Consider the following 106,618-nt stretch of genomic DNA (forward strand, 5'->3'; position numbering starts at 1 on the left):
CGATGGTGCCAAAACTGCTCTAATTGCTTTTGGTCTTCCCGCCGTTCCCCTGGAGCGCCCATCTCGAACCGAGCATTGGGCTTTGTTTGGGGGCTTTTGCTAAGACAACAATGATGCGTAATGAGATGAAAGCGTTCGTTAAAGACGGCGAACGGAAATTGTCTTGCTGCTTCACGCTAATTAGGGGTATTTAAAATGCTTCTACCGATCAACTATGGCGATATTAATTTTGGGTGGCAACTTAAATTGGCAGTTTAGTAGGTATTAATGATAGCGAGGGACATTGTAGCAGTGCAACACAACAATGTGTCATATCAATTTTGCAACGGAAACCGAGTTGGAACCGTAGATTGCAGGAGTGAATGGATTGCGACAAACGTAGAAAGGAAAAAAAGAAGCGAGCTGTGCTCCAAAAGTGAGATAACAAGTCGACCGTAATCCTACAACTTCCAGACTCGCTGACTCTACGGGGGTTTTTTCTGTTATTGCGTTTTTTTTACCACTCGTATCAGAGATTTAGAGTAGGCAGGGTCTGTCAAGGTTTTAAATGCTTTTTTTTACAGCTTCACATTTTTATAATTATTTTTAGTAAAAAAACAATTCAAAAAAAATTATTGTGGAATAAACACAACAAATTTTGAAAAATAGTAATACATTATATGACCTGTTAACTATTTACAAAATTCATAAAGTCCAAAATAATTGAATACCCCTCTAAACCAGATAAATGCATTCATAAGATAAATACGCTACCCATTCCAACCTCTTTGGTCGTGTAATCGGTGCATATTACACATATACAATTAATCTTAACAAAAATGGTGCTTCTTGTTGCTAATGTGTAAAAGTGCAACACAACTGACGTCACTGCATTACTGATAAGCTTTTCTTCTAACATCCTCCAAGAAATCCTTCATTTTAATTCATACGGCCAGTATAAAAAGAAGCTACAACAGCGAACGCTCAGTTGCATTCTTAGCATACAAAGCAAACGGTTCTAGCTCACCATGTACGGTCATCAAATGTTCTTGTGTTTTGTGTTTGTGTTGATAGTGACAAGAGCTCACAGTGTGGACATCAATGACACCGACGTTTTCGAAGAGTTGATCGGCAAGTTAGAACATATTCAGTACAAGTTAATTGAGATGGAGTTCGCTATGAAGGAGGATCGAGAAAGTATCGACCAGAAACTATCTGGGGCGATCAGTCAGCTGGTCCAAACGATTGGCTACAATCTGACCACACTGCAGGCTCAATCGAATAAAATTCTTTCGCAGCAGGCTGTCTGCGCCAACCACGAACAGATGCGGAAAGAGATCGAAGCGATCGGATCCAATCAAGATCAGCTACCGGCCAGGTCAGACTCTATTTTGTGGAAAAGACCCATTCGTTCGTGCAAAGATGAGTCAGCGAAGCAATCGGGAAAGTACCTGTTACAGCCTACCGAAAATGGTGAGCTATTTCTAGGATACTGTGAGCAGGTTAGTTTCGGAGGAGGTTGGTTAGTAATCCAGCATCGGTACAACGGAATGGAAGACTTTGATCGTAACTGGACAGACTATCGAAACGGGTTCGGTAGCATTGGTGGAGAGTTCTGGCTTGGGCTGGAGCGTTTGCACCTGGTGACTTCAGCACGAAAACACGAGCTTTTGGTGGAGTTAAAAGATTTCTCCGGAGAGTACAAGTACGCAAGGTATAATGCGACCGAGATCGGCAGTGAGCTGGAGCAATATCCGTTAATGCTAGGTTCGTATATAGGGACGGCAGGAGGCTCATTAAATTATCATAACAACATGAAGTTTACCACGATGGATCGAGACAATGATAACAAAAAGGATGTGAACTGTGCTAGACCTGATCGTGGAGGATGGTGGTTTAACGAGTGTTATACGGCAAATCTTAATGGACGTTACAGTAATACTGACGATGGTAATGCAATACATTGGTACCATTACAATTCTGCTTTTATTGGTTTAGCATACTCAAGGATGTTAATTCGTGAGACTTAATGCGAATATTAAACTGTGTTTCGTTTACATCAGCTGAGAAATGTACTTTGGTTTCATCGTCTGAATATTACTTTAAATAATAAAATTAAAAATTCTAACCCTCATGCATACTTCAAATTGACTACTTTATTGTATTATTGGAAAGAAAAATAAAAATCTCGCTATATATTATAAAGCAAGTTCAAGGACTGTTTGCATTTTGTTGAGATAAATCAAATGGCTCGCTAAAACAATAATACATGTTAAGGACCTTTAATTTCATGAGTAAGAAGATAATCGTCTTTATTGCAGATCCAGCTGAACATAAAAAAGGTATTAAAGGAACCTAATAAAAGGTATCTCAACGTGTTGTCAATCAGCAGTCACATAAATAATAAGATTTAAAGTTTGGCTAATAACTTCAGAAGTTCCTCATCCTACATTTTTACCGTATAGTCATCCAGTAGAGTTGATTTGTAGTACATTTCACAAACTAAAATTTTAAAAACATATCTGCCTCAATCGTTTAAATAATGCTGAATAATAAACTGCTAGATTTTTTTAAAATAAACCATTTTTTACATTTTGATATATTGAGTAACCAAATGCATTCCACCGTCTTTCAAGCTAACCAGCCATCAAAGAAATCGTTTATTTCCCGGTGCAAACGAGGTACCGAGAAGAATTTCCCAGCTCAATCGTTGGAACGGTTCCAATCTAGCAGTGCAGCTTGCCGGCAACGATCCACCACCACCGTGTCACAAGTCGTTTAACTTCCTAAGAACAATTGAGCCACTGACAGTTGCCGAACGATGCTCTTCGCATCCTTTCCCAAGCCAGCCTTCAAACTACTCCCACCATAAAGCTAGCAATGTGACGGCAACGTATGGCCCAAACGGGAACCCCCTTTCTTGCACTACGCTATCATGCGGATGGAATCGACTTGGAACTACCGTATCCCACTGCCAGCCCACCCGATGGCCTCTACCCCGATAAGCTCTCGATAAGCTTCATTCGGGCGAAAGCTTTCTAGCGTTTGCGGGAACAGGCAGGGAACAGACAGTGCTCCGGCATGTAGGATGAAAAATTCAACACTTATTGAGCGCACATCTCACCTGTATCCGCTTTGCGCTAACGTTTCCCCTGTTTTTTCGGGGCGCGCGCGACTAGGACAATCAATCAAAATTATTGATTCCACAGGCTTCGCAAAACGAAGGGCGGGCCAGGCCCCACGTTCGTTCGGGTGGAACGATTGAACTCCCATCAGCACCTCCTGGCCTTGTAACGACAATGGGATTACGTGGAACTAACATCATAGCGCAGAGAAGAGAAAGATTACCCCACGATCCTTTCCGTCGGTATTCCCGGTGTGGCCAGAAAGTCCACCAACTTCCCGTGCCCCATCACGATACGCGCACGTGGAGTTACTGGATATAGTAACGAAAGAGGAAATAAAAGTAAGACAGCGAAACATCGACTATGTGTCGAGGCCATAAGGCCTTCCATAGCGCTCACTCCCACATTTTTACTCACCATGATTGTACGCAGCTTCCCATTGCTGACAACGGTTAGGACAGGGTGGGATTCTGCTGCAGCAAAGTTTAAAAATCAACTGGAGATAGCTAACACACACACGGTGAATGCGGCTGATGCCTATCACACGGTCTGGTATGTTCCCGACCGGGCTCGAGCTTCGACGATGACATTATCGATTGCCATCGCGATAGGGGCGGCCCGCCGTTGACAGGGGCCCTTTTAAACGGCCCCAGCTACGGAGACCCCACGTGCAGAGGATGGTGAGAAGAGGGTCACACAGTCGGGGTGGTCGTTTGGAAAGCTGCGAATCACCCCGCTTGCCTGCAGACCGGCCGACCGACGATGACGGAGCAGAATGCCTCTTTCTGTGTGACAAGAAAGGGAACCCAAAAGGTCTGGGAGGGGATGGTGAAAAAAACGGTGAATTTTAATCGACACCTTAATTGGCCCTCTCTCACACACATACACACACACCGTGGGCCGCTAATCCGATGATGGATCTGCAAGCCGTGACGATCGATGGCAGCAATCTCTTCTCGGAGCGCGGACGGTTGCTAAATTGAAATCCAACCACCCATGGGGGAAGAGTTTGTGGTCTTCTTTGCTCACGTTGGTATACCCATTGGATGCTACCAAAACCCGCGACAAAAGACGTGTAAAGATGCGTTATTTTTTGTGCCGCTTGCGTGCTGATCGGAGGTGGTTAAATCCTCATCAAAGCTCCCGACTCCAAACGGACAGCGCGCGGCGACACGCACTCCTACGTTTTACGACGCGGAGCATTCCAACTCGCGTGCTGTCTGGCGCGATGAAACTGTGCCAAAGACGGTTTCGGCCTTCACACCCACCGACAACGTACGAAAGAACGAAAGCAGAAAAGACCACATTTGAGTGCAGGCTCACAGGTTCCGCTCTTTATGAAGGGTGGACAATATTTTACACCGATAAATGTCGATTGGGAACATGTGTCACAGTTGAAAGTGAAATTTATACAGCCCGTTTGGAGCATTCGGTACTCCATGGCAAAAGGGAACACCGACTCGGTGGAGCTCATAAAGCCTGGTGAACCCTTTGTCAAATTGTTTTTCGAGCTGATAGATTTATCACACCAACTAGAGAGTGGCAGCCGCTTACCTAATCTTTCACCGCGTGCAAGCGGCTCTCCGTCGCTCTTTGAAGTGCAGTTTGTGTAAATTAAACCAAAAAAAAAACCTTCCTAAAAATAACTTCTCCACTTTCGGTGCCCCTCAAACGGCACTGATGATCTATTCTGCGCACTCTAATTAACCGCTGAACTAACCGAGCGTAAGACAACAGCCACTATCAGTGGCTCGTAAATTAATACGAAAGTTTAAGCAACATTTGCTGCTGCCGTTCCTGCTACTTCCTAGCTTAAAAGTGTCGAACACCCGCTTGCCTTTGCTATCGGGTGCGTCATTTAGATAGTCATCAATTTCCCCGCTTTACCCATTCATCAATTAATGTGCCCCGCCTCCTGTGTCTCTGGGTGCACCTCGGCCCGGCACCGGCACCGAAGGAACAACAATTTCATTAGGTGAAGAAATTAACGGGTGCATTAAGCGACGGTGAACCTGTTTCGGGCGTTGTAAGTGGTTCGAGTTTTATTAGTGGCTTTCAGATAAGTGGTGAGTTTATGCATTTTAAGATGGCGCTATTTAAATGGTCTTTTGATATTTTGCGGATGCATTTTGGGGAACAGAAAACATCACTAAACAGCACTAAAGTGACACATTAAGGTGAAGATTGCTTGAGGTTTTGTAAATTATAATTAAAAAGGTGTATTGGATAAGAGATCTTTTCAACAAAAGCTCTGTTTGATCTTTACGTTTTACGCAGGATAGTAAAGTAAAGTGTTGTTCGTGATGGTTTTATGTGTTTCAACTTGGTATCCGAAAGTGAATGTATTCCATAAAATGAAGAAAATCGAAAGGTCCTCGTTTGAGTTCTGAACTCAGGATCAGAGGAACATAACAGTGTGCCTTGACAGCTGTTATATCTGCCCAACTCTTTTTGGGTATTAAAAAAGAGCTATCTAAAGGTGATCGCATGGACGCCGCCAATTGAAAATGCTTAAAATGAAAGAAAAAACATAGCCAGTAATCAACCATCCTAAGCTCATGTTGTATTTCACATTTTGGCTTGAAAAGGGTAAAACACTAGACATAAAGGGATTTTCAAGACATTTTCAAATGTGCACATAATTACTCACCACCTCCAAGATGTTTTTCAACAGCTATCAAATGGTGTATTTGCTTCATTATAAAATTTCAGTTTTTACAAAGTTTTCAACAGTTTTCAACTATTTTCAAACACCAACACTTTGTAGCCTTACCAAAACTTCAAATGAACTGCCTTTTTGCACTTGTATCAAATAAAAATAAGAATTTAGGAATCATTTGATCTCCGGTTTGACTTAATTGATTAAAAAAAAATCCATTAATTGCCTTTAAGTTAATTTCGTAGATACACCATCAGACTCAGGCTTATCTTCAATCTTGTTTTGATAACAACCAACAATTAACTACTCAATCTCCCTGTCAGCATCACTTTTCGCACATACAAATCCACTTCCAAAACACCCGCTCGGTCGGTTTGCTCCGTTATCGAACTGCTCGACTGCTCCATTGAAATGTCAATACACATTCCATGGATTAAAAGATCCGTCGCCTACTCCTCCACACTTTCATGCCCATCATGCACGAAACACACACAAAAAACCCCACAGCGTGACGACGACCGAAGGGAAAGAAACCCCTCGCTCCTCGTCGCACATATTCAAACTGTGTCCATGTGTTCCTGCCGTTACACGCGCTGTCTTGTTTGAAGAATTTTAAAAGCGTTTATACATGGCATGCTAACGTCCAGCGTGCGGCCTGCTGCAATCTTGCTGCTCGCTGTTCGTGTTGCTCCACACAACAACAGCAACAACAAAAACGCGCCTAGTGTCGAAAGCGGCCGGCGATTGATAGGAAGAAATCACGCATACACAACGCCACCCGAAACGTGGCGGAACACGGCGGGACGTTTTCGGTCGCGTAGACAATTAATTAAAAGCCACTTCAACGGCCAGCTTCACCACCGCCCTCCTCGTGATGGCCCGGGTGGCACTTTAAAAGCATCTTTCACGTGCCCCTAACATGTCCGTCTGTGTGTGTGTATGCTAGAAAGGGCTGCTCACGCAACAAAACATAAATAAAACGAAACTCACCGCAAACGAGAGTGGCGATGAGTGATGATGAGGTGAGTAACTGCTGAGCTCCCTCAACTGAGCTCTCCAAACGAAAATTGAGCTACAAAGCCGAGTGAACTGAGCAAATTTTTTTGCCGAACCCTACGTTCGTGCAGGGCGAGTTTCCTTTGACCCTTCGGGCGGTGAGTTTTCCGACTTTTCTCGGCTCGGAAAAGTCAGTCGTATCGTTGCCTCGGTTCCGTGTGGTTCGGTGTCTCTGTGCGGGGTTTTGTCGCTCTATTAAAACAGTGCAGTCAGTGCTTACAACAGAAAAAGAGGTGATTTTTTTTCTTCTCAGGGCGACAATGTTACCACTCCCTCTCTCTCGCTCGCTCTTACTCTCTTTCTTTTCCTTTCCGTCTCATTCTTGCCCGAGACGAGCCTTTGCGAGCTGCGCTGCGTTCAATTACTTGCGTGATGGAAATGGGAATTTTCCTTCCCATCCCAGCGGGCAAACGAATACAGAACAGTGGGCTCGCTTTCGGTGCGTGAACTTTGCGTGTGGTTTGGTGGTAATTGGAAAAGGAAAAAACTTTGGGTAATGGAAAAGAATGAGAGAGAGAGGGACAGGGTTAGTGTTTGTGTGTGAGTGTGTGTGTTTGTGTGAAGCGTTTTCCTTCGAGACCGATAACCGTTTTGTATGGCGCACAGTGATAGTTTCAACGGAAGCATTTCAGTATTTCTGGTCAAAAAAAAACTCTCGTAATCGTTGCTGTGAAGAGCTTCACCACAAGAAACAAACGTTTGAAGTTTTAGCGTGATCTGGTCGAAAGAAAATTGCGGCAAACAACCAAAAATAACTCATGGTACAGGCTTTCATTCCACGAGGCCCCGATAAACTTCCAGCCCCGAAGGAATGTGCTGCAGCCAAGAAAAAATCAACTCACACACACGAGGCAGTATAAAAACAGAAACGCCCCACCAAACCCAAAACGGCCATTCCAATGCATTTCGGTAGCACTCAAATTTGCCCAGTGCTTCTTTTTGCCACGTCCCTCCCCGGAAGTGATGTGTGCGAACACACGTGTACTCTCTTTTTTTTTTATTTGGCCCTTGTCCTCTCGTTTCGGCTGCCAATCGAACGTTTCGAAACCGATGTAAACATTCTGCTCGACCGACTCGTTTGCAAGCGCAGAAGAAGATTTGCAAATGCCCTCACGTACCACCATACCAGCTCGGTCTCTCGCGGTCCATATTGAAGTGGCGCTGTTGGCTCAAACACACACGCCAACAGAAAAAAAAAAAACCAGTGGAACAATCTCCAAAATCCTCCGGCAAATAAAAACTCACCGCTACCATCGTCATCATCATCATCAGCATCATGCTTTTCCATCTCGTTGCAATTGCGAAAAACCCTCCAGTTCCAGTGGATAGGAAAGCCGGTGAATAACGCTTTGGAGGAGTTCGAGAGAGAGAGAGGATAAAAAAAGCGATGGTCCACACGGAAAGCCTTCGGGACAACACTCCATGGGACGTTTGGTGCGGGCAGACGGCGTTTTTGTTGGTGTGGGCATGATCACAGGGAATTCATAACCATCGTCTGACGAAGCGACCATGTCTATATGTGTGTGTGTATGGATGAAGTTTTCGCATTTTTTTTTTGTACCCCGCACTAACTCATCCACTGGTCGGCGCTGGACTGTGCAGCACATGCACATCTCCAATATTGGTCACTTTTTCATTGCCTTCCTGTGACTAAAGTGCAAGTGTGGCTTGCCAGCCAGTGTGCAAATGCTGTCCCATCCCCCTTAAACTCCCCCCTCCTGGGAGGCACAACGCTTCAATCGATGTTTTGAGATGTGTAATGCTGGCAAGATCGATGCGATGTCCCGTGCGCCGCGCTCCGCCCTTTGAGTTCAGTAAAGTGCAATAATAATCGGTTTATAACAGAATGGGAAGAAAAAAAACCTCTCACAGTGGAGAGGACACTATCGAACCTTGGCTTGGGACATTGCTTGGGACAAAATGAACGACTTTGAGGAAAGTGTTGTTTAAAGGGATTATTTCATAGCTTTCCTCCTGTTGGGGGATTTTTTTTATCAACAAGCGAAAGTTTTCCACTGATACGTAGCGTACACCAGTGGGAAAAAGCGATCTGATGCAATTGTAAGTTGGCGTGTCTGTATGTGCGTGTTTCTGTGTGGGTTTGTGTGTTGGGAGACGTGAAAATTTGCATCCTCGCCTTTGAGCACAAGCGCGCTTCGCCACACACACACACACACACACAGTCCGGGGGAAACTTTGGATCGATTTCATACCGAGTGCACAAATTGGATGTAACAAACACGCGGACCGAAACGTGGTGGACGGCGATGAGGCGGACCTGTTCGTGCGAGAAATCTAACGAGCTGGCAGCGACAGCGGCCCGCGACTGTGGCTGCGGTTTTGCCTCCAGCCCGGCGCTTGTCCGCAGAACAGATTGTCACCGGAATTGTGTGCATTTGGCCGAACGTTTGTATGCGTGCGAACCGGGAAGCTAAGAACGGGCAGGCAGCTGCTGCTATCTCCGGTTGTGGTGTGGTGTAAATTTTATCGTCAACATTATCCCGACCCACTCGTGACGGATCGATCGATCGAAGCGCCACCGGAAACGTCAATCGATTGGTAGCTCTCAGGTCAGATCAGGCACGAGAGACGGAACCGTTCAAGTAGGAAATTGTTGGATGGTTTGTTTTACACGGTTTTCGCTTTCCATGGTTTGTTTCTTAACTTTACAGTGAGTGAGTGAGTTTGGGGTGTTTGAGTGCTTTTTGCTCCTATTTTGCTGTTTGTTTTGTATTTGAAATACTTTAATAAAGTTGTCTTTTAATTTTGTATAAGTGTTTTATCTGTTCTTGTGTTTTTATTTATTCCTTTTTTGTTTTGCTTTCATATCACAAAGTACTATTGTACTTTTAGTTATCATTTCTTTGTTTTCTACAGTAAGTATAAGTTATATTTACAATATTTCGTCTCGTTTTGTGTTTTTGTTGATTCCAATTTTTCTTATTATAATCATCAAAACGAAATCCTGTTTTATGGTTTGCTTTTACATATTTTTTTCACATTATATAATATTTTTCTATGTAGTATTTTCATTTATTTTTTAGTATTAAGTTGTTTCGTTTCTATATCACAATGTTTTCATCTGTTATTGCACTCTATTTTCTTTCTTCTCCCTCTTTTTCTATTTATTTCTATTCATTCGATTTATCATATCCATTTTTCTGTTGGTAAGTATTTTGTTTTGTCTAAATGCTAGTCTTTTATTTCTAGGACAATTTTTTCCAGTGAATTTTTATTTATAGCTAGTTGTTTTCTTTTGATCTATTGAAACGTACTTGAATATTTGATCCATACATATTAGGAATCTGTTCATTGAATTGGAATGAAATAAAAAATCAATTCTCTCCTCTTCACTGGAATAAAAATAAATCCATTTTAGGTTACATTTCCCATTACAAAAATTGTCACGTATTCGTAGCACCATGTAAATCATGTTCGTTTGACCCCACTATACGTCCCACTTTTATTAAACGATCCCTACCATCAACAAATATCAACCACCAGAGCTACCTGATACCCTTCCGAGGCCATCAAAAGTAATATGAAACCAACTATTTTTATTACTTTCACACGCATTAGCCACGTACGCTTTTTACCTACTCGAAACCTGTTGAAAAACGTGCTCGACCCGGCAAAGATCCCTCTGCCGTTGCTTTGGTCAATCAAAAACTAATCGAATTGCGTTCCAATGCTTTGGTCTGGCCCCCACTCTGGACCGAGCTGGCGACGAGTTCACGACAGGCCAATAAATTTGCACTACATTTTGCAAAAATCCATCCCGGCCAACCCGTTTTCCTATGTATTTCTTCCCCGTTTTGGATAAGGTGTTAGTTTATCTGCGGACCTATGCTTTTCCGTGCTTCCGTTCGCTTTTCCCAGAAATTCTGTTCCGAGTGGTAGGGCAAAAACTCGCTTGTTCGCTTTTTTTCCCCCGTTTCTTGTTGCGCTTGTTTGTGGCCCTAGTCCCAAAAATGTCCGTCACATTTTTTCCCACCCAGTTCGCTTTCCGTCCCGTAGCAGCCCTGAAGGCATTCAGGTGTCGAGATCCCACTGTTTCTGTCCTTCCCTCAAGAGCTATCCTTACCATACCTTGCGTCATACGGATGGAATGCACGTCCCGATCTAGTGTGGTAGCTTTTCCTCTTCTCCATTTTTTTTGGTTGCGGAACCTCAGAAAAAGCGCCACCTCCAAACGGAACCCTTTGCACCGGAAGCAGAGCCTGTTTGTGCTCACAGGTATGCGAACGAGTAGAATTTATTGGTACAAAATGAAGCCCGCTACGTGAGCGGGATGAATTTATTTCAATCGTTTGCAGGCGGCCCTCATTTTCTGGGTGGTAAAGCTTTCCAGCCACGGCCTGCCAACACACACACACACACACGTACTTACCTGGTATAGGCGTGGGGGGGGGTGACTCGGTGAAACGATCCGCGCACGATAGCACCTATTTCACCACCCAAGCTTCGGCGGATCGACTTTATATGCAGAAAGCACATACACAACACACAGATAGAGCATGGAGCAAGTGAGCAAAAGGCCTTCACGACAGGCTTGTTTTTTCTTCCACTGTGTGTACCATTTTGTGTGTGTGTATTTTTTAGGGGCTTCCACGGAGAGTGTGTTTTGTCGCTTTTGGGCACAGCAACAGCAGCACCAGCAACATGTACCGCGGGACAGCATCCAGCGGACGTGGTCGGGCCCTGCCTAGTCCGCCGTACTTGCTGTCGTGTCGTGTGTGTGTATATGTGGGGGGGCCGGAAATTCGATCGAAAATTCTTGCTCGCAATGCACATATTTTCTGTCGCCATCTTAATCCCGCCCCGCCATCAAGCTGCTGTTGCTGCCTCACGAGCGACGATGATGATGGTGATGGTGATGGTACTGGTACGCCGAGAAAAAAGGGTGTAATAGAGACTGCTAGGACAATCGCATTCACCCAGACGAACTCATCGTGCTTTCCCCCCTTTCCCAATGTCCCGTTTTTGCAGCGGACCAAAACAGGATATAAACATATATCAGGCTTAAGCCACTGCAGAAGCCCATTCTGCCCATTACCACCGTTGCTGTTCCCAATTTGGTGGTTGGTATGGACTCTGGTCTGGCTTTATACCTCCTCCCACCATCTCTCCCACCCGCCAGTCGTTTGCCCGTGGGTAGTCCTTCGTGGGACTCTGCAGAGACCTGCCACGAGCAGCCATCCAACTACCCCGGGCAGGTGATAAAAATAAAGGAATAATCATTTTCACGACTACCACCCAGCAGCGCAACAAGGGACAGCAGTGAGTCGTGATTGGTGTTTGGTGCAGTGGGGGGTGGAGGGGGAATTGGTTTTGAAGGAACACGGGCGGGGATGAATATCAGTGTGCAAATATTTAAAGCAGGATTTAAACTGCCGGCACGTAAATTATGGCCCAGTTTACTCGCGTAACACGTAACGATGCTGTTGTACGCTTGTAACACCGTTGTGTTGTGATCTTTTGCTTTCTTCATTTAATTTTCCTCTTTTTTTTTTTGTTGGAGGTCGATAAAGATAAATTGACAATCGATTACACTGTTCGCGTTGAAAATTAAAGCGATTTTTCATGTTTTTTACTTTTCTTTTTTCTTTAGTCTTTTGTACAAAGGTTGAAAAGCGTTCTGTCTGTATCATATTATGTGTTATTAGTAAAAAAAAGTGTAATAATAATTTAAGTTATCAAAATATTATAACTAAATCTAAAATAATTGATGCAAATAATTAAAAAAAACATAGCTTTATAACGAAAATTATATGGAAATGAAAAATAAAACAAAAAACTGTAAATTAAAGTACAAAAAACATCACAAAGAACACATAATGAAATAGTAAAACATATACATGTTCAAGTAAAGTACAAAAGTAAAAAGTAAAGAGTAAAAACTGTAAAGTAAATTACAAAAAACATCACAAAGAACACATAATGAAATAGTAAAACATATACATGTACAAGTAAAGTACAAAAGTAAAAAGTAAAGAGTAAAAACTGTAAAGTAAAGTACAAAATAACATCACAAAGAACACATAATGAAATAGTAAAACATAGACATGTAAAAGTAAAGTACAAAAGTAAAATGTAAAGAGTGAAAACTGTAAAAAGCTGAAAACTGTAAATTAAAATATAAAAAAAGAAAACAAGTTTATTTCATACAAGACAAATTTAATATACATCAAACTATGATTTCATAAATTGGTTTAATTAAAGCAATTAAACACTTTTTTAAGATTGTTTTCAATTTTTCCAGCAATTACTGTTCTGAAATGAGTTTAATCTGACAGGAAAGAACTTTTAGCTTTTTACTATTTGTGGTAATCTTTCACTTGGTATACTAAACATAATATATTCAACCAGGAAATTCAACCATAAAATCTAGGAATTCTATCTCTGTATGCACCGTTACGTATAATTTTCTTCGCCACAATTCTTTCATCAAAACCAAGCCAAGCAAAACGCCTGCACAACTGCATCTGACAGAAACATTGCATTGTATTTGTATGTGTGTGTTTTTTTTACCTCCAACACACTCACACATTTCAGAACAAATGTTCCACTCAGCCGTGATTTCACCTTTTGCACTCTATCGCACCGCTGCTCTACATTACTCTAAACAATGCGTTCCAACCAAAGGGCGTTCTGGAAGAGTTCTGGAGCGACAGGGGGCAAAAAAACCACCCACCACAACAACAACCTGACCATGATGAATCTTCTCATCTCCCGTAGGATCGGCAAAAAAACACGCTAACACTCTTACACTGGAGCTTCAGTTAAATGGAAAACAAGCGAGAGGCGAGAGAAAAATAACACACACAAAAATATAAACAACACGAATATGTTAGACAAATCATAGAATGGGGAGGGTGCGGCATATGAAAAAAGAAATGGCCAAACAAACGTTAGCGTTGTAATGCTTTTAAGATAAAAACAACACGTGGACACACACACACACACACATGGTCCAGGAGTTTGCCGGAAGGGCATCATCCTGTGCACACGTACGTACGGTTTCCTTGGTAAAAATAACACACTGTCGCTCATACACACAGCCACAGAGACTCATACGTCCTTTCGCCACAGGCGGAAATGAAGGAACATGTACTAAATAATTGCGGTCCAGCACTTTTCACATCCTCCCCGCACTGCCTCCATTTCCATCTCGGTAAAAAAATACCCCGGTCAGCATAGATATGTTGTTGTCACGGCAAGGTGTCGTCGTCATTGTGAAGTAAACTCTTTTTTTTTTCTTTTTTTTGCCGTTCACTGTTCGCTCCCTTCACCCTGCTTCTCGCGTACGAAAGGTGTGTGTGTGTGTGTGTTGTGTATGCGCAACGCTTTGCGCGACAACCGAAACGACGAAAGCACGTTTCGGAAGGTCACAATCAAAGGCGGCGGCGGCGAGGCTCGAGTCAGTTTGAATAATGAACGGAGCAGCAGGTTCGGAGTTTTGATATCTGCAGCCAACCACTCCGGGGCTGGCATTCAATCTCTGCCAGATAAACGCAAAACGCCCCCGGAGACGGCATCTCGTGTGTGGTTGTGCCCATGCTCTTCTTTTTTCTGTACGGTGAATCCTTTTTTTTCGCCTCCCTCTCTCCTCCTGGCGTTCTGATGCTGTAAAGGTGGAAAAGCAAAAACATACAAATCGTGCTCGACCCCTTTTACTCTGTGGGGAGGGAGGTGAAAAGGGATTGGTAAGGAAATACAGCTCCTTGGGGCATTCGGAGAGGGAAATAACGACGAGCGAACACGGCAGCGTGGAGGAAAAACACACACACACAAAAAAGCATCCAACGATCCGTTGCCGTCTCACAACGGTGTACGTTTGTATTTATGAATATTCAACAACAGTTACGGTGAAGCAAGAAGCACAGCAGCGTATGTATGTGGAAGCGAAAATCACAGCGAAAATCTCGAACGAGTTCGGCCGAAAGGATGACGCTGAAGAAGAACAGTCACCGACGATCTGTCGCAGGGGAGCTTGAAGAATGAACACAGCTTGAACCGAAACTAGGACACGTTCTTACACCGCTTACAGATGTACTACACCTTCTCACTCAATAATCTATATCCCTTCTTCTTCCTTCCTTCTCTTCGCAGGATTCACATTGTGAGCATGATTACAAACGTTCGATGCATCTACCATGTGAAAGTGTAGCAAATTGGTAGCCCCGCTCGCATCGGTCGTGTCTGTTTTCGCCCGTGAGTGAAAATTAAACCCACCAACACACATGTGGTGTCTTCTCTCGTACTACCTCGGCTTGCGGCAGCAAATGTGAAATCCCATGCCAAAAAGAAAATTAAACGCGCTGAAAGTTCCGAGAAAACGAAAGGAAAGCAAAAAGGCGTCGAGCGAGTTAAATTATCCAGCGCCGGTGTAATGATAAGTGATTATTAAGTGAAAGATCTCAGATAAGAGGAGAGGCAATCGCACCCAAGATTTTGGGGTTGAACGTGCCCCCAAGTGTAGCGGGGCCAGTGCGCATTTCTATACCACGGCTACCAGGAAGGCCATCATCCTTCCGAGCCGGTTGCCTTTTAAGTTTCCTTCTTATCCCTCATCCCTAAAGCTCGAGCGCTCCCAGCTTGGGTCCGATTTTGCTGGAAAAGGTTGCTGGATAAAGAGGAAGTAAATTTCCCCTTCTTGTCTGTTTTTTACTCGAGCAGAAGGCTGTGCTTTTGCTGCTTTGCTTGCTACAAAAGCGAAAAGAAAAGAAGGCGTTGCAGTGATGGTGGTGTCTGTGTAGCCTGTGCTTGTGCCCGGGCAGGAAACCTTTAATGGAGGCGCCTAATCTTATCGGTGCGGTTTAAAGACGCAAAACGGTGCGCTCGCAGCATGCGACAGATGGTCGTGGAGTGAAAGAGTGAAATTAAAAATTGTATTCCTCAATTAGTTACATGTGCGGCGTGCGGTGAAGTTTGGCCTGGCCCGCACGATAAGAAAAGCGTTGTGAATGGTACGGTGGTGACAGCTGGATTAAAACGAAGCAGTGAGATCAAATCGTTGGAAGGCGAACAGTGAACTTAAAAGGTAAGAGAAATGAAATGTTTTAATATTTTTCGTTGCATTTTCTTGTAGTCACATACAAAAATTATCTATATTTTCATATCGTACAGTAAACCCTTTGAAACATAGATCTTTCACTTTACATTATTCATTATATTTAAGATTTTTTCTGTTATTTTCAAAAATTAAATATTTAAGGCTTTTCTTGTAAACAGGCAGCTATTTTTATCTCCTCACGAGTGTTTCATTTCAATCAACCTACAAGAAAAGTACAATTTTCCTCCACAATTGTTGCATCAAATTGATTTTCATCTGATAATCAAACTGCCGGTTGTTCTTTCTCACCAAAACGGGAGAGAGAGAAGAAAAAAACAGCAGTTTGCATCACTCGATCGAAATTATTTACGGCTGTCAAAATGTCACAGCAGCTGTCAGAGCCGGCTTGTCATGTTTGCTGTTCGAAAGGCCACCAGCCGAAAGCCCTTGAAAGAGCGAAAACGAGGCATGGTTTATCCTGCGGCATGAATTTTCATTCCAGTGAATCGATAATTTGCGTTCAATGCGCATCATTTCTTCGCTTTCTTCGCGCTTTTTTTCGGTTCGGTTGAAGGTTTTTCTTTTCACAATCGATCGGCCGAAGCAAATGAATATCTCGGTGCGCTCGAGGTGTCGCCGAAGAGAGCGTGGGACCGTACGAGAAAGAGAAGCGAGCAAGACAAGTCAAAGTTGAGAAGAGTTGCTGCTTGCTTCAAATAAAAGAATGAAAAAATAAACAGCTAGCATCCACAGCATCCGACTTGAGGATGGACTTTTTTGTGTATCCCATCAGAGGATATGAATTCAAGATAGAGAGGGCAAAAAAGCTCCCACCACGGACTTACATTACCGTGAGGCTGTGCACGGTGAAGCGTTAAATAGGAAACTTTTTTATACTCTCCGGTCTCCGGACGAGGCTACGAGTTTTTTCTATTGATCCCTCTTTCCAGCACAAGCATTACACCCAGCAGAAAGCCTCATTGGGGGAGCCTCAAAGTTCCGCCTAAGCCGAGTCGCGGTTTAAAGCTATAATTTTTCAATGAAAATCCCCAAACCAAAGGCAAAAGCAAACGCAAAACCGCATCATAACTCTCCGGGTAAATCGGTATATAATCACCCTTCTGCACGGTGCGGGCCGGTGCGGGTGCTAATCTCATTACAATAAATATCAATACAGTTCGAAGCGATCAGCGAGCGGGAAAACCCCGATTTGGGCACATAATCGTATTATTAAGTTTCGTAGGAAAAATTCCCCCCACCCCCCCCCCCTTGCCTTCCTTTTCATGCACCATTTAAAGGGATACTTTCCGAAAGTAAGTGGTAAGCCTTCGCGAGCACGCCCGGGCCCGCATTAAAAGCGGATCCGGCGGCGGCGGGCAGGATTCTTGCTACGCCTGTTTCCTGTGCCCAGCGTTTCTGGAAGCAACATTTAGCCAACATCCTACCCCAGATCCTGGACTTCAAAGCGTTCATGCGCTCGACCACCAAAGAAGAAGATAAGAGAACAAAAATAACAAAAAAGTAAAGAAAAACCTCCTCCTCCTCAGAACCGATCCTATACTCGCGCTGGTTAACTTAATCCTCTGGTGATGGTGGTGGTGGTGATGCTGGTGCGGAAAATTTCACCAACGAGTAAAAAGTATTTCGACCATGTAAATGAAGTGCAAGGGCTCGGGGGTTTCGATCGGTATCGAAGCATGTTTCGAAGCATTCTTTGGGTGGAAAATGAACAGCGCCCCTACAAGCGCAAGTGGTTGCGCGGCGGACGCGGGGATAGGATGAGCCGATCAGTGCTCGCCCACTCGCCTACTACCCGCGTCAGGCTCACCCGAGCAGCTGTAAGCAAAGGCGGCAAGCTTTTCTGCGAATTTCCAAACAAGCACAGCAAAGCCGATCGAACTTCGGCAGAATATTGAAATACTTGATAACTTTACACCGTGGCATTTGAGCGCGTGGCAGTAGCAACAACGGTCGCCATTTTCTCTCTTCAACTCTTTGTTGCAGCAAATTGTTTCTGCTTCCGAGCGCTACGAACGCGAGCAACTATTTGCTCCACGCCAGGCGTTGCTAGGGAGGAGGGAAGGGGCGTTGGGTCAGTTATCAAGGAGCTTACCAGAATTTAAACTTGCTCGTGTAGGCGGCAGCTGGAGAAGATGCTGGGCTCGTTGCTGTCAAATGAAATGTAAGCGTTTGCTGGCGTTTTGCGGAGTCAAGTTGCTTCGATTGATAACACTTAATGCTGCCTGTTGGCAAATTGTTTCTTTCGTTGAGCTGAATGTTAAGTCGTGTCAAGTGAAGAATAACAAGCGATTGAGCTACTTTTAGCTTGCTTTTTTGTCCTATTGAACGAAAATATTTCAAATATTAATCCTTATCAAAGTGCAAATTCCAACTGTAGCAAGAATTTTACGGCTACGTCATGTTGAAAATGGTCCTTCGAACCGGATTTATTTTCAGTTTCGGCAAGAAAAGGTTTATTGTTCAGGCTATATTTACGAACACATCTAACTCCATCTCAATTGAAATCACTCTCGCTTCAAAAGTTGTAAAAAGAACAGAGTTTCTTCAGAACTTTCCACCATCCTTTCCTCTGCCCTTCTTCCAATGATTACAGAAAAACTTCACCCTACTGAAAAACCCTCCCCCATAGAGTAGACAAATTGAAACGCATTCACAACTGTCACCGAAAACACTCTTTGCATGTCCCGAGTTGTTCGCACACCAACCCAATTTTATAGCACAGAGGAAGAAGAAAAAAACGCTCTCCCGAGAGCAACGTTACCCCTTCCTGACCTGACACACACACACCCGACTGGGAGTCAATCACGGTCCAGGAAAGTCATCATTTCCTTTTCCATCAACTTGCCGCAAACTAGATTGCAGTCGAAATTTAATGAAAGATATATTAAATTTGTCTTCCTTCCGGTGTCCCGTGCTGTCCTGTGTGGTGGCTGCCCCAAGCTCCAAGGACCGGTTTTTGGCCCGGATATACTTTCGTTCCCTTTCTTTTTTTTTCGCCTCGATCATCGCCTCGATGGTCGACACATGGCCAGCTGGCCAGCACACTGGCGCGAACAATGCTTGGGCGTGTTCGGTACAGACATGAGCACGGGATGTATCGCACCCTGCGACACGAAAACAGCTACACCCTCCCCCATCTGGGCTGTGACTTCTCGGTTAATGTTTTATGTCGTTATATTGTTGCCGAACATAAATTTACGCTCCCTCGATGCTAAGGATGCGTCTTCCAGGGCCGTATCCACACACGGAGCCCATCAGCGTACATTCCCCGGGCCGGGCCGATACAAGCCCGGGGAGCAGGAGTGATGGCTTCCGGACACCAAACGGCGAAAGCCGTTCTTCAATCTGACATTGTTTGAGTAGCGCCGAGGCTAGTGTACATCGCCTGTATGTTGTGTGGGACGGAGAGTGTGTGTTCCCCATTGTGCAAGTGACGGCCATACCTCCAACCCAGCACACACACACATATGGATGATGCGCCAAGCACTGTACTTTCTTTTGGCTAACAACCGTTCCCAGCTGGGACGAGCTGACTCCAAAACGAGGGCCTGACTACCGGACTACGCGGCACACTCTGTGTGTACTCACTGCGCTGGGAACGAGCTTGGTTTTGGGGGTTTGGGGAGGACATTGTAGAACGGGAAGAAATAAATCCTGAGTGAGCAAACACAATATTCCTTTCGCTCGGTACATATTACTTGCAGCAGCTCCCGGGCAGAATACTACTTCTGGCAAGACGTTTGCAATCCCTACCAAGCACGGGAGAGAAAAACAGGGAAGCGAAAGACTTCCAACAAGATCTTGCCCTTTGTCTTGGGGGAAAAGACTAAACATGAAAACTGCAAGAATTGCTACCACGCGTTACGCTATTTCGCTAAACACAATATCTCCTGTGTGCCTAGATGTCTATTGATAAAAGTGTATTATCGGTTTCCTTTCCCGGCGTCCGTTCTCCCTATCACCGTCCGTTTTAAGCGCAATGCACAGCGCGATTGTGCAATCGACCCGGCCACCGAGGCCAACCCCCTCGTCACCCGAGAGGTAAGCGGATATATTGGATTTCCTGTCTTCTTATTTATTGTATTTATTGCTGTAAATAAAGTTGATGTACTTGGGCCTGTGGCCGGGAACGACTTCCGTCTGATCGTCATCGCCACTAAGAAGACAGTTTGTTGGTGCGATTCAAATAAATTTTTATTAAGCCGTAAGTAAACCATCAAACTGATGGTGGTCTTGGTGGTCGTGGTGGTGGTGCTAGTTAGCACCGGCATTATCACGTCCATTTTTATTTAGGTAAATGGAAAAGAATTGTAAGAGCCTTATGGCATCATTAACGGTCAATAATCCAGTACGATAAAGTTATTTCACTTGGCAAACGCTCAGAACAAAGAAGTTCGGAGTAAAAGATAGTAAATTTTGAGATTCAATAAACCTTACAGGGAATTCTAAAAAGACATAAAGATACACCAAACGAATAAATCGAAATCAATCCAAAACAGGCGTGAAACCTGTTCATTTTCCCCTTCAGAAACTCGAGACAACATTGCAGAGAACGATCCACCAACAAAACCCCTCGTAGTATACAATATCCTGCCAACTTCTCTTCTTCTCCAACCACACCAACAAAACGCTCGCTAACTAAAATGTTGCTATTTATAATGAAACATTGCACCAACGTCTCTAAGCCAAATCCGCAACACGATACATGGAAGAAGCATGTGAGCCGCAGGAAATGAAGAGCCCACACAAGTTGGTGCGGGCTTAGGCGCTTTGTTTGCAGTCTCGGCCCATCTCCCCTCCTACGACGCAAACGTGCGTTTTTCCAATGCGTTCTCCCACACAAACACACACACACACGCTCATATGTAGTAGAAGCGTAAAGACAAAGAGCTGGAGACTGGTTCCTGCGATGAAAGTTTGAGCGGAAACAACTACAGGATTCGTTTCGATTTCGAATGCTCGTCTCCGCTTCGGTACGCTTGATGTGCATTTAATAGCCCCCGGGGACAAACGCCGTACGGGGACGATCGGATCTCACCGACGGCCAGCGCTCGGAAGGCTAAGGCTCCCGGTCCCACCAGCGTCTACTTACACCGCCAGTACTAGTCGATTTTCGAACGGATATCCGGCGACTCTCTTTTGCCGGGCTGGTTTTGTGGAGCGTCTTGTACAAGAATACAGCTATTGTTTACCAAAACTCAAACCCCAACTCAAACTCCTTCCCTAGTTGATAACAGTGGAAGTAAAAGTGTGGGGGGGAGGGGGGGGAAACCTCACTAGAGGTTGCCGGTATGGGAAATGGCATTCAGCACGTCGGTGGAAAATAGCGACGGTAATCCTTGCTAATAGATTGCACCAGACAACCGAAAACCGTTCGCCAGACAAATCAACCTGCGTGTGCTGTTGGAAGCAATGGAGGCACGAAAAACGATACTATTTCGTTATCAGTTTCCCCCCCTAGCTCCTTCATTTCCCACTACCACGAATTGGGAAAACTTCTCCCGGCTCTGATTTATTGAACTTCGGATTATTGACTGAATTAAGGATGAGCTTATCGAGATACTGCTGCAAGTTGCTGGCTGAACAGTTTCCGAAACAAAGATGAAGTGGTCGTTAGCCGGACGTCTTTACCAAACCTTTCGGATCGATAGCTTTCCTGTCGCTTTGGCTTTGCTAGGAAACTTTTCCCCAAACGAAACACCCCTCCCTTTAGGTAGGTGTAGCCGAGCGCCTTGGCTGCGTACTCGTTTGTTTCTTGCGGAACATTAAAGTTCACTTAGCAGAGCAGCGTTGCAAACTATTCATCGAACTCGTCGAAATTCTTGGCTCTATCACTCAGCACCAACACCAACCCACGTGCATAACATTCCAACGAAACCGTTTGATGTTGTGCTGCCAGCGTGAAGACTGAGCTTTCATTCGCATGCACTTTGACGGAAGCTGGTGTTTCCTTAACACCTTGCCATTTATAGCATCGCATACGGGGAAAAGCACGCTTCGGGCACAATTGCAACACTTCCTACTGGTGCAACTGCTTTTCCCCCGAAAATCATGAAGTGGACGGGTTGGGACAATTTGACGTACGATAGACAGCAGGACGACACAGTACGAAGTCAAACCGGGTGCTTCCGTACCCGGTGTTCCGGGAACGAGCTGCGAGCAAACGAACAATTGAATTGCTGTCTTCCTGCTGTCCAACCCGTTGTCGCTTTTGAAGGGGTTTTTGAGTGAAGGAAAAAGAGTGTATCTACTGTCATCTGTGAAAGGCAGGACTTCCTTCACTTTGAACACTGACACAGAGAATGTCAAATTTGACCTTTAACGACATAATTGATCCTCAAAATTAAAGGCTTTTTAATATCGTGATGCAATAGCTTTCAAGGATGTTGAGATCATTGCTTAATCCCATCAATTGAACGGGTAGGTAGTCCCAAGGAGTCACACTTCCGGGAGTGAAAATTATGTTCCAATTCAACCAATAACCTACCTACTCAGAGCCGTCTGTCGACCTCCACTATTGACTGACATCAGCCGCATGGTGATGGTGACAGGAAAGCATTTCTACGTCCGTTTAGCATTCCGAACGTGTAGGTGACGCTCCGACATCTCCCAGTATCTGTGGCATTTCCCCACGTGTCACGCACATCACCCACTTGAGCAGGATGGCGCAAAATACCAACACAACCCCACCCCCCCTCCCTGAATTAGTCACTCAAGCGCGGGGAGAAGATGAAACCGGAGACTTTTACTGCGTCACGTACAGGACCACGTGGCATTCGGTGGTTCGGATGGTGAATGGCAGGTTCTACGGCACCGTGGAAGCATTCCTTCAAGGTGTTTTTGATGTGTTGATGTGTTCGGGCTGGCGTTGGATAGCGCAATCCATATTTTATTTCTTCGCACGTCGTGCACCGGTGTGAAGAAGACACGCGAGACCACGCGAGACGTCAATCAACCAGACGGACCCCGGAAATGACACGCACCGCGAACCGAATCCCGTAATGGCGCGCGGTGAACAGGCTCCGAGAACACGAGACACAATTGGACGCGTGAAACGCGTGTGCTCTACAAAGGTGACCTGCTTTTTTTGTTTTATTTCGGCAGGGGTTGCCCTTTCCTTGCTGTCATTTCTGCAACATATTGCAGTTCGGGAAAGGTGTTCCGCAAGACAAATGCGTGATGCTGCGTAAGACTTCATGAAATATCGCGTGAACGCTGTTGTTAGTGACGTTTATTTTTCAGGGAAAGTCACTCACCGCCGCCGTCAGGATAGCTCGAAAGTGGAATGACCTCACGAGAGTCCTGGTGGCATTTGCCAACTGTAAAACAATAACGTGCGTTCGCTTCTTGGCACACAGCAGACGCTTCTTCCTCCATCCCTCACGCGTACTCGCGGCCCAAAAGACGGAACACCCAATACCAGGGCGTCAGGTGCGATCTGATGACTGGCTGAGTGACAGGCTAGTGTTTTTTCGGTACCAACCGTGAAGGAAAAACTGTACCACTGCCACAGTGACAACACCGACCCCGGGCATGCCAACCAGCAATGGAAAGATATTAAATTTACCTTCACGTCATCGACCGCGGACTCCTTCCTTCCGCGGTGTAAGATGCAGTAAGACGTATCGTCGTAAATTCCACCTTTTCCACCATGTTTCTTCCCTCCCCTGCATGTACGTGTATGACACCTTCTCACGTGCGCATGGTGTGGAGGGGAGGAGGGTGGACGGTGCAAAAGGGCAAAAAAGAAATAATCAATTTAAACGCCACCCAAGTACGCACACCCGAAAACGTTGCGGCGAAAACCTGAGGACGTCATGCTGGTGACAGAGTGACGCGCAATATGAAAATTTCTTAGCGCAAAACAGGCAGCAGCACGTTTCGGTACCCAGGGTAGCTGCGGTAGATACTAACCATCTAGTACACGCTGCCAAGTGTCGTGACGTCGTTATGGTGATTGGGCCGGTTAGGGACCGGACGGTGCTAACGGTGCGTGGAACGATTTAATTACACGTCGCTTTGGCAAGCGACCGGCATTAGCCTACTTGACGTAATAGAACGAACGAGATCGCAGGATGGCGATCATGAGTGATTTTTGTAGAATGTTTGCGGTTTCATTCACAGTTTTAATCGACGTTGGGAGCTCATCGCAATGAATTGACGCACTATGGGGTGCATTTGTTTGAATGACCCAAATCGTTCGGACGAGCTACATTGTTTCTTACCGTGAAATGAAGAAACATTTGTGCAATTCAATTCTTAAAGTCTGTTTCTTTCTTCCAATGAATGAATTCCGTCCAAAGTACATTTGATTGGGCAAGCTTTTAGGCCTTCCTTAATTCATTCGGATTTAAATTTATAGCACACAGCTTCGTCTCAATCTCAATCAACCTTAAATAAATTGAATGCAAAATCCTCACAAACTTCAAGCTCATACATTCATCTCGTTTGCTTCTTCAACACCGAGCAAATTACACTTCAACGTGATTCACACGCAAACAGACAGTCAGTACCTTCAGCCCACATTGACATATCGATTTTTGCGGCTCCTTCTGCACCGCGAACTGCGGTGTGTGGATCTCCCCCAAACAAACCAAAAAAAAAACGCGTTCTTGCTTAAGAAAACCATCCAGTGGCGGTAAACAATCGTGGGCACTCACCCTTGCCAGGAACACGCGGATTGATTTCCTCGTTGTGATAGAGCAAAACGGGGAGAGAGGGAATTTTCACGAACGCCCTTACAAACAACGTCGCACTGGCGTGCAAACAAAAGCCATTCATAGCTCTCGGTCTCTGTAAGGGTTCAGCGCGATTCCTGATTGTGCCGCCCGGCCCGGCGCGTTTTGCTGGCAATTTCAATTACGCCCGTGATTATTTCACTCCATAAAGTTGAACCCTGGGCGGCCATGATGGCACGAGCGCACCCAGAACAAGCCCGTCAAGAGCCCGCGGGATTCATATTTTCTTTCGCTTACTCATCCGTATTTAATCATCTCTCGTCTTGCCAGCATCTTGGCTGCGACCTCTTAAGCCCGGAGGCAAGAGAGGGAAGAGGGTTTTGGCGGGTTCAGGGGGGTTACGGTTTACTTCCCGTTCGCACCGCAGAACGATTTCGATTCCCTTTCGCGTGGATCGATGCGCGTGACATAAGGAATATTGTAGAGTATGGCACCCGGAAGGCTCACAGTTGGAAGCAGCAGCAGCAGCAGCAGTAAATTCCGATGCTGGTTGAAAAGTTAACACAGCAAAGCGAAAAGGCATAAACTTCAATTTCGGCGCTTTAAATAGATCCACCAGAGACATTCCACAATGCCATTTTGATGCTTATTTTACGCATGACGTAATTACTGTTGTCTATGTTAGACCGGATAGTCTCGAAGTTCTATAATAGGAATCTAGTCTCTTCTGGAATAAAAGTTTGATGATGACGCTCGATTGAATGCCACAAACATCTATGAATAGAACGTGAAACAATACTCCCGCAGAGTGGGTCAATATTCCAAGAAAATTAATACTTCAAAATAGGTCAGAAGCTTCGAAATTGTAGTCCTTGTGTTTTGCACCGTCTCCCACAGCAACTGAAAAGCTCTCCACCGGAAAAAGGGCAAACCATTCCTCTATTTAATTGCTAGTTGAAGCGTCCAGCAAAAGCGCACGATATTCGATCAAAACCTCATGTGCTATCGATCTGTTGCTTGTTTCCTTCCTTTTTTGCCATCTACATACCCACTCGAACGAATGTTTTTTAGGGGCACACTCACACACAAACACAGCCTCCGATCGAGTTGCTGCCCCTCTTGAACCCACGTAATGGAAACCTCACCCAAAGGGCTTTCCCCCCCGGACCGGAAAAGCTGCGGTGCGGAGGAAAGCGCAAGCGAAACCAACCGTCAATCAGAATCATTTTTCATCCTTGATTGCATCCCGGCCGTCCTCCATCGGGTGATTTTTGTTTGGGCACAAAAGTTCAAGTTGATCCCTCTAGGCGGTGGGCGTTTGGTGGGACGGATGAACTTGCTCTTACATCACTACGGTTGGTGTGGTCGAAGGTCGAACAAGCCATGCGGGAGAAGCCATAAATGTAGGTTACGAAACCATCACGAGCAGAAGTGATCGGTAAAGGAAGAAAAGAAAAACGACCGTAGAAGGTAGAAAAAAAACTAACTACTCAGGAAAGCCTTCTCAAATGACGAAGGAGTTACACATCGATTCACTTTGCTTTTTCGCTCGGTTTTTTTCTCCTCCATTTGTGTGGGCGGCACTCAATCGAAATCGTTGCTGTCAAATCTTGTCCCGTCGTTAAAACTTATCTTTGGCGTTTCCTGCTACGACTACAATCGATGTATGTGAGTGTGTGTGTATTTCCTTTCATTTTCACCATTGAAATTCCTTGTGTTTGGTGAACGTAGTGGTGAATATGGTGCTAAGGATCCTGCAACAAAAAACTCTCTCATAAGAGGATATATTGTGAGTCGATTGGAACTTTCGCAGCAACGTCTTACTTTTTTCCGGGATATTATATCAATCTACCCACACACACACACACACACCGGCTGCCACAACCCTTCCTCCTCTCTCTCTGCCTTTTCTGGCTATTTCTGGCCACCCGGCTCGACCTTGTACCTCGATGGTCTCGGCCAAAAATCGTCATCATCCTTCAGCTGTCGAAGAAGCAGCAGAAGAAAGGCAAAAATCTCATATTCTCATCCACCTTCGGACTTTCCAAACGGATTTTATTTTGCTCTCTCTCGCTCAAGAACACAATTTTCCACTGACTTGGCACCACTCCGGTGCCGCACAGACACGGGTGGCAGAAATCCGATTACCACCACCCGAAAACCTGATTTGTCCTCGACCTCCGCTGAACTTGCTGGACCGTTCCGTCGTTCCGTTTTTGTTCCCCGCCAGGAACCAGGATACGTTCTGCAGCCGTGCACGACGCCGAGAATGGAACGGAGTTCCGTTTCCCGGATTTACCATTCCCCCATTCCCCTCGTAGTCTTTGACGCTTCGTCGGCTCATTTTGCTTGGATGACGACTCCCGCTCGGCTTGAAGAAGGACATACCACTATCTTTCCCGCGGGCCGTTCCGTAATCGATTTGCTCGCCAAACGGGGCACGGGTACGCCTCCAACTTTCGCTTGTAACGACTTCAGGCTTCAGTTGATTCCAGTTTTACCGTCCTCGCGTGCCTGACCGTCCGGCTGCGATGAGGGGGCTCATCGGTCGTTATCTAGCGGCGTCCCGCAACGATCTAACCATGCCCGAAAATTGACAGTAATACCTTAGCGCTGGGACGCTAACGATGCTGGGAGCTTTTTGGTTGCTTTATTGCAGGCGGATAGAAATCGTTAGCTCTCAGGCTGAGATGAAAGCATCACCCTCTGCTTTCAACCGCTTCATGCAAGGCCCTGTGTGTGTCTTCTTCGACCGCAACCAAAAGGGATGATATAATCCAATTTCAAAATAAAGAATTATGGTCGCATTTATAATCCATTCGCTGTGCGGGGAGAATCAGCGCGGATTCTCTGGCGCAGATTTGTTCGCTGGTCAGTTATAAAAGGATTTTCCAACCCGGAAATGGAAGGCAAACTTTCAATAACGATCATCTCGATTGCAATCTATGCGAACACTTTGCTTCAATTTAAGCGTAATTGTAAAAGCAATGTACCAGGAATTACATTACGTTAAACGATGACTTTATCTCCTTCTTGGAATGTGCTTGGGACCTTGCTGCAGACAGAGAAGCTGTAATTATTGATGAGAGAAGCGATACATATCGGTAAATTCTTGGAAATAGAAGTTGATCAGGCTCTACTTGAGCACTTCAATCTGACATAATAAACCCGTAAAGGGGTCTTCGGAACATATTTTCGTTAAACAAAGGGCTTCAACGTGTGCAAATATCGCCCTTTCAACGCTTCTTTGAACTTTGAATAAATGCTTAACAAGCTAAAATCCTAAAATCCCCTCAAGGAAGCAAACTTTCTTCACGCTTACGACTTGCTTCACATGCCAGCACGTGAACAACTTTCCACGCTACGACTTCGGCGCCACCACCAAATCACTGCTCAACAAGCGTTAAGCTTTCCAGCAAGCAATTGAATATGCATTACCAAGGCTCCAAACCGCTCACTTGCCATCCTTTACAAGGGAAAAGCAAGCTGTACCAAACAAACCTCAGAGATGGCTAGAAACTGCAACGCCACACAGTAACTGTAACTGTTTGGCAGAGAACCCTTTTGCAACACGGGAAAGGAGCAAATCAAAGTTTTAACCAAATCAAACAGTGCAACTATTTCCCCGTGCACACACAAACACACAGACAGAGCCGAAAACCGCTCCGGTGGCGCATTCAAGGCGAAAGGATTTTGCAGATATATATCGGTACTAGAGAGCAGCATTTGCTGAATGATGATGATTTGAATGTGAAGTTCAGCTCCACGTCGCACCGAGTAAGTCGAACTTCGGAGAAAAGCGAAACCTACCGTTGGGCTAGAGGAACTTGCTGCTTCCAAGTTCCATACCTTTTCTGGGATGCAGATATTTCTGGAAGGGCAAAGGGGAATGACGGTACAACTGCTCCAGGAATCTTTCTTTGCTATTTCTGCACCGTAGAGCACCGTAAGGCATGATCTACCAGTGCCCGGTTACGGTTGCTTCCCCCGAACGGCTGCAAAACAACGAGCCAGACGAACAAGGAGTAAACTCAGGGAAAAAGGGTTTTTTGGCTGCGACTGCTGAATTTCAGTTTTGCTACTTACACACACACACAGACACACAGCATCACAAAGAGACCAACCTGAAGCTGAAGGCGCTGAAGAATTGAGGACTTAAATACATACTTACAATGTTACGCCCGAACGACTTCCCTGAATTCGGTAAATTAAATTTCAAACCAACCAACTTCGGAGCACCGCACGAAAGCACTGTCGCACCTTCCCGCCCGGTTTTCGGGGCCACAACCTTTGCAAGCGTGGCCGTGGCTCAAAGGTTCCCCGGGGGTGGTTGCGGGTGTGTGCGTTCAAAAACGATGCGAACACTAACAAACTCCGGAAGCTCCGATTCCAAAGCGAAAACGATTTGACAGGAACCTTCAGCTACTCAGGAACCCTTTCGCTTTGCACCAGTACACCAGAAAGGGGAGGTTGATAATTTAAATGTCCCTCCCACCTTGCTCCAAGAAAGACCGTCGCTTCCGAAGATTTCAGCAAGGACAGTTTCCTGGAATAACGCCAACACGAAACGCAACATCCTGGAATGTTTTTCTTTCCGGCCCACTTTAAACACCCTCCCCGTGTGGACAGGCGCCGGCTAGAAAGGGGAAATTCTAGCTTACACATTTTTTCCTGAACCTTTCCTCCCAACTCCCCATTCTCTCCCTCCCTCTCCTTCTTCAACCCTGCTGACAAGATGCCGATGGGTTCTGGAGAAAGATTCTTTAACCGTCTTTCCGAAGTCGTTTTTCGGGAAGCAATTGATCCCCTTTACGGCATTTCCACCGTCCCGACATTGGATCCGTGTCCTTTTATCGCAACCGTGGGTGGGGTGTCGTATCACCGGGAAAACCGTCAGGTAAATCGCCTCGCTCCCCCGCACACTTTCCGCGCGCTCCCTTTCCAATGGCAACAATGTGTCCAAATGTTGGATGGGCCAAAATTCGTTGTGAGTCGCGGTGGAATTTTTGGACACCGGTTTCACCTCGGCATGGATGAAAGAACCCAACATGCCAGGACACACACTGAAGTGCGGGCGGTGGGGCAAGTAATTCAATCGAAAACATGCCACAGTGAAAGGGGCTGTAATTAAAAGCCGGCGTTTCATGTCCGCGCGGCTCAGTTCGGGGCTTGGCAACTCGGCACGGGCACGGACTTACACGGCGAGGCGTACAGAACACGACCCCCACCCTGGGCGACAACCTCTTTAATCGGGCAAAGAATGCAGTGAAGCAGAATTTAATACCGTCTTCCGAGAAAAGCGGCCTACTACGTACTTACCTTCCCGATCGATACATTTGCTCCAAAACGAAGCAGTGAGGGCTTTAATGTTCTCGGGTCAGCGTCCGTCAGCTCGCTGAAGTTAATGATGCTTTGTCTCTCTTTCCGCCGGGAATTGCTTGAGTAAAGTCTTTAAACCATCGCACGGGGAGCTCAGCCGCAGTTTCATCGGGGAATAATTTAAGCATCAATTTCCCCGCCCTTCAACGTGGTGGAAATTTTTGGGAAAACTTTTTCTTTTCGCCTTTTTACTGCCCTACCTTTACCCAGGCCTAATGACGGTCTGGCGCAAACGACTGCGCAATCAAGGGACTGTCGCTTCAGTTTCACTCGAAACGGATAATTGATAATTAACAACGTCGTCCATTTGAGTTTGAACGGGACACGACCCTCCTCGGCGAACATCTTTACCCTCATTCGACCCCATTCACCGCGCGACTCCGACAGGCCGCCGGTACGAACCGAGTAAGGTACTCAATACTATATCAAACGAACATCCATTTATCTTGTCTAGCACGTCAACTTAACACCATCCGCACCTTTGCCGCAATGCTCTTCCCGCGTTTGGAATCGTTTCGCTTTCGAATCGTAACCGATCGACAGACTGCTAAACCCCTCAGCTACCTCCCAAACAGAGATAAACGTTCTGGGTCATTATGAAAAATACATTTCACTCAGCGCTCCCGGTCGGTCGGTTGATCATCGATTTTCATTCATCATTTCGCCACCCGACTTACATGCCGGGCTTTGGGGTTGGTTCTTTTTTCTCCATTTGCCCATTTTTCCCTGTGCAATGTCCTGTCGAAAGTGGGAAGTTCATGAGCGAACGAACACTGTGCAATTGTGAGTGAAAAACAGGGACATTGTGGACAAAGAACAGAATGACTCAAGTTTCCATGAAGTAATTTGTTTTTATTTTAAGCAATTTTAAGCCATTTTGTATGATTAAAAAAAGTTATAAAAGTGATTTAAGAGAAATACCATAGGTTTATAAAGTAATTAAAACAATAAACGTAATAAATCAGGTTCATTTTAACATTCACAATCGACAACAATGCCGTCTAGGGTCGTTCTGCAAGATAAATTCAAAATAATTGACAATTATTGAATATCAGTATTTAATGGATAAATAAATGAACTAAGCTTAAAACAATATGCTTAAATCAGCAACTATTGTAAGAAAAGTTTAGAATAAATTACTGCTACAAAAGTAAACATTTAAATAACACATTATAAACATTCTAGATCGTACGTTTGATCATTCTGAAAATGCCTATTTATTATTCAATAATTATAACAAAAATATATTTATTTTGAGGCCGAATTTGGAGCTATAAATTGCCAAAAATGTACCTTTCCTGAAAAAAAATACCAAAATTAAGAAAATCTTTAAAAATAGGAGCGTAAACTTTAAATTAAGCATTTAATAAATTGCCAAAAAGGATCCACAAATTTGCTCTTCTACTATTTTAATAAAAAAATCAATAATTAGTTATGTATGTAAAGTATGTAATGTTGGTATGCTCATTAAGTCAAAAACATAACATTTACTCTACCAATTCACTATTTTGACCACCCTTCAACCATAGTCCCCCGGCCACGAAGAGGGCACAGATGGTGTCGCATCAACGACTTTGTGTTAGATTGACAGTTGAAATAACACATACTTATTCAAAACCGATCCTTTAGACAGGGCCAGGCATTCCACCCGGGGGGAAGGCTGCGGAAGAGAAGGAAGCAGAATGAATTGCAGAAGGGACTGAGGGTGTTTTTCCAATTTTCCACATTGCTTTGCAGCATTGTAAGAAGAACCACCATTTTTCACCCCTCAAATACACAAACCTAGTTATGTGTGTGTGGCGCTCGGGTAACCCGAAACCCACCCCTGCCCAGTCAGTTTTGTTGTGTCCCGAACAGTTTAACACTACACTGCGGACCGGTTTGGGGGAGGTGATTTTCCCTTTTTCGAAGCGAGGCAGCGTACTTGTAAATGCGTCTCCTCCATGCGTCCCCACTCCCACACACAGGGCAGAAGAAGCCTTGTTACGGTACGGTTTTTAGTTTAAAATAGATGCACCATCCTGTCCTGTGGCTTTCCCTCTGTTTCGGTTGTGCCGGGGCTCACTATCTACAACTCGGGGGCCGATATTTTATTTAGCCTAGTTTACGCAGATTCCATGTCGTTTTGCCGACAACTGACAACCGTCGCTCCCCATCCCAGCAGCGGGTTTTTCCCAACCAACCGCACACAAACTGCGTCACGCACAGCGCACGAGGAGGGAAATACACACGGACAATTGACAGCTCTCCGCTTTCGGTAATGAATTGAGATCGATCCGTTAGTTGGAATGTTTTTTTCTCCCTTCAGCGTGAGTTATGCTGCTGAATGGGCACGAACCATGTTTATGATGTAACCGTACTTGCTTGCTCGGTCGCTCTCTGCACGTTGAATGGAAAATCAATAAATCAATTCGACGCAAATTGCGAAACCAGCCGCGCGCGCTAAGGATATTCCCGTACCGGGGCCAGCACCAGTAGCAGCGAAAAACTAAACAAAAAGAAGGAAAGCACACAGTGTAAATGAGACAAAACCCGGAAGTCCCATCCATGCCTTTGCACCGTGCCCGTGAACGTTTTCATCAGAATTCAATCAATGTCGAGCCGGCATTCCAATTCATCGCGTTCCATCGCGACGGTTTCGACCTACCGGGCGCAGAAAGTTCTTTCCCGCCTGCGTTCGCAATGGTTGCCAAACATGGCGTGCGAAACTCTCTGCGATATTGACTTTCTGTCGAACCTTTCGCAATTTCGCAGTCAGAACCTTACAAGAGCTCCGGACTTTTTGGTGCCCAGCGAAGAGCTTCCGGGCAGATGGGGAACGCTGCCGCGTACGGTTGACAAAAATGCTCCGGACCAATTACACGTTTAATTAATTAATTTTCTCTTTTCACCGACCGAATCGCGACCGGCGCGACCACGCGCGCTCGCGCCAAAGCCAGAACGGCTGCGCGCGGTTGTCGCGTGCGATTGTTCTGCGTGTTCACAGGAAGCGTCAAGTCACGCGGCACTGGTTCTGATTTGATGGGGCATGGGGCTTCTGGTAAAAATATTCTAATTAAATGGGAATCGTTGGGTGGAGCGGAAGAAAGTAAGAAACAGTGAGAAAGAAAAAAACGGCAAATAATGTTGGACATTTTTACACTCCATCAATTATCGGACGATTGCAAATAAATTTATTTATTATTTGCTGTTCAAAGGAACAAATAGCTCAAATCCTGTGAAGCGTTTATCAATTGTCAACTTGTCGATGATGCCTTTTTCTTTCCCTCCAATCTATTTGAAGTACAGCCAGTGAACCGAGCATTTAATTAATGATCAAAACATTCCACAACTTTAGTTCATTCAAGCAGAGTGACCTTTAACATTGCTTCGACTAAATTTACACACAAAAACTCAAAAATGACACTAATTAAATCGAATGCTCTTCTGTATCATTCCAGGTAGGCGACGCCCATGTGCCCAAACATACACCCTCCACCACTGGCGTGCATGTAAGTCACATAGCAAAGTGTCAAAATTGAGTCATCCGTACGTGTCATACCGTACGGCAAAATGGAAGCCACAACAACCCCACGTGTAACCATTTAGCCTAAATCTAGTCATCACTGGAGGGCGCACGGAGACAACCCCGGAAGGAATAAGCTATACTTCAGCCGAAACGTTCCCGTTGTTTCGTCTCCTATTTCCCCTGGACAAAAGAAAAACACACCAACACACACACACCCCGACCACCGTTCAATCCATTAGCCCGGTCCGATCCGATCGGAACCGACCCACTGCAGAGGCTAATTATTCAGTGTCTCGTGTTACAATAAATCATAACACAGTTTTTCCCCCTTTTTCCTCGTGTTTTCTAAGGTGCAGGGGGTTGTGTGTGTGCTTGTATGTAGCGACCGACGGAATGTGCCGTACGCCGTGCGCCATCCCAAACACGGTCTGGTAACATGAGCGCCCTGCGGGTGCGATATAGACGACCGTTTTTCCTATTCGCCGGCACTTTGCTCGCTTGCTTCCGACGACGCACTTTAGCACTTCATTGGTATCGGCATGTTGACACATACGGTCGAGAGGCGACGCGACCAGAACGAGGGTCTGCCGTCGGTAATCCCAGCGAGGAGTGTAACCGCTCGTAAACCCGGTCTTGATGAGCCTTTCAACTTGAGAACATTCATTATCCCATTAGCCCTCCGCCGTGCGCTACGGGGCGGACCCCGGGGTTCGCAACACCGTAAGATGGTTTTATTACTTCCCATTCGAACTCCCGCACGACGTGGGCACTCCTTTACCCCGGCGATAGTTTACCCCCGGGGTTGAAGGGAGTAATAAACCAAAGCATTGAACGTTTTTTGGGAAAAACCCCTTTTTGCCGCGCGATGATCCTCTCAGCAGCTTTACTACAGCGGATCCTTTCCTGTGAAAAGCTGTTAAATCCTCCACCTTCGCTGGGTCTGGGGTGTCCCTTTCTGGTGAGGTTTAACCAGGAAGTAAAATAAGAAGCATCCCGTGTGTCCGGGATGAAAATTAAGTAAAATATTTTGACAAAACCAACACAACCTTCCGCACAACCTGCAGCTATTTGTCGAACACTGGGTTTGTTTGTACTTCCCCTTGTAGCACTTCTCGACGGGCCGCCCGGTCGGAACTGCTCTAAAAGCTCGATCGATGAAGCAAACCGGTACACTAAATAAACCTTTCGGAAAAGTTCCCCCCGGGTAATCCCCATCCCCAGCAACTATTTCCCCCCTTGGGGAAAAACTAACAAGCCGATAACGAACGTACCGGGCAAAAAAACAACAACAAACGATTTGTAAACTACCGTGTACTTCCTCTAGTGAAGGTTTCATCTGCAGTCAGTTTGGCCGCACTCACACACACACACACACTGTCCCACTGGTGGTGCATGAGGGGCTCCGTCGGAAGCAAAGTAAACCTTGTCGTGCGGTTTTGGGCAAAAAGTTAGGAATGGACGTCCGATCCGATAGTTTGGATAGTTACCGCAAATATTTAACCGGTCGTATTTTATTACCGACAAAATCTAGGGTACCGACCAGGGGCATCTTCCCAGCATTTTGAGCGGTCCTGTCGACGTTGGACGTTGCGGGAAATTGAAGACTGCGCAAGGTTGCACGGATGAGTGGAATGTGTTAAATGTAGAAAAATTGGAGCATTTTACTAAAAGTTTTAATTATCGGCGTTAGAATTAATTGCTACATTTTCGAACACAACCCCAAGACTTGTTTTTTGATGATTGTGGTCCCTTACAAATAAGAAAGTGTTGAAATGTAGCCGAAGAAAAATGAGCCTTACCGTCGTATTTGTTAACTGGGTTAATTCGTTAACATGAGGTCATTCATAAAAAAAAACAACACCAGCAGCATGGGCAGCAGAAACAACAGTGACACAAAACCAGAGCAAGCAAGGACCAACTTGACACAATTTGTCTTCCACGGATTACACTACATCTTTGCCGGCACTGTCGGGGGCCTAACCTAACTGCATTTTTTATCACGCAGTACAGGCAAGCCCCTCGGTGTTTCTCTCGGTTTCCATGTTTTTCCCTTTTTGCGCCCGCGAACATAAATCTTAACCATGCCGTCTGTCGGCTCTAGCTGAACATGCCGAAACCCGGCACATCCTCCACAAAATCCCACCATCCCAACACTCGACCGCGTCCGATATTTGACACCTCGACCCTCACTCACACACACTCACACATACTGTTTGACGCACAACGCATCAACGCCTGCTGGGAGATGATTCGTTTCCATGGGAAAAACCGGAGCATCAACACACACACACGGTTGAGTTCAAACGGAAGCTTCGGGTTGTGCGAAAACAAACCCGAAAAACTACACCCGACTCCGCCGGTTTTGGGCACGTACGAATGCCCGAGACGAGTCGCGATCATGTAAAAACAAAATCCCTCATAAATAGGGGCCTCTGCGTTTCCAGTGAGTTGCTGATAGTCTGGACTGGAAAAGTGATGCTGTGATGCGGTAATAAAACTAGCGTAATGGACACGTTTTGGGCTTGCGGGACCGGAATTACGATGCGTCCGTTGTGCGACGACGTGTCGCAGCGGGCACCGTGAGCGAATGATGGAATCAAGATGGTTTGGTGGAGGATAAGCTGAAAGGATGAACATATTTTCACACGTCGTCTATGATTGTGTATGTGGAAGGTGAGGATGAGCCGTTGTAATTGGCAACACGTCTAGAATAGGAAATGTGTGGGATACTTCACGAAAATTGGAAGAATATTGGGGGTTTCTTCAATTTATTGGGGAAAAGTAAACCAAGAGTACATACAATCAAACCATCCAATATTTGGTGGGAACATAACTGAATTCTTCTGAGAAAACAAAGGATTTGTGATACACAGACGATTGAACATATCAAAAAGAACCAACAGAACTGAAATAAACGTTACTGAAGTAACAAAAAAATGAAAAAAATCCTGAAGGTTTCTTGGAATTAGCCAGTTAAATCTAAACACTTATTAGGTATTGATATTAAAAGGTTCTTCTTAAGCAATAACTCAAGATTTGTAAGTTCCTGAGGTACCTAGACAAGCTACAAAACAGTCAAATGATGGTCTTTTGAGATGTCTGGAAGATCTTCTCCAAATGCTTGTGTTCTGAGACTCCTGAGAATAAAAATCATAGTTTCTAGAGTTAAAAAACACACACATTTTCCCCTATCAGGATAACAAGACTTCCTCAACATACCAACTCAAGTTATCTGAGAGTGCAGACGCTTTGACTATCTATATAAACAAATGATTGTTCAAGGGACCCTATTCTCCTAAAACCTACTACTAATACCATTATACCAATCAAACAATTTCACTTTTTTACGAATTTGTCACTCTCTCCCCCTTTTGCCTTATCAATCCATCACAATTCACCGCCACTTGTACAAAAGTTCAACGTACCCATCATCCTCCTCTCGGCTATTGCCTACCGTGACCGTAAGACGGCGGCTTTTATTTTAAAGTTATTTTATTACTCCAACTTCGTCCCGACGCGCCCGTCAAAAGCGCATAAATCAAATTTAATATCTTAATACGTTTTGGTGGAAAACCACCAACCCCTCTCCCACTCGGCCTCTTGACATGACTGCTCCATTCATGTGGATGCTATTTTTCACACCGTGTTACCAGTCTAGCGTAACGCCGTAAGTCAAGTGGCGGAGTGGAGAAAGAGAGACAGAGAGAACATTGCCTCGCGTTGACTTCATTTTCCTGGAACCCGCGAAACAAAACCCCCCATGCGGTTCCGCATGCATAGCAATTGTGCGCGTCTGTGACTGTGAACAGTATGGAGACACTCTTGCAAAACGGCCTCCCCCTTTCCTGTTAGATTTTGAGTCGGTCGGAACAAATGAGCACGACTCCCGCCCGCGGAAAACCCCGGCGAAACCCCTCAAGAACACTCATCTGGTTTTGATAATCCGTCGTTTTTCCTGTGTACTCTTTTTGTCCTTCCCGCTAAGAGTGGAATGTGGCAACGAAAAACGGGGGTTTTCTTTAATGAAGAGCAGCAGCAGTGATGGCAAACGGCCTCCAGAAAGCCATGGGCGATGTCCCACAGCATCCCAAGGGGATGAGAGTGCGGGCCCTGAGCCCGGGTTGTGCCCGGAGTGAAAGTGGAAGCCAACGCTTTCCCATTAAACTCGATTAGAGAGTTTTCGGGGTGACTTTCGTCCGCACCACGCAGACCCAACCGCACCGCATATGCAGACTTTTCGTACGCAAGTCCCAGCCGGCAAACGCAGGCAAACGCACCAGCTACACAACACAACGAGGACGATAAATTGCTTATTTATGCCACACACACCACAAATTTCCCCGCTCCAGGAAAAGTTTGGGATGGGGGTTCGGTTTTGTTTTCGGGCGAACATGTCAACCCAAATGCCACAGAAAAACGGGAAGACCCAGTCTCAAAGTGCGGGAAGCAGCAGCACCGCCAAACACCACAGAAACGACGAACGGGGATGGAAGCTGCCGGAAGGAAAAACACAAAAGCCCACCACATTAGCCCTTGCTCCTCGAGCAGGCGTACCAAAAAACAAGCCACCAGTTTTCCCTGTCCCCAAAACGGAGAACTGACACATATGATAAAGATGAAAAATTATTGTTTTTAATCGTCGTTTTGCCGTTGTTAGGAGCCGTTAGAGGACTTCAGTGACGAGAGGACAACGTGGGACTTTTTTGCGGAGTCGCCTATCACAAGCACGTGTGTTTTGGGGATCTGATATAATTAAAATGATAACAATGTGCCTAGCTTTTTTCCCCTCTTCACTGAACGTCTAGAAAGTGATACACACTAGACACTAGCGGGGATGAGCACAGGAGGTTTATTTTTGAGGGAAAATTTTACCCAATTTTCATCGTTGCAGTAGCAAAAACTTTCCCTTGCCGAGGACGTGTATCCACGTCCGAGCAGGCTGCGGAAAGAGAAACGGATGTGTACCATGAGATGGTGAAGTCTATTGCACAGCACCGGCTCCTTCGATCCCGGGGAAACCGGAAGGATGTGTGTGAGTGTTTGTATGGTTAGTTTTGCTGTCAGCTCGCTCTTCCGTGGGTTGTTTGAAGAGAATTTTGAGAATTTCATTAAAAACACAAAACATGATGGGACGCTCGGGATGGGAAAACTATAACAACAGTGCGGCACAGTGCACAAATTGAAAGGTAATTTTCTTCTCAACCGGACCCCAAACGCCCAACGGGCACGTTGAATGGGTTGATATTAAAGAATCAATTATTTCCCCGCAAAAAGACCCTTTCTGCTTTACAAAGAACGCATCATTTGTCACACACTGTACAGCCACAAAAGCTAGTGAAGCGCATTAATTCAAACGATAAACCGATCTAATGAAGGTTTACGGACATGCTGGAACAGAAAGCACTCTCCGACCTTTGCAACGGATGAAGGAAACAACTCAATAGCTACGCACGTAACGGCGCAGGGCCCGCATCGTGCTGTGGTGGTGGTGGTTTTTTCCCAAGCAAAAGTTGCCAAAAGTTGGCCCAGCCCGGGCTGTGGTAAGTGAGGCGGGAAAAATTGACTCAATCTTCTGTCAGCTGCAGACGTTCGACATCACTGCCGCTGCTGCTGCTGCCTCCCCCAAATTATGTTCCCTTCCAAGTTGACTGGTGGGATATTCGAACTACCTCCGGAACGTGTGAGTGTGTGTGTACCTTTTTCCTTCGTGTGACAAAGATTTCCATGGGTCCGGTGGATGTGTGTGTGTGTGGTGCGTTGAGAGTGACAAGTTAATTAGTGGTCCCGGTTACCGGGCTGGCGGCGCGAACGCGCTGGAACATATCAATTCATTAACGAATTTTCTTGCAACATCTCCCTATCCTCCCAAGACGCCCAACCTAATTGGTATCGATCTTCGGACCCAGCTTGAATGCTTTTGATGACGGCTGCGTGACGTCGCAGTGAAGGTTCTTGCGTCAGGGTTCGACCGTTGCTAAGGTTACCCCAAGCCCAGCCGACCGACAGACAGAGGAAAACTAATATGAAACCAAAACTTCAACGTCGCGAAACTAACAGGCGAATGACGCTATTTTAGGTCAACTGTGGCATAGATGTCACAGATTTCTTGTTTGTTTTTATAATTATTTTTTTTTTGTATTTTTATTAACACATTCTGGCACAACTAAAGCATCAAATTTGCGACATCAAACAGCTTCGCTTAACATCTGTGTAGAAAATTAAAAGCGACAACGACAAACGCCTTCGCCACGGCGGAAATCATTCCACATATTACAGATTAGCTTTGCTACACACTGCTTTCTGTCTCTCTCTCTCTCTCTCTCTCACTCTACCACCCTTCCGAGAGTGTTAAACCCTTTAATCTTTTAAAATTCTTTCCCCACTGACATACACAACCTCGCCCGTCACAAACTGTCACATTAAATGCAACGCTTGCACCCACTCCCTGGTGCCTGGCGTTTTGCGCGCCCCGTCGTTACCCATCACGTCACGCAACGCTGGCGCAAAACTGACACACACACACAAACACATACACGCGCGCCCGACAGAGGATGAGCTGCGAAAGGATGAAACAATCGTCCTACTTGCGTCTAAAAAATGGTTGCCACTGGGCCACTACTACGGTGGTCCTTTGCCTTGCGTTATTTATTCAACTCTCGCGTGCACTGCAGCGGACAGGGGCTGGGGTGGCCACATTAGCACTGGCCATATTAACACCCATACGCCCACCCACCTAGGGACGCACGCAAACGCTACGCAGCAGATACATTTAAAAACACATACACACACACAGAGGAAACCCCACCACCAGACCAAATGAACTGAGCAAATAAGGTTCCCGCCGACGCACACGCGGCTAACTTGTGGAGTTGATTTAATAGGCAACATATGCGCTACCTATTAGCTAATTTGTTTTGTCTTGTTTACCCGTCAGACGATTTGCTGCTGCTGCTGCTTTTTTCGCGGTTTGCATGTTTTTTTCCTCCGTCACATTTTTACCGCCGAATCTGCCAAGAGCAGACCCAAAACGGAACAACAACAACCAAAAAAATGGCTGGTATGAAATCATCTAACACACACGATGCGATGGTCTCTTGGTCGCCCCAGCCCAACCCATCAAGACGAATCGACCGCGAAATACGTAAAAACCCACCACCACAACCACCATCATCATCATCGTTGTTGCCGTCGTCTTCATCATGGGCAAAACATATTTATGCATCATTTGTTTTTTTTCTGTTTCTTTCTTTCTTTTCCTCCTTATTTCAACCAACTCTCCTTTCCATATGGCGTGAGAGGGTCTTGGAAGGTTTTCCGCCGCATGTGCTGCGCCGCTGACTCTCCGTGTGTCTGTGTGGAAAACAAAATTTGTTGTTAAGGAATGAATTATGACCCCGAAACAGCGCTCGCAGGCGCGGGTTTTGGAAAACTGGCGGCGGTTGGCAGCTCCGGCACCAGCTGCTCGTAACTCAGGCGAAACGACCAAAACCGGGCGTGCCACACCGAGACACCCGAAAATAAAAGCCACACACGGCATGAACAAAACGATGCCCCATTGGTGGCCTAGAAAATTTGATCCGTCTCCGGTGGCGGTTGTGGGCTTCCTGCCCGGTGTGGCCTTACTTTCCCTCTCTTTGTTTTTTGTTGGTATTCCACCGAGGACCCTGCTTACATCTCGGGTCACGTTCTTCATCAACATTCCTTGGCGGGAGGTGACCAAGGCGATGAGTGGTATGTTTTTTTTCGCTTCCGATGCCTTCCCGGACCGAGCCTTTGCGCCCGGTGGTGGCCCCTTTTGTGAGAGACCTTGACAGACCCACCTTTGGCGATAGAGTTTGACTACATGGCACTGGTGAGCAAACCTCCCCTGATCCGGGTCGGTGCATGAGTGATGGGCGTAGATGCTTTTTTTACACATTGACCGAAGCAGGCGTTGTTTGAAGTGACCTTTTCCTTTCAGATGGTTGTCACATGCTGCTATTGCTGGTGGTGGTGGTGGTGGTTGTAAAATATTTATAGTTTTGATAGATTGGACCGATGATAGCTGGCAGGATGTTTGGGATATAGGAGGGTCAGCCCAGTACGATGAGCGAGGGTAGGTCGTTGATTGAATGATAAATTTGTCCACAAATTAGCAATGATTGTGTGTGTGTTTTTGCCTGGTGACATTGATACGAATTGAGTGACCGGGTACCAGGTTACACCTGTTGATAAATGAGCTACAAATTGCTTGAATCTAGGTGACAAGCCTTTGTTTTCTAAACGATCGCACTATTTATAACCTTAATAGAAGTTTATCTATCACGAATCGGACTACAAAATACATATAAGATGGAATCTTTATAAGCAAATTTAGCTATTATTCCCATCATTATCAAGATTTCTTATAAGCTATCGCAAGATGTACAACGTTTAACAATATTTTTGTAACATTAATGAGAGTTCAATATAGCAGATATTGTAGACAGTAAACATGCCAAACATTTTTGTGATTATGGTCCTGTTTTCATGTTAAGAATGGGTCTTAAAGGCAGTATTCTTTTACAAATAAAATAGCAAATCACAGTTTACGATCACAAATATTCGAGTCTATTTCAGCCAGCATATAACATAACAATATTATCAATTGTATTCTGTATTGCATAACATTTCGGACAGAATTCAATCGCAATATCACAAAAGGGACAAGCAATTTCACAAATTAAGTATTACAGCCTGAACAAAGTATTCGACAGCCTCTGAGTTATTGGGGCCCTTTCCGTTTTAAGCTGGTAGGCTGAAATTTCAGCCTGTTAGCTGTTTGCATTGTATAGCAGATTTCGAGCAGCTATCAAAGTGAGTATAATATACAAGTGGGCTTATCCCAAGGTGTATGAATTTAGAAGGCTGATTTTTATCGCTTCTCATTCTGAATGAAGATTTTAAGAGTGTTTTGTGTATTCGTCAAGCCTCCAGAAAGCTTGTTTGAACAAAAGCTTTCACCCTTCTTCTTCTTTGGCTCAACAACCGATGTTGGCCAAGGCCTGCCTGTACCCACTTGTGGGCTTGGCTTTCAGTGACTAATTGATTACCCCCCCCCCCCCCCCATTGCAGGATAGTCAGTCCTACGTATGGCGGCGGTCTATTTGGGGATTGAACCCATGACGGGCATGTTGTTAAGTCGTACGAGTTGACGACTGTACTACGAGACCGGCTAAAGCTTTCACCCATCCTGTCAAAAAGTGATGTTAAAATTTGGTTATAAAAACATGTTATGACCACCTCGACTACATACACTTTGATTCTGGATTCCACCACGTGATCTCTTTAATGCACCTTGGGATAAATGTAAACAACACCGTGTTTTCGAGCAGGTACTCGAATCTAATTCTAGCTTTTAGGCTAGAATAATTTAGACTGAAAATTGCAGGCTAGTTTTTTTGTGCGGTTTTGTATGGAGTGTTTACATTATTTCAGCCTCCAACTGTCAAACTCCATACAAAAAACTAACCAGAATCGTGAAGGGCCCCATTGACAGTTTGGTGGGTTATTTCTTTGCTATTTAAATAATTTTTAGAAATCAAATGCTACCTTATTACTTCATGTTCAAAATAACAAATCAAATAAAAGACTCACAAATATCCGTCTGCTCTATTAAAAATATTCAAAAGATTCTCCACAACTGCATGTTGCAAAACAGTATGCAGATATTAATAATATTAAGCGGGCAAGTTGTTGAAATGTCAACAAAATAATACTAAAAACATCTCAAAAACGTGTTTTTCTTGTAAGAAACGTTGTCAGTCTTGCGAAATCAGCTTAGAAATGCTGTGTGAAATAAAATGAAGTTATAATTGCAAGAGTTATGAAGCTGTCACTACAGCAACAACAGCACTAACCATCTCGTTCAACAGCCTTGAATAATTGCTTTCTGCTTTCTGCAAAAGGTCAACGAAGATTGGCGTTCAAAATAATTGCTCACAGTCATAGTCAAAACAGAGGCAAAAAGCAAACAAGATACCGGCAAGGGAAAATGTCTCTAGAGACCACTGCACCATCAACCAACCATTCACACACACACAGCAACAGATGCACTTCTTCGCAGTCCCGATCAACCTGCAGTATGTTTTTGGCACGTAGTTTCATGTCATTCGTCTAGCGCCCGGCGTTTTTTTTTGTTGTTCCTATCCGTTTCTATCGGTTCCTTTTCCCGGTTCTCGTAGTCGTACTTCCCGATCAATCATTCATCCATTGCGGTATGTCTATAGAAGCGACTGACGGTCTCCATACCGCCCGTCTTCTTTTGCCATCGAACGGTTGGGCCAACCGTTATGATGTCTTACTTACGAGCACGATAGATTGCGTTCCTTCACGACCAGCGGAGTAAAACCAAAATAGCTCGCATACCGCCCGTAACAGAAATGCGCATGGGAGCTCGTTTTTCCACGCCTTTTCCACTGTTCTCTTTCCCCCACTTCGTCAACCGAAGCGCTCTCGGCGGACCAAATGTTAGGTGTCACCGAAAAGTCGGAAAATATTTATTTTTCTCACCCGACAGCAACTGACTCTGCTCGGTTTCGGAGGCTATGGGGAGACCACGCAAGGGCGTGGTAGCGTCTTCAAGTGCGGGGAACAAGAGCGTGTTGGGATGTCGACACGCCAAAGAAAATAGAGAGTTCCTGAGCGATGTCAGTTTGGTTGTTTCTGCCCGCCGCTGTTGTCGTTTTGCTTTGTTGACTAGAGGCAGCCCTGGACGACAAACGAAGATTAGAGGCGTTGTTTTCAAAACAGCAGTACCGCAGCAAATCAAACCATTTCGTAGGCGGACCAGCCGTTCGGAAGAACGTTGATTTTTGGTAGAAAAATGTTGTTTTGAAACGCATCTCCGAAACACCGAACAACAAGCGGGAATGCTTCCGATGCTGTTATTGAAACAGTTGTTGAAACAGCGTGAATAAATGTCGCGGCGAGGGTTTTGTGTAACCCAGGTTTGAGGTTGTTTTCTTGGTTTTAGTATTCATTGTGGAAGAAACAGTAGCAAGTGGTGGGACTTGCGCACGAAAGTGGTTCTTAGTAATTAAAATACTTTACAACAAAACGCACACACACACAACTCGGCACACAGCGCAGTTTCTATCACTTGTTTTACACAACCGCTTTGCAAAGAAGACAAACACAAATTTGGGAATGATTTTCCACATCACCGTCCCCCGCGAGTGTAACTTTTAATTTATTCCGCAACTTATTACCACAGTGCGCACCCGGCTGTGCGCCACGTGGTCTGCCCGAGCTGGTCTGGTTAGCTTGTTGCAAGTGCTTGTGCAGTGCAACTCCAGCAGAACTGCAGACGCCAGACTCACTGCCTCGCTGCCCCAAAAAACCCGGGGCGAGTTTTGCCACAAACCACTTAGCAAAAACAACTCCGACTAAAATGTACTATTTTGCCCCGGACAGGCAAGCTGCTGTAAGTGCTTGTAATTGTTCGGTCCCGCGCGGTACAGGGACTTTGAGAGCTTTGCCAGGGAAAGCTTCCCGAACAACGCAACCCAACGCGTTTCCCTGCGGACTCTGTTTGACGAAATGCAACTTTTCCGAGCGGTTAAACAAGCGGCAAACGGGCTTGGGGGGAAGAATTGTTCGGTTAGATGGGGAGATGGGGCGTTGGAAGAGTGGCGTTTTGGTTGGCCGAATAGTAATACCGAATGCAAACCGCATCGCGTGTTGCAGTCTCACACACTCACACAGACACAAACACTCATTGTACGTTGATTATGCAAGTGTGGACCACGGGAGAGTTAAGCAGTTGTGGGTTTTGGTGTGAGCTGGGCAGACGGAGCTGCACATTAACGCTCTGGACGCTAGTTTTTGAGATGGTTTGCATGTTGGTGTCGTGTAACAGATAGCATACTGCTGCCATGGCTCGGCGGTAATGCTTCATGCTCATAATCTAGCACAGCCCCCACACCCAGCCCGTGCCATGATGCTGCTTAATTTACATCGCTACAGGACAATCTTCAATTATCCTTTAGATGCGAGCACGATTACCGCCAGTTTTTCGCTTCACGTAACGCGTGGCATGGATGGTTCGTTAAGCAGCCCCAGCCCATTCGTTGGGGTACGTGCGCCAGCTAAGTCACATAACACACCAACAATGCACACACAGCAAAAGGCACGTGCAGGCACAGTCATCGTGGGTACAGTGTTTTAACTATTCTAATTAGTCACTGGCCTACATCCCACGCTGTACACGTGGAGCTAGTGTGTGTGTTTGTGTTGGGGACCTTCCATGTCCGTGCGGGACGTCATTTGCAGGCCCAAGTTCTTTGTGTGTTGACAAGGTTAGTTTTCCGCTTGGCCCACTAATGGTACAATCTGAACGGCCACATTGTGCCTCACGGTGGATGAGTTTTGGATGGTAACAACCGTCGCTTTCAGCTGTTAGATGTTAGAGCCATGCGTAGTTCGCGTAGGATATTAGTTAGTGCTAGCGTTTGTAACAGTTAGCTTTACAGCTAAGGAAATCTAATCATACAGTGATGTGCAATATCATGTGATGTGGTAGTGATATCATGTCGTGGCTTAGTTTTTAAAGCAATTTTACTATTTTTAGCGATCTATCATCTTGATGATATATTTGGATATTTGTATTGTATTGATGATATATTGGATATTTTGTGTTGTTCCGTGTGTTGGGGCGGTCCCGTGATCAACTCATACGACTCAATAACATGCCCATCATGACTAGAATGGACCGTCTCCCCGTAGCAAGGATTGACTATCCGGCTGTGTGGTAATGAATTAAGTCTCGAAAGCCTGTATAGGCCGGCATGTCCACGTAGGACGTTACGACAAATAGAAGAAGAATAAGAAAAAGTGTTGTCAACAAGAGCAATTTCTTAGTGATTTATTTTGCATACTTCAGTTTTGATGGATGTTTTAAAGGGTTTTCCAGGGGTTCTCATAGTTGTCAGACACTTCCTCGACTCTTTCTTATGGGAAGTGATCTTCATATGACGGAAATTGGAGTCTAAGGCACTCTTTTTGGACAGGCTTGCTGGAAATTCCTATTGGATTTGTCCAACAAGAATGCTATAGAGTACAACTCCCGTTACATTAAATTCATTTCACTTAAGAAAGTGTCAATAAAGTGTCCCACTGCTATGAGAACTCCTGGAAAACCATGTATTCTATTTGAAGATTTTGTAATGTTATCTAAATTGTTTGTAATGTAATGTGATTTGGTTTGTATGCTATATAATCCAGGCTTCAGTTTTCGTACAAAATAAATGGTTTTCTAAAGACTTTTCTCGCAAAGTCTCTAAGTCCACTCTTGAATAAACTTCAAAGTACTATGCGATATTATTGAAAAAATACTTTAAAAATCTCATATGTTGACACCTTTGTGATATTAACCAAAAAAAAGTGATATCACGTACAAAAATATCGTTAAAATCCCACCATGTATGAAGGCACTCCTCCCCATGCTTTGCGTCTTGCAGAACTCAGTCCTTCTTCGTCTCTAATCTTCCATCACCCGCCATAGCTATACCCACCACCTAATGAACTCCAGAAAACCAATCGATCGACTACGGTCGAGTCGATAATTGCTACACTTCCCAGCACCCTCATTCGCTCGATCATGGTTCCGTAGCGTGTGGCAATTCTCAAGACGCTCATCAAAGGGAAAGCAAGCGCACAGCGGGAACGAGAAGGGAAAAGAACAGCCAAACCTACCATTAACACGAGCTAATTTCATACCCGCACCGGTACGCCCGTTAATCGTTATCGACAACGGTTTAACGCCTTACAAATGACTCATCGAATTTCCTCCCAAAAACAACTTCCACCCACGGTCCTTCCCGGGAATCGCAGGCCCGACTGGGGATAGAAATGGAGAGGAAAGTTCAATCTAATTGCCGGCCTTTTTATGAACTTCCATGGATTAGGGTGGGGGGTGATGAAGGCAGCAAACTCTGGCCAGTTGAAATTTCCTTCCACTCCCGCGGGACTTCCGCGCACCGATTTACGACCCCCCCCGAACACGTGTTCTTATAGCAGCAGAATAGCAGCAAAAAAGAGGGATAGCACCGCACCGTTTTCCCGGAACACGTACACCGGAGGGACGAACTGAGTTTTCCGCCTTTGATGGTGGAAAATTTCAAAGAAAATGATTACCACCACCATTATGAGGGGGCGCAAAGTGAGGTGTGTGAGAGGTTTTAGCCACCCGTTTTTCAGAGAAGTACTAATAGCTGATGGGCTTCCTTAACGCTGGACATTACAGAAATGTTCTCCCAAGGCGCACCTCTAGCGAACGAACCCATTACAGGAGAGTCTGAGCATATAAAAATTCACTCACCAAATTAGTCTCGCGCGGTGAGCCACAAAATATGGCCCCGCTCCTGGCGGAAGACACCGTTCAAGGGAAAATCTCTTCCCTGCCAAAAGGGGGCACGCGATCAAGCCCAGACGCATCGCGTTGTCCACGCAAAGTGCGTCGTAAATCGTGATCCACGCGGGGCATTTACAAAGTGATCTTTACCTTCCAGCCAACCATCTGCTACCGAAACAGAGTTCTAAGCACGACGAGAAGAACACAAAATACCTTCATCTTCTACCTCAAAGTGTGTGTGAGTGTGACGACCCATCGTAAATTCGTTTTACAAGCTACTCAACTCCTAAACAGTCTCCTCCTTCGGCGGGGCCAGCTGTTAGGGATAGGCCCATACCTTTCAAAGTTCGTACCATTCGTCCGCGAGCGTCCGCGCCTACCTTTCGAGTTAGTGCACTGAAAAAAAAACCAAAACTCCTCCTTCACCCTTTTGCTCGGGCGGGCGAAAACTTCCCAACGTCGAAAAGCACGTGAAGGTAATCGTTTTGGCCCCGGAAACGCCACCGACAGCATGCTGGATTCCAAGCCCCAGCACGGCAGGTGTTTTCAATAGGCCCCTAACTGTGTGTGTATGTGTGTGTGAGTTTTGCCGTATGTCTACGGGATTGCGGGAGTTCGCTTTCTTCGCCGAGTCCTATCCAACGCAAACCAAGGATTGACGCATGTATCAAGGGGGAAAGGGAACGCGCGGGGAGCTGAGTGGATCATAAAAACTACATTGAGGCTTTATTTGTTTGCCATTTTTCCCACCACCCATTACGGGTCACTGCTCGCACTGCTACCATCTTGTGCTGCCTACCTGTCGCATCCGGGGGGGGGGGGGGGGGGGGGGGGAAGTTCTGCACCAACACGCGGCCAACAAAACTTTTGCACTTCCGAGGCGGGAATATGCCCCAAAAGCTACTCCAACACACGGACTCGGCAGCGATGTCTTCAGCTCCAAATTGTACCTAACGGACCGGCAACGGACTTTTCGGTCGGCTTGTTGTCTGAGACGAGCTGCTGCTGCTGCTGCGCATCCGGAAGTTCCGGAAAAAGTTTCACCTTTTACCCCATGCCGAGGGAAGGAACACCCGAAGATGTACGTGAGGCTATTAGGTGGCCGTAACGTTGAATAATGTATGTTGCTTTTCGGTGTGATGGCCCCAAACTCCGGTCCAGGGAAGTAGGCAATTTCGGTGCTGAAGACGGTGTGTAGAGCTCTGGAACCCGTTTGTTTCTTTTTTACGGGAGCGAATTTTTAAATGCAATTCAACATGTTTATTCAATGTTGTTTCTTTTGACTCTGAGCACATCTGTAAGTAGATGAGAGAATACAAAAAAGCACAGCCAGGACGAGCTATTTTGGTCCTGTTTGGGGGGAAAAGTTGAGCTTTGTGTTCTCGGTAGCCCAATTTTCCGCCCTATTAACCATTCTATTTCACGAACGAGGACAGGACGGCGGACAGAAAGCAACTATTGCAACATTAAGAGCCCATTATTCAACTTCAAACGGGGAACTTTTCACTAAACTAAACTAAAGCACCCAAACGAACTAAACTTCCAAGCACCGTCCCATTCATCCAATTACTTTGCGTTGCCTTTCCGCCGTGGAAAAGTGAAAGTAATTCAACACCAATCGCCTGAATTCGTGGAAAAAGGTTTGCCCATTGCCCTCGTTTCTCTTTACTTGTTCCCCTCCCCCTAAAAGTAGGCCTCTAAAAACTAGTAAAAGTCAATGTTTTGCTCTCTCACACGGGGGTGGTTTGCTCCCCATTTATTGCCCTTTCCAAAGAATTTCGGTACAGTCGAGGGAACGGGAACGGGTACGCACGGAGTAAAAACGGAGCAACCACCAAGCACGAGGAACACAAGCAGGAATGGGCATTAGGATGGCATTGAGCCATATTTTCGATAGCAGCAACCTTGGACATTCCACACGCAAACCGCCCGGTTCGGTTTTGGTTCGGTAGGCTCTCCAGCGCGTGCGAATTCCGTGCCGTCGGCAGTGTCGGCACGAGCCAGGCTTAAGTGCACCTTTATTAAGGTAAAACCTCGGCCTGGTGGTATGTTGTACTTGCCATAGGGTTGTACTTGCCGGGTGGTTTGCCATCGATCGATCAGCTCGTCCTTGCTTGAGAGTAATAAACAGGAAAGCTTTTAGCAAAAAGGGCACGGGTTTGATCGTTCTGCTTCTTTCTTTTTTGTTCTTGTTGGTGTTTGCTCTGCTCTTTGGGGCTTGAGTGGTTGCTGGTGAAGAATTATCGTTCAAAGAAAATCTGAAATCACCCCAAAGGTAACGCAATTCATTACCAACAAGCCAAAGAGGTGCTACATCAGGGTTTGAAGATATTTCAAGTGAATGAAAATAAATTTCGATCGAGTGTACGAATTGAGTTAAGTAATAGAAAAGTGAATTTTAATAATTTATTAGCTTTTGCAGCGTTATATAACGCAATTTCAAATATTTTTTTACTTGGAGTTGTACAGCAATACTGAACTGATCATGAACCTATTTTGTTACTAGATGTGATTTTTGAGCCATTGCATGGGACTGATGCTGAGCCCATTCTGAACTTCATCTACCCCGTATAAGTCATGGAGATGATTTTACAACTGGTGCTAAAACTATTCCTATTCTTGAACTGACTGAGATCCTAAACTAGGTTTCAAATCTGATTTCGAACCCATACTAGATATAGAACTGTAATTGAATCCACGGTATCGGTCCTGGAATTGACCCCGGACCCACCCTGGTGATGGAACTGATCCTGGACTTAAACTAGACACATAGCTGATACTGAACCTATACGGGTTCATGACCTGATCCAGAGCATAAGCCGATCCTGGGACGAAATCCGGACATGTAACGGTTGTTGAATCAGACCGGTGCTGGGACTAATACTGGACTTATAATTGATACTGAACCTAAAACACTCGTAGGACTGATTCTGAACTCATGAACTCTGACCCCGCTTCAAAAATCGTGCCTTGAATCCAGACCATTCCTGAAACTTTCCTCGATATTTTTCGAGTCCAAATCCTGTACCAGGATACTGTCACAGAATAGCGCGAACTTCGTATAGAATCGAGCTTTATTTGCGTAAAGAAGAATGCTCACTTTACTGATTAATTTTATTATCTTGCTTAGTCTTTCAAGCTTGTCATGTCTGAGGACCCCACAAAAAATTAAATAAGACATTACACGCTGCTCCCTATCATATTAAACGCAACTGTTACCGCTCATCATTAATATAATCATTATTGCTCCTCTCGATTGACCGTCAGCTTGACGGTAACATCAAACAACGGCAGCAGAAAAAAACCTCCATTACATTTCACCTTTCATTGACCTAATAAAACCCAAATTATTCACCGGAGACACGAACCACGCGCGTCCAAAAATCATTCTTCGTCAGCCGGGCAGCAGCACCATAAACCAACCAACGGGACGACCATCACCCGGCCCCGTAATTGTTAAACGAAGCACGAGCACAATAAAATCCATAACATTACTTACATCGTACCTTCCTGGTGGTCCCTGGCCTGGGCGTCCCTGTGCACAATCGTCTCCTCCACCCTCCGGCATGCCACCTGGCGGCGAAAACTCACCTGGGACATTCGAGCAAGATGTTCCGTTCCGTATGGTGGTGGTCGTTCGCAACGAAGCAGACGGTAATTTAGTTCCCTGGGCTGTGGGTGGCCAAACGGTGCCCAAGATACATCCAACCAGCGCAAACGGCTGGGACGATGTTATCATTATAACAATGGCGCGTTACGTTCCGCGTATCCTGCAATGATGGCAGTTTCGGGTCCTGCTACTGCTCATCCACCTAATCTCGCTGTTGCTTCCTTCGAGCGTTAGGAAGAGCGCGAAAGACGGGGTTTGGATTTGGCAATGAACAATGAATGAAGCTCGTAGGATTGCTTGGGAAAATTATGAAAAGGACCCCATCACCATGGTACGCTCTCTGTGGCGACACCATCATCATCATCATCATCATCGTCGTTCCAGCTGTCGACAAATTTTGATTACATCAATAATACATATCTCTACCAATTTCTTACAATCGGCGTATTCAAGTGGCAGAGATGTATTTATTTTTTTCTAAAATTTACGTTGAATTATATTAAATTATCCTCAACGGTCTTGTTCATCTTAACATTTCAGTTTTAAATATCAATTTAACCATTTTCTGTGCCTAATTTATGGCACAGCACACAGCAATTGATTCAATCATTATTACCATTCCACATGTCATGTTGCATTAATTTGCAATGGCAAAAGAATCAATCACCACACACACACACACCCTCTCCACATGACAAAACACTTTTATGCTTGAGCAAACACATCAAACTCCATCATGTGCCTCTGCCGAAGCACTCAGCTCCCACGCAACGCCCGAACCGCAGCAGTAGCAGCTTCGAGCAGTGAACTGCAGCTACGTGCCACAATCGAAGCAAATTCGATAAACATGTGTCAACACTTGTCGACCGTTCCCAAAGGAATAGGGACACGGCATAGAATCGTTGTTGCATCCCTGGCAAGGAAAGCACACACGCACGCACACGAACGTTTGCACAAATCATAAGCGAATAATAATCGACGCTTTTTGCTGCACACAGAAAGGGCTGCCACAAGAAAAGCCAGACACTTGCCTGTGTGGCGTCGCTTGGAATGGTAAATCCATCTCCCCCACAATTCCAGGGCTTCCACGGATCGATTAATTCTTCGTCTTACGTCGTATCTGGGTAAAGGCGGTAGGATAGGACGTTCGAATGCATGTACGCGCTCCAATTTGGTCTTTAGCATAATGCAAATTGTTGCAACAACGGTTCGGTTTCCCAAGGCCCAAGGTTTCTTCATGCGTGAGGATGAATTTAATTACCGGCGGCGATACAATCGAGTACGGGAGAGGGGAGAGACCCCGGAGTACTTAAGCTACCCGACCGCCTCTCGACACGAAACAGCCAGGGATACACTTTGGGGCTTGTGCGTTGGTTTCACAGCGCGCTGCAGAATTAAGTATGTTTACAAGGCTTGCTAGGTTCGGTTGCCATCGTACCAAGATCATCACGTACGCCGGCTGTCTAGCTTTGACAGTGGTGCACTTGTGTGGAAGTGCAGCAAAGGATTTTCCCCTCTCCAACAAGCAAACAAGTGAGTGCATGTGTGTTAACAAACACTAAAAACACGATCCTTGGCAGGTCGATGTAGTCATCACGCTGAACCGCCCGTAAACAATGCTTCCGAAAAAAGGGATTTATTATGCACGCGAGCATACCGAACACAAACCCCCAAACGATGGTGGGGGGCCTTATTTTGCAAGCAGGCAGGCAGGCAGGCAGGCAGGCGGGAAAATGTAAACGCTTTTCCATCGTCAGCCAACAAGCAAGTGAGCGATTTTCATCACCACAGCCATGTTCCTAGACGTTTTCCCCCGCGTGTAGAATGCGCATTTTTCCGCGTGTCTATTATTTACACAGCTAATCAACTGGTTAATAAACACGATTATGCACTTGCACTTCGCCAGACTTCTCCTTTCGGAGCGAGAGGGCCTGCGCCAAATTAATTCTTGCCACACGCTTGCCCTCGCTCGGTGCTTCGCGCCCCTTCCATTACAAAGGCTTGCGGGTTAGTCAGTGCCCACAAATCGATCAACGCGTAATAACAGCTTCAACTGAGGGAGGGTTGATAGCAAAAACTACCTCCGCTTTCCTTCCCCGAGTATGTCAATAAACAACAGCATTCTGGTGCGTTGTTTGCGTTGCGAACCGTGCTTTGCGTTGCGAAAAAGGGTTGGAGGGAAAGGATTTTTCTAAACTATCCTTAATTCGATTTCGTAATCGGGCTTTGCGCAAACATTACGTACCCCCATCATAATGAGCATTAGTTATGTATTTGGCGTACCGAAAAGGGCGTCGGGGGAGAGCTGATTGTACGCTTTACGGCATTTGCATAACGATTACTCGAATCGGCCACCCCTGGTAATCGATGGTAAATTAATAATTGTAAATGAAATGGAACTTAATTCCAGCAACGGTTTGTTGAAAGTCGAACCATCACACAGAGTGCGTTACAAACCCACCTGTATTAAAGCTGATTCTCCTGAAATGAATAATTCAATAACAACCAAACAAACAACCATCAACCATAAAAGTGAAATTTAATACATTTTTGAACGTATTGGCCAATTTGCCCGCGAGCATCGCTCGAGCATCAATTCCTTTCGCACGCAATCATGCACTGCACTTACCTGTACACGCGAAGGTAACGATTCCGCTGAAACCCAGCAACCTCCGTACGCACAGCACAGTAACGCCAATAATGGTAATTATGGCAACAGCCCACTGACAGCTGCTGAAAATTATTGTGATCGATTTCATCTCCCACCCGGGGCGCTTGCTGGGCTCATATTCCGTACAGCGGAAATCAATAAAACGCCACACGCAGCGCATCATCGCCAAAGGTTGCGGCAAGGGAGGGTTCAGAAATACTATCGATTTCTCCCACTTACGTGTGTGTGTGTGTTTGTGAACCCGCTTCAAAGTAACTCGTTCCTGCAAATGTGTGGAAAATTAATTGCCATATCAGATCGTATTAGATTAGCGTGTCTGTGTCACTTTTGTTGCCGAAGCCGAAGGACGTGTGGAGCGCTTGGCATAAAGGGGGAAACGCACTCCACTCTCTCGCTTGATGTGTTGATTTGATAAACATGGCTGTGTGGTGTGTTGCCGAGTTGCTTCCAAGACTCGTGCCAAGGCGTGTGAGGAAAGGCGTGGACATCTTCTTGCACTTAATGGGACTGCATTTCCCGATCCGGAGGAAGATGAGCCCAGGCTACGTCATTCTTCACCACAATAAAATTACGCTCCAATGCACGTCGGACGTGTCGGCACGAGGTAGAGGCGATGATGCGCAAACTCTCTTATTGTACACGAGATGCAGTACCGGCATAATTCTGCCCATTTCTTCTGCCGCATGAAGAGTACTGCCTCTGACCACAGAATCTAATTTCCAACACACATTTACGCGCAAATGCATCGGGAAGGGGGAAAGTGTTCGATGAGTTGCTGGTGGTCTATTGCAGTTGATAGAAAAATGCATTTGACTTATGGTTTTATGGTGTGTGTGTGTGTGGTTTAAGACACTTGAAGCGAACACGATTGAGGCTTTAAGGTGACTTTAATGACTGGGACTTTATGCAAAAGATTCTAAAAGATTCATCATTATTGTTGGAAACTGTTATAAGGTTCCAACAAACTGTCAGCTAAGGCAATGTTTTGTGTATGGGCATAGGCATAAAAAGGGAGAAAATAGGATAATTGCGATAAAAACGCCCAAGAGCGAAGATAACGGAGAATAAAGAAAAAACTATTTTTTTGGTGCACCCTCAGTGCTTACCTAACAAATTGACTTTGTTCCCTTTTTATGGTTAGAGCGCCAGTTTCTAACAATTATAAAGATGGTGTATGCAATTTTTTATAGATTTCCACCATAAAAACATTGCTGGAAATAAGGTCACAAAATAAGACAAAAACAACGTTAGTCAAAAAGTGTGTAAAGAATTTGAAAATAGTCGACTTCAATATTTCCTGGTAGATGGCCGCATTTGTGGAATTAACCCTCCAGAACTCCAAAGTGAAGGATTCGTAAACTGCTTGTGATTAGAGTATTAACACAATTGATTAGGTATAAATCAAGAATATAGGGTTTTCCAGGAGTATAGCTGTGGGACACTTTATTGACTATTTCTTTCGTGAAATGTGCTTAATGTAAAGGATAATTGGACTCTATAGCACCTTTGTTGGACAAATCTAATAGGAATTTCCAAGAAGCCTGTTCAAAAAGCGTGCCATAGAGTCCAATTTCCAACATGAAGTTCACTTCTAATAATAAAGAGTCCAGGAAGTGTCTGACAACTATGAGAACCCCTTGAAAACTGAAAACTGCATTGAATCTTGATTTACAAAGACTCATGGATTTATTGATAAAAAAATATTTCTAATTTCTAATGCCAAGAGATAGTTTAATACAAACAAAATCTTTATATAAAAATTGAAAACTGTATTGAATCATGATTTACAAAGACTCATGGATTTATTGATAAAAAATATTTCTAATTTCCAATGCCATGAGATAGTTTAACACATACAAAATCGTTGTATAAAAATAACCAATTGGCCGGCTTTCTGCCATTTTATTCCACCAATTCAATTCTCTTCTATTCAGCAATCGCACAGACTTCGAATGACCGGAATAGACCGGATAGTTCGGAAAAAACGCAACACGCAAGAAGTTGAATTGAATAATCCATCGAACTAGCGAAATCGGTTCCAAAAGCTAATCGATTACAATTTGTTCTCGCCCGGACTAATCAACCTAAAGTTGACCATCGCTTGTCCAAAAACCCGAACCATTTATCATTCCCAAAAGGATGAACGCTTGTAGGAAAATGCCTTCTGCAAATTATCACTTCTTCATTAGCGAAATTGCTACAATAAATCTCTCTCTTTTCTTATCTTCTTATCTTCTACAGGTAATTATCATCCCAGATAAAGCGTGTACGAGCAAAAAATCCGCCAACATCTCGTGCCGGTAGGCTCACTGCCGATGCTGGTGGAGTTGGAAACTCAACGCACGCTCTGACCTTCTGCAGGAAGACAGAAGGCAGAAGCCAATGGGCTGATCTGTCAAAAGAAAATTCGCCATTGACGCCGGAAACGTCCCGCCCGCTCCCTACACACGCTTCAACCAACCAACGTTAACACGGCAGGTGAAAAACTCATCGCAACACGGCCCATCTCCACCACGAAAACAGCCCAGGGGAAGCACCGTACGGTGCAAAATTGGACGGTAAACAAAACTCCATAAATCATGGCAATTTTCATCCCGAACCGATGGACCGCCACCCCGTGCCCTTTAGTCCCGTTTTTTCCTCTAGCCCCGTGCTCAGCCATTTGCCGACCCTGTTTTCGTCGATTCAATTCATTCATCTTCATTACATCGTCGTCAACGGCGCGCGCGAATCGAGCGAGCGCTGGGGAGACCGACTGTCCAATTGGTTGGATAAATCCCGGGTACCGGTAAAATAAAACTAAATGGTACGACCCTAAATGGGACACCGTACTATACGCAGTGCAGTGTAATTTTATCATGCAAAGGATAACCGGCCCCTCAGCGAGTGCTTTGGAAGAAGGGGAAAAAAATAAGGAAACAGTTTCCGCCCAACCTTACGCACGCTTGCGCCCCGCGCAATGTCGGTTAATGACTCAATAGAAAGTTATTCAAATTTGATTGCATCGTAGCTCGGTCTTTCGGTTCTCCCTCGCGTTTGGTTTGAAATAGGGTTTCAAAGTAATTGAACCAGCCAAAAACATTGGCTCTTCCCGTTCTACTAGGCTACTTGAATAACACAAACACGGCACAGAAGGTGATACAGTACACTACAAACAAGCCGGAAAAGGCCGCCAAGGGAACCATTTTTCATGCCACACTGAAAAATGCACCTTACGTGCGCACGTACAGGAATTCCTAACACTAACACGCCGAGCAAGCTTGCCTGGACTGGAAGGAAACTCGGGAATGATGCTAGCAAGAGACATTATGTATATTGCGCACGTACGCAAAGCACTTTGAGGGGGAGGGATGATGAGAATTATTCGTTCATTTTACGCGCGCATTGTGCTACGCGAACAACTCTATTTACGCCAGCACCCAATAGCCCAGCCTGCCTTTTGTTGCCGCTGGAAGGTGGAAGAATGTGTTTTCTGATTGGGTTGATTACGCTACGACCGCCATATCGTTTGGCAGTATGCAAAGTTTGTGCCAAACAGTGCGTTAAATCTTTGTTTTCTTAAAGGATCTGTTGAGGAACGCTAACGCAGTTTCGTTAGGTTCAACGGTAGGTGGATTGGGCGGTCGCCAAGGTCCCCGTCAGTTTAACAGAGGCACGCGGATGGTTACTCCAGGATATATAATAGTTGGTAGAGTAGTCCCGCGCGGGGCCACTTGGAGGATGGATGATGGGAAGCCCCACGACCGAGGAACCCACCACAGCGTTTACTTCAGGAAGTAGAAGTAAGACATTTAAATTCCTCAGGATGTGCTTGTACCTGTGCTATCTTCACATTTATCCTCATAAACAAACGTCTTATCTGTGTCTCTAACTTTCGTTTCGTTTGCCTACTAATCCGCCTGTAAACCGACAATTAAAATCACTTTTCTCCAGCACCACAGACATCCCGTCGCAGTTCGGCACAGCATTTAAAATTCTTCCAACCGAATGAAGGCCAAACGGTCCTCCTCCCTGCATTCTAGCCTACCTATTGTATGAAAGCATTGCCTTATTTATCCCTGCGTTCTTTTTTTTTTGGCTTCACGCCTTGGTCTGCTCTGCTAGCACTCTACGAAATACCGAGTAATAAAGTAATCGCTTCAGCTGCTAGACCTCTTCCCCGCAATCCGACCACCGCACGGGGCACGAGAACTTCATGCAAATCAGGGCCTGCCTGCTTGCTAATTACCATCGTCCAGGCCGGTCGAAGCCGCACGTTCACCAACCAAGCCGGACGTCCGATTCAAGCGGCCCAAACTGTCCGTACCACCTCAAATGCAAATGCTACCGCAGGAAACCGTCCAGACACTGTCCAGAAAGTGAGTTGGAGCATTATGCCTATCTCAACGTTAGCTCAAGCATTCCATCCATATCCATCAGGAAGGGGCATACCGAACGTTCGGGGGGTCTGGGGTCCATAGAGTACGGATCCGGAAGCAGCTCCAAAATCGGTGTATCCACTTCATCTATATTCCATTAAAATTTTGCCCCCGTTTTCTCTCAGCTCCTTGCGTCTCTGGAACTGGACCTCTCCAGGCAGCACAACTTCTGATACCCACCCGGTGCTAACTGATGCATAACTGATAGCATTTCCATCCTTTTTTTTGTGCATTCAGATCCTTTGCCAGAGCCTCTCACCTGGTTCGGTGTCTGTCTGTGTTGGGAGTGTTTTTTTTTCTCTTTCCTTTCCAGAAGTAATCAAATCCCGTCCAAAGGATGTAGTGGACCTATCCACCGACTTAAATCGTAACCTCTTTCGCACCTGACGAACGACGAACGCTCCCGAACGCTGTCCGTTCCAGGTGTACCCCGTGTCTGCCAAACGCTCTCTTGCCGTCAGTGAAAGTGGGCTCCTTGATTTGAGTACCGGTTTCCGCATTCCCAGGCACTCCCAAACCTCACCCGGTCCCGGCTTGATTGAGGCCATGTCCGTGATTGTCCGTCCGGATTGCAGCCGGCAGACGATTTGTATGCATCTCGGTATTTGTGTTCCGGGTGTGTGTTCCGAACCGTTCGATTGCCTCCCTTTCGGCTTGACTTGAGGAATTTGCACCACATCGGTCATTGTTTGGGTCGACCATCTGTGGGCGGAGGGGAATGGTGGGAAGGATAAAGGTGGCACAAAGGGAGGGATAAAGAATTTAAAATGTATCACAGCGCACCGGTAAGCAGCAGTATCAACCGACCAGGCAGGCCACACCGAGAACGAGAACACTAACGAGAGCAAATGAATATGCATAGGAGGGAGGGACACTGCAGACCTCCCAGAGTCCCCGGCCCTCCCCCCGATGAGTGAATTAATTCATTCCGGTCCATTTGATTCGATTTATTCCGGTTCGTCGAACGTACCCGTAGTGTGTGCACGTGGTGGAGGGCCATGCCTGCCTTGGCCCATGATTTCATGGTCATCTGGCACAGTAAACCTGGGTGGACCTCTTCGGGAGTGTACACCGCCGATGTCTTGATTAGATTGCAGCAAGCCATGGAAACACACACACACACAGAGCAAAAAATCACTCTACGAGGAAGCTCTCCTCGTTCAAGAGGACCCGTCTGGTGCGAGGTTTGTGTCGTCTAGACGGTCCGGCCATGATCCGGTCCCGGACTACTAAGACCCGGCCGTCCGGGTGTCTGCGGTTCATCGAATCATACAGCACTTAATTAAATGCCGGAAGCTCAATCTTGCAAAGCTGATGACGTGAGTAAACGTTGCATAAAGCGCCACGAAGAAAGTGGAAGTCGCGCAAGGCGACCGTTTACACTTGACGCTCCGGCTCTGGACCTCAGCCTTGGTTCTTGGTCGGTTCTTTTGTTCCGTGGTGGTGAAAGTGAACAAAGCAGACGTCTTTCTTTTCCATCTGAATCTAATTTAATTTAATTCGAGAGATTTTAAAATCTTTGCCAAAGGCATCCCCAATGGCAAGTTCTTTCTCATTTGGAATGCAACAAAGGTTAAGGAGGAGTTTGGTGGCTGGTTGGACATGGATTGGCTTTCAGCTGACCCATCAGAAGATGATCAAATTTAAGCAAATCAATTCAATTACAGATATCATAGTTATCGTTCGAAAAGAATATTTTAAACTGAATTTGTCTTTATTTATTGTAAAAACTGAACTCCAAATCCTTCCCAAAGAATTGCTCACTTCCAAATCCATAATAGGATTTATTTTCCACCCTGTCCCCGGGACATTGATGTTAGTTTTAACTACTTCTTAAACCATGTTGCCATTACCAACTTTTAACATTTATCTGTTATCATCGAAAAAACGCATTTTTTCGGATAACTTCTCAATTCCAAACTCCTATTCTTTAGACATAAATTCACGAGATTCGTTTCTACCCCCCCCCCCCCCCCCCCCCCCTTCTCCTCGTTGAACCTTTTGATTGCATCTTAAACTTTTAACCTGAATCCTGTCCACTTGGAGCTTCTTTTTGTTTGTGCCCCAATCATCCACCTGCCACGGGCCAATTTCTCACGGGCCACACAGTGGCTGCTTTTTTTCACAGTTCATCGTCACCATTCACCCCATCCGAGCAAGCAAACCTCACACGTGCGAGTCAAGAAAGCTGACCCGCTGGCTGGCCCTGCCCTGCAGGAGGCAACCAGTTCCGACAAGTGATACTCCTCAAAACAGACAAAAACACTGAAAAGGGCGCGCGTAAAAAAGCGAGAGCGAATAGAAAGTTCGTTTTAAGTGGACATCCTTCCCAATGAACTTTTTCGATAAAAACCCCACCACCTTGTGCCATCGTTACGGGCTTTGGCGAAGGAAGGGTAGGGTGGGCAGGGGGCTTGTTTCCTGAGAGCACACACAAAAAAGCACATCCTCGTAAGAAAACGGGAGGGAAAAAAGCCAGCTACCAAAAGCAAGTGATAAAAGTTAATAGCATCCGTTAGTTTCGGAAGTAGCTGCAACCAGTTTTGCTACTTTCTTTACGTGAAACTAATACATTCATTTTTGCGTCCTCGGGGGCTTGTTTTTTGACTTTTTGCCCGGGTCCGTCCAGTGCTTTTGATATTTCTGTTTTCTGTTTTTCTGCCCCACCAGGTGCGGGGAGGGTTTTGTTCTGCTCCTTCTGTTTCAGATCTTCCATCTATTTATTTTGCCTCAACTTTCCCTCAACTATGCAAACTAGTAGTAGTAGCGCTGGCTGAAAACACAATTTTCCTTTTTTCCGTCCACCCACCTTCAGAGCGAGCCAGATCAAGCCCGGTCGTTATTTATTCCCGGTGACCTCTCCCCCAACCCCTCCCCTCTCTCTTCCACGCTGATAAAACACGATGAAACTACATTTAATGGCAAACACTGCGCGCTTCACCTGCCGGTGCAGCTGGCAATTTTATGAAATTTTCATCAGATTCACCGATAGTCAAACGAGTGTATCTTGCTTCTTTTTTTGTTTCGGTTCCGCTAGTGGGTTTTTTTTGTATGTGATTCAACAGCATGAAGTAAAAAAAACAACACAGCGATTGTACAATAACTTTGGGAAGGACAAAAAAAAGCTGGAAGATAGAACAGGGAGGAGAGTTTGCAACATAAACTCTCAACATCTTTTTCGATTAAAAACACATACACCAGTACAGATGAAGGGTAGGGGGGGGGGAGGGGATGGCTGGATTTTCCGCCAGGTTTGGGATGAGGAGGAGGAGGAAACAATTTCACGTTTGCCATTCGGTTGGTGGGCCGGCCTGATGAGGGCGTGAGGCTTTGTGTGCAAGGAACAAAGCGTGCCCGTTGGGGGTTTTGCTGTGTTATATTGAAAGTTGAATTTTCCCATCTTACTTATCTAGTGCCGACCGGAGTAATTCATTTAACAAGGATTTTTGGAGCGGCAACGACCAGAAGGCTTGATTTTTTCTTTCATTTCTTTCTCTTATTTGACGAGGTTTTTTTTCCTGTTCTTGACTCTTTTGGTAATGAAAATGAGTTTGCACTATTATTTAACAATTTTAAATTAATGTGTTTCCATTTCCTAACTATTTCCAAATTATTGCATATTTTTCCTTCTGCTTTGCTAATGAATTGAGGAAAAACTATAAGTTACCTAGGGTAAATGTACCGATACTGGTGCAATTTTCTAGTGGTACAGATGCGTTTTAATGGATTTAAAGTGTCAGGAAGGAAAATTTCTGAATATTTTAACACATAGCAACTGGAATGTGTTTTATCCTAGCAATCACAACCATTTTTACATCAAATTTGCGAAAAAAATACATATTTTTGTGACTGATTCGTTGTACCTATAATGGTGGTATGGTTCCTATAGTCGTCGTATTGTGTTCCTATAGTGGTGGTAAACAAAGATACATCCAAAACAGTGTATAATATCAATGAAACTTAGTTTCGAAGCTGTTTTCGTATGAATAGCAAGGATTACTGCCATAATATTGATTTCTTGCGTAAATTGATCGTAAAAAATATATAAATTTGATCGATGAAACTTTTGACTAAAGTACTGCATCACATCTGTCGTCAAACCCCACCCGGAAGAGTGTGGTTTTTAGGTAAATTTCCTAAATGAAACTCATTTCTGTTGCTTATTTCAGTGAAAACAGTGCGACATGTCAAAAATATCCTCCAAAATATTCCAAAAATCCCTGTTTTTATTGATTTTATAACTATAACCACCGATAAACCGATGTGACACTGGCGTTACAAAGCTGTCCCACACGAAATTACTGTCATTTGCAATGAAGGCGATCACTTTTGTCAAAATGAGCTCTGTTCGCGGCTGCTTAGATGGAAACAACTTTTCCAAGTACAAATAACGGAGGAAGTGTTAGGCAAGATTTTATGAAAATAATTGGACAAAATACCCAGGAAAATCATTTGATGGGTTTCCAAATCAATACAAATGATGTGAGAAGTGGAGAAAATATTCTTCGTTAGAAGTTGGGGAGAAAAACAAAAAGGGGGTTTAGCAGTTTCTCCTCTGTGTCAGTGTAGTAAGCGAATCATTATAGAGATGGCGCTAATGTTTAACGTATTTTCATTTGAACAACATAAGGAGACAACTTTTGAACCTAATTGTGTTCGAAGTGTCACGTCGGTTTGTCGGTGCTATAACCACTATAGGAACATGCCTATTTTGTGCACCTATAATGGCACTATGGTAAAAAAACACTTAAAAATGCATAAATATGGTCAAAAGGAAATAACTTTAGTAAAAAAATAACAATTCATAACAGTAATATTGAAAAATTAGTAATTACGTGGTTATGTGGTCATTTAGAACGTTAACAGAAATATGAGTTTCGTTATGAATTCCTAAAGATTTTGGAAAAATGTTGTCATAAAATAATGGATTTTTCGGTCATTAAGTAACGGAATGACCCCATTTATCTTTTAAACCCTTTGTAAAAGGCATTTTCGGACATTTCGCACTAATGTAAATAACTTAATTATTTTTAATATGCCGTATTGATCACTTTTTAGTGCAATAGCACCACTGTTGGTACTAGCACCACTATAGGCACATTCACCCTTTATCAAATGATCCTTTTTTCTCAAAAATAGAGTAAAACATAAATTTTACCATATCATAAAATTAGCATAAAATTTAATTGAATTAACTTAAATCAATTGATTCTACTGAAAGGCGAAATTAATGTTTCATCGCGAAATTAATTTAGTACACAAACGATTCCCCGATTTTCTTCCACAAGCAAACATTGCCTTCAAAATTTTGCATCCTTCGTGACATTTCCTCGAAAATTGGCCCGATCGGAAATCAGCGAGCCAATTTCCTGACTTTCATAATTAGCTTTACTCGCGGCGCGAACTTCACGCTTGCCTGTTTTTGTAGCTTGTTCATTGAAATATTCAAAAACTGCTTTCCCCTAAATTTAATGTATCCGATTTCAATTTACAAAAATCACCCTACCTCACACTCTAATTTGTGGATAAGTTTGCTTAATATTTCCCCCCTCACAGTTGGCTGGAACTTGCCAACTTGGTGGGTAATGAAATTTTATTTAAATTTCCAGCAGCGCATCCCCAACTACGCGAAGTTTATGCTGCCACGTACAGTGAAATCCCGTTGCGTTGCACTTCGGCGAAGGGTAGTGGCTGCCTTTTAGAGCAGCAATATACCACGAACATGGGGAATGGAAAATAAATTGAACATTGAAATATTCCAGTTACTTTCCCAGAATGGCAATGGACAGCATACAATGGCATTGCTGAACGGCATGCTGAACATGAACAACATGAACATATGTCCTGTATACAAATTCGGCTGAAAAATTCACAAAATATTGTTTATTTTTACGGTTCCAATTTCGGGAATTTCATTTCCAATAGTCCAACTCCGCAATCTCCGCTCTGCTATACACCTGTCACAAAAAATAGCTTAACTGATTGTTTGTTCGTATTTATCTAACATCAAATCACGCTATCAACCATCAGCTCTATGCTCCGATTGATTACCCAAAAAGGAAGGAAGAAAGGCCTAAAATGATCCTGTCCAAATACCACCAATCAAACGAACCGGGGTAGGGCCTCAGAAGCCAATTGTTTCTTTCGTGTTTCTTTGCAATACAAAAAAAGAGGCAAAAACACGAAGAAGGACGTCCTTGTGGACGGTTCGTCACATCCTGTGTCGACACCGTGGTGATCATAATTTTCTAAATCAATCATCAACGCTCTCGCACACGAACCGCCCTCCCATCGCCCGCTCGTTCCGCTCGAAAGCACTCGAAAACGATCTAATGACGAGCGGTGCCTTGATGGCCACGGTGACATCTTGCTTTTCTGCAACACTTGTAAACTAAGCCCGGCTTCGAAGCGAAGATAAGGCATCGTCCCAACCATTAGAGCGCGGCCGGGTCCGGTCGTGTCGTGCTAATATTCTGGCGCTATTGTTTTCCCCCTCTCCTCCCTTCGAAACACACACACAGAGTGTATGTGTGTGAAAATGTGTGTGTTACTTGCTGCTTCTACCCATAACGAGCCTGGGCTTTCTTCACAAGCCTCCGCCATCCGCCCTCAGGGGAGGAAAGATCTGAGTCAATAGTTGATTGAATTTGTACCAAACACACACACGCGAACACACTGGTGTGACCTTCCACGGCAAGAATCCGGCCATAATGGGATGGCATTGATGTCAAATACCTATTGAGGGAATGAATATTACATGATGTATCACCAAGTCATCAGACACTCGACATGTTTCCCCCACATCATCGTCATCATCGACATCTTCCACCACCACCACCAGTCTTGAACAACAACACCATCATCGAAACACATTACACTTGTTTCCTAATGTTTGTGTCCGCCCGTCCCAGACCCGTACAACGACATAACTTCTCATATATATATTGATCCTTCTCCGGTGGCGGCGTACGGCCCCCTCTTTTCTGGAAGACGGCGAAGCTCTCAGGAGGGCTGCCGCTACGCTGCTGTGACACCGGGGCAAGTGTCGTTAGTTGAAGAAGATCCTTTATTTGTCAAGCATCCTCCATACGTGTATGTGTGTGCCTGTGCCATATTCTTACACACCACGCGTTTGTATGTGTTTGTGAGGGATATTTTTTCACCCTCAACTTGTCCATTCAAGGGACACACATTGCTGGGAAACATGTCCGCTTTTTCCCAGCTCTCTTCACACCAGGGAGTTTGTTCTTGAATGTGTGTGAGGTTTTTTTGTGTCGCTCCCTCACGTTGTTAAAAACAGAAGAATAACTCACCGCATCCCTTCACGCGACGTGGTGAAGCGTGCTCGAGATTGGGTCGGGTTTGGGTGTGTGTGTGTGTTTGTTCCTGCCTTAATTGCATGCGCCCACTTAACGCCGGGAGGAGTGGCAAGAAGGTGAAACAGGGGGACTGGGGAAGGAAAAAATATTGCTTCACGGCCTTGGTAAGATGCTGATGCGTTCAAAGATCCCGTTGCTGTCACTGAGATAGGTATATGGTATGGTGGCACGTATGGCACAATGTGATATTGCGCATTTTATTGCAAAAACATGGAAATTTCAATGTTCAATTTTGAAATGTTTTACATAATGGCCAGACAATCTACAAATGGGAAAACTGTTAGACGATTTATTTTTGTAAAAATCGTTCGAGCCTCTTTTCTAGGCTCACTTTTTGAATTTGACAGTTGACATTTTGACAGCTGTGTTTGAGTTAAGTAATCGAAGTAGGCGTTTAAGCTCTTTCTTCAAATTGTCTGTTAAACCAGTTTAGAAACATAAATAGAACCACAGTAAAGTTTCTCTAATGTGAACTTTCAAGTAATCTACATTTTAGTCAGAGAAGACTTATAAATTCTTATCATGTTGATTTCATTGTATCGATTTACAAAACAAAGATCATTGAACAACTAAACAAAGCAAAAATAGGCAAAAACTGTTAAAAAAGGGAATTGTTTCGTTGGTCCAGATTGTTTCCCACATTTCTCAGTGTTTGTTTTAGCTTCAACAGTGTAATATTGTTTAAAAACTGTTTGAAATTGGAGTCTAACCACACAGAATCATTTCGTCCTGTCACTTGCTGAACTATTTTCAACTCAAGCACATTGCGGCTTCAGGTTTGTTCCACTCCAAAGCGAACTGCCATGGTTTGTGTCGCGTCCCATATTTATCAACTCCCATCCTCTAAACCGTACCATTTTGAGCTCGATTTTCCTGCTCCTCACGCCTCCTTCAAAGCGCTCGGTAAATATAAACACGGAAAATAAAAACCTCCACCCCACTGAGAGGCGGGTATGATTTATCCACAAAACCACAGTGATTGTGGTTTAATAGCTGTTATTTTATCACCCACATGCACTCCCACTCCACGCCAATCCCACCCACGGTCGACCTGCACCTGGGGTTGGCGCAAGGCCCGAGAGCCAATAGTGTGGTGGACCGATTATGAGGTTCAAACGCTGTTCGAGGACAACCATTGTTGTACTTCTTCTCCCCATTTTCTTTTCCTTCTGCTTCCTCCCCAGCGCGCGCCCTTTTGTGCACCTTCGCACGAAAGAAGCATCTCGTTGGACTTTGTTCTGATTTCCTTCTTCCTGTGTTCTATTTTTGCTTTTTCCTGCAAGCACCCCGGCCCTTTACAGAATATAACCGGGAGAATTGATCCCGGGGCAAGCCCTCGATAAATGTGCTTGCTCTGAGGGCCACCGGGAAGAGGTTTTTACAGTGTCCGTGCCCGGTTTGGGCTGCAAACGAACCGAAGCTGACATATTGGCAGCCGTGCAGCCCGGAGCCCGGGCCGCTTTCAAGGATCAATTTATGGGTGTAATAACGGTGTCGCCGGTTTCCTGTAACCACTGGAACACACACCCTCTCTTTCCTGCTGCACTCGTTTGTGTGTTTGTGTGTGCAACTGTACGATATCCTGGACGTTTTGTTTTTTTTTTGTGTGCTCCTTTCTTCCGAAGAAAAATCCTGCCAATTTCTCGCCCCAACCCCAAACTAAACTCCCCGCGGGACCTTTTGATTAAAGGTGGCTGTGAATTGAAATTGGCTTAGAAGCGCAGCCATAGAAGCTCAGTCCAACGCTGCCGACCGGAAGCACGAAGAAGTAGGCGTTGTAGAAAGGGGGAACGAGAAAAAATCAAGCCCAGTTGCAAAACACCTCGCACGACACGTACCCGATGTGTGCCTTATCAGTGCAACGTGGCTAAGCGGACGATTTGAATTTAAAAATTGCTACCTCACTCTTGCACCTTCTTTCCTTCCGCCAACCACACGCCCGGTGCACAGTGGAACAGCGACGTACAGCGAAAAACCAATCAGACGAGTGTCTTCGATAAATGGTGTGATTTACGGGAAAGCGGTTTTGGCTGCAAAAGTGACTACAGGGAGGAGTAAAGAGGGAAGGAAATTAATTTTATCGTGAATCCGCCTGCCTCCTCGGTGGCTAATAATGTAAAGGGAAGGCTAAAGAGACGTGATTTTAGCCTTCAATAAGGAATGTTACTGGAGCTGAGGTTCGGTGTTTGGAGTTCATTTTTTTGGGGGGTTAGACGCATGCAATGCGTAGCATCTTACAAGACTAACTTATCGTGTCTGTTTGGGCAATTCCTGAAGTATTCCTGAAGGCAATTCCAAAGCGTTGAGTGTATTGGTTCCTAGAAATTGCTTTCGCTTTATCGCTTTAAGATATCAATCTTCTGAAGGCCAATTCTAAGATACAAGAATCGAACAGAAGATCACTGATGTCGCATAATGTCAAATCTCTGATATGCAATTGTTTTGACAAGGAGTCTTTAAGGACCGGCTTATCTTGTCTAGCGCATATGTCAGATCCTCAAGATCTTGTACTCCAAGTCTTAAATTCCAATTGAAGCTAGACCCATATTTTAAACTTGAAACATCCATTCGAGAGCATCCTTTGTACCCAATGTGAATGTTGCCAAATAATCTTAGACTCCCTAATGTCTACGTCCAACAAGACCCACTCAAGTAACATTATCCTTGGTCAGACAAACTTGAACCTCTGCCATTTTATCAATTGAGCTCCAAAACTTACTTTAAAGTGCTGTTAGGCACCACTTGATCCTTCTCCCCAGCGTGAGGACACCCCTAGCACACTACCCAAATCTGACGTGTCAGCTGCCACACCCATCGCACACGAAGAACCGTAGCGTGTTGGGTCCGCACATCCGCACCGAAATATATGTCACTTTAAATAGCAGAAATGAATCACACTCACGTCCTCGTGTCATCTTGGAATAAATAATAGTCTCGGTCATGCGACTACGAGTGGTGCGGCTCCAACCACCGTGTCATCCACCCGGAGAGCGGAAGATTTTCCCAGGAGCCTCCACTACGAATTCTAACCACGAATTAAGGAGTACATACAAACTCCAAACTCCCAGCCCGTTCGTTCGTACTTTCGCTCCAGCGCAGAACCCGGGTTTTGGCTAACGAGTAGCAACGCTGCAACGCTGGGGGTACGCTTGTAAGACTTCCAACGACAACAAGATGGATGAAGCTTCCGTGCGCTCACACACAAACACACAGTCACAGAGCGATCGTTTTTGCGCTGCCAGCGAGCAGACACCCAAAACCGTCTCACCGGAATGACATTCCCTCGTGGGGACAACAGCTCGTCCAAACCCCCGCCGCTCATCAGTGCAAGTGACAAAAGTAAATATTTTTCCACCACGTCCACGTTCCGGGAGAAAGTTTTCGCAACTCGGGCAGCTCGTGACAGTGTGGTACGGTGTGCAGTGGAATTTGGGGTCCCGTGATGGTACGGTTGCGTTTTTTTTTATGTATCACAAACATCCCGGAAAGTGTCCCTCGCTTCGAGCAAGCTGCAGCACACGAATGCAGCGTTGTTTTTCTCGCTCTTATCAAGCAGCATCAAGCAACATGCAGTCAACGTCGACAGACGACCCATCATTCCTGGTAGTAGTGCTTCTTGTATCTCCCAGTTGGGGACACACACACACCTTGCGTACCATGCCATTCCATTAATGAAGCAACCAAAGATGAAGTTCACTTTCGTATCTCGTACGTGTGTTTGGACGACGACGATATGACACTCACCTGCACACACACATACACACACGCAACCGGAACTCGGGTGGAATGGACCTGCTGTAACGCATCCTTGTCACGACCGTCCCTGTACGTACGTATATATAGCGTGACGTCCCATCCGAAACGGGGACACCCGGGGAGAAGGAATCCGCAGACCTCTTATCCTCCCGTTGTTATTTTAATGAGCGTAATGGCAACCGGTTCGCATTCATTAACACATACCCAACGGAAAGTGAAAAGTCAACGAACCGTCGGTAGAGTTGGAATGGCAAAAGTAGACGTCATTTTCAGGCTTTTTTCAGGCTCCATCCCAGAAAGGCGTGTAGGTATCTTGTGTCTCACGAAAAATACAGGATCACTTTACCCTCGTTAGTGCCGTGTTTGGGTTGATGGTTGTTGGAAATTTCCATCACAACTTTAAGACTTGCTTGCTCGGCAGGTGATGTAGTTTGCATACTAAACTGTTACGTTTTATCACAACTAAAACATTTTTAAACTAAAAAAAATGTTCATTACTATTGTCCAGACACAATATCGCGGATAATTTATCATCCTCCGTTTTACAAAACAAAAACTCCCGAAAAGCACTCCGTTGTGATTCAGCAAAGTGAACATTCATTCCAAACCATGAAATGAGCTTTGCAGTTCATTTCCCTCCCGGTTATATTTACTCTTCACTTCCCATCCTTTGCTCCCCATGGGATGGTGGGAGTCATTTTTCTCCATTTTTTGTGTGTTGTGTGTTGCTTCTTACACCTGCAACATCAAAAACTCTGCGTCCTGTGGTCCGTGTGGCCGTCCGAGCCTCGCCTGAATAATGTATTGCTCGTCTCATTATCCTTCCGCATGAAAGGGTACCACGTTTCCTTCACCTCCACCACCGGCCACCCCCCGGAATGGCCGGATGCAGTAAATGCAGATGCATCTTTTAGCCACCAATCCACCGACAGTTTCTGTCCGCCCGCTTTTGCAACCGGTGAAAGAAATTCAAATAAACAATGATTCATGAATAATCTACACCCTCGGTGGCGACAATGGTGGTGGTGGCAAAAACGGGGACGAGGCGTGGACCGGAAAAAATGGGAAAAAATAAAACAGACACAAAACAAACTCCCAGCCAAAGGAATGCGGCGAATTCGCAACAGCGGACAAAACGGGGCAGATGCTAGCGCGAAAAGCTCGTCCCGGGTTTTCACCCGAGCATGTAAAATCTGCACACACCTGCACTTTTGCATTTTCCTTCTGCTCCGAAAACAAGACAGTGGGCTGATTATTTGTGTGCTGTGCATCTTTCCGTTTCCGTTGTCTTGCAGACGCAGTAGGGAGGGTGGCTGTGGGGGACATGTTTATTTTTTTATATGCTTATTCTTTCCACCTGTGCTGCGGTTGCTGGTGTTGCCCCCCGTCTGGTGGCAACTTTTAAGACAGTCATTTTTTTTTTGTTAGGGCTAGGACCCTCGTGGAATGTGTGCTACTGTTTTGTGTCTGTGTGGTGCACAACTGTAGCTGCAGGTGAAGAAGCACATCCTGAGACGACCGAGTCGTTTACCTGCCGTCATGGCATGCGCTGCAGATCCTGATGCACTAAAGAACACGGCGACCAACAGTAGTTACCATGTAAACGAGGCAAAACGGGGGTGCAAGCGACAGGGGTTCAGAAACGTGACAGAAGCCTTTTATTCTTCCCTCCTGCTTAGCGTTTCATCCCCCGTGCGTTGAACTTCTCTGCCGTCCCCCTTCCCCCTCAGTTTGGCAGTATTTTCGTCACTTTACTTTCGTAGCGGACGGCGTTTACGGGCTGCCGTTTGCCTGGCGGGTACCTTCCAGGAGACGGCAGGCCGGTAAATATTGCACCGGATCACGTACGAGCCTCCGGTGCAACCGAACCCTGGCTCGTTGTTCCGCCCTCCCCCTCAGGAGACGACAGTTAGTAGTAGCCGCATGCTTTACGACAGCGGCGCTGTGCCAGAAGGAAAATTATTAAAAATTCACCGTAACATTATTTACGTGACGCGGTAGCATCGTCTGGGCCACGGCAACGACGTCCCCAAAAATACTTACTCACCTCCCTTCGCTCTCTCTTTCTCTCTCTTTCCCTCTGAGCGCTATTATTGTGAAGCTACTTGGGAAGGTTGGAGCTCCAGTGAACGAGCTTAAAAGCTGCAGATAGTCCCACTGTGACCATTGTGTGTGTGTATGTGTGTGCTTTAATGCTGCAAGTACCTCCCCAACAGAGTTTGGGCTATATATAGTTGTCGGCTGCTGCTCGGAATGGCTCAATCGCCACGCGGACGTGTTGTGGGTAATGGGTGTTACCATTGGTTGCAAAGTTGACTGATTTAAAGCAGCGTTGGGAAATGCGGTCCGTACCACAGCAAGGGGCGCAGGTGGAGTTAATCTGTCACTACGGTAACTACCGCGTGTGGATTAAAGTGTCCATTATTTGAAGCGTTGGAGCATTATTGTGGGACATCAAAATGCCTAGTACGACATATTTGCAGGACCTTTTTGGAACATGTTTGAAGGTTGATTTAATTTAATTCATTACACCATTCATTGAAATGTATTTTAAACGACTTCCAGGTAAAGAATTAATTAATTACTTTGTAACAATCACCATTGAATATTAATTCCATAGCAAAAAGACACGTTCCTCCACAAGTCGTAGTCATACAGCTTAAACATCTTTATCAATTCGTCAAATTCACTTAAATTTTGTAACACATTCAATCCTCAAACTTGCTTTCATGAACAAAAAAGCTTCAAAACTCACAAGTATTCTAATTAAGGAAAAGTTTTACAAAGTCACTGCTCTTATTGATAAATTAGCCGTTATACAGTGTGTAAGATATTGAAATTAATGTCTAAACTTTTGCCCAAAATCCCCTAATTAAAGTACACGCAACATCTCAGAACAACGTCACCAAACCGACAGAGTGCAACCAATCTTCCGAACGGTATACCCCCTCCGGGATTGCTTCAAAAAGAAGGAACCCAACATTCCAAAATGTCAAAATGTTACTACTTCCACATCAACGACAGCGCTGGCAAACGGTGGTAGAAGCACTGAAAGAAGAAAGAGAGAGAAAGAAAATAAGAGCTCCACCATTTAAACCGGGCTTTAGCAGAAACAGCTGTTTCTTAGCGAGAGTTAACAGATCCGTCTTCCAGCGTCCTCCAACACCGGTGGTGGTAATCATCCTTCTGCCCCGAGCAAATGGTTTAATCCGATTACGGGTCACACTTGAAAGGGTGGCACCCTTCCATTCCATCTACTTTTTCCTGCTCCTCTTCTGGGTGCAATGAGCGAGAAAAACGGTTCAGCGACACCCGGACACGGGGTGGCTGAAAACAAATCTCAGGAAGAAATTCTTCCGCACTTTCCCCGTCCGGCTGGACGTGACAGGCACCCAGATGAACAGATGTCAAATCGAGCTGTCAGTCAAAGCGGTTGGCGGGCTGCCTAGAACCCGATACCACCGGCTTGAAAATGCGGGTTTTACTCGCTCAGACTGGTAGCGACACTCCAACCCCGAAGCGTGAAGCGCGTCACCAGCGTTGCCTTGAAATGTGTCCCCGTTGTCGTTCTGGTTCCACTGCTTTCATTTCGACCCTGAAGCAGATAAAATTAATTAGTTGAATTTAAATATCTAATCACCGGAATGGATAGCACGCACAGAGCGGTGCGGCGTGGTTGAACCACTCTAGAAGCAATGCGCTCTCTATGCTGCTCACTAATGATTTCATTTCTTATTCCTCTTTCCTTCCAGAACCAACCCACCCCGTCCGATCAATGCATGAGTGCGGAGATGCAACGGGCAACGGTTTGATTCCGGAGTGCGCGCACATCGTTACGAAGCGCGTGTTGGACGATGACGATGACGTCCAGTGTCACCAGCAAGTGGCCCGTCGATAGGCTACGATCCACTCGATCCATCAACAGTTCGATTGTGTCCACGAGACGGTAGATTTAATTAGCATTTTTGTACGCAGTTTTCTATCACGTTCGTCACGGTTAAACAGAGCGCGCGCGAGAGAGAGAGAGACCGTGCCAGTGCAAACCCCTCCGTGTCTCCGAGTGCAAGGGAAACAGTGCAGACCGCACCGACCAGTGCCCGGTGTCGGAAGCCGAACTCAACCCCAGGGAGGCACCATGGTGCCGCTAAAGGCAAACAGTCGCGTCATCATCTACTCGTCCACGCTCGTGCTGCTGGTGTTTCTGCAGCAGGTGTACACGTTCTGCCCGTCGATATGTACCTGCGAGGGCGACCCGAACGTGCGGACGTGGTGCATCGGGGCCGGGCTGGACGTCGTCCCGATCCAGCTCAATCCGGACGTGCGCTACATCAACCTGACCGCGAACCGGATCACCAACGTGCACTTTACGCTCACCTTCTACTACAAGCTGGAGGTGCTCGATCTGGCCGGCAACCGGATCGAGGCGCTCGGGTCGCGCAACTTCGACACGCAGCAGGCGCTGCGTACGCTCAATCTCAGCGATAATGCGATCGTCTCCATACCGAAGGATGCGTTCCGGGGGTTGCAGCGGCTGCAAACGCTCAAGCTGTGCGGCAATCGCATCGACACGATACACCCGGCCGCCTTTCACGATCTGCGCAATCTGATCGAGCTGGATCTGGAGGGCAACGCGCTGACCAGCCTGGAGCCGAGCACGCTGCGCCACCTGTACTCGCTCGAGGTGCTTTCGTTTCAGAACAATCAGCTGCTCGAGGTGCCGTACGAGCGGAACCTGGAGCATCTGGGGCAGCGGCTGCAGCTGCTCGACCTTTCCGTCAACCTGCTCGAGTACATCGCGAACGATAGCTTCGTGGCGTTGCGGGAGCTGCGTACGCTCCGGCTCGGCGGCAACATACTAACCGAGCTGGACTATGGGGCGTTCCACGGGCTCAGCGGACTGAAGGCGCTCGACATCGTTGACAATAATCTTACAGTAAGTGTGTCCGTCAAAATTATTCCTATTTTGTTGAAACATGTTGAAAGTTCAAGCAGCATACGAAGGCACATGGTTGTATAAATGTTTATTTCACGAATCATCATTCTTGAGTACGCCATACCTAAAGTGGAATTTTGGTAATAATACCAAACAATTGCTCGCGAATCCTTTTCGTTCATGTACACACCATTAAGATTAGAATAGTGACAATGCTTGTACCACCAAGCACCACTATAATCGATTGCACAGTTTGAATCCGCTTTGGCATCATTGTCTTGATCCAGCGTTGTAAACTTCATCCCCCTGTGATACACCAACGAATCGCTAGCCGTTCCCGAGTAATCTTCCAGCTTCTTCAGCGGGGTCCTGGTCCTTCCCACTGCCAATCTCGAACTGTCTGTACCGTGCGTACACGTAATTGCCGGCGAAATCTTCCAGCTCCACCAGCAGCTCGTGCGATCGGCCCGACGTCAGACGATGCACGCGCTCCAAACCGAGCCAAAACTCACCCACCACGCTTCCGAACCCATTCACGTACTCACTCCAGCCACGCTGAAAGTTTAGCAGCCCATCGTACCGCTGCTGCATCACCAACCAACCTCCTCCAAAGCGGCTCTGCTCGCAGTACCCATCGAACGCGGTTTCGTTTTCGAACGGCTGTATCAGATACCTGCCCGATATCCTTGGCAACGCTTCCTTGCACGATCGTACGGGAGTAGACAACTGGTAGGTGGTCTGCACAGTGGGCTGGGCCGTACATGCTGTCTGCTGGGCAAGCATTCTACCCTACTGCTCCTGGAGTGTGGTTAGATTGTGTCCAATCTTTTCACTCATCCCCTGGACGGTTGAATCCACCTCGAGCAGCTTGTTCTGGAGATAGTCTAACTGCGCGGCGAACATTTCGTAGCCAAAGCCCGACAGTGCTGCCCGTGTATCGTTTCCTTTGGCAGTACAAACTGAAGAGCAAAATCGTACACCAAGCTGTCATGATGAGCGAAGAAATAGCACTAAAGATTGAGGGAGAATAATTGCAAATTCTTCTTTAAAAGACGACTTCGCGACGGCGTTATCAATTTCTGGCATACAGTGGCGCACGGAATTATTGGCACAGCTGCACCAAACCGAATGTTTCGAGCCGTTTTTACTCCATTTAATATATTTTTGGGCCGGTCTGGTGGTACTGTCGTCAACTCAAACGACTTAACAACATGCCCGTCATGGGTTCAAGCCCTGAATAGACCGTGCTCCCATACGTAGGACTGACTATCCTGCTATGGTAACAATAAGTCACTGAAAGCCTAGCTCACTTCACTAGTGGGTACAGGCAGGCCTTGACCGACAGCGGTTGTTGTGCCAAAGAAGAAGAAGAAGAATATGTTTTTATGCTAATGGAATGATTAATTCTTCATTCATTGAACATACAACATAGTTGAAGTTATAATAAAGGTTTTCATTATCACGAAGAGTCACACAAGCCATCCGAGGCTTTCAAATAAATAGTCAAATCCTGAAATGTTCGATAGGGTGTTCCATACAACTCCTAAGAAAAATCAAAATACAATACAGGATATTGACTAAGGTCATATACTCAGTTCATATATCGATATACATGAGCAAATATGAAGAAGATGTGGAAAGAGCTATGTAATTTCTGAACTCTTATTCTACTTTTACATGTCAAACATTTGCTTTCTTTTATTTACGTTGATGAACTCTCAGATTAAATTTCAAGTATTCATTTTTTCTTATATCCTATAACGTTTTTTTAATGCGCATTTTAATAAGTATTTCATTTATTTGGGGATCATTCAATCAAAAAGAGCTATTTTTTCAAATGTTTGTTAAAAAAAGGCAAATCGTACATATTTAACTAAGCGATGATGATTAATTTTCAACGTCATGCCACTTAGCTTACGTGAACCTTTCGGATAGAAGTGCTTTTGCTGACCGGTCAGCTGATACACGGTACGTTTGTTGGAGACAGTAAAGCCTTACCTTGGGTAGGGGGACAATACTGCTCATAAATAAGTTAAAGGGATAAGATGTACTATCCTATGTACTATCAGATCTGACCTTTTGTCCGTTCTGGAAGCTTTATTTATACTGCCATCTTACGGAAGTTAGCGCACATTTGTAACTTTCTCTTTCGCAACTTGACGCGCTTTGACGAACGGTGGGTTTTTTTACTTCCTGGTGGGTTTTTACACTTTCAATGTTTTACTTAAGGTCTAATGTGTTTCTTATTCTAATTTCTCTTTCTTATTTATGACCTACTCTGAAGACTCACAACCTATTGGTACGGCATGATTTTCACCACGACTAAAGCAGGATTAAGTTTGACAGTTCTTTGTTATGTGTTGAAAATCATGTGTCAAAACTGAAATTTCATTTTGAAACAAATAAACCATCTGACAGCTGTTGAAAAACATATTGTATGCAGTGAATAACAATGTTTATATTTGAAATTGACTTGGAAAACCCTGTAAGTCGTTGGCGTAGTCAAGCGATCGAGATTTTGATGTCCTTCCCATCAAGACAAAATCAAAACCTGCAAGTCACTAAAATTTGATGTTAATATTTCCTAACGAAGTGCACATTTTCACAAAAACACACATACACACAGGCATAACATTTTCCCCCTTGTGTATGAAGGTAAACATTGCACTACGGCGCTACTACTTTGTCCTATTGTCCGTGCACCGTACCGTATCGACACGACATAATGCCCCGCAGTTGCCCGACGGTCGCCTTTGAACCTCCGTTCTTCTCCGTCGAAACCATTCGCTCTAACACCACATTATGGTCAATTCCATTGAAATGGCCTTGTCCTTCGTTCCGTTCCCCTTCGTGAATAGGGGACAAACAACAAAATCACCATAAACTCGCCTTCATCCGCAAAATCCATTCCACATGATCCACCCGCGGAAACCGCGTTAGTTTGGTCCATCCCTCCCCTTACGCTCCTACAACACACGCGCATCCGATCACCTTTTCCCCGTAGCGTTCAAAACCCAACCCAGTGCAACAATAAAGCACAAAGAGCGCACACATGAACCGTTCTCTCTCTCTCTCTCTCTGGCGCTCTCGCGCACAACATAAAATATGCAAACTCATACAATTTACATAAATCATTCTCGAATAATTACTCCGCAACCGGAGCAAACGGTCAATGGCCGGAAGGCTAGTTGTCTACCCCCGTCGCCGCTTCTAGTGCTGCCGATCCCGATCCGATCCGTGCGTTGAGGATGTTGATGATGACGATGATGTTGTTGTCTGCAAAGGAGGGCCCGGAAATCTGCACCCGGAACCGGGCCAACACTATCCCGTGTGTGCGTGTGTGTCCCGGCCGCACAAGAGAACAGAAACAATACATTTGCTGCCATAGTCATCGCGTCGCATCGACTGGCCGGGGCTAGTAAGGGGTAATGTGTGTGACCTGGCGTGTTTGTGCAACCCACGGACACAACATCGGCTAGCTTTATCGGTGCGGCCAGCGCGAGCGCGTTATAGTCCGAGACCGTTCGCGCGCATACATTTTGTTCGGCCACAGAGCCATTCCAGTGCTGGTGCCGTTGCCGCCGGACTGAATGTTTAATTAATTAATAATTTATAGAATGAGTGATTTCGCTGGCGGGCATCCCACAGCGACAATCGCGCCATTTGTGCCATTCGTATGCTGCTGCATCCTTTGCATCCCGATTTCACCACAACCATATCTAACCTCACACACCAACCGTTGCTTTTCTCCACCTTCACAGGTTGTGCCAACACTGCAATTATCAAAATTGTGTAATTTAACGTATTTATCGCTGAGCGGAAACTACTTCGAAAGTCTGCCGGCGGTCGCATTTCTGAACCTGTTCCAGCTGCAGCAGCTCCACCTCGACCGGCTCGATCGGCTGCAGCGCATCGATGCGAGGTAAGTAGCAGTGTGTATGTATGTGTGGCGTATGATTTCAGCACAAATGAAGATGTGTAACCTTTTCTGGTTCGAAACGGGGGGGTTTGAATTTTAATTACATTCTCATACACACGCACAGGAACTGCAGCTGCCGGGAGGGGGCGTTTGTGGGTCGCATTATCATGACCACAGTACGCTCGGCTGGGGACACGGGCCCTCCATCAAGGGCCTTGGGGGGACACCAAAGTCACTTTCATTAAATTACAACTCATCCACACACACACACACATACATACAAAGGGGAAAGAACCGAAAGCCGTCAAGATGCCCCTGTCGCTCACAACGCAATTTCGCTTCCCGGGAGGCAAAAGTGGGAAGATTTTAATCTCCACTGTCACACGCTGACGTTGATGAGTGGATGTGTTCTGTGCCCCAGCACCGGCATGTAACTACTCCCCAAAAACCGGAGCGGTACGGAGCGTAATGGGTACAAAAAAGGCGCATCGTACACGTACGCATCGTACTCCTACTATCTGGTGTACGGTGGCCATATTGTTAGGAGAGTCCTTTCTCTTTGTGTCCCCGGGGGGGGGGGGGGGGGGGGGGGGGGGGGGAGGGAACGAGGCCACCCCGGGGGCGCTACGATAAGCAACAGTGCTGCCATGTAACAGTGTTGGCCACGGCACACACAGATTGAGGTGTTTTGTCCGGAAGCGTAGCGTAAGCGCGCCTGTGTCATCGTTCGTGTTTTGCTTTATCTGTAGCCGAGCAGGCTCTCCGGCCGTATCGATCCACAGCCGTGGCCACAAAAGGAGCCGATGTTTGTTTTTTGTTTTTGAAGACTAATGCAGATTTTTTGTGTGTTGCGAAAAAGCCTTGAAGCATGGATGACACTAGGATGATTAATTATCGTCTATCGTCCGCACGGTCGCGGAGACTCACACATCCATTCGACTCATTAAAAATTAATTTAGCAGAGCTTTTCAAAAGCAGAGCTTATGGGACCTCTTCAAATAGACTGTTTTTTGTTATTTGTAGCAATATGTTTACGGGAGTATTTGCTTCAATCTTACACACAAGTGTTCCTCGCGGTTATTTCCCCAGACATCCAGAGAAGAGAACTTCATCCCGGGGACATGGCTATCAGAGAGTAAGTGAACGTTACCTTACATTGTACTAAATCCTGGATCCAGTGGACACTATTTAAGCACCATCATCTTCCATCCCCTTATGGATTTCAGCGTCATTTAGAGGGTGCCGTAAGCGCCAAACCTGCTCTACGGAAGCAGCCGTACCGTCCAGGCCTAGCTGTGACACGTTTGGCTGCTGTAAAAGTAACAGCTTGGCCGGTCGACAGCGAGGAATGAGTGTCTAACGAGAAGGACTAGAGCTTCCAGACAACGGGCGAGCAACTACACTGGATATATGCGAGAGAACATTCTTGTTTTCTGTACCTATGTGTCTGTGTTAGTAGTTTTAAAATGATAACGTTCCTCTGGAGGAGCTGGAGTTAATCTTCAAGGTTTTTTGTAAACAGTGGGATACACTCGTTCATCGATCGATCAATGTTTTGCCTTAGGGATATTGTAAATGAATAACAAACATTCATCAAATTTATAACGATGGATTGGATGCTTGCATGCTCATGCACGCATCTTGAACCATTACCTTCGTTTTGAGAATGATATACTCGAACACGGAAATACAATTCCATCTTTACCTTTTGACGTAAAACTCAACCCAAAGTGTTTCTTTGTACAGCAACGGAGAAACTTTTGCGCACATTTTGTGGAAAACCACAACCATCGGAGTTCTATCATGTCCAACGTTCTGGATAGTGATTAGATCCCGAGATGGACATCCCCCTTTTCTGCGTCACGTTAGCAATTCCAATCGTACATCTTCATTTGTGTCAGAGCTGGTCGGCTTCGAATGTTTCCCTCTCGCCCGCACGGGTGTGGGAACGATAAATCACCTTCCCACTAGCACTAACTCCCTGCTTCTCATTCTACCACCCAAACCAGAGCGTTCGTGGACAATGCGGCCCTGCGGATTCTCACCCTGGACGATAATCCATCATTTGCGAGCTTACCGCTGCGACTGTTTCACAGCAACCCGAACCTGGCCGAGATTTCGATGCGCCGCAACGCGCTGATCCGGCTCGACGCCGTACACTTCCCGCTCGACCGGCTGCACCGACTCGAGCTCGGGGGCAACCCGCTCGTCTGCAACTGCTCCCTGCTGTGGCTGTGGCGGCTTACGACCGGCTACGGCCTACACGAGGCCGGCGACTTTCAGCTGATTGTGCCGGCGGCGGCAGCGGCCGCAGCACTCATTACCGCCGCCCAGCCGGAGGAGCAGCAGGAGCAGGCGGAGAGTCTGCTGCCGCCACGATCACACCACGGCCCGCTGTACGTCGATCGGGACGAGATCGGGTGCGATCGGGTGGAGGATGGCCGGCGGACGCGCCATCTGCTGCGCGCGATGACCGAAAGCGACATCGACTGTCCGACCCATCTGGTGACGGTGATTAGTGCGGTGCTGAGCATTCTGCTCGTACTGGCGACCGGTGCCAGCGTGCTGTACGTGTTGCGGTTGTCGAAGCGCCGCAAGCAGCTGCTCGCCGATGAGGACGATCCACGGCGCCGGTCCGGCGTTACGGAGCTGATCGTACCGCAGAAGGTGGACAAGCTGGAGCTGGAGCGCTACCTAGCCCAGCAGCAGTCGCTGGTGCACGAGTACCGTACGCTGCGGGCACCCTGGGAGCTTCCACTGCCGGTAAAGGAGGACCTGAAGTATGGGAGTGTGGCGGCAACGGGTCGCGATCTGAGCGGTGCGAATAGTGGGCACTCTACCACGGACCACTACGAAACGCTCGACTACTACCAGCATCAACACCAACAGCAGCAGCAGCAACAGCAGCAGCAGCAAAAGCGAACCACTCTCTCCCGTCCACACATCGTTTTCGTATGACTCTAGACCGGCCGACGTCACCGGGGCTACTGCACTGGGCGAAGAAGTACCAGCAGCGTCACGCCACTGCTGGAGTTCGAGAGCGCCGTCTGAAATTCCCTCATCCGGTAAGTAAGGCGGACCACTACATGGGAGCAATTTTGGGACAAATAGAAGAGTGTTGCCGGTCTCGTAGTACAGTCGTCAACTCGTACGACTTAACAACATGCCCGTCATGGGTTCAAACCCCAAATGGACCGTGCCGCCATACGTAGGATTGACTATTCTGCTATGGGGGGAAATCAATTAGTCACTGAAAGCCAAAGCCCATTAGTGGTACAGGCAGGCCTTGATCGACAACGGTTGTTGAGCCAAAGAAGAAGAAGAAGAAGAGTGTTGCATCATTTGGACTGGCCTGAAAAGAAATTCTTGACAAACAGAGACAAGAGTTGTTATTGGTTTATGTCAGGAATCGAACGTAGAACTTTTGAGGTATAATAACGTCGACTTACCTACGACACTAAGGATTCACACGCATTTGAGTGCGTTAGTCTCCTATTTAATCCACACTCATTTATTGCTTTTGTTCATCTTGAAACTGGCCATTACCTCCAGACCGTTACCTGTATTTTACGAATCAAATTTTCGCATTAACTAAATCGCGTTGTTCATAAAAATGTTAAGCCCCAAAACCATTGTCGATCATCTTTCGTACCGGGTTGCTGAATCACCGCTTTTGAGCAAACGGGCGCTTTATGACAGCCGTGAAAACGGACCGAAACCATTGTCACATACTTAAGCCATACCCAGGTCGTCCGTCATCACGACCTTTTGCAGACTGACCGAGTGTGGCTGGGGAGAGATGAATAGCATATTTGCGTGGACTGAACGTAGCATTCCAGGCGTAACAAGAAGCACAAAATACAACCCCACATATTGCACGCTCGTTTTGAGTTACTGTGATGGAATTGAGCTGCGAGCGGTCGTGCGTTGAGGGAAGAGGGAAAAGCTCAAAACCCCCGGAACTCAAGCTTTAGCTCAAGCTGGTGACTTTCACCGAGGGCCTCAACCTCAAACGACACACGCACACCGCCTAATAAGTAGTAGCTTCGGACGATAAATCTTCCGACAAATGGACCCAACCGAGGATGACTGTCCTCTCAGCTCGGCGTCGTTGGGTGCGCACCGTCGTTTGTCCCCGGTGCCACCCCAATCCCAGTCCCGGCTCTTATTGCCCCGCTACATCTTAATAAATATGTAACGACTTAGATGTATCTTTTATTTACTCTCGCTTTCGCATTTTCACGTTTGTCACGTCTTTTCTTTTCAACACGGGCCCCCCCGTGATGGGAGGGAGTTGAACTGGCCACCTGTGTGCTGCGAGGAAAAGCGAAAAAAAAAGAATACCAGCAGGACGATGGCAAAAGATTACCGCATGCGACGAAACGGTGCGTTGCTTTATTATGAAGAACTACGGCGGTGCAGGAAATGAATGCGAACGGAAATTTGTTTCATCGCCACCTTACGGCTCGTTTACAACGGTACCGAAACCGTCCCATTTTACCCCAGGTGATTGAATCTTTACGTCCGGTAAGGGGGGAGGGGGCATTTTTTGCTTCCTTTCTTTCTTTCGCTTCTCGAAGTTAAAGCTTAACATTATGGGGGTATGGTTAGAAAAGGAAAACCCAACGCTCGGTACAAAAAAAGAAGGATCTCGCCTTTATACTACCAAATTGAAAAGCATTTCTTTTCTGTTTCGGAGCCCTCCCACAGCCGTGTATTGCTTCCGGATTTTTGCACATTTTTTTTTGCTATTTACTGCTGTGCGCAATAGAGGCCTTAGAAAACTTCCCCAACACCAGGACACGTGGAAGAAAGCAAAAAAAAGAACGGCACAGGAAAAATCTCTGAGCCTTATTTGAATGGAAAGTAATTTATACAGATGCTCACCGGCTCAAACGGGCAAAACTTCATTTGCAGCTCGCCTTTGTTAGCCCTTAGCTGGACTAGTAGTGGGGGAGGGTGGAAGGATAATCTTTTGATTTGTGGTTTGTTAAGCCACGGTTGCGGAAGTTAGTTGGCTTCCTCCGGATCTTCGCGGGATTCAGTGGCGAAAGTTTTCTGCCACTGAAAATGAAATATTTCCTCCTATTGCAACGGACAGCGAAATAGAGCGATAAAATCATAATAAACATAATGAGTGGCGCTTGGAAACGATTCCTCGGATACCTGCAATTCTTGGTAACGTGTTTATGATGTTCGCACTAAACCGCCCAACAACAATAATCACAAAATAATCAGCACTTATCTCTGGGCCCCCTCTTCACCTATAATTGTCTGGCCCGTAGTGGGCAGCAAAGAACAACTGCGCGCCTGTAACAACATTCGAGCAGTCATTAGAAGATCATCTTGGCGTTGCGAAAACTTCGCCGGAATTGGCTCAACCACGCGCAGCCCATCTGTGGCAGCCTATTGCGCAAATTAGTATCGCTCTAATTCAATAACACATCATCGACACCCAGCGCCGACCCCGGAAAGGGCCGAGGGCGAAACCTTAACCCCACAGCATCCAAACGTACACACCCAACCTTTGAAACACCTCCTGCTTGTTCTCTCAGACCATCGGGCTCCGCTCGGTAACGCGTGCAGCACACGTGCGAGCTGATCGTTCTGCGAGCTCATTAGGGACGCACGAGCACGAGGGAACGGAAAGAAAGGCGAAATGCGCATTGCCTCCGTTACCAGGGCATAGCTTTCATCTGGGCCCCTATCGTGGGCTACATCACCGTGGCGATGGGTGAATCGATATTACCCGGAAGAGGCTCCAAAAATGGCGCAGCATCCAGAATTGGATCCGTCCAGGAGTCGAGGTAGGGGAGCAAATGGGGAATCGATTTGGGCCCATTCGAACAAACCTACTCTACTGTCCGTCTTTGTTTCAATCGGGTGTTGTCTATCCGGGGAGGGATTCTTTTTTTCTTCGTTTCTTCGCTGTTGTTCCACTTCGATTCTTTACCTTTCGACCTGGGCACGTTTGTCTTCCCGCTTTTTTTTTTTTTTTTTTTTTTGAAGGATGAGGAGGCCAGTCCTAGCGCAAAACGGTTCATTCGGTTGGAAAAGACATCGTTTGAATTATTTATCATTTGCCCATTGCCGATAGCCGGTCCGCTGGGCTGATGAAGCCTACGCAAGATTTTTTTGGGGGAGACTTCCGATTTTTCTGTTCCTTTTTCCTTCTTGGTTCCTTTCATCAGAAAACTGTCCCTCTCCCCATAGTTCCGACTTGCGCGACGGGAAATGAACGGACAAGCAGCCATCCCGGAACGATACGGCTGATAGGCGTAGTTGCGTAGCGCGGGCAGCTCGATAAGTCCGATGCCCATTTCCTGTCAATCGGTTGGCGTAAAAACGGTCGGAAACGGGACAGCATTGCACCATCGTTTCTGCTCAATGGCGTTTGGCGTAACAGCATATGGGAGGCAAACAAAAATCCCCCCCCTCTCCCCAGAAGAAACTGGGCATTAGGAATTAGCTCAGCACTTCCCGGAAGGCTTCCGGGTAGCGCACCGTTAAGTAATGCTTTATGAAATAAATCTTCCCCGTCGTTCGGATGGGTAATAAATAATGGGCTGCCGTTTTTTTCCCCAACTACAAGAAACAACAAAGCAGGAAGTGCAGAAAGCTTTTCGCGGTGCTGCTTCGTATGATGCTAACTGGGTCATATCGGAGAAGAAAAAACGGTTGCTAAAATCAAGCCGGAAGCTTTTGTTTTTTGGCCCAATAAGCAAATAATAAGAAATAAGAAATAATTTAGCAAAAATAGAGATCTGTTTCGTCTTGGCAAACGGCAGAGAGCAGCAAAAGCTGCTTACTTTCAGAACACTTTCTCATTAAAATGCGTTGCTTTGGATATTTGGATCCCCGTACAAAAGGAACTTTTTCGTTTGGGGCCGGTTTTCTTACCCCCTTCAAAATCAATCCCTAAACAAAACGGGGCAGGGCAAAGTTTTCATAATGAAAATTTAATGCCCGCCCGATTGAACCCCGTTTTGCGGGATGTACGGTTCACGGTGTTCGCCTGCGCGGGACACGGGCGAGTTAATGAAATGGCGATTTACCAGCATTTCTTGGACATTCGATTTCTTTCCTACCCCGCCTCCCAAGAAACAAGCGCAAAATGCACACCAAACGACCGACTGAAACTAAAACAACCCTCCTCAGAGCCCACAAATGGTCCAATATTGACTTACGGCCACACCGATCGATTGCGGAGCGCCTTTGATTCACGCCAAACGATTCGGTTCGGACGATCTTTGCCGTCGACTAACAGCAAAAAACGATTCGGTTGACGTTTCGGTTTGCGGCAACGAATTTCATTGCCACTGTGTGTGTGTGTGTGTGTGTGTGTGTGTGTGTGTGTGTGTGTGTGTGTGTGTGTGTGTGTGTGTGTGTGTGTGTGTGTGTGTGTGTGTGTTGAAAAAAGCGGCGAAAGAAAAAGCGCTGATGAAGAAGAAATTGAACAAACGAGCTGCTGCTGCTGCTGCTCATTCCACTACAAGACAACGGCAAACAGGAGGCAAAATCCCTTCACCAGTTAAAGGCCACCGGGAAAATGGTGGTAACACCTGGGCAACGGCAAAAAAGCTTTCCCGCATCTCTTGCCACCGCCTTGCCGACGATGAAAACACGGAGCCAGAACGGAGAGAATGATAATTTAATTTCGATTTAGCATTCACTCCACCGCTCCACCATGCCCAGAGTGGGGAAGTGGAAAATATGCACACACACACACACACACACACACACACACACACACACACACACACACAAACACACAAACCGAAAGAGAAAAAACCCTTTCTGGTCGAAAACGGCAAAGGATGACGGCACCCTTTTTTTTTTGCTACATTTTTCTGCTTTCTGGCGGATGCTGTTCTGTCGTGCACCAGCTGTTACTGCAGTGCTTCGTTGGATGTGTCGATGTTCTTCCGGGGGATTTTTGTGTTCACTCTCTCTCTCCTGCTGTCCCCGGGTCTTCCGGTTTCGCACCGCAACCGATGAACGACGGTTTGGTTCGACTTTAATTTAGAGCCATTTTTCATGCAATTGCTCGAATCGGAGCTCATTGTTATCGCTGTTTATTTGCAAAAGATTCGATTGCAGATACACCAAAGAGGGGAAAAATAGGGAAAACAAATTTAATGAGTACAAGAATATCCCTTTCCTTTCCATATGCTAAGCTGCTTTCGTCTCTGTTGACGCCAATCGGAACCATTATGCGCCTTATGCTTACTGTAGCTTCCTCGAGGAAGAGACCGAAATCCTGCCAATCAACCCAAACGACAACCAAAAAAAAAAGACTCGGTCGTCTCCTAATAATACCTACGTGTAAGCCCACATGCACACCGTAATCTCTATTTAATGAAAATTTTCCCGTTCATTTTCTTCCCCCTTCGTTTCATGTCTGCATTGCCAATCATCATCGCGCGCAACCCCCGCAGCCGATCGAAATCTCCGGAAGTGCTGCATGGTAAGTCTGCCCGAAACTGAGCGCGCGCGCTCGCCCGCACACAACCATTACGCGCTTCGGAATTCGGAAACAATCCGCGGAGGCAAACCCCAACCTTTTTCACCTTTTCATGGACACAACCAAAGATATACACACGCACATCCATATACGTACACAAGTGGATTATGCTTTTTGGCTGGAAAATGGTCGTGGGCAGCAGGCAAACAGCTAAAGCAACGATGATTTGCATTGGAAATGCACAAAGAAAGCAACAACCCAAAGCAACAACAAAAAACAACGGAACATAGAAAAGAAAAACCATAAAAAGGATAATCCTTCAAACACCAGACAGAATAGCAGCACAGAGATGAAATAAAACAGCAAACGCACAACCGCGTCTTGGGAATAGGGGAATAGGGATGGCACAACAGTAAGGGTGGGAAGCATAGGAATGGAATTGCCAGAAATGAAGATTGAAGTGCGGTGACAGGTGACGTCAGAGAAAACGATGATGGCCGGTGAGTAATACAAAAAAAAACTGGGAATCGTTTCCGAGGAGGGGTCTGGTAACCCAGGGGTGGTGTTCCCGAGGACCGACGGCCTTAGGTTTAGGTTATGCAAAAATGTGTAAATTAAATGTAGCGAAGATGCGAAAGCGAGCACAGCAAGGAAACTGTGGTGGGATAAAATGGAGCGAAGAAAACATTATATTAATGATTATAGCAGTGGCAGTGGCAGCAGCACCAGGTAACACGCGAAAGGCGGTAGGTTAAGACGGGAAATGAAACTTCACGTGAATACCTTTTTTTCTGTCCTTTTTATTTTGTTTATTATTTTGCACAATTCGTTATTTTTTTAAACTGACAGACAGATTTTTAACAACACAAACAAATAACATCAGTTGAAATATTTAAAAAAAGGTAATTATTTTCTTTACCCTATGGTAATCTTGGCTTTCTTTTGTGAAAACTAAAAACTGTCTAACGCTGGAATTGTGTGTTGTTCGCTCATTGAAAGAACATGTGAAATAGTGATAAGCGTTGCAGAAAGATTTATACCACTTACCGCATAAATGTACACATGCTAATACGTGATACGCAAACGGGCTTCTGAAAACAAAGGGGATAGGACGGAATTGAACAACAAGCACTGGCAGCACAGACAGCACACACGAAGACGTATAACAAATTGTGAATTTATACGAGTGGATTTGTATAGTATATATCTAGACGTGCAAGAAGCGATTTGTTTTGTACTCGATTGCGGTCCTTTGCTAAGAGAAGAGCGCTCATATGGTTTTTTTTTGTATAAGTAAAGCACACCAACATACACACCCACAAAATACCTTCACACCGAGTGATACACACTTAAACATTAACGAAAATGGGAAGAGAAATGCAGTAGAAGAAGAAAAATTATGAAAAAGCAAACATTTACACAAAAACACACTGTTGTGTTAGGCTGTTTCGTATCGTACGGAACACTTCCGACTCTCTTTCACTGCAAAGATCGATTGATGTTTTCTCTGACTGGTGTATCAACAACGACCTGCTAATTTCTGTTGATAAGTGTACGTCAATGTCTTTCTTTAGAATAGCTAGTCCGATAAGGTATATCTATAGCATATCAGGGACACAACTACCGCGGTGCAATACGGTCAGGGATTTAGGAGTCACCCTGGATCGCAAACTAGATTTCCGACAACATTACTGTGATATTTTAGACAAAGCTAACAAAATGCTAGGATTTATTCGTCGACATTCGAGAGAACTTAATGACCCACACTGCCTGTTAACTCTGTATAAGTCCTATGTTCGTTCCATCCTCGAGTTTAGTTCTACAGTTTGGTGTCCGTTCTCTAGTGTTTGGTCCAATAGAATAGAAGCTGTCCAAAAGAGAGTTACTCGTATTGTCCTACACTTCACTCCGTGGCGTAATGTAACCCCTCGTCCATCGTATCATACTCGTTGTTTATTGTTTGGTCTGGACACACTTGCTAGGAGACGTGATAATGCCCAATGTACGTTTTTGTCCAAACTTATTGTCGGTGAGATAGATTCGCCAGAACTACTGGCTAGAGTCAACATAAATGTCCCTCCTAGAGTGTTCCGTAACTACAGACTATTAAGAACTGACCTTACAAGACGTGCATATAGCGAGAACGACCCAATGACTGCGATGGCCCGTAAATTTAATCAGCGTTACATTTTATTTGACTGGCACCTACCTACTAGATTCTGTTGATCGGTTTTGTCATTGTACACTGCGTTAGTTATTTAAGTTTTAGTTTTAATTCAGTGATAAGGCCGCTTGTTTGGCCAATCACTTATACAATAAACAATACAATACAATACAATACAACACACAAGTATAGAATAGAAGAGAAGAAGAAAAAACACAAGACGCGCTAACAAGTATCGTGAGAATTGACAAAAAGCAATAAACGTTTTACAAAACAAAAGAGTAAACATTAAAAAAGAAACGCTAGTACGATGAGGAAACTGGAAGGAGAAAGCGAGAAACAAACATATGTGAACCCGAACATAGAGATCTGTAGAGTGTGTCCGATGAGTGTTAAGCGTAGCATAGGGAAAACCAAAAACAAACAAAAACAAGCGAACGAATCGCATGTAATGGCAGCAAAAACAGGAAAAAACACAAAACAGATAACACTACACAAATTATATAAAAGCTGAAACTATTTATAAAACACTCTAAATAATCATTACGACACAACAGACTACACAATAAACAGGAAATAACGAGCAAAAACAAATCGTAAAGATAGGATTGTGAAATGGATAATTCAGAGAGAGAGAGAGAGAGAGAGAGAGAGAGAGAGAGCGCGAAACAAAAATAAACAAACAAACGAAAAACAGCAAAAAAAAATATTTGGTTGACGCGTTTGCTGGCGTGTGCTTGCAGGAACACATTAATCGTGCCAAAGAGGTAAACAAAAACGTGGAAAAAGAAGGAAAAGGCACCTTCGGTTTGGCACTTTGTAAAGTAAAGCATGCACTAGGCACACATGGCGAAAGCGAAACAAACCATTCCCGAAACGGCACCGGCTCTGTTGGTAAGCGATTGTGGAATGGTTATTTAGCTAAATTTTATATTTTTCATACAAAGTAGGGCAAAGAAGAAGAAGAACAACAACAACAAACACAGGGGGTAACAATGAGAAAAGGCAAACGAATGCAAATGGCACGCCGCAACAGGACGAAACACGAAAAAGCGCCCACAACATCATAAACAAAAGCGAAAAACAACACCAGCTCTGTAAGGACGGCAGAAGTTAAGTTGCAAATAAACAGAAAAAATGTATCAAATAATTAAAAACAAAAAAATGCTCACCATTTACCCACCATCCATTATTGCGTTATTGAAATATCCGAAAGAAAGGAAGATATAAAGCAGTATTGTTCCCAGTTTCGATTGAAATAAAACACAAGATCCGAATCGTACTTATAATAAATAATCGCCCTCTTGCACCCAGGCACGGGGTATTCGTTTCTTTTAGGTGCCTTTGTTTGCACTGCACTGTTTGCTGGCGCGGGCAATATCATCATCGATCCCTGGAAGCGCACGATTTATTAGCTCATAAAATCGAAGGTGCTTAATCGCATTATGGTTGTTCATTGGATGCGGGCCCGCCAGCGAGCTAGCAAAAATGCATTACCGAGCGCCCAAGTGCAGTGTTAAAATGTTGATTTTATATCCGTTTTTTATTATTTTATTATCATATCGCTTTTTCTGTACTCTCTCTCTCTCCTGCATGTGCGCCCCACACAAACGCACAGTGGACGAATGCCGTTCGTTTGTGAAATTGATTACAATTTAAATTCACTGTTCAGTAGCTTGCGCAAATATGTTTTATTTTCCACCACCGGTGGGGGCACAAACGAGTCGCAACCACTCATAAAAAGTCAGGCCCCAGTGCCGTACAATTGAAAGAAAATAAACGGGGTAGCTTTACCATGCGTAATCCTCCGGCATGATCCATCGATCATTATTACTCCAGCCAGCCGGGAATGAAGCTGGAATTTCATTACCTCGTTCACCCTTTCGCCAAACGGCATACCCTGGATAGACCCAACTCGAAGCTCTATTTACACTTTTTATACTCTGTGCTCAATGGAATATCAATTTTTCGACTTCGGGCTGGTTGGAGGCTTTTTCCCGTTCATTTTCTTCATATTTCGTTTGCGCCATATTCGCTCGAGCCTCGATTGCTCGCGTAATCACGTAATGTTTGATGAGCGCAATGAATTTGATTAATTCCCGTGATTATGGATATGGAATCAAAATAAAAGGCTCCCACTGTTTCCAACGTTTTTTTTTTATTATTATATTTGGAGCATCGCATCGCTATAATTAAATTATGGTGCACAAATATTGGCCCTTCTCGTACAAAACGTGAAAGTTGAATTTTCATTTCTTTTGGTCGTTTTGGCTTTACTGGAAATGAAAACTAGGTTACGGCATGATGCATCGTACACGCACAGACACACACAGTACGCAAGAGCTTTATGGAGAATGGTTCTCACGGTTGCTAAGGGGGCAATACGGGGCTCATACGCAAGTGAAATCCCCCCGGTAACCTGATTAGGTTGCTGGACGGCAACGCAGTTCACAGAACGAAGCGTATTGTATGAACAAAAAGCTAAGCCAAATAAAGAAAATAAAAAAGCTCCATTCTACTCATTGCTTGAATTGTTTGAAATTGGAAACAAAAACACTCCCGTTTTCTCGAATAACAAAAAACGGTGCACACTAATTGGTATCCTAATTTTCCGACACATTAATCCCTCCCTGAACGCGCCAAGCTCGAGCGAACTTTGAGCCTGCACATGAGCGCGGTAATTAATGGATGAGCGGCGGGGGGGGGAGGGGGGTGGTGGCAGTGAGTCGGGGTGGTGAAATATTAATTTTTCGTTGAAATAAAAAGTAAACAAAAGCCCATCAACATAATCGCGCGTGAATCGTTAAATACGGGGTTTTACGGAGCATTTGTTACGGAGCGTTGCAAGAGAAAGTTGGCTAATAAAGTGGATAGATTGGTGCACATATGCGTTCCCCTTTAACGGTTTAAGATTTAAGATTTTTTACCTCTAAAACAAAGCGAAACGTATACGGATTGAACAAGGGAAGGATGATATTTATTCTACTGAGAGTAGCCAGGCGCCTCCATTCCGTTCGCAGCAAAAGAGCACAGTTTATTCATTAAGCCAACAAAGCGCTTCCAATGCAAGCGTTCTAAAAGACTCGGATTGATTTCTTATCATCAATCACAGGTAGGGAACCGCTGCCAGCTGTCCAATGTACCTTATCGATCTATCGAGCTGAAGCGTACGCGTTTTTTCAATCCTATTCAATGAAAACAAAAGCCCGTTCCTCTCTCATCAGCTGCTGAACTTATCTCATTTTCCCATGATTTGCGTCAGCTTTGTAACAAAGCATTCCATTCGATGGTCGATGTTAAATGCCGCTTGTTGTTTACTTCTTCTTGCTTTGATGTTTTGGGGCAAAGGTTTTTCCTAAAATTATACAACACAAACAACACCAAACCCTGCAAGCATTTCCAGGGAATTTGGGTAAAAACAACTAGAACACCGAATTGATACGTGATTGGAGCGAGCTACTGAGAGTAGATTGTCTGGGAAAGTCAGATAAGAAAAGTAAAATATTAAACGAATACGAAATAACTATTTTAATTAAACAATGCAATTTAATAAATTGAAAGAGTTATTTATTATATATCAATTTTGTTCAAATAGTTACAGCGTTAGTCTTGTATCAAGGTATACAGGGTTTCCCACGATTTTTTGGCCGTTTCCCAGAATTTGTTGGTCCAATTGTATTGATATCCAATCGGAAAATACCAATAATTTATGGGAACGAACTAAAAATCTATGGGAAACGATCAAAAATTCGTGGGAACGCACCAACAAATCGTGGAAAACCCTGTAAAAACCAATCTTCTTCAACTCTACACATAAAATTTTGCGTAAATAAATTGCAACAAGGTTTTCATTTCAATATTACAAAGTAAACATTTCTAAAGATGAAAGTTACATTCAAACGATACAACTATTCCCTACCCCTATTTCCATGCCACTTTTACCCTGCATTTCCTTCTGCTTCCCACCGGCGGCGTAGTGACAAAACAGAGCCAACCTCAGAAAGTAATTGCGTACCGAAGAGCAATTATGACCATTGCTCCCAAAGCTACCAACCGAAAACCCGCAAACCCCATGAAACCCCCCCCCCCCCCCATACAACGACAGTACCTTCCCATAACAATGCCCATGCCCTCCCCAAACTGCCATATTGCGGTGATTGGCCGTAAATCCTTCCGATCCCCGGGACCGAAAGACACCTTCCGGGCACGGACACCGCATGGCGGGTATGCCCACAGCAAAACCGGCGTGCCAAAAGTATGTGGCATTATTTCACCCGATTATAAAACACACCTTGGGCGCACACACACACCGTGCATTCGATTCGCACCACATCGAAAGACAAAGCAAGCGATAGAGAGAGCAAGGCTGCTAGAAATGAAATTTATCCAATGTGTTACCGGTACCAGTTTTATTATGCTTCCCCAGGCCACACACTAAGGTACCGTACACACACATACATACACACACGCACAAACCAAGGCAAGGTGTTAAAATACCCCTATCTGTTTTAGTTTTCCAACCTTCCGTTCCTAGCGACCAAACTGATCAGGCAGGTGCTACGAGTGGCTGTAGTGTGCCATTGCTTCCCATTTGCTAACAGAGAGCTAACGATTCCCTGACCGAAACTTCTGCCACGGTCTTCCCTCCCCCTTCTTATTACATCCACCTCACTGCATGTAAACCGAACCGCCGGGGAGAAGGGAGTGCGAAGCAAAAGACATGCTTCTTACACCGGCGCTGGCGTGGTAACAGCTGCGACATGTTTTGTGAATTAATCCATGAATAATTAAATTTTATAATAGGATTATTTTCCTTCCACAATCCACACCCGAACAATCGACACATCCCGGGTGTAAAAGGTGTACGCCACGCCGAGCCGAGGGTACTTACGTGGCAGCACATTTGCTGGAGAGCTGCTGCTGCTGCTTCTGATGCTACCCGTGCTACCCAGGCAGCATCCTTGAAGCGTGACGCGTGGAGCTTGGATGAAATTGGAAGCCAGCACTATCGAACGTTTAAAGTATTTGCCGTCAATTGCTTCGATGCAGAGGAATCTCTGCTGTGTGCCAGCATTAGCATGGGTTTTTTGCTTCGGAGGGGGGGGGGGGAGGGGAAATACATTACAGTGAACAATAGTTCAGTTGTAATGCGACAGTGAGTCTTTGAAACTTTGAAATATATCTGCAAAACGAAATATATTTTCATTGCTCTATTTTGCTTATAAATCATTACTTTCAAGCTTTTCGTAGCTTTTGTTTGACCAGCTGCTTTAATTCGATAGAAAATTAAACCTTTTGGCAGTTTTCAGTTGAGCAATTCAAAAAAGAAATCCATTGGGAAATGAAATCGTTGTCAGGTAACGCTTCATTTTTAACTGATTGCTTCAACAATTTAACGCTATACTAATGAGTAAGAGTGTCCAAAAAGAGTGTCTTTTAGAGTGAAACGTATGTAAAATGAAGAAAATGAGGAACTATTGGTCAAATATGGACGTAAAGCTTATTTTCAATATTTTTTTAATGTACATATTTAACTGTACACTTTGTTTACTTCGCTCATCAGTGAACCGTTAAACCGCTCACCGCTCATCACCGTGAAGCGTTCTTCTTCTTCTTCTTTGGCTCAACAACCGATGTCGGTCAAGGCCTGCCTGTACCCACTTGTGGGCTTTGGCTTTCAGTGACTAATTGATTCCCCCCCATAGCAGGATAGTCAGTCCTACGTATGGCGGCGCGGTCTATTTGGGGATTGAACCCATGACGGGCATGTTGTTAATTCGTACGAGTTGACGACTATACTACGAGACCGGCTCTAAGACCGTGAAGCGTTACCTGTCAAAAATTTCATCTGTCAATTATTTCGTTTCGTTTTGTTTACTTTTTTTTTCTTTTTTTATAGAGACTTTGAGCCAATTGGCCTCATTCGCCTCTTTCGTGTTTACTTTTAACTACAGCAATTATCCGCAGAACGCGATACTCGATATACGCGAATTTGCAGTACGCGATTCCTCTAAATTTGACAGCTCCATGTGTTTTTTGTGAATGTTTTAATTTTAATTCTGAAATATTTTATCCTTTTTTTGAATTTGCTTAATGTCCTTAAAGCATTTTGCATTAAATTTGTGCAAAAGATACCTTTTATACAACAAAAAACTTAAATTCAACCCTCGAACCAGTAGTGTAAACCATTTTTCCATAGGAATCCAGTATACGCGAAAACTCGAGCTACGCTATTGTGCTCGGTCCCGTTCGATAGCGTATATCGGATAATGACTGTATTTAGGATACTGTGAAAAGTATACAAGAATGTCTTGTAAAAAAATCCAACCATCAGTATTTTTAATATATTACGAGGTTTCGGTAAGAAAAGCTACTAATTGATAATTATTTTCCTTCAAATTTCATCTCATTTTCGGACAACAATGCCATTCTTTTGAGCTCCAGCATTCTAACAAACAAACCCCGTCAACTGTCCTCATTTCGGATTTGTCTACCATCACAATAAAAGAGACATCCAATTAACTCTTCCGCCCATATTTTACCACCCACCAGTCTCCCTCCCCCATCCCAGTGAATTCATCGTTCACTTGAACCAAGCCAAGCCAACTTACTTGCCCCAAAACTACCCTCAATCAGCATTGTGTCGATGTAAAATGAACCAATTGCAAGCAAACCCGTCTGCTGTCCTCCTGCACCAGAACACTTGCACTGAATCTGTTTTACTTTGTTGAATCAATTACACCGGCACCGGGTCCTCCCTTGCCCTCTAGCTGGACATCTGTTGCAACAGCAGCAGCAGCATCAGCAGCAGCAGTAGCTGCAGAAACGGAAAGCTCGGTACCAACCAACCCAAAAAAAAGCAACCCCAGGAAATCCCCTTTTGCCCATGGGACGGAACACGGCGCTGCACGGCACATCGAACGAGCTGTGGACATCTGGCAAAGGGAAAAGTTAAAATCCTCACCCGCAGCGGGAAGAGGTTGGACGCATTTTTGGGACGCGAAACGCGAAATTAAACTGCACCATCCGTCTGTGCCGACGGTTGGATTGTGCTCGGGCGACGGTTCCGGCTTTTGCACGAACCAAAATCCTTCCGTCTAATTAGTGTGTGTGTGTATGTGTAGGGAGTTTTGCACCGGTGCTGATGGTAGTGGTGGTGCAAGGGCCAATTTTCTCGCGCAAAATTCTACCCTGTTCCTCCTGTTCGCCCGAAGGGTAAAACGGTTTAGTTCAACAGAAATTATTACACAATGCACAAATAGCTGCAGCAAACCGGTGTAGCGTCCGTTCTCTCTCTTTCTTTCTCTTCCTTTTCATTTCCGTTGCAGTTGGTGAAAGATTTTCCTTTTTTTCTTCTTCTTCACCCAATTGGCATGATTGAATAGTACGGAAGCCAGCAAACTGGGTGGCCGGAAATTGTCCCCTCGTTATCCCTCGCGCTTCTCTCTCTCTCTCTCTCTCTCTCTCTCTCTCTCTAGGTGGTTCTCTAAAAAAAAGGAAAAGGTGTGCGAAAATCAGGGATTTTCCGCAGCACAGTTCGAGAGTAAACACTAATTAAATAGCTTCTAATAGCTTCAGGGGGTTTAGTGGCAAACAGACGGGCGCTACGCACACAACAACAAAAAACCCCTGGTCCCCTGCAGTAAAAAGCAGTGTCCTTGCAGTGGCAGTTAAGCAAAGAAAGCTCCAACCCAAAACCCCGAAAAGAAAGAGGTATAGTGTTGAAAATTTATTTCCACGTTACGATTGTTGCCAACCGTGCTGCTGTAACTTCTCCGGGCAAGGAACGAGGGAAAAAAGAAGAAAGAAACGCACACACACACACACACATACAATACTAAAATGCAGCCAGCGGGTTAAGCTGTTGGGCTAGGAGCAAAAGAACGAATAGAGATTTCGCGTTTCACGTTTCCTCTTCTCAGCGAATTTCCAATTTTATTTGCAGAAGAAATTTTCGGCACCAAAGCGCACCCGTGGCGGTTCCCGGTTAATGCAATTCTCCCCTCGGCTCTCGGCTAGCGCCATTCCCTTGCGGAGTGCAGTGTGCTTGGACCAACCGTTGGAGCTTTTTTACGATTTAGTAGAAACGGGGAAAAAAATGAGAAGCATTTTTTCCACACTCCCGTTCTGGAATTCCGCCTATAGCCTAGTTTCAGTTGGTTTGGTTTTATGAGTGTACAGGCTATTGCGCGATTCCGCGCGTGCTTTTTCGGCTGCAGTAGCGCAGAAAGGCTTAAATTGTTTTATTAATTTGTTTGTTTCGTACGTTTGTTTGCAAGCCTTCCCCACCAGTGGAGTTTATGTCGCTTTTGGGCAAGCTGGTGGCTATTTCAATACTTTGCTGCAAGGTAGGTTATGTCCGCTGGTAAGGTATATAGACGTGAAGCAACTGCTTGATTAAATACTTTGACTCTTTCAAATTTCTTCTATTTTTGACATTGAATCGACTAGCTTGTGCCAAACAACGCATTCACCGTGGCAAGAATGTGGCTATTTGGTTCTAGGTCAAACTCTTTTAAAATAATAATGATGTATGATGAGAAAACCTCACTCAGTAGCGAAGCAACTCGCTCACTCCCAGTTGAGGTTGAAATCGCTCACATAAGGATCAATGTTATGGATGTTAAGGATCTATTTGTTTTAGATTCAAATGACACATTCCTCTGAGATTCAAATCACTCATTCTTCGCGTCAGCTCATAATTCACTCTTTTTGAACTCAAATCACTCACACACGCCAACTCACAGCTCTCTTTATTGGTATTTAAATCTCTCTCTCTTTCTCTCTCTCTCTCTCTCTCTCTCTATCTCTCTCTATCTCTCTCTCTCTCTCTCTCTCTCTCTCTCTCTCTCTTTATCTAGCTCTCTCGTGTTTTGAATCCAAAAAACAAATCACTCTTTTGTGAACAAACTCACTCCTCACTCCGTATAACGATCCACTCTTTTTTGGATTTTACTCTTCAAATCAGCTTGAAAAAGGGTTTCAAAAAAGAGCTTCAAAAGAGTGGTTTGAAAACTACGAGGAGCTCAAGTAACGAGCGAATATATGTATTCATTTGCAGAACTCATTTGCCCTCTCTTACTCGGAGCGCTCATCTTTAACTGAAATATTCCACGTTGTGTGACTGCGCACTGAGCAGATGCGGTAGAATGATGCGCAGCAGCACTAAAGGTGAATTTACAGGGTTTTCCAATTGAGTTTAGACTAGCCGCATACTTTTTTTGAATAGTCGCAATAGATTCTTGACAAGCATCCTCTATTTTTGATTACGAGCAATGGATTATTGACTAGGAGCAATTGATTTCAGCAGGTCCCTGCATGACAGCCTAAAAGCGTCGCGTTTATAACACCCGGTGTGACAGATCGACTTGAATAATAACCTGTGGATGATATTTAATTTCATCCGCTCATTAGTTTCAAGCGTCTGTTTTACTGCTATATATCATCCACAAAATAAGATATATTTTATCTGATAGGTTTTTGGTGCTATTGTTTTGATTTTATGAATGCACAATACAACTTAACGGCTGAATTGAAATATGCAGTAGTGAACCCACAGGCATAACCTAACCAAAAGCTAGATTAAGCAAGTTTTTCAGTGTGACCATATGTAGTTCTATCGATTTTCGATCGAATATCGGTTTACAATTGAGCACACTAAAACTAAGTTTTTCTAACTAAAAATCAAATATTTTTCTAAGAATTGACCGTTCAACCATAAAATTGGAATTTAATAAAATTTATGAGTGAATAAAAAGTTGTTTTTACTGAAAATTACCGAATTTGCTTTAGATTTCCTATCGATAACCTCAAAAACAATCTGGTCACTCCGCGCCAGCAACCGGTCTGCTGAAATCAATTGCTCCTTGTCAATAATCCAATGCTTGTAATCAAAAATAGAGGATGCTAGTCAAGAATCTATTGCGACTATTCAAAAAAAGTATGCTGCTAGTCTAAACTCAATTGGAAAACCCTGTATCACAAATTGTAAAAAAATCCTCTGCTTGTCCACCACCCAAACCATTCCATGCCCACTGTGCACCACACGTGCAAAAACACCGTACACGGCACACGTGCACAAACACACACACACACAGCAATAAAGCCCGCAAGCTAAATGCGCCTGAATGCGGACGTTTTAAATTCACAAAGCACACAATAATTAAAACTGTTTGCCCGAATCAGTACTGCCCCGGCGCTGCTGCAGCAAATTGTTTTGTGTGTTTCGCTACCTCAACATATTTGTGTATATATGTGTGTGTGACCCAGTAGCCATCAGCTTTTGTACAAAGCGCTTCTTCCTTCCCTTTTTTCATAACACTCACCGACCCCGCGGAGCGGGAAGAAGTGTGGGAATAAGCTCGATAATTGGTTGGTATGGCTTACTGGGATTTGGATTTTGCTCACGGAAATATGTCATCGGATGTGTTTGTTGCCTTTTTTGTGTTGTATGGCAGACTGGAAAAACAAACGCACGCGTGAGATAAATCATTTCCAATGTGCTGTGTTTGATGTAAAAAGTGTATTTATTCGTGGAAAAACAACTTTCATTTCGCAATCGCATTTTTTACCCCTCCTGGGTTTTGCAAACGCGATATCAACACGTTCAATAAAATTAAATAACCATAAATGCAACCCGCAAATGCTATTGTTACGAGTACACACATAACCGTCGAGTGCGTACAACCTCCCAGCCTCCATGTGTTTCCCCTTTTATCCTGTTCAAAGTTTTAATTTGTGTTTGTGATTTTGGTTTTTATTATTAAAGCTAACTATAAAACCAGAATAGCATCCTGAAGGGTTCTTTTTACTCTTCAAACACACATTCCCCTCTCTGCGCTAATGAGCACCGCAGGAATTTTAAATCCCATCGTCAAACAATCCGACATCCTGTGCGCCGGACGGAGAAGGCGAGCCGGTGCAGCCGGCATGCATTGCCATCGTTGGCAATGTCTGGAACTGATTTAACCACATGGGTCCAATTGGAACTCCTACTACGCAGCCCTCCGGTTTTACCCGGTTTGACTCATCAGCACACACAGGCAGAACACGATAGCAAACAATAACAGCGAGTGAGTTAAACCAAAATACAACACGAAAACCAAATTGTTACATTCAGCTGACAGCGCTACGGATTACCCGAGCCAACGATGGGGCCGATGGCGGCAACGCCGGTGGGACAAGGATCGATTGTAAATTCCAGTACGGGTACGGTTTGACACCGGAATCGGTTGCCGCGAGCCAACATGCCGTTCGCCAGTTGGAAATGCTTTTTTGCCGCACCGGGGGGTGATGAGGTAGGACGTGAACATGAAAACTGTCAAGCAAGGGGAAGAAGAAGCGAAACGAGCACTTCCCGAACGAGCCTCACATATGTTTAATTGATTTACAGACATATTTATCAGTCGGAATATTCATGGAAATGAAAATCAAATGATTGCCCACACAATGGGTTTCGCACATTGTTTAACGCCGTCCCTCCCCCACAGCTGGGACCGGGTACGTCCTTCGGCGGTTCGTAAGTGGCGTTAACCTTTGGGATGTTGTGATGCCCGTTGGGTAATGCGTGTAAGCTGGAAATGTAATTTTATATTATTTTTTATAAAATTTAGTATTAATTTTAGATTATGACTTTATTCACGAGGCGTTGAAAAGCTTCTTTCCCATGCACTCAATAGGATTTAAGCCAATCAAATGCAGCGTCAAATCGCATTTCTCCTGACGAGGTTTAAATATAAAATCTGATTAAAAGGAAGCGCACAGCGCACCAAATGGCTCTGTAAATCCTTTTAATTTCAAATTTACGTTCCAAATCCACGCCCGGCGTCGTCCCCGACCTATTCCAGCCCCCCAAAGCCCCCGTCATCAACTGCATCAAAATCCGTCAAACGATGTGGTCAGCCGGATGCTGCCTGCCAGCGTTCATAAACAGCTGGCACCGACACAAACACACACCTTCGAGAGCAATCAATCAAGCAGAGAGAGAAAGAGAGAGAGAGAGAGAGAGAGAGAGAGAGAGAGAGAGAGAGAGCGTGCGCTTACGACAAGCGAACGATTCAATTAAACATGCAAATGCAATAAATTGCAATCGTCCAAAAATTGTGTAACCTTCCCCCATGCGCGCCAACCACCACAGGCTCGAAACGTGGCGCCAGTTGCAAATCCGAACGAGAATGGCGCTAGAAAATTTGCACAATCCATTGTCCATCCAGCGGGGCGCGCGTTTGTTGTTGGGCGAATTGCGTTTGGGGACGCGCTCGAAACTTTCGGTCGAACGCACCAAACACGGCGCGAGTGTGTTGTTTCTCCCCTGCTCCCGGCGCTTTGCTTGACCAAACAAATCCACTGCAGGAGGACGCCTCCCAGCAAAACGCTCTTAACATTCCCGCTCGCCGTTCGGTTGGAGTGACATTATTTGGGAGCTGCCAGCTTCGCTGTCCGCAATATTGATTGTTATTTGAAACACGTATTTTAATTACGAACAAACAGTTGACCCAATCTCAAACGTTGCCTACACCCGCGTGCAACTCTGTGCATTTCCGGCGCACGCGGCGCTACAAATCGGTGAATGATGATGAAAGCAGCACCAAATTGCCGTGTTATGCGCTGCTCGATGTTCGATTTTCCGCAAAACGCTCTACTCTAGGACCCCTCTCTCTCTCTCTCTGTCTCCCCTAGATGGACATCTAATTTTGTGAACGCTTGCACTGTATTTGTAGTTGCGCTTGGGACCGGGTTGGCGCTCCGAAGGGAAGGCTAAAGCGAGGAAAAGCGCCGAGGCGAGATTTTTGTAACGAATCGCAGTGGACGAGAAATCGTTTTGCACCAAATCAAATCCACACACGTGTGGAGCATGTGCGCTGCTGAACGATTTCGACCGGGACCGGGAATATATTGGCCCCCCTGCATCATGTGCGATTGAACGTATTAAAACATGATCCAACGCGCGCCACAACACTGCTTTCCATCCCGTTTTTTTTTAACCCGCCTTTGGTAGCAGCTGCAGCGTTCGGGAGCAGCGATTTTTTCCACAATTTCCACTCACTCGAACATCACGAACCCAGCACGAATATTGGACGCCAGGACGCGTCAGCGGATGGAAAAGTAATCTGGAAATTTAATGACATTCCATTTTCACGGAGGTCAATTGAATGGCCGGTCGACCGAACAGGAAACATCTGAAGGTGAAAATTGTCACGTGCAGGATGGAGTGGAAAGGAATTAAGCAACAACAAAAAAACAGAGCACTGTAAACAGCAATCCGGAACCATTGGAGCACAAACATTCCAGCCACCTTCCGCTCAGGGCCCATCGGTGCAATCATCCGCATTGAGCGTTCCTAATTAATAAGTCCTCGATTAGCGCGCACAATTACGAGGTTGAGTGGAGCGTTGTGAAACTGTATCACCCGGACAGCCGGACAATAGGTCACATTCCGGTACCAGTGTCAGTTTAGCGCACTGGCCACAGCTGGCCGTTGTGCTGGCAATTGTTTTAGGGGGTTTTATTACAAACGCGCTTTGTTGCGGAGCAGCTTTCAATGGGCACGCAAGACTAAACTTAATTAGAAATGGAATTTGCATTGCAACAAAACAAACACAAACGCCCACACAATTGCCAATCGATTATGAGCTATTCGAGTTACGTCAATGGATTGCAGTTCAATCAACAATGCATTTCAAAGTGCAGTATGATATTCTTTTTCGATTGAAAATTGCATAAAGTTCTATTGAGACCCCCAGGTCCAGTATTGTGGAAGCGCTGGCCAAGCTAACAGGAACAGTTCTTTACTTACTTATCCAGCACTACAACGCGATCACCTTGGACATGAAACGCCCTTTTTGTCCTTGTCCTAAAATAAGGGTTGTCTGGATCCATAGATATAGGAGCTTTAATAAGTTTAATATACAAATTTCAGATGTATTAGGTCCATAAGGTTTCTAGCATTGGGACCCTTCACGATTCTAGTCAGTTTTTTGTATGGAGTTTGACCGGTGGAGGCTGAAATCATGTAAACACTTCATGCAAAACCACACATAAACCTAGCCTGCAATTTTCAGTCTAAATTATTCTAGCTTCAAAGCTAGAATTAGATTCGAGTACCTCCTCGAAAAATGGCAAACCAAGGTGGTGTTTACTCTTATCCTAAAGTGCATTAAAAAGATCTGGTGATGGAATCCAGAATGAAAGTGTATGTAGTCCAGGTGGTCTCATAGCATATTTTTTATAACCAAATTTAAACGTCACTTTTTGACAGGACGGGTGAACACTTTTGCTGAAACAGGCTTTCTGGTAGGCTTGACGAATACACAAAACACTCTTAAAATCTTCATTCAGAAACATAATCGATAAAAATCAGCCTTCTAAATTCATACACCTTGGGATAAGCCAAAGTGAGTTGATATATCAGGTGGGCTTATCCAGTGCAATTTGACGTCTAAAAAGGTGGGCTTATCCAGTGCAATTTGACGTCTAAAAACAAAATTAGGAAGAAAACCTGGTTTGACAGTTAGATCCATAACAAACTGGATGCTTTGATGATTTTTCTATTGACTCCGTCCTAACTCTATCCAAAATTTTCACAATTTTGCTCGATATTTGAGATCAATCGGTGGTCTGTTAAACAGGACCAAAGGATATATGTGCAGGCAGTCTGATAAATTTCTCACTTTCAGTATAAAATCATATTTGGTTCGATTGGTACACTACTCCTTGCTTGCTGGCAGAAAGGATTCAATAATTGTTGCCTATGTATCAGATTTGGCGAAGGAAATGTTCTTTTTTGGAATCTATAGCCTTCAAATCTTCGTTTTAATGCAAGAACTGGCTGCCACGCAAGTATTTTTGGCTTCTTTTTTCGTGCTACGCCTGAGTAAACCTACATACAATTTCTGCGAGATTTCGTTTAAACTTCAAAGCATACTAGATTTTGTTATGGAACAAACCGTCAAATTGTGTGTCGATGTATTGGTGAGAAAGAACACCATAAGCTCACCTGATATATACACTCACTTATATAAGATAAGCCCACCTGTATATTAAACTTACTTAGATAGCTGCTCGAAAACTGCTATACAATGCAAACAGCTGACAGGTTGAAATTTCAGCCTACGAACTTACAACGGAAAGGGCCCCATTATCTGTTACCGTAAATACTCATTTCGGGCGACGTAAACCCTCAATTGGGCACTGTCATTTATTTTCGAGACTTGTGAAGTATAAACTGGGCATAGTAACCAATAAAAGCGGCCTAAATGGAGTTTATTTGGCGCAAAATCGAAATTGTGACCCATAATTTTGCGAACAATGCGCCCCAGAATTTGCGTGGATCTTGCGTGGAATACTACTTGTAATGTTATATATTTTGACACTTTATGTCGCAATGTTGGTCAACCTCTGAAACCTCTGAAGTGATCTGAAATCCGTAAATGAGGAGTATATGTTTCTATAACTCCACTATTACGACTTCATTGGCAATGCTCAGTATATCTGTTTCTAAGAGTCTACGAAACGGGGGTATTAGATTGTTTATGAGTGCATTTGTTGAATTGCAGTCATGTTAGTGACTTGAATTGAACATGACAGTTAAAGAATATGGACAACACTGGAAGCTTTCTTAGAATCATAATCTTTTCCACTCAGTATCAGATCAAAATTTCAAGAATTCAACAACATAAGCGAATCTCCTTTACAGTCATATTAGTATCCTAAGAACTGAAGAAAGGTGTTTCATAGCACTGTTTATAACATTCCATAGAACAAACCTGAAGTTTGATACAGGAATGTGCCTCACTCTTCAGAGAAGGAATTCCAAACCGTGCAACACATGTGTTTGGTATAAAATAGAAAAACAATGATAAAATGATGCCTTGCATGAAACTTGGTTCATGATTTTATTTTCTCAAAACTCAGATAACACAATGATACTAACCATTCTGTAGTTTTTCATTACAACATTGCAGAGCATTATGTTGAATGCATCTAATTGCAAGTTATTTTTAATTTCGCTTTTTTCTTCTCATGTCTACATCATTATTATTGTTGTCATGACGAATTAAGTACGCAAAAAATTCCCTCTTGTCTCATCTCGTCTGACGCTAGAGATAAAAAAAACTCCTTCAAAAAGGTACAATTGTCCCTCCCGAAACTCACCAAACCGAAAGCTAATTCCCGTTTTGCCTTCTAACAAGATTTCTGATTGTACGCTAAGTGCACTTTTGCTACCCAGCCCCCTGCTCCCGAGCCCTTAAAGCATGCAAAAAACCCTCTCCATCGAAAGCGTGTGCACCGCACTGGAACCATATTATTGCCCTGCTTTAAAAGTCAATTTTCACTTCTTAATGTGCACATTCCTGTGCACAACAGCTTGAGCAGAGAGATGAAATTCTGAACCCAGCATCCCATCCCGGGTGCAAAGTGACAACAGACAACAGTACAGTGAGAGAGAGAGAAGGAGAAAAAAGTGAAAAAAAAATCAAAACACCACATTACAACTACCCAGCCGACTACAAGTGGCACTTGTGGAAAAATGTGCCCCAAAGCCAAAGCGACCGCCTAACCACAAATGCTCGAATCAACTCCACATCACACACAAACATACACACACGTACCCACAGGGGCTGGTAGAGAAATTTACACGCTTCGCCGAAACCTTTAACGAACTCACACTTTTTCCCTGTCCCTTTCTTCTCTCTCCCCGGGACCTCAATACAAACCACCGAAAAAATGGATGCTGTTTGTGTGTTCGTGTGTGTGCGTGTGTGCAAAAACTACCACAAAACACTCAAAGAACTACAACCGCACACAAACTCTCGGCCCAACGTCAACACAACAAAAAATGCCTCCCGCTGTTTGGTGTAGGAAGGTTCGGTAGGAAATAATTGTGCCCGCAGCCGGAGAAAAGGGAAGGTGCAGACCAAAACCTCGGTGCAGACATCACACAATACATCCGGATGGTTTGGCATTTGCAATGTCCATCCATCCCCCATACCTGACCGATCTCGCGCTAAGCACCACCACGACCACAAAGTGTTGATTTTCATCACCCGTTAAATTACAATTTATTTGCGAACGGACAGGGAAACACAGACAAAATTATCATACATAATGAAATATGGTAATGACTTTTTCCTAAATGTGCTCCTCCAGCAGTTCGGTCCTGCATCTCCGTGTCCTTTCTGATTGTGCCAAAGACACGGTATGAGCAAAGCAATTTGAAACTGAATTCATACCCACAGGACACCAGCGGACTCGCCTCCCAAAAACGCTCGCATCCGGTCAGGGCTGGTCGGGCTTGGACAAACGGTCGCATTGATTTCCACGCTCGCCCCAGTCGCCAGGTTTTTAGTGCTTATTACACCAACAGACTCTTCAACAAAGCGTTATGGTGCGTTATTTAATCTACCAGGGTTAGTCACGGGTGTGTAGCCCTTTCCTCCAGCTAACCACTTGATCCGTCCCATGCTCGCAGGCG

At 45.1% G+C, this 106,618-nt stretch overlaps 3 protein-coding genes across 4 annotated transcripts; 2 read left to right on the top strand and 1 right to left on the bottom strand.

Moving 5' to 3' along the window:
- The first annotated feature begins 941 nt into the window (after positions 1 to 941).
- LOC1270697 (fibrinogen-like protein A) lies at positions 942 to 2,113 on the top strand. Its single transcript, XM_309416.6, has one exon. It carries the CDS (start codon positions 1,008 to 1,010, stop codon positions 2,007 to 2,009), a length of 1,002 nt encoding a protein of 333 aa, XP_309416.5. The 5' UTR covers positions 942 to 1,007; the 3' UTR covers positions 2,010 to 2,113.
- Positions 2,114 to 6,466: 4,353 nt separating this feature from the next.
- Positions 6,467 to 88,407, top strand: LOC1270695 (leucine-rich repeat neuronal protein 3). 2 transcript variants are annotated; one of them, XM_061654460.1, is made up of 6 exons: positions 6,467 to 7,052; positions 14,932 to 15,862; positions 73,418 to 74,598; positions 78,360 to 78,520; positions 80,527 to 81,582; positions 86,956 to 88,407. In XM_061654460.1, the coding sequence occupies exons 3-5, from the start codon at positions 73,801 to 73,803 to the stop codon at positions 81,473 to 81,475; spliced, it is 1,908 nt and encodes a 635-aa protein (XP_061510444.1). In that variant the 5' UTR covers positions 6,467 to 7,052; positions 14,932 to 15,862; positions 73,418 to 73,800; the 3' UTR covers positions 81,476 to 81,582; positions 86,956 to 88,407. The 2 variants fall into 2 exon arrangements, with proteins under 2 accessions (XP_061510444.1, XP_061510445.1); XM_061654461.1 differs by lacking the exons at positions 6,467 to 7,052; positions 14,932 to 15,862 and adding an exon at positions 56,394 to 56,670.
- Positions 74,672 to 76,285, bottom strand: LOC133392805 (fibrinogen-like protein 1). Its single transcript, XM_061654462.1, has one exon. The coding sequence runs from the start codon at positions 75,379 to 75,381 to the stop codon at positions 74,926 to 74,928; it is 456 nt and encodes a 151-aa protein (XP_061510446.1). The 5' UTR covers positions 75,382 to 76,285; the 3' UTR covers positions 74,672 to 74,925.
- Positions 88,408 to 106,618: the final 18,211 nt, after the last annotated feature.

The sequence above is a fragment of the Anopheles gambiae genome, chromosome 3 (genome assembly GCF_943734735.2).
Source record: "Anopheles gambiae chromosome 3, idAnoGambNW_F1_1, whole genome shotgun sequence".
Classification (NCBI taxonomy): Eukaryota; Metazoa; Arthropoda; class Insecta; order Diptera; family Culicidae; genus Anopheles; species Anopheles gambiae.

Coding starts and splice junctions, on each gene's coding strand:
- LOC133392805 (XM_061654462.1), bottom strand. CDS start 75,381: ATGCTTGCCCAGCAGACAGCATGTACGGCCCAGCCCACTGTGCAGACC.
- LOC1270695 (XM_061654460.1), top strand. CDS start 73,801: ATGGTGCCGCTAAAGGCAAACAGTCGCGTCATCATCTACTCGTCCACG. Junction 74,599..78,359: donor TCGTTGACAATAATCTTACA/GTAAGTGTGTCC, acceptor CCACCTTCACAG/GTTGTGCCAACACTGCAATT. Junction 78,521..80,526: donor CTGCAGCGCATCGATGCGAG/GTAAGTAGCAGT, acceptor CACCCAAACCAG/AGCGTTCGTGGACAATGCGG.
- LOC1270697 (XM_309416.6), top strand. CDS start 1,008: ATGTACGGTCATCAAATGTTCTTGTGTTTTGTGTTTGTGTTGATAGTG.